The 125,804-nt window shown below is 35.3% G+C and overlaps 1 protein-coding gene across 10 annotated transcripts; it reads right to left on the bottom strand.

Annotated features, from left to right (window-relative positions):
• Positions 1-1,149: 1,149 nt before the first annotated feature.
• On the bottom strand, positions 1,150-105,482 carry IDE (insulin degrading enzyme). Of its 10 annotated transcripts, none has more exons than XM_031956054.1 (26): positions 105,341-105,482; positions 90,771-90,894; positions 83,511-83,695; positions 81,287-81,494; positions 77,488-77,657; positions 57,644-57,766; positions 51,930-52,042; positions 51,139-51,301; positions 49,739-49,831; positions 49,109-49,200; positions 47,866-47,946; positions 45,486-45,589; positions 38,573-38,675; positions 36,405-36,527; positions 32,635-32,717; positions 28,957-29,101; positions 25,747-25,857; positions 25,309-25,429; positions 21,418-21,509; positions 19,382-19,493; positions 16,623-16,790; positions 13,882-14,154; positions 11,415-11,476; positions 5,716-5,788; positions 4,185-4,252; positions 3,425-3,609 (listed from the first exon to the last, which is right to left on the bottom strand). In XM_031956054.1, the coding sequence occupies exons 3-26, from the start codon at positions 83,668-83,670 to the stop codon at positions 3,514-3,516; spliced, it is 2,937 nt and encodes a 978-aa protein (XP_031811914.1). In that variant the 5' UTR covers positions 83,671-83,695; positions 90,771-90,894; positions 105,341-105,482; the 3' UTR covers positions 3,425-3,513. The 10 variants fall into 10 exon arrangements, with proteins under 10 accessions (XP_031811921.1, XP_031811914.1, XP_031811913.1 ...); XM_031956053.1 differs by lacking the exon at positions 105,341-105,482 and adding an exon at positions 104,842-104,965; XM_031956055.1 differs by lacking the exon at positions 105,341-105,482 and adding an exon at positions 104,522-104,715.
• Positions 105,483-125,804: the final 20,322 nt, after the last annotated feature.

Here is a 125,804-nt window from a genome sequence, read left to right on the forward strand (position 1 = left end):
ACTTAACACTTTGTGCACTTAAGCTCTGAAGCATTTGACTATTGTATTAGTTTCTATTTTTTTATAAATATAAAATCTCTTCTCATCTGCTTTTCTATATTTTTATACAATTTGAATATCTTAAATGTTTACTGCTTAAAATAGTTTTATCAGTTTTCCTTCCTATTTTTTTATTATGTACCTTTATGTTATTAATCTTTTATATTTACAAATCAATTTTACATTGTATTAATTTGTATAAATCCTATAAAGTAAAACTTTGGCAATTTGATAAAAATCTATATAGGGTTATATTATTATTTTATGAAATATCCATATCCATAATCCAGCCATCATCACTGAATAGGTCTGCAATTATTTAGGTATTATTTTATTTCATTTTTTTAAAAAATGTAATGGCTTTTACATACTTTGCTGGATTATTCTCAAATAATGTTTACCATTAAAGAAATTTTTTTCTTTCTATTTTCTGTATTTATTATATGTTTTTATTAAATATATAGAAAAAGTCAATTTTTTGTGTATCTTATATAATGTTAATTTACTTAAGTAATTGTTTTAATTCATTTTGGTTGATTTTTTTTTAGAAATCTAAAAAGTATTTTTAAAACTTCTATTTCTTGTTATATTGCTTTGGGAATACAGACACTTTCTAGTGCAGTGTCTAATAAAAGTGGAGAAAATGAGTAATTTCTTACTGAACTTTTTGAAAAAGCATTATTTAACAAGGAGAAACAATTGGAGCTATTTTGTTTTATCACTTTTGATTTTATTAAGGAAAGATATTTTTCTTCCTTTAAAGAATAGTATATTTTCTTGAAGATCTTTTCTGTGCTTATTCAGATGACTTGGAGTTTGAGTATTTAGTTATAATTAGTCTTCCAAAACAATTGAACTATGCCTATATGTCTATTCAAAGTCACTATTACCAAACACTATAAACAGTTTTAAAAAGATATTATTTTAAATAAATGAATGGGTGATAATGAAAAACAAAACTTGCCTCTTCTAGCCCATTTTCAAATTCCCTGACTGCTGAAAGTTGCCCAAAAATATATGTATATAGTCACTCTTTAGCACACTAGTCAATTATTACTTACTTTACTAAATATGGCAAACTAATAAAAATACAAAAGCAAACTCTGCAGGTTAAATTCAGACCATTTATTTGTAAACAGGATAACCCCAGCACACGGCCATGATGGCTTGTCACATGCTCTCAATTCCACATCAACTACTCAATAGAAGCCTTTAAAAAGTTACATGGAACTAATAATTTACGGTTTCTTTCACAAATTGTATTTAACAAGCACTAAGAGTAAATAACAGTATCCTAGGTAGTCTGTTATTGCTTATAGACACTGCAGCTTTGGATCCATTGAAATGACCCATTAGATATGCCTGAGTTATCAAACTGTACTGCTAGAATCAACTCAGAAACTGGGTAAAAGGCTGGAGGATAGACATGGTTCTGGCACACCACACAAGCCACCTTCCAGAACTTAAAAAATAGACCTTCCTCATAAAAATTATGTGATACTGTTAAATTTCATCCAATTTTTAAAAAAAGTTAAAATTGCATCCATAGTATTTCATTTTGTACAGAAAAGTTTTACCCAGTGGATTTTAATGGACTGTTATGAGGGCTTATTTGTACACTACAGCCCATTTTATATATATTGTTTAAATCTGCAGCTTGATAATAACCTGCATATTCTATAAATACATATAACCAGAAGGGATTGATAAACACATAAACCTCCTGATGGATGGCAAAGCCTTCAGAAAGTCAGGTCCCAAAGGCAAAGGGTAAAAAGACCATTATAGCACCGCTCATCTACAAGTAGAAATGGGGCCAAGTGTTCAAAGGCAGCCTCCATGTTTGTGATTATAATTACTCTTGCCCCAGTTTGTATGCCCCCGATTTTAGATTTGAAAAATGGCAAGTATAAAAACTTAGATGTGAAAAGTTGTGACTTTACATATGGAAGCCATGTCATATTAAAACTGAGGTGTGACTGGCTGTTATGAGAATTCAGTTTGTTACAACTGGCTCCAGGTTTGACAGCCTAAAGTCACAGAGACCAGCATATGGAATCAGCACATTTCCACAATTTCATTTGAAGTTAGTTTTGAAAATGGCAAATATTTTTAAAAGCAGATGAATCTACTATATTAACTTCACCTGGGAAAAAAAAAAGACAGAAGCTCAGGGATGAAAAGCCTCAGTTATTCATTCCAGTTACTTTCTATTTATTTTTAAAGTATTTTATCAACATTTTAAGGCATTAATTTATCAACATAGTAAGACTACTAACAATTTAAGAATTTTAGAAAATCCATGCTGTTAAAAATAACCTGGGGTTTTATTTTCCACAATGACTCCCAAAAACCGTGGCTCTGCTAACCACCATACCCTCGTGATCCACGGGGAACACACTTCTGCAGTTCACAGACCTCAAGTATGCCTTTTCTGTTCGGTGCCACAAGTCCAGGAGGCCAGCTCTGACACACTGGGAAGCTGGGCGTGTTTTGAAGATGTCACTTGAGGTTAGAAGAATGTGTCAGGCACTCCCTTCCTCAGAGGACCCTACCTGTGCTTGTTAAACTAAGGTAGCAGTGTGTGAAGGGGAAAAGTAAAAGTGATGAATGCCACAGACCACTCAGAAACAAGAAGAACTGCAATTAAAGAAAATCATTTCAACAGGAAAGAAAATGGCCACACAGTAATCCTGAGAAAATTCAACATGGGATAAAATTGATGAAAGGGATAGTGTTTCTGGAACCATAAATAAATGGGATGGACTAGGGTTTCCAGCCATTCTACTAATTTGAATATAAAATGTGTTCACATTTATAAAAAGATTAAAACCATGCCTACACATTCAATGATTTCACCAGTAAAAGAAAAGGATATTTTCTTGTCCATTATCTGTCAAATTTTATATTCACCATTGATCTTATTTAAACAAACCAGTAGAAAGCATTTTTTTTTTTTTTGGAGGATCAGTTTTCTTCTTAAAAGGTGTTACCCAACATTGTCACCTTTCAAAAAGCTTTGAAGCCTTCTTTGTTAAGTTAGGAAACTTTTTACAGAAAAGGCTTATTAATGTATCTTTTTTTCTGACAATGAGTATTTTACAGAGTTAGAGAAGGAGCATTCTGTGGGAACAGTTTTAACATTTTAAGAAATGTTATGTTTGGGGGATGTCTATTAGTAATTAAAGGGAAGTTTAAATATTTCAATAGGTAAGTAACATTCTAAAAATATACTACATCTAGAAGACTTTAATATTTTAATTAGTTTTGATTTTTAATACTCTACATAATGCCATTTGACTGCAATTGCTTTTTCTAATCATCTGTCTCTAATACAGTATGAATCTTGAATGAACCAGAAACTCCTAAAATGGGCCAGATTGTCTCCCTAATAAGAACATTGTGTTCCTTCTGAACCCTGCTGAAGACATGAGAATGCTGATCCATTTGCATTTTTTCTGTTTGTTGGGTTCTTCAGAGTTTTGCAGCCATGAAATTTATATGTGGTTTCACGAGGGGAAACAGTGGCAGACCCCGCTTGAATTCCGTCATGTTTTCGATAACTTCTGGCTGCAGTTGTGGGTAAAAAAAAAAAAACAATTCTTAGCATCTTTAACTGAAGAGATATATGGAAACAAGAGGGCAAATTGTTCTCTTATCCACCCATCAGGCAGGATATCTCAGATTTTCCATAGCAGATGGAGGACAATGGGGATTTCTACATAAATCTATGGTATAAAGCTAGGGCTGCTTATGGCAAGATAGACAGCTATTCCTTGCCTTCCTCCTCTGACAGTGCCCACTTGGAAAGACTATACCAAGAGTGCCCTGCTGCTCTGAAAGCTTAGCACAGTGAAGGCCAACTTCTCCACACAAGTGGCAGGTCCTCCATCACACAAGAATCATGATTGAACCCTCAATCATGAGGGGTTCATGAGGTGAGAAAAGCAAATACTTCAAGCCCGGAACGTCCAAAATATCTGGGCTGGGTCAAGGAAGGAACCAAGCCCACAGACCTGAAATTCTAACACCCGCTTAGGATCCCGAGGCTCTCCATTATAAGCTGCATCAAGTAACAAATCCCTCCCCCTTCTTTGGATAATCATCTAAATACAACATTTCCAGCAAAGATTTAGCTTTCTTACTTGGGGTAAGGCTGGAGCTTGTGTCAAATTTACATCATTCTGACATGGAAACTCTCCAACAACAGGACCTACAAGATAACAAGAATTATATATCACATTGCGCTTTTTACTGGAACATTTAGAACAGTTTCCCAAAAAACCTCATCAAGTTTCTCATATAAAATGCAATTAAATGTGTAGTTTCTTTTTAAACAAAATTACTATATGATCATAATAACTTTAAGACTTGTTGCTAAAAAATACTGCTTTAAAATAAAATAAGAATTCTTTAGTTTTTAATATAAAAAAAGTTTTTTGCAATAGGTCTTCTCTGTTCCTTTCCAATTCATCTAACTGTTCACCATATCAATGCTTTGAGTTGGGCAGGAGTACCCAAGGCAACTAGGGGCAATTATAGCTTAGCCTGGTAGAATGATTATTAAAAGCCTAGAAGCAATAATTCTTAGGTCTCATCTTTTGATGTTTCTGTGATAGTAAAGGTCATACAACTGACATTTTTCATGATTAGCCATTCAACTACTTCAGTGAGATAATTAAGGGTAAAAACAAGAAAATAATGAAGGAAACTCCATGGTCAAATGCCCTTAAGAATATTTCTCACACCCAAGAATATATTAAAATGAAACAAAACAAACAAAACAAGTAGCTCCCAGCAGTAATAAAAGTTCCCCACTAAAACCTTTAAATTTGTGCCTTATTTTCTGTAAGACCCAAAGAGGTGCTCATTTGCATGGTTACTAAAGAAAATCTATGTTGTCAAGTAGGAAAGATATTAAAGGTTCCCCAACATAAGAAATGGAAGCACATCTTTAGGGAAGCAATTTGGAGGGAATATGGAGAAATCAACTACAGAGATGGAGAAGACAAAAATATCAATCAAAAGGAAGCTCCGTATTTTTTTTTAAAACATATTTTAATGTCAAGCCATAAATGAGTATGGCTCCACAAGCTTAGAGCTTGAAGGAGAATAGCAGACAGAGCAGACATCTGATAATTCTCATGGAATGAATTTTAGTGAATCAGAATTTTAATAAAATTTATCATCACACCCAAAAGTACTGATACTGCACTTTTCCAGGATTCACTACAGGGGGTACATCTTCACCAGGGGCTTGATGTATGGTGGCCTAATCATTTTCATTTAGGGAGATAATATTCTCATAAACCTGTGTGTATAGGACTGCCTTACATTTATTATGTCTCAACTGTTAAACACAGCTATAAAATAAAGCCACTATTTGATTAAAGGAAAATTCTATTCATTGGGGAGGGAAGGGGTTAAAATTGAGACATTCACAATCTACCTATACAAATCTCTTTTCTATCAGATCCGTTTCAATAACCTCAAAGCCCCAGATACTCTCAAATGTAGAACCACTGAACAGGACAAAATTAAGAATATTTTGCTGGACTTTGGGAAACCACCATCATCTCCTGCCTGGCATTTAGCATTGATGAAATGCAAAATAATTGAAGGTTAGTAGTGCTTTTTAAAAACATAAATAAAACATAAAGTAGATGTGATACTTACAGGAATCCATTTCCCTGGCAAGAACATGTACGGATACCTTGTGCCTCCTGGGGGCATCTACAGCCAACATTTCCTGCAGAGAAAAGGCAAAATCAGCTATTTCCCTTCTGACAGAATAAATGGGAGGGGCTATCCGTATTAATAAAAAAAAAAAAAATCAACTGGTTACAAGGCCAGGATAGGATCAATCCTGAGAAATGGTTTCAATAATGTTATAATGGGGGCAGTTAGGTGGTGCAGTGGATAGAGCACCTGCCTTGAAGTCAGGGAGACCTGAGTTCAAATCTGACCTCCTTAACACTTCCTACTGTGTGACCCTGGACAAGTCACTTAACCCCAACTGTCTCAGCAAAACAAAACAAAAACAATAATGTTATAATGTAAACTAGAGGAAAAGTATGTAATCTTTATTACAGTGAAACAGAGATCAAACAAATTATAATAAAAGAAGAAAAAGACCTCTATTATACAATGCATTTTAGCAAAATTCTAACATTTTGCCATAAGGGCAAAAGATAAGACTTAAAGGAGAAATGTTATTTTCAACATGCCAACTTTTCGACTGTATATGTCTCCTCCTCTCTGTACCAAAACTAATTCTTATACTATAGTTCTTTGGACAGAAAAGAAATAAAATGTCTGAAAAGGCCAAATGTAGTATTTTAGTGAATATGCTCTTATATTTGGTAGTGACAACTGATCTAAACACATATTCCAAAATAAAACACATTTCAGTGGGGGGAAGAGGGGAGAAGAGGGGTGGAGAATATTTTACATATTGTTGATTTTAAATATTCTTAAGTCCAAAGGTTCGAAAATGCCAGGTACAAAGCTGGATATATTTTATATGGCTGGCAAAGATCTGAATTTAATAATAAAATTCTACTTTTTATCCTCAACAAACTTTTGACAATACAAACACAAGGAAGGGGACACTGGGATTCAAGGAAAGAAGTTAGTATTATTTCCATCTGGGGGTATAGAGAAGATCTAAGTGATAGATAACACAGCAAAGCAGACTTTCTCTGTAGATTCACTGCTTACTATTTCCCTCCATTAAGGGGTAAAAAACTTATTCTACATGAAGGCTCTTGGACCTTCTATATTTCTGTCCCTCATCAATGTCAATGCATTTCTTCTCTAGTCTCACAAATGGGAGAATCTCTAAATTTGTCTCATCTACTGTCAAGTTTTGATCTACTTAATCTTAAATCCTTAAATATAGCATTATTTTCCATAGCTGCTTTCCTTCCTTGTTCTTTAACTAGTATATTTTCATCATCTTTGGTTTATTTACACTACTTAGCATTAAAAAGACAATTCCCATTATTATTCTGTAAATGACCAGCAGGATGATTTCAGAAAGGCCTGGAGAGACTTACATGAACTGATGCTGAGTGAAATGAGCAGAACCAGGAGATCATTATATACCTCAACAAGGATACTATGTGAGGATGTATTTTGATGGAAGTAGATTTCTTCGACAAAGAGATCTAACTCTGTTTCAATTGATCAAGGATGGACAGAAGCAGCTACACCCAAAGAAAGAACACTGGGAAATGAATGTAAACTGCTTGCATTTTTGTTTTTCTTCCCGGGTTATTTATACCTTCTGAATCCAATTCTCCCTGTGCAACAAGAGAACTGTTCGGTTCTGCACACATATATTGTATCTAGGATACACTGTGACATATTTGACATGTAGAGGACTGCTTGCCATCTGGGGGAGAGGGTGGAGGGAGGGAGGGGAAAAATTGGAACAGAAGTGAGTGCAAGGGATAATGTTGTAAAAAATTACCCTGGCATGGGTTCTGGCAATAAAAAGTTATTAAATTAAAAAAAAAAAAAAAAAGACAATTCCCTTACCACCAACCTTCAACAATTCAAGAGTTCAACAACTGTATTATCAAGAAAAGGTTGCAGGACACCAAAGACAAAACAAGAACATTGATCTACTGTGCAATATATACTATCTATATCAAATATGTAGAATAATCTATAATGCAGTCATTTATACTTTCTAGTTAATTTTTTTTCTCGTAAGAAAAAAAGGGGATTAAAGTTACTCCAAAGGCCATGAGAAAAAACAGGATTGAAAAATACTTCTCTCTACATGTTTATATGCAATTATCATCCTTATAGGTACTATTTACTCCTACAATCTGGTCATTTACTTACTTGGTGATGATTTTGTGTGTACTCTAGTACATTTCTAAAGTGCTTAAGTTATATTAACCAATATTTTATATTCAAATAGTCTCAACTTATAAATGTAGTAATAGAGTACTACATACTACAATATAGTAATGAATGCATATAAGATAAGTAATTAGAGAAAATTTAAAGAAACTTTTAACTACTGTCTCTTAAATGTTTCTATAAATAAGATCAATATTGAGAAGTACAGCCAGATAAACCAAGAGACAGAGCATTGGACCTGGAAATGGGAAGACCTGAGTCCAAATCCTGCCTTAGACATTTAACTAGCTGTTTAACTCTGGGCAAATCACTTAACCTCAGTCTCAGTTTCCTCAGTTTTAAAGGTTTTAAAAGGAGGCTAATGACACCACCCACCACCCACCTACTGGGAAGATGAAATAAGATAGGGGCTAATCAAAATGCATAACATATACTAAAGTGCTATTTAAAAAATGTTTCTCCTTCTCTCTTACCTTGTCTAATAATTACAAGATATAATAAGCAAAAAACAGGACATGCATACATATAAAATTAGTTTAGCCAATCATCAACAATTTAACTTCTACCAAATGCTTTATCTGCATAAAATAATAACAAACCATCATTGAAGATGACAAGAATGTAAGACCTGTCTTTCTCCATAAAAGACACTTTTGAAATTATAGACACAAACCAGCCAGAGATATGTGGGATTTCACTATTCCTTAAGACATAAATAAATAACTCCATTCTATAACTGACATTTTCAGAACTTCAATCACCAGCTGCTACGGGAGTATCCACTGTATATCAATAACCAAGTTTTCAAAAAGAAGGCATTTCCTTCATTCTTTTGAGATATATTACAGTTGTAAATGATACTCTAACCCTAAACTTTCACATTTCTTCTCATAATTCACACAGCTACCATTCCAGTGCCATAAAATTGTTCACAAAGCATATTTTTACATGAGACCGGGTGCATGGTACAGGGTTATAACTGGCAAAAGAGAGAGAGCAAGAGATACTGTAGGTCTGCCTTTTACAGAGAGTTAAGAAAAAAACAGATGAAAGAATGGAGCAGCACTGTCAGTATCTGTCTTCCTGGCTGCAGTTACTCAAATCTCATTACTTAAAAAATCCATTACAAATCAGTTAAGACTACAACATAATGCCTTAGAAAGCTAATACATTTTAATAAATATGATGGTGCTTCCTCACTACTGTGCTCACTAGGGCGTGATCACTAGCACACAGCACTTAACTTCTGTCTCAGTGTCCTCATCTGCAGGACAAGAATGATACTTCTATCTACCTACCTCACAGGGAAATGAGGAAACCACTTTGTAAACTTTAATACACTGTAGAAATGGGAGTTATTATTCCACACTTAACGGCTGCATAATCCTGGTAAAGCACCAGAAGGATGAGTGATTTCAGAGGAAAGACACGGAATAGAGTTGGGCCGGAGGAAGCACCATCCTCCAAGGGAGGGAGTGCCGGGACTGACCACCAAGCAGCACAGCTAAAGCTCCTTCTCCTCAGGAAGCAGCCACCATGGTGATCTTGCACTACCATGCTGGGTGCTGACCCAGCTCTCAAGTACAACTCTAGGACCAGTCCCTACAATTTCTCTGGTTTGCTTAGCCTGAGAACTTTCTGAGAGCCTGGAGTGACCCAGGAGTCACACATCCACTACAGGCCAGACAAGGACTGGAACCTGAGGGTCCTTGGCTAGAAGGCAGGGCCCTCTATAGCCATTGCACTACACTATCTTAAAATTTTTATATGGGCCAGGGGCACTGCCTTCATTTTAGAGTTGTTATTCTAAAGAACAATGCAGACACTTTTATACTCTTAATTACTATTAGGCATAGTGTGTCCTTGGAAAAGCGTTATGAACCAGATAAGGGAAGCAATGATACAATGTGGCTACTATATTCCCAACAAGGACCCAAAGCACATTTCTGACATGACTAATCAGATCATAAAAGGAAAAAGTCATTCATTTAATATAAAAATGATGACCCAAATGCCATAAAATGAACATACAAGAAGTCCTTGCTATTGAAGTATACGTGCAACATACAAAAAATATCAGTTTTTAACATCTCTTAAGTATCACTTTTTAGAAGCCAATATAATATGCTTCACTATACATTAGACATTTAGTAATTATTTGCATTCTTTCTTAAATTTAGAAAATCTTTGGAACTAATTCTCAGGTTGCTTTTATAAAAAGCTGTCTAGGAAAGTTTTGAACTAATGTTGTCCTTTTCTCTGGAAAAAAAAAGACAAAATCATTCTCCTAGTAGCAAAATGATTTATAAGTGTCTTATTTTGATCATGCTCATAAAGAGTAATAAAACAGAACAGGGTGTGGGTGTCCCCTAAAGCTTTCTTTGTCTCAGATTCCTCAATGGTAAAAAAAAAGATGGAGACTGGAGGGTGAGGATGCAGGGGAGTGTGTGACTTTTGGCCTTCTCCTGTGGTTCTAAATCTAATCATATGAACCAGCAGCTCTTATGCAGAAAAGGAATCATCACTGTATTAACAATTCATAAGGTTGTTGTCATTCACCATTTACTTGTTTTTCTTATTCCTTCATTGTACTATGGGGAAGATTGCAAAATGGAAACAAGACAGTTATTTGGAGAAGCAGATGGAATAGCCAAATACTTTTGATTGCAGTGATGGTAGGTCAGTTTATGGGATGATTGTTTGGATTAGATGAGAAAAACTCAAGATGTGTTTTATCCCCACCTTCATTAATTTTTTAAAAAGTACTATGTGGTAGATCTGCTTGCTTACTCTTGCAAACCCCCTCAACCCTTCGCTCTGCCTCTTGCTACCTATGCTAGGAACACACACTTTGCAGCAAAAATCATCAAATGAATGGATAAAGACAGCTAGATTGTCCAGTGACTAGAGCCTTCACTTGGCAATGTCAAATATTGGAGTTCAAATATGGCCTCAGGCAATTTCTGGCTGTGACCCTGAGCAAGTCACTTACACTGTTTGCCTCAGCTTCCTCATCTGTAAAATAGGAATAAAAATAGCAACTGCCTCTCAGGGTTGTTGTGAGGAGCAAATTAGACAACCGTAAAATGCTTAGCACAGTTCCCGGAATCCAGCAGGGCCTTAACATTTGTTTGTCTATCCATATATTTCAAAAGAATATATAGTAATGGATATGCATTGATTAGACATTGTGGAACAAGTAAAATGGAAAAATATTTAAGAGTAAAAAGCCTGTACTAATACTGAGATAATATTCATATATATGTATATAGGCACATAGATAAGTCTGTTTTCAGTGTGTGTACATATACATACATGTACCAACAAAAATTCAAAATACACTATTTTTCAAACTCCAGATGCCTTTACTAAATGGAAATTAAAAAATGCCAAACTGTCATCGTAAATGGATCATAAATATAAGTTTAACCCCAAAATGTAGAGATAACCATAAACTTGTTTTTTTCTAATAAACATTTCCATATTTGCATGGAACTTACCTTATAAAACTTGATGATATCATCTTTACTAAGTGTCTTTAAATATGCAACTTCTGTGTTATCTGGAAATCAATAATAAAAAAAAAATCCATTATTATGTTAAAAAGCGGTTACCAATACCCCATCATTATGCTTCTTTAAATGTAAATTTTAAGTGACCAAGCATGTAGAAAATTGTTTTAATTAATTTTTTAAAGGTTATATTGGTTAATAATGAGAAAAAAATACGTTTCAAAGTCTTTTTTAAGAGACCTGGGTTTGAGAATGTCTCAGTCAAGTCTAAGCTGATAAACATACTATGATAAAACAAAGATCAGAAGCTTGAAATCTTCTAAGTATGAGACTGTGCTGATGTCTAAGTAATTTCTTCATTTGTTTCTTGCTGATTCCCTCTCTCCTGAATTCTCCACAACACCAATTCCAAACCCTTTTTACAATCTTTCTGATTCTCTAATTTCATGTGATTCCTACCCTCCATACCTCCTTAGCAGAAGACCACTTTTTTTTTTTTTATTATTAAAACTTTTTACTTTCAAAACATGCCTGGATAATTTTTCAACACAGATCCTTGCAAAAACTTGTATTTCAAATTTCCCCACTCCTTCCCTAGATGGCAAAGTAATCCAATATATATTAAACATGTGCAATTCCAGAAGACCATTTTTTTAAAAAAAACTTCATGTAAATAATAGAGGGCACACTTCCCTTAATTTAAAAATATTTTCTTCTCTTTACTCATTCTTTCTATTCCTCTTCTGTTTCGGAGGATTTTTTTAGGATAAAATCCTCCATTTGTGTTTCTAATGCTTTCTCATTCCTTGTTTCCTATATATCTTCAATCTTTGGATTGTTCTTTCCCTTAGTCTCTTGCTTTCTGCACAAATGTATACTTTGCCCCTGCTATTTAAAACAAACAAAAATACCCTCTTTTTTTCAATCCTACTTTCTAACTCAAATTGCCGCCCCATTTGTTGCCCCACTTGTCGCCTCTTAGGCAAGAGTGGTGAACATCTGGCCTGCAGGCCAAATGAGGCCTGTGAAATCATTTGTTAAGGCATTTTCCTTCAGTTCTCTATCACCCCCCCCTCCTTAACATATCTGCTGCATTTGACACTACTTACTAGTCATTCCATTCTCTGGTTTGTCACACTGGACACTCCCAATCCTCCTGCTCTCAATCTGGGGAAATTTCTTCCTAAATACATCCATTTTTCACAAGCCTCTATCCTTGGCATTTTTGGTTTCTTCCTCTTTGTGATTTCCTTTCCTTCCTTCTAGTCACATGGGTCTTAACAAACTCTACAGTCATATTCTACTTCTCCTCTGTGTACATCCAAGCAAGTAACCAGCTACCATCCATTCAGTGTCAGCGGGGTTTCTCATGTCCACTGCCACAATTTCCATTCCCACTCCAGTCTAATCCTTCATTGCCTGAATAATTACTTCAAGCCTCCCATATGATATCCACACAAGCCAGTTTTCCCTGCATCAAGTCTAATTCATTACTACCTGAATAATTCTACTTACATAAATAATAAATTCTGAGCATGTCTCTTCCCTTTTCAAGAACTTTATCCACTCCCTACCTACCACCAGAATCTCAACTGATCTGCTCTAGCAAAGGAAAAGTCTCCATGACCTGACCACCACCTCTCTCTCTGGCCTCCTATCTCTCCTTCCTTTGGCTATAATAAAGGTAAACTATGTGTTACTTCCCAAACATAGTACATTCTCTCTATTTCTACGTTCATTTATTCACACAGCTTTTCCCTATTTACAATTCAACTTTCCCTCATAATTCCTTGCTTTATCCTTTCTTAAGGTTTAACATAAGGATCCTCTTTCACAAACATTTCTGTGAGAGCCTCATCCCCATGGAAGTAATATTAAAAATCAAAGCCCTTCGTATGAGTGATTATAATAGCAATAGCAATAATGATCATGATTAACAGATACTTATAAAGCACTTTATGGTCTGCAAAGTGCTTTACATATAATTTCCTCTGAACAGAACAGTCCTCTGGTTTTTGCTACCATTATCTTTACTTGACAGAGAGGGAGAAAAGAGAACTGAAGGATGCTAAGTGACTTATCCAGGATCACACAGCTACTCACAGTTTCTGAATCAGGATTCCCATTCAGGTTTTGCTGACATTCTACTATATCCCTAGCTGCTATCTTATGGCATTTATTAGACTCTGCACTTTATGGCAATTACACTTGATTATTAATACGGAAGCTTATTTTTCCAGGATGTTTTTTTTTTAAATTCCCTTTCTGCCCAGAGGGTAATAACCAAACACCAATCATTTTTATGTCCCCCCAGAGCTGATGAGAACTGACCCTAAAGCCTACTTTCTATCTCTTAGATCATACAAGTTTATACTGTAACATGGTAATTGGAATTAATATATAAATGCTCCAATCTAACCTTTAGGCTGTAAATAACTAACTTGTTCTGCCTTACCTCGGTCAAAATTATACTGCTGAGAGATGATTTCTCCCCAATATTTAGCACACTCTGCAGACAGTTTCTTTGGTTTATCTAGCCGACGGATCGCTAAGGCTTGAATGTGTTTCTGGAAGGCCTCCTCGTTCATGTCTTCTATAGATTTTTCCATGGATAACAAGAAAGCTTCCACTCTGCTTTCTAAATAGTGAGGTGGTTTTTCAGATTGGATGATAAATCGAAGACCTTGGATGCCATTGGCTCGACGGGGACCACTAAATACAATGTAACCTTGAAGACAGAGTCAAAAAACAGTTATAATTTCTGAATCATGAGAGATTTTTGGTTAAATCTGAAAAATCAGTGCAATTAGCAAAAGTGTTTTAAAAAAAAAAAAAAAAGGCTACATAGTGCTTCGGGCTATTAGCCTCCAAAAAAAATTTTTTTAATCATCTGGATTTAGTTTCTAAAGATGAAAATATGGTTTCCAAATAACTGAAAAAATGAGCAACTCCTTTCTTATATAATGGCAAGCAGGTCTTTCTTATACTCACACTTCTAATTTTTCATCTTGGATAACTCCTTCCATTCAGGCTATACACTTCTCACTCACTCCCAAAATTCTTAAGCAATGGAACATGGATTCCTTTATACCCTCAAACTGTCAACTTTTCTACTCTTTTCTCTTTCACATCCCTTAAAAGCTACCTCAAGAGCTTCCTAAAAGTTCACCCATTCCAATTTAGCTTCCATCTCAGCGTAATGGAAAGAACACTGGTCTTTGTCTTAAACTCAGATCTTTTTCAAACTGTAGCTCTAACATTTACTAGAAGAAATATGACTCTGAGCAAGTGACTGAAGTGCTCTCAGCCTCAGTTTCCTAATCTGTAAAATGGGGACAATAATACTTTGTAAGAACTCTGACAGTTTTCATATACTATGATTATTGTGTGCTTTTATAATACAATAATCAAAGATTTCCTAATTATCTAATTAAAGGTTATATTTTCCTTTTTAATTCTCCCTGACATTTCTAATGTTTTACTATTTTACTACTTTGTTTTACACCATTCTTTTCCCCAGTATTTTGTGCTTCAAGAATTTAGTCTTCCCCTTGGTTTGCTTTCTACTAAGACTTCTCAGCAAGTCTATCAAAAAATGAAAACTAATAACATTCTAGGACAGAGTATTCAATAGGGTTCCATTCTTCACTCTTACTCTTCTCATCATATAACACCTTTGGCAACATCATCTAGTTTTGTAGATTTGCTCTCAAAAATAAGACACCAAATCATGTGTCCCTTATTCATTCATGGTTAATTTTAAGACACCCTGGTCCTGATCTACAAGAGATCATGGATGTTGCACTCCCCACTTTCCACCTCTAGGACTTTACATGGCTGTGCCCTATGTGTGGAATATTCTTTCTATTCCCCCTCTGCACCTTCTGTAATCCCATCTTTATTTCAAGACTCAGGTTCAAGTTCTGATGCCCCCCCAGCTATTAATGCCCCCCCCATTCCCAAACCACTTTTAAGTTATTTCATATTTGTGTGTATGTGTGTGTGTGTGTGTGTGTGTGTGTGTGTGTACACACACACATCTCCCCCCTGATAGAATGTAAACTCCTTGAGGCAGAGGCTCAATTCACTTATGAATTGCATCTCCCATGACCAGCACACAGAAGACACTCAACAAAAATCTCTTGACTGACTAAATGATTCCTTGTATTGGTACAAAATAATATCAGCTCAAGATGAACACAGTAAGGAAAGAGTTCTTCCTCTTCCCTTACCATTCTCCCCCCATATCTCATTTTCCCATTATGGAGAAAAGTATCTCAAATTATCTCTAGCCTTTCTCCATATCCATTTATGAAATCTTGTTACTCCTTCTTATATAAAATCTCTCTTTTCGCTTTAACCTAGAATACTTGTTTTTTCTTCCCTGGAATATCATTTCCTCTTTATTGGATTCTCCTAACTGTACCTATCACGTGGCTATTCAAATGAAAGATTACATATGTTGCCTGAAGCCACCCCTAAATTTCTGCACCAACTCCCAAGAGGCCCCAAGTCCTCCTCTTAGGGTAGTCTAGTATATCCTACTCTTTGATTTCACCTGTAAGTGCCTTGTAGACAAGCCACAAAGGTTCCTTCATCTAACTGTCCCTTCCCTGACTTGCAATCTTTTTCAAAACAGTCTCATGCTCCAAGCCCTCCATTTCTTTGTTCATCCCCCCAGTCTGCCCCATCATTTCTTGATTATTTTCAAAAAATGATTCCTAAATGGTAAAAGTTAAAGACTAAAGGATACACTTAGTTATTAAACTTTCCAGTTCTAAAACTTGATCATATTTACCTAAACAGCTTCTGAAATTTCACATTCTCGGGTTTATCAGAAACAGCCTTCTTATGCTGTCCAGTATGAACAGACTTTTAGCTCTAAGGTCCCTGACTTCATCCTAATTCTGTGCTCTTCTCCTCATTCCTAACATGTAGACCTAAAAATGATATAAATGTGATACTGCCAGTCCACGTGTGGCTTTACTGTCTCTTGTCGATTTCTCCTACAGAGGTGTACCCTTCTTTCTTAGTCTCTAAAGTTCAGAGAAGAAAGGGACAAGGTTATTATTGTATTTTTTTCTATACATTATCTGTACTTAAAACATTCTTTCTGAGAATGCTGATTGTTTACCTCACCTGAAATTATGCTCCTTTTTTTTCTCCTCAAAATATCCAAAGGGGGAGAGAACTCACCTAGCTGCTCCTTGGTACGCAGAGTATTGAAGCAAGGCTCTGAGATGATCTGGCAGAAGAGCTCCAAAAACATGTTCTCTGAGGTACTCTGCATATCCGTTTGGTAATAAATTTCAATACCACAGTTATTGTGAACTTCGTTTCTCTGCTGATAAACAAACCAGCCCCCTAGGAAAAGTTGCAAAAATTAACTGTAGGTCTCCAAAATTCAATTACCTTAACAATTATGAAAAATTTAAGAGCTACAGGTATCATGAGACAGTGAGGGCAGAAGCTTAAGGTAGTTCAATCTTCTTCGGCAGATGAGAAAAATGAGCCCCAAAGAGGTGAAAGGACGGACCCAGAGTCAGGATGAGACCTCAGGCTTCCCAGCAGCAGTAGCAGAGTTCTCTCCTCTATGTGATAGTGCCTCATTTCTTTTTTTAAAACTGAGACTGAGGAATTTGCTAATTAAAAAAAATAATATTGGCATATAATTATAAAGTGCCAAACAAATGTGTAAAATCAATTAATTTACCTCAAATAGAGGGGATTCAGTAATAGTATATTTGTTTTTTGAGTATTTGGCAGCAGGGTGGCTCTATGGGCAGAGAGCCAGATGTAGGAGCCAAGAAGACCTGAGCTCAAACTCCATCTCAGACACTCAAGAGCTGTGTGTCCCTTGGAGCATGTCACATAACCTCGTATCATTTAAGTCTAGCTACTTTTATTTGTTATTTTACCTACAAAGCATTAATGTTCAAGAAAACCCATAGAAAGACAGTCACATATTACAAAGAAGTGTATGTGTGCTTCCTTTCAACATAGCATTTTGCAATATGAAAAGCTATACAGCAATGTCAGCTATGATGATTATAGGAGAATTTCAACAAAAATATCTTTAAGAGACATTTCTGATTCAAAAAGGCATTCTTAAATGATAAAAGACTAAAGCACGCTAAAGTATCTTCCAGCTCTAAAACACTACGATCCTATGTTTAAATAATGCCTAAATCATTTTAGGAAGAAAGGTACACAAGTTTGGTGAGTGGGCTATTTATTGCAAAAATGTCTAATTTGCCTTAGAATTGCAATGGCTTGTAAATATGTGTGTGTCGATCTATAGTAATAGCTACATTTTGAGCTCCACTTGTAAAAAGGGAAAAAAACAAAAGTAAATACACAATACTACTTTTTAGTTTTCCATCCCTAGGCTCATCTTTAACATAAAAAACTTAGACCTAATTTGGGACAATTTTGATGTTTACATTTTTAAAAGTCTCATGTGGTAAATCCAAGAGTCTAATACCTCCATAAATTCATCTCCAATGAAGGTAGAAGCTTTAATAAATGTTACCTTAGGAGCAGCAAAAGGATAAAAAGAAGCACAAAGCATTGACACTTAGTTGTTCTACCCTCAATCCCCATTGATTGCTGACATGAACAGCAATTCAATCCTTGGTCAAGATATGTTAAGGATAGGGTCAGCTAGGTGGCATAGTGGATAGAGCACCAACCCTGAAGTCAGGAGGACCTGAGTTCAAATCTAGTCTCAGACACTTAACACTTCCCAGTTGTGTGATCCTGGGAAAGTCACTTAATCCCAACTGCTTCAGCAAAAAAATAAAAATTAAAAAAAAATAAATAAATAAAGATATGTTAAGGATGAAATATTAACATTTGAAAGTAACTTCCACAAACCCCTAAAGTTTCTTTAAAATGCTTTCATTGACAGTATAAGACAGTTTTAGAAATGGAAAAGACCTTAGAAATAACCTAAACCAGTCCCTCGTTTAAACAATGAAGGATCTAAGGTCCAAAGAAATAAAATGACTTGACCACCACCATATAGTCAGTCTGAGCGCTAAGACTTAAAGCCTTCCCTACCCTGCCCCAAGTCTACAGCAGTCTACCACATCAAGTCACTTCTCATAATGGCTAGAAAAAAGCTAAAGGTTTGGCAAGAATAGTTAAGCTAACTGGTAATATCAAAGGAAAATTTCTGAAACCACTTACAGTTAAAATAAGTAATTATCTAAAGTATTAATTTTTAGAGAAAACAATTCTATAATCAATCAGAGAATTCTCAAACTTTCAAATCTAAATGACAGCTTTTTTTCATGCTACTTTTGGTCCTTTTGAGAGTACATACAAAAGAATTACACTACTGGTTCTGGATTAATTTCCATTATATCGCTGTGCTAAGAAAGATACTTAAAAATTTTGGTGAAAGAATTTTCACCAAAAAAAATGAAAAAATGTAGCAAATTCCAATATACAAATTACTGGTACTTATGGAGGTTCACTTTCTTATAAAGAGCATAAATCAAGAGTACATATTTTATCATTGGTCATGAGTTATTTTTGTTCAAATTTTTTCTGCCAAAGATTCTTCTGACAACTCATCTTTATATATACAATTCCTATATTTGTAAACAAGAGTTACTACATGCTTCACTGGCTTTTAACTTTATTCCCTGACTCTTCTCTATACTATTCATATTCTGTTCTCTCCTGAATATCCCCCCCTATTTGGACAGCTCCAAATGTCACCTGAATTCTTGTCTTTAGTTTCTTCTCTTTAGAAATGCTTATCCATGCTAGAATGCTATATTCTTGACCCAACACAAATCCAAATTCCACTCAGTTAAGGAAATAATTAAGCACCCAGCATGTGCAAAGACTTCACATACAAATTAGCAGAGGGAATATCTATCAACATCCACATCAAATGTCATACAAGTGTAAATTATTTCCTCATTTATAAAACCGGCACCTACTATCGGGGAGTTGAACTTCTCGGTATCGTACAAGCTGACTTGGAAGGAGAGGTTTAGTATGAGCATGTTCAATGAGTGTGTCTTCAACCATCTGCATAACTCCTAATGCAGCCTAAAAAGAAAGATATCCATTATTATATTTTAAACAAATAATCAGATATATGTTTGAAAAAGTAATCACAGAGTCGATCTGTGCATATTTCTACAATGTATATATTTCTGTTCTATAGAAAAATAAGCAAATTTCCATAACTGAAACATTCATAAAACTTTATTTCTGTTCCTAAATAAATGCATTTTTATTTATACAACTATCCAAAAATTAAATTAATCAATAAAATCAAGTTTCAATTGAGGTATATATCATTAAAAACCAAGACTTTGCTATTTCCCCATTTGCAATTGTAAGGATAAGGGGAAAGCTAAGTTTTAAATTACTGAAGAAACAAAGATTTCACAGCTTATAGGGTCAGAGCAGTTAGATATCCATTTCAAGAGGCTCCCACATTGTCCAAAAATCACTATGAACTAATGTAGATTCTTTCCACCTGGCAGGACAATGTTGGATGAAAAGTGAGTAAGGTTGAATAAGCTGTCACATGTGGTCACACATGACACAATTTCTTTGGCTTAATTATCTTTCTTATGTGGTAGGGTGCAATCAGATGTTATAAGTTATAAATATAGGGAAAGTGATAGGTATCTAAAAATAAGTGTATTACTGATAAAATGTTCCAAATATACAGTGAAAATAAAACATTTCTTTTATCTCTACTTATTTAAGTAATGTCAGATTGCCCCAGAATTTACTCATTTCTCTGGTGCGTTGCTATGGTATCTGGCAATCAGAGATGTTCCACAAGAGGCATGTATACAGCTGGGAAAAGGGGATCAGAGTAGAAACTATAGCATAAAGGAGAAGGGATGATTAACCTAGAAGATTTAGTGAGAAAGAGGAGAGAGTACATCATTGTTGACTGTGACAGATATGGCAGTAATTTGATTTGAGTGATCCATCATTAGGATCTAAGTTGGAAAACATAAAATAAAATATGGCTTATATGTAACAAGTGATCCATAAATATTTTTAATTAATAAATGTTGAAGATAAAAACAGAAATGTTTTAATCTTGTTTTAGAATGACAGTTTCAACTTAAATCTCAGTGGAAAAAACACAGCTCAATCTAACTTTTAAAGATGAAACCAGTAAAAAATAGTAGATGAAAACAGCAATATGTAATATAAGAGTTTAGAAACCAATAGGAATTGAATCTACTCATCTAGAATGTTAAATAGTTGTCTGATTCTCTAGCAATCCTAAGTTAAACTCAACACTAAAAGACCTGAAAATTCCAAGATTGATATTGACACTCAACAGCTGAATGAATGACTGTGGGCAAATCCTTAACCTCTCTGAGACTAAGTTTCTTCATCTGTAAAATAATTAGAGTAATATCCGTAATACCTACATCTCAACAATGTTGTGAGCATCAAATTAGATAAAAAGGAAAAATGCTTTCCAAAATTTAATGTGTTCTATAAATAGCAGCTATTGCTGTTGTTATTAACAGTAAATTATGGCTCTGGAGTAGGAGGAAGCATCAAATTGACTGAATAGATCAAGAAGAAGTAATCATTTGATTCTAGGTAGATGCCAGTTAGTTTACAAAGCTGGACAAGGAGCAAGAATTTAGTTAGTCTAAATTTCTCAGAGAAAAGTCTTTTATATTAAAAATGTTCTGGCCGTCAAAGAAATAGGACTTTGATTAAGCAAGTTATTCTGTTTTACCCATTCTTTTGATTAATTCGATAAAATAGACGAAGGTCAACAGAACAATGTGAACATATTGTAGAATTACGGAATCCCATTATTGAAAGGCACCTCATATGCCATAAATTCAAACGCAAAGTTGAATATGAGTACACATAAACCATTTTAATATACTTTTTAAAATTAAGTATGAGTAAAAATATACCCAGAATTTCTGCACAAAGAACTATGGAAACCTAAACACATAATAAAAATGGCACAAACCTGTTTTGCTATATTTCCATGAAGAAGGGCTTCGATATGTAACCGTGACAAGAGTTGAGGTATAAAGGCCTTAAGGCGAGGGAGAGTAACATCTATAATGTTAAGATACCATTAATTCAATAACATGAAATTAAATATTAAAATATACAAAAGCCAAAAATAGCTTGAAGAAACATACCTACCACCCCCCCTTTTGAATGTATCACTATTTAAATGAAATCAATTTTCCCACCCCACTGTAATCTAAACTCTACTAAAAACAATTTCTAGCAGCATAGTGATGGTTAAAGGGGAAAATGGATGTAATGTTGACAATGAAGGCAAACTTTCCCATTAAATGGAATAAAAAGAAAACTTCCATGATAGAACAGGTGGAAAGAGGTCAGTCTTGGCTTGAAGGGGCTACAGTTTAGAACCATACAGATCTAAACAAAATTCAGGCCAATATGAATTTCTGATCGTTGATCTGATACATGCTATCTGGTATGAGCAACATGAAATTTCAAGTGGAAATAAGTGCTTGGGATGAGAACTGTATAACTCAGCCTCAAGCAAACTGAACAACTAACTATAATCTGGACATATCCTGGGGCTTCCCCTCCCTAATCCTTTGCTCAAAAAGATGCTGTATGTCTTTATCTTTACCTACTAAACAGCTTCTCATCCATTAAAACTAATTGCAAAAATAATGTTTTGGTCATGTATACTTATTGTATCTAAGTTATATTTTAATATATTTAACATCTACTGGTCATCCTGCCATTTAGGGGGGTGGGGTAAGAGGTGAAAATTGAACAAGAGGTTTGGCAATTGTTAATGCTGTAAAGTTACCCATGTTTATATCCTGTAAATTAAAGGCTATTAAATAAAAAAATAAAAAATAAAAAATAAAACTAATTGCAAATACTAACCCACCAACTATTATCCCCTAATCAATGCCTTTTCAATCTTGTCAAGCTGGCAGCAACCTTTATTTTTTTTTTTTTTTTTTTTTAATTTAATAGCCTTTTATTTACAGGATATATACATGGGTAACTTTACAGCATTAACAATTGCCAAACCTCTTGTTCCAATTTTTCACCTCTTACCCACCCCTCCCCTAAATGGCAGGATGACCAGTAGATGTTAAATATATTAAATATAACTTAGATACATAATAAAGTATACATGACAAAACATTATTTGCTGTACAAAAAGAATCAGACTCTGAATTATTGTACAATTAGCTTGTGAAGGAAATCAAAAATGCAGGTGTGCATAAATATAGGGATTGGGAATTCAATGTAATGGTTTTTAGTCATCCCCAGAGTTCTTTTTCTGGGTATAGCTGGTTCAGTTCATTACTGCTCCATTAGAAATGATTTGGTTGATCTTGTTGCTGAGGATGGCCTGATCCATCAGAACTGGTCATCATCTAGTATTGTTGTTGAAGTATATAATGATCTCCTGGTCCTGCTCATTTCACTCAGCATCAGTTCGTAAGTCTCTCCAGGCCTTTCTGAAATCATCCTGTTGGTCATTTCTTACAGAACAGTAATATTCCATAATTTTCATATACCACAATTTATTCAGCCATTCTCCAACTGATGGACATCCATTCAGTTTCCAGTTTCTAGCCACTACAAAAGGGCTGCCACAAACATTCGTGCACATACAGGTCCCTTTCCTTCTTTATAATCTCTTTGGGATATAATCCCAGTAGTAACACTGCTGGATCAAAGGGTATGCACAGTTTGATAACTTTTTGAGCATAGTTCCAAACTACTCTCCAAAATGGTTGGATTCGCTCACAACTCCACCAACAATGAATCAATGTCCCAGTTTTCCCACATCCCCTCCAACAATCATCATTATTTTTTCCTGTCATTTTAGCCAATCTGACAGGTGTGTAGTGGTATCTTAGAGTTGTCTTTAATTTGCATTTCTCTGATTAATAATGACTTGGAGCATCTTTTCATATGACTAGAAATAGTTTCAATTTCTTCATCTGAGAATTGTCTGTTCATATCCTTTGACCATTTTTCAATTGGAGAATGGCTTGATTTTTTATAAATTAGAGTTAATTCTCTATATATTTTGGAAATGAGGCCTTTATCAGAACCTTTGACTGTAAAAATATTTTCCCAGTTTATTGCTTCCCTTCTAATCTTGTCTGCATTAGATTTGTTTGTACAAAAACTTTTCAGTTTGGTATAATCAAAATTTTCTATTTTGTGGTCAGTAATGATCTCTAGTTCTGGCAGCAACCTTTAAACCTGAGGTCTTTACATGCAATTTTGGTAAGTTTTCTCCTCTCTACTGTCTCAGTCATGTATTATTCCACATAATTACATTCATATGAATCAAACCTCGTTCCACCACATTAAAGACTTAGAAGGTAGGCACTATGGTAGATTCTTCTAAAAGCTGGTTCTTCCCCTGCATCTAGCACACTGTTCTAAAATACCATAGGTAAAATGTTAAATAAATTTAAATAAATACTGGTTTAACTAAATGAACAGAAGAGCCATTTCTTGGAGAAGAAGGGGAGGAAAACTGAATCCACCTTCACAAAAAATATATTTTTGGAAGGAATTCTTTCATGCCTATTACATGAATTATCTTATAAGGCTGCGTTACTTCAAACTCACTTGTCATTTGACCCAGGCTTAAATCACTTTAGAAATGGCTTTAGTTTCCTATTATGTTGAACAACTATTCATTCACCTCACAAAATGATTAGAATCACTCAGATGGTGTTGGAAACTAAAAACATTATTTAGTAAACTAAGATAATAAACATGTGTTGTTTGAATCTGTAAAAATACATTAACTATCCTAAAGTTATTTATTTTATTAAATTATTTTCACAATTTTTGCATAAATGTAAATGCTTCATGTAATTTATAAATATAATAGTTTTAAATATTTTGTTGCTAATATGAAATAATCTTCACATCAAAAACATAGTACCCTCCTCTAATAAATATGTATAGGGAGCTTTTGTTATTGAAAAAAATTCAAAATTCAAAAATATTTCTGTTCCTTTTAAAACTGTCATTCTGTTTTGAACATGTTGGGGGAAAAAGAAATGCTGATGCAGTTTTGAAGTCTGAAACAGTTAAAAAAAGAAAAAAATTGAAGCCAAAACAAATCAAAGAAACACTCCTTATTTAAATGTTATTTAACTGGTATTTGTTGTGTACCTATTTAATTGACTAAAGCACAGGAAAAGTGATTAGTAGAAAAGGAAAGGAAACCCACACTATAAGACACATATTTTCAGATTCTACCCATGTTTTCAAACATCCTTGAATTTCTTTCAGATTCTACCCATGTTTTCTAACATCCTTGAGTTTAATCACACTACTGATTAGGCTCAAAAGAACAGCAATAAAGTCCAGAATCTTGAAAAGCTGCAAACCCTAATTCTTCAGCTTTTGTGAATAGTGACTATTTTGTGTTTAGGTCATTAAATTTCAACTATCTAAGCTACTTATTTTAGTGATGGTTTAAGAGTTACAAAATGTTTTAAAAGCCACTGTGATTAACCCAAATAATGCAAGGTAAACTGCATTGATGTCCTACTGTGATATCCCATTATATTCTAGGTTTCTAGGAGGCTGGACACAGTACTGACCTCTGTCAAATCCTACTCAAGCTGGAAAGGCTTTAAATATGGACCTAGTGATGGACACTACATCAACCAACCAAGGACCAACTCAGTTAAGTTCATAAAGACATATCAACTAGCAGGAAGGCTACAAGCCAGCAGACCTGTGAGTCACTGGGGGGTTATACTCAATAATGGCAGTTTACACCAATGAAATCACAGCTCACTAATGTATTTTTGAGGTGACACCAGACAAAAAACCCAAATATTAAGACTAAAGTGGTTAAGGGAGTTCTCACCATCTAGAGCTTCTTTTAGTTCATCTTTGGTCCAGGCCACTTCAGTCATTAACAGTCGGAGATAATACATAGCATGCTGGTGAGGCTGTTCCGCTCGAAAGTTGTTAAGCGAGCGCATATACTGTGTGAAGGATAAGGCATGTACCAAATTAATTAGTAATTAGTCATTAGTCAAGAATATTTTTATCATTTTAAGTTATTTTCTCATAATGCACAACACATCATGGCACTGTTGGTGCCTTTCCAAGATTTAAGTGATGCTCTATCCAGTTGTATGAAAGTAAAAACATTTCTGGCATTTAAGTAGTACCAAGAGAAACCTTCCATCCTCCAGACCACCAATTTCTTGGATCAATCAGATAGCACTGCAGTTACTCCTTTCAAATGCCCATAATTCAGTCACCTTTGACTTAAGAATGAAAAACACAGACAACTTACCGCTTCCTTGATAATTTCAAATCTTTTTTCATCAATCTCAAAAGTGGCCATTTTCTCAATAATCTTCTTTAGCAAAATAGGCTGCTTGTCATTGTATCCTTTTACAGAGAGCTATAGAAAGAGTTCAAGTTGTTATAAACTCAACTATTAAAGTAAGATTTCTATTTGTACAAAGTTCAGCCTTTAACATTCAGAAAAATGTTATATGAACAAAAAAAAAAAAAAAATGCAGAGCAAAAAAGATTCATTTACCTCATTATAAAAATAACAACTAACATCTTTATTATGACTGTTCCAACAAATGCTGCCCAAACATAATTAAGGTATTATGGGCATAATTATATGAAACCATCAGAAATTATGGTGACAGGCACCACACTATTTTGTTATTTAGATTCTTGATTCAAAGCTAAGAATATTTTTAGGATTTAACTTTAAAAACATTTTTTGAAGGAGAGAAAGTTTTAGACATCTTACTAAGGAGACCTATAAAGCATTATATAATCTAGAGAATGTTGGCCCTGCTTTATCATATTGTGCCACTTAACACAAGTTTTTTTCAAGTGACAAACAAAACACAGGCTCCTAAAAAACACAGCTTCTACTGTCTGCTACTATTCTGTCCCTAATATCTCTCATTTTTTAAACTAGGCCCCTGCTCTCTCATTTAGTGGTTAGAACTGATAACCAAATATAAAAAGACCACTTTTAACCCTCGGAGAGATCACATCATTTAGCTCAACCACATAATTTAATAGATGCAGAAACCTGAAGGACCCAGAAAAGAGACTTGTGTGAGGTTCTATGTGTAACAAAAGTAGGAGGGTGGAGTTTCTATCTGAGAGCTGAGGATTCCAAATCTAGTGATATTTCCATTAAGCCATCCTGCTTTTCCAAAACTGAATCATATTTCTAAAGTAAATTAATTGGCTTTCTGATTTCTATAGGCGATACAAGTACTCAAAACTCCCCTCTTGCAAAGATTAAGGTGGAATGAGGAAGGAGGAATGAGGTCACCCAGCCAGGATAATAGGGCCAGGTACTTGAGCTTCTGATGGTCCCCAGCAGAGATAAGAAATGCTCTAGCATTTCCCTCATAGGCACACATTTCTAGGGGCACATGTCATCCAGAAATAGTGCCTCAAGTCTATACTAGCACTTTGGACATCCAAGAAGCAGGATAGAGTGAAGGAGGTGGCAGTTAGGATACCTTGGTCCAATGTTGCTTCTTACACTTCCTAACTGAACAAGTACATGCAAGACCCATTAACTCTTAACTAAAGTTTTTTCCTCACAGAGTGCTTCTAAAGAAAACAGTAGATAATTTAGCTTTATCTTTAAGATTATCAGGTAGGAGCAAAATAATTTTTTTTTCCAAATGAAAAAAGCAGCACTGATATTAAAAGTCCTTTATTACTAGAATTTGAAAAGTCAGTAAATAGTTGATTAATATGCCATTCAAAATTATAATTTTTGCATTAAATAAAGAGCTAGAAAAAATTACCTAGTCCAATTCTTTTATCTTACCACAAAGGAACTTTGGATCTAGTGACCTTAGGCATCCCGTCTAGCCTTGTTTACTCATCTGTAAAATCAGGAAGTTAGACTAGCTGATGTCTAAGATCCCTGCCAGCTGTAAATCTATGATCCTACAAGAAGCAAAGCAAAAGATCTTTCCCAAGATGTTATAGTTACTAAGTGGCAGAACTAGACAATGACCCAAATCCCTTAACTCCTGGGTCAGGAGTAGGATTGAATAAGACTAGAATGAATTGGACCAGGGGTTAGGAGTGCCTAGTATCATTAAGGAGAGAGGGAAAGGAAGGAAAAGAGGATTTCTTTCCATTATACCTGCTGCCTCTGAACTTTAAAATATGATCAGAAGAAAAATCTATTTATTACGTAAAAATGTATAGCCAAACCAACCGGTAAAGGAATAGAAAATTAATGTAATAAAGAAACCTTTTAACTGAGAATTCCAAAGGCTATATATATCAGATTATTTATATCAGGCTGCTCCCAGAATAAATTTTATAGAAGATGAATATATGCTACAATAGGAATATTAATTTAGAAGTGAACTGCATGCCAAGCTGAATAACATCTAAAATAGGTTTAGAATTAACAAATTTAAAAAAGAAAGCTCCAGATCGGTCTAGAAACACTAATAATGCTGATATATAATATACTCATGCATACTGGCTTTCCATGAACCAGTAGAAATTACAGAAATTCTGAATCTTTAAAAAAAAATTTTTTTTTCCTTTGTAAAAGATAACATTTCCATAAGAATGGGAAAAGTAACATGCTTTTAGTATGAATCAGTATGTCAAACGTCTAAAACACAGTGAAGAATGCAAGTGAAGTGCTCACACACATGAATACAGACACACTGAGCTTGAATAAATTCATCATTAATGCTTCTAATGTAATTGCCTTTTTCATTCATGAAAAAAAATGCAAGGAGAAAAACATGCATCTCACTTAGAAATGCATAAATTAATATTTTCCCAAGCTCAACATAAGGCTTTTATGCTGTTTTTTGTGTCTTTTTACTCTCCCATTTTTTACTTACAAGTATTGCATTCATTCCTGATGCAATGCCATAGTTCAAACCTGAGAGGCGAGCTGCATATGTATACTCTTTTAAATCATCCTTCAATAACCTGATAAATAGGTATGTCATGTTGCAATGGAGAGGATCAGCATAAATGTAGCGACTAACAAAAAGAAAAACAAAAGAAATGCTTTGATACCTCAAGCAGTGACATGATAATGAAGAAACATGACTGAAGAGTATGAATATGCAGCTTCATGGTCTGGATTTCAAGGAAAAAGGAAGTAAAATAATATTTTATTTCATGCTGATAGGAAGATTTCATTCCCTTCCGTTGTCAGAAACTTCGACTTCTAATACCAAATAGGACAAAGCTAACCAGAGATTAGGATCTAAAACTATATTTGAAGATTAAAAATCTCATTATCTGATTAAAGATGTGGGGGGAGGAAAAAAAGTGGTTTACAGGAAAAGAAAGACTGTAGACCTGAAGACCTAAAATGATAGTAAACTTAAAAATCCAAGAGATGAGAAAACATAATTAGCCAAAGATTAAAAAAGAAACTTAACTCACATCCTCCATCAAAAATACTTTCATCAACCAATATAAGATAGTGTTGATGAGTGGAAGGCTCTAGAGTCTGGGTACTTACATACATCCCATAGATGGTATTTTGGAGGTCATAGCTCAAGCCAGCAAGCTCTGCTGCATATGCATACTCGTTGAGGGAGTCTTTGAGGAGCTCAAGGTACAAATAGGCCATGTTACAGTGCAAGGGATCCACATAAGCAAATGGGCTGGAAGAAAACATGCAAAGTAAAACAGCTGGTTTATTAATTTCCTATTTTGGTTTGGCCTTTTCAAATGGAACTTTCACCCACAGCTGGGCCATCCACTTTCTGGAGGATCTCTTATCTATAAAACTGCTTTGATAGTCCTTTTGTGCAGGGAGCTTGAAATCAGAATAAATACCAAACTGCTCAGCTTGTGTTTAATAGATAAGACAAATAGATCACTCAGAACTATTGTTCTGAATATGAACACACTTCATAGAAACTGGAGTCAAATCCTTTCCTGAAACACAGAGCCACTCCATAATATTGCTGGCCTGAGCTTGAAGATGGCTCAGTGGTGGAGAACTCATCATTCCCTCAGGCGGTCTTTTCTACTGTTAAGAAGCCTGGCTAATGAAAAAGTTTTTTCTTTTACTAAGCTGAAAACAGCCTTGTTATCACTTCTACCAAGGATCTCACTTCAGTTCTCTGGAGCCAAGAATAATATGACAATATTCTTAATCCATATGACAATTTTTCACATGCTTAAAAAGTCCATCCTATGAACATATCATGAGACACAGTTCAGCACCCCCAACACATACCTTTATGGGGGGTTAATATTTATCCTCAGAGTTGGCTCCAACCTAAAACAATTTACATCTTTTTGGATTTCAACTATGATAAATTTATTAGATAGAATTTTCAGCACTCTATTATTCAAAACTGTGATAAACATGTCAATTAAGGCTTCACCCCACTCACTGATAAAAATAATAAAATGAATTATCCCCTTGAAATTCCATATAGGAAAAACACATTAACAAGCGCAATGGATGACAATAGCAAAAAAGACATTACTGGGAAACTCTCCTCCTTTTCCCATGCTTCTTCCCCCTGAGAAGGATCATAGAGTTGGAAATCATATGGCTACTGAAGTAATAAAATGATTTCTACTAAAATAAACATGAGTGGAGAAAAAGGAATCTTCTGTTTTTCTAAGTCCAGGAGGAAATGAGCTTCAATGAAAGAGTTGAAAACTTTAAATATGTTATTTCCATTTTCCTCCCATACCAACATAAATAAACTATCCAACTATTTTCCATATTGGATAATTTGTAACATGTGGTTCTGTCTACAATATTAGTAAGTAAACAATATATAAGGGGAAAAACATTTAGGAAATTATCAATGTGTAAAAGGAGAAGAGTTCAGATCCTTAAAAAATGATTCTAGAACCACAAACATAACAAAGCCAAGAACCATTTAATGTAGGTTCCTGCTTTCACAAAGGTGGAAAGTGGGACTCAAAAAAGTAAAATGGTTTTTGCAAGGTCACAAACAGGGCAGAGCTTCAGCTGAGCCCTAGTCCATCCCCCATAAACAGCAACCATCTAGAAAGTATTACCCATAATGCACAGGGCAGAGAACTAGAAGCCTGGCATGAAAACCAACAAGTTCTGATTCCAACCAGCCATGGTTGCCAAAGCCTACCAGATTATAACTGCTAATAATAGCAATATTACATAAGTAGGTGTTTAAATAACCCACCACTTCAGGTGCTCCTTCCCTCTCCTCTCTCACTTCGTGTACATGCACACCTCCTATCCCCCACAAACACACATTTCCCCTACATTCCTCTTTCTTTCTCTTGCTTAGGGGTGGAAGTGGAGGCGTGGGGGTGGGAAAAAAGCCAAACTATTTTTTAAAAAGGGATCTACTAAAAAAGTCATGCTACCATAATTATTTAATGATGGTATAAAAATACTGCGTATCTCTAAAGTACTTTTACAATTTAAATGATGTGCTCAAAGGTCAATCCAAGAATTACAAAGCTGGGTCTTGAATTCAGATCCAGGGCTCTTTCTGTATTATATCATAGCTACTTCAGTCTCCAGACCTCAAAGAAACCTGGGCTACTGTGTTATGGACATCAAATCCTTGCTGCTAGTCCAATCTCACCTGAGAAAGATATATAGCTCAGTGACCAATGTCAACAAAGCATGCAAGGTAAGATATTTTTTCAATGTAATAAAACCGTCATAAAGCGAAAGAAAAAATGGAAAGAAATCTCTTATCAAAAATGATTATAAAATTAACTAAAAGTGATATAAATCTCTTAGGAGGCTTTAAAAGATATGTAGAAATGTGGGCAACAAAATCATCCTTTAGAAAACAAAGATTCTATTCTCACTATAAAGTTTATAAATTCCCTTAACCACTTCTCTTCAATAGAGATTTGTTCCTAATAAACAATTCCTTATTGAAGATCAGGAAAAGATAATATTCTAAAATTTGGCATATATTTGTTTTTTTAAACTGTGAAAGTTTCTTCCGGACAGAAGCATATGAATATTTAGTGCCCTTTTCTTCTGCCTTTTCTTTTGATAATCTTTGCTATATTAATCATTGATTTATTAAGGATGATATCAGTGCCTCCTTTGCTGGACAATTGTCAAAATACAAAAGAAATAATTTCCCAATGGGCTTAACAGAAAAGTCTAATGTGTATAGTTATAGTTATTCAATGAAATAATTTTAATAGATTTTAATTTTGTTTGAAAATGTTAAAATATACTACAAAATTAAAATACAAAATTAGTTTCATAGCAATCTTGATCATCAAAATTTAATACAAGTCAATGAATGATGCAAAAATTAAATTAACATTATGCTAAGAAAGTCTTTGCACTTCTATAATCTTGATTCAATCTTAAGTGAAATGCGTTATTTTAGAGATTTCTTTTGCTTCCCACTCCAAAATGTGAGAACATACACCCATATCCATATCCACACCCACATCTCTTTATCTCTCTCTCAATTATGAAAAAAACCATTTCAAACTACTATTTGCAAAGAGCTGATGACCAAAGTGATGGTATTTAAACCCACCCAGATAATAAGAATAACTTGAAAATTTCTATAATTCTGAAATTTGTGATTATATTTCTTAACAAACTATTTTAAAAGAACCTGGTGATAAAAATATCTTTCCTATTAGACCAATAATCAACTTGGATTAATGAAAATTTTAAATGAGAAATTCACTTATAAATTTAACTAAGCTTTTTTCCTTCTATTTATTTACATGAGAATAAGCCAGACTAGAATCTAAATTAAGCAATTTTACAGAATGGAGCTTTAAGAAATTATTAAGAAATTATTTAAGATTATTAAATTATTTAAGAAGTTATTAAGAAATTATTCAGTACCTTCCTCTTGGATTTAGGCAAGGGTATTTATACCATTCCCTGAAAAGAGTGATATAATGTTTTTAAAATTACATAACTTTCTCCATGTTCTATTAACCCTGAGTTCTAAGGCTGTCCTAAACTTTAATATATATGTTTCAGTTAAAAATTCAGTTCATTATCTTTTGTTCTGAAATCTATTAAAAAGGGAGATCAATCCAACAGTATTTTTTTTATTATTTGAAGATCAAACAGATCCTATCAACTTGCCCTTCTCAAACCAAGCTCCTTTTGTTCATAGTACTATAGAGTGAAAGAATTACAAAATTTTAGAAATGAAGTTGCTGGATTTGTTGGATTACATACCTGAAAAATTCAAAGTTGAGACAAGCTTTTGGCAAGAAAAATTTATCATCTTGTTTAAACCAGAGTTTGCTCATGGCCGTGTCCTATGACAAAGAAATATATAATTTTGTTAGGATAAAGCTGGTAATTTATGTTAAAGCTTTCCATTATTCTTCAACATGGATAGGATGATAGTAGTTTAGAGAGCCCTCCAGGAAGGCCTCTCATTCAACCACCCAAAACATTGTCAATCTTATTAAGTGTAGGGAACAGACTATTTATTGTTTGCTACTGAAGCTAATAATTCCAACCTACACCATGGATTAAATCCTGTGCTAGACAGGATTAGTCAATAGATATCTTACCTTCCCCCACCCCCAATCCCATCTCTTTGAGGAATGAATAACAGTGATAGGAAAAGACTGGGAGGGGGGAAAGAGTAAGTATATGTGACCCTTGTACTGATTCTATATTTAATTCCAAAGAACTACAAAATCTCTAAGGTTTCTGGCATGATTAGCTCAATTTCTTTTATGTTTAAGAGAATTAGAAGCATGTGAAATGACTAACTCCTCAAAGAGGTAGAAAATATAACAAATTTGCTTCTTTTTTTTCTCTTTAAAAAATAGCTACAATGATCAGCTTTCCTCCGTTCTCCTTTTAACTTCACATTTCAATCAAAAGCACTAGCATTTAACTGGCTTCCTTTATTCAGAACTTGGCTATTGTTACTACTGACTCTTCCCTGTCCCTCAAGTCTTATTAAGCACGTGTAAGTCTACTTCCCCAGTATCTTCAGGGTCCTTTCCCTCTGGTCTATTCCTACCATTACGTCCCTAATCTTTTTTCAGTATCATACTGTATTACTGCAATCTGATTTTCTTGCTTCCAATTATCTCCCATATCACTGTCAGATTAATTATCCTTCTGCATGAACTGGTTTTGTTCAAAAACCTTCATTCATTAAAAAAAGATTCCCTACTGCCTACCAAGAAAATTCCAATTACTCTGCCTGAAATAAAAGCTATTTACAATCTGGAGCCTACCTTTCCAGCTTAATTTTATCTTTTATTACTATCCTTTGTGTATCATGCTTCAGAAAAATATTTATTCTCCAATTCCTCGTCTCCTAACACATCCTTCTCTTAACTACTTTCATAATTCTACCTTGTATTTGGGAATATCTACCTTCTCCTTCATTTCCTACTGAATTCCTAATACAACCTTTATGGGTCAATTTAAACGATACTCCTTCCATGAAACTTTCTAATACCTCACTGTTAAATGAAGTCTCAAAATCATTGTAAAGCTTTGTCTTGTACTTCCATTATGCGCTTATTTTAGCCATATAATAATATATATAATATAATAATGATATCATACCTACATTTGAAGAAAGAAGGAAGGGTAGAATGTTAATCTGAACTCTGTAAGCTTTCTTTTTAAAGAATGTATTTGGTATCTATATTTCAATATAATTACTTTCTTTTATAATCCTTTAATTTTTGTCTGATACATTTACATTGCTCAGAGTGCCCCCAAGTGGGTTCAAGACCAAAAACAGCTATAAAACATCTATTCTAGATGCTAAACCACATAAGGGAAATTAGGTTGTCCCTAAAATTTGAATCTTCCCCAGTCCCTAACAATATGTTCTGAACAAAAGGCTTATTTTTTTTTTTAAAGGCAAAGAAGTGTACATGTCTAGGTATGTGTATATATACATATATATGTGTGTATATATATCTGTGTGTGTGTACAGTGTTTTATATACACATAAATATGTAATATATATAATATATATTGATGCTTACACAGAAGTATAGTTGCTTAATCTGTCATTTTTTAGGAAAAATGGTTAATTCACTTAAAATTTATTTGACAAAAAAAAAAAAAGCAATCCATATGTTCAGATCAAATACAATTTTCTACATTATACTGAACACACTGATGGATCACGAGATTCTCAATCTTAGAAATGGACCTTATTGATCTAGTCGAATCCTTTTATTTTATAGATGAAAGTCTCTGTTTTTCTAATTTCTAAAAATAAATGAATTGGAATAAAGTTGTTAAGAAGAAAAAGTTTAAGGGACACTAATACATTGTTGGTGGAATTGTGAATAGATCCAACTATTCTGGAGAGCAATTTGGAACTTTGCTCAAAAAGTTATCAAACTGTGCATACCCTTTGATCCAACAGTGTCACTACTGGGCTTATATCCCAAAGAGATCTTAAAGAAGGGAAAGGGATCTGTATGTGCACGAATGTTTGTGGCAGCCCTCTTTGTAGAAACCATAAACTGAGTGGATGCCCATCAGCTGGAGAATGGCTGAATAAAGTATGGTATATGAATATTATGGAATATTATTGTTTGGTAAGAAATGACTAACAGGATGATTTCAGAAAGGCCTGGAGAAACTTACATGAACTGATGCTGAGTGAAACGAGCAGGACCAGGAGATCATTATATATTTCAACAACAATACTATATGATGACCAGTTCTGATGGACCTGGCCATCCTCAGCAATGAAATGAACCAAATCAGTTCCAATGGAGCAGTAAGGAACTGAACCAGCTACGCCCAGAGAAAGAACTCTGGGTGAGGACTAAAAACCATTACATTGAATTCCCAATCCCTATATTTATGCCCACCTGCATTTTGGATTTCCTTCACAAGCTAATTGTACAATATTTCAGAGTCAAATTCTTTTTGTACAGCAAAATACCAGTTTAATTATGTATACTTATTGTATATCTAATTTATATTTTAATATATTTAACATCTACTGGTCATCCTGCCATCTGGGGGAGGGGGTGGGGAGGAAGGAAGGGAAAAATTGGAACAAGAGGTTTGGCAATCGTGAATGGCTGTAAAGTTACCCATACATATAATCTGTAAATAAAAGGCTATTAAATTTTTTTTTAAAAAAGAAGAAAAAGTTTACATAAGGAAAAATGCAATCCTTAATTCTAAGCAATTTCAACATCAAAAAGATAGCAGGTAAAAGAAACTTTGAGTCACAGAGTCCCTACCCCTTATTTCATGTAGTGATTTTAAATTAGGGATTCTTAACCTTGCCCCAACTCTTGCAGTTTAATCAAGACTATGGATTCCTCCCTTCTCAGAATAGTATCTTTAAATAAATAAAATAAAATAAGTCATTAACAATAATCAATAAGTTAATTATTAATAAAAAATAAATTAATAAAACGAAACAAATAGTAACAAAATAGCTGACAAAATTTATGGACTTCGATTTAAGTACTTTTACTTCAGATAGATGAGAATCTAGCTAACTTCAAAATATTGCAATGATAAATGCAACAATTGACCTCACTGGGCAATTTCAGAGTTTTACAAAATTTCTACATTTTCTATATTTTTAAAAATATAAGCATAATCTCATTTTCATTTTCCTGGATGGTTACTGGAACATGGAGAGCAAAGTCACTCTCTTCTATATACAATTAAGATAAAGAGTACTTTGCTCCAACCTAGTCTTTTTTTTTTCCTTCAAAGAAAGTCATCCAAAATTTCCATAAAACTTATTTTCTAGCTTTTTAAAAAGCTTTGTTGGTTATTCTTTCCTCTGAATTACAAAATTATCTTTTCTCATACCCTCTGAGATTATACTCACTATGTGGGACACAACTGAATATTAAGCTATCATCAAGAAAAACTATATATCTAGATATAGATACATATCGAGAGAGAGAGAGAGAATATAAGATACCCTTCTATCAGACCCAGCACTAAAATTATGAGACACAAACTTCAATGGTTACCTTAATGAGAGCAGGGTACGATGTTGCTTCCTTTTCTAGCGGCAAGATCTCAAAATTTGTAGGAATAAATTCATTCTTTGTTGGAAGCTTAAACTTTCCATTTAAGTCAGCATTTTTCCATTTCTGGAGTGAAAATGATAAATTAAATGAAATCAAAAGTTTTTTTAAAATTCTCTTGTTAAAATATATATATATATATATATATATATTTTAAAGGTAATATTTGCCAGAGTATGTATGTGATATCTTTTACACAGAAAAGATAAGCACTACAACTTTAGAACTAACTGGTTTTATATTAAGCTACCTATATATACTTATTCCCTTGTGACCAGATTTCTTCATTTGCATAAATCTGTGATGATGGAAAAATTCAGCTCAGAACCCACAAGAACATTAGCATCATATCCATGTACATGATGCCTTGTTTATATGCGATAATAATGAACTAAAGTAACCAGTCACAGATTATTAATGAAAAACAAAACTATTAATAATTTGTAGCAAATTAAATATGTATAGGGTGGGAAGCATTCCAAAAGCTAGATTCATCCACCAAAACTTATCAATATTTTTAGAACTAGCTATCTTTTAGTACTAGAAAATTAGTTCTTTCTTTAGCTTGATGGCCATGCTAATTAGAACAGAAATAAAAAAGGTAATTTTTTGGTTAAGATTCATCTTTAAAAATCTTGAACAATTTAGGGGTTAGGATTTTTACCTAGAATAAAAAGTAAATGAAATGAAATATGTTTCTAAGTGTTTACATTTGTACATAGTTACTATTTAGAATTAAAATTTTGTAAAAACAAAGTTTACTTTTAAATTATTCTTGTTTATTGCAAATAATTACCAAATAGGAGGAGACAGCACCAGAACACGAGGCTTCAACTTTATTTACGTCTTAAAATTAATGGAGCTACTACACACCTGTCAGATTGGCTAAGATGACAGGAAAAAATAATGATGATTGTTGGAGGGGATGTGGGAAAACTGGGACATTGATGCATTGTTGGTGGAGTTGTGAAAGAATCCAACCATTTTGGAGAGTAGTTTGGAACTATGCTCAAAAAGTTATCAAACTGTGCATACCCTTTGATCCAGCAGTGTTACTACTAGGCCTATATCCCAAAGAGATTATAAAGAAGGGAAAGGGACCTGTATGTGCACGAATGTTTGTGGCAGCCCTTTTTGTAGTGGCTAGAAACTGGAAACTGAATGAATGCCCATCAGTTGGAGAATGGCTGAATAAATTGTGGTATATGAATATTATGGAATACTATTGTTCTGTAAGAAATGACCAACAGGAAGATTTCAGAAAGGCCTGGAGAGACTTACACGAACTGATGCTGAGTAAAATGAGCACGACCAGGAGATCATTATATACTTCAACAACAATACTGTATGATGATCAGTTCTGATGGACCTGGCCATCCTCAGCAATGAGATCAACCAAATCATTTCCAAAGGAGCAGTAATGAACTGAACCAGCTACGCCCAGAGAAAGAACTCTGGGAGATGACTAAAAACCATTACATTGAATTCCCAATCCCTATATTTATGCCCACCACCTGCATTTTTGATTTCCTTCACAAGCTAATTGTACAATATTTCAAAGTCTGATTCTTTTGTACAGCAAAATAATGTTTTGGTCATGTATACTTATTGTGTATCTAATTTATATTTTAATGTATTTAACATCTACTGGTCATCCTGCCATCTGGGGGAGGGGGTGGGGTGGTAAGAGGTGAAAATTGGAACAAAAGGTTTGGCAATTGTTAATGCTGTAAAGTTACCCATGCATATAACCTGTAAAGAAAAGGCTATTAAATAAAAAAATAAAATAAAATAAAAATAAAATAAAATAAAAAATTAATGGAGCTAACTGGTTTCTGTAACATTAAAATGCACTAAGGCTCCCATTTTACAATGTGGAGATTGTCAAAGCCTGCTAAATTATTGCTTATTTCATGTGGTATATGCCAGAAAGAGCAACTAACTACATGGAGGAAAATCCTAAAAATCTTTCCCTTTAATCCTGTATTCTTCTTCTTTTTCCCGTTCTCCTCCCTCCCCTGCCACCTATCTGTTTAGCAAGACAGGCATAAATCACAAGGCTTCCATTCTATCCTTAGGATTCCCTTTTAGTTGACTTTTGTCAAGCTTACCTCAATGACCTCATCTGGTATAGCCTCCTGTTTATACTGTGTTCCATACCACTCTTCTGTTTGATCTGTTTGTCCTTCAAAAGACTTGGAAACTATTGCAACCCTAAGAACAAAAATGGATAGAAAACAATGACCTTATAAATCAACAGCATCATGATTTCTTACGAATTTGAGTCAATTCTCTTTATGTTTTGGAAATAAGACCTTTATCGCTACTTTTGACTGAGAAAATGTTTTCTCAGTTTATTGCTTCCCTTCTAATCTTGCCTGCACGTTTTGTTTGTACATAACTTTGTACAAAAACTTTTTAACTTAATATAATCAAGATTTTCTATTTTGTGATCAATAATTTCTAGTTCTTTTTTGGTCACAAATTCCGTCTTCCTCCATAGGTCTGAGGTAAACTATCCTATGTTCTTCTCATTTATTTATAATCTCATTCTTTATGTCTAGATCATGAAATATTAATTGAACAAAGCACAAAAAAATCCTGCTAGGACATAAAATTCTAGTAAGACAGAGAAACGCTTTCAGAGTCTAGCACAAATAGCAATGGCTTGCCAGGTACACATTGTGTTTTTTTTCTTATCTGAAATAATCATCAATTACATATCCTGTAATCATAGTCTTACTCTCAAAGAAAGAATTAGGGTGAGAAAAACATCTTTTTGCTTTGATAATTCAGAGAGGATGACTAATTCCTGAGCTAGAATTGGGGAAATAACAATACAATTCAGCAAGCTTTTTTTTTTTTTTTTTGAGTGCCTACTTTGTGCCAAGAACCATCTAAATGCTAGCTACTCAGGAATAAAATTTAAAAAAAATGAAACAAGAAGTAAGCCAGGAATAAAGATTCTGAGGACAAAAAGGGGGAAACTAAATTAATGTCAGGAAGTTAAAAAGTAATAGAAGAGAAGTAGAAAGGAGAAATTGTGCATGATAGAATGAAGTTCTACTTGTAAGGAAATTTCAGCTAATCTCACAAAGCAACATCATTTCATGTTCTATTTGGCCCCCAAAAGGACACATAGGCACCAACAGACAATAAGAGACTTGTTATAGCATCAAGAAGGAAAAGATGCACAGCAATGAAATTCTTTTCTTAAGAATATAAAGATAATTGTTGAGTACACAAGATAAATCAAAAGGCACTGTTCTCCCTGAATTATGATAAAGAGAACTTGCCAAGACCGCAAACACCCTCTAATTACTATATCTACTTCTACGGAATTAGTACTTGCTTCTATCATATCACTAATCAATAAGTAATATAGCCAGAAAAAAACCAAAAAGCATCTCAAGAAACTCAGAAGTACTGGGCAGGAAACAAACAGCTTATTGAGGAACAGGTGATATTTCCAACTATTCCTCTATAGTTGGTGGTTATAGATTTGAAAGAAGGAAAACTTAAAAAAAAAAAAAAAATCCAAAACAAGTGTTTGGTTAATTTTCTTAGCCCAGATGCCCAGGACACTAAAAGGATAGCAGAGAAACAGAATGCACCTCTAGAAGGCTAAGAAAAACGAATTTAGCAGATAATTAATAAATGTGGTATATGCCAGATTTAAAAAAAAAAAAAAGGGGGGGGGGCAGGACCTTGAAACCAAAATATGAAAGGGAAGGAGAAAAGACCAAAGATAAAACTACAAAAATCAGGAAATAAGTGCAGATGAAAGTAGAAAGAAGCATAGTAAAGTAAGCAAACACTTGAATTTTTAGGTAAAAATAAAAGGAAAGATGGTCAAGAAAAATACTTCTGGCAACAGATGAGCATATAATAATTATTCAAGGAGCATACGAAAAACAGAATCTGAAATTTTAACACAAGGTAAATATGTTTTTATAGATATTACTTAAGTTTTGCAAGACATAAATCCATCAACCTAAGCATACAAACAAAATGAACAGCATTTTGAGTTTAGGACTGACTTAAAGATAGTGCTAAACATTGTCCCAATATAGATTACAACTGATATAGAGTAAATCAAACTAAGTAAAAGAAAATTGAGGAGACTTCAAATATTCCAACTTTTAGTTAAGAGACTAATTCTTACCAAAACATAAATTCTTTGCTTGCCTTAATGATAATTTCATTTCTCAGAAGATAGAAGATCCATCCTAGAGTTTACAGGAGTAAAAAATGGAAAACAGCAGGTATGTAGCCTAAACTTTAGGAAAGTAGATTATGAAATATTCAGAGAAGTTAAGAAACCGTGAAAACTCAGTTTGCCTAATTGGATTTAGAGTCTAGTCATCCTGGTTGCTTGCAAAGTCTCCAAATTTCATCCTATTACCAAAGATCAGAAAAAAAGAAAAATAGCTTATCCAATATGATTTAGCATCTAGCACAAAATGCTTTGTATAAAATGCTTAAAAGTTAAAATAAAAGATGGAAAGTTCTAAAGTAAAAAACCTTAAATAAATTCTAATAAAAAAGTAAAATAGGAGGCATCCCCCCACCCCATATCAGTAAAACAGAGAATGCACTAATTCCATCAAAAAACATCAATCCTTATTTTCAAAGCATGTCGCTTAAGGTTCAGATTTTAAAAGAATATGCGTAGAATGATGAACACACAGATAAGCACTGTTGTCCAAAAGTAACATAAATCTAAAGACACATAACCCCTCAAAGGGACAGAACATTATGGACAAAAAAAAATTTTGTTATAAATAACCAAATAAACTTTTTAATGGGCTATATTAATGAGCAAGAAAGGAAAGAAAAAAGACCAAAACCCTACTTAAGATGCAAAAATGCTGAGAAAAGGAAAAAAAAATACTCTGCTCCCATCTTTTCTAGCAAGAATATCGAAATAGAAAAGGGCTGAATAAACCTAGAACCATTTCAGTCTGTGATGAAATCTCAGCTGATCGCTATAGAAACCCTTGCAGTCATTGCCTTAATTCCAACTCTTGTGTTTCTCTCTTCCTTGCTGAGGACAGAAGACAGGTAGTCAGCTCACTGAGCCTCTTTTCATCAGCCTGATGCGGAGGCTGCTAGGAAGGTAAAATTCATCAAAGAGGGGAACAGTAGAGCTACAACACAAAAAGAGAAGATTCCCTTCTGCTGCTTTCCCTTCATTCCTTGTAACCTTGATACTGGCCCAGGAGAAACAGCTTGCAGAGTGGAGAGCAAGCTAGTTTCAGTTGAGAAGACTTACACTCAAATGCCACCTCTGATGCCCACTGTCTGGCAGATCCTAAGAGCAAGTGACTTACCAATGTCCCAGGAATATCTGAGACTGAGCCTGTGTCAATCTTCTCGGGCAGGAGGAGTGTTTTCATTGGGTGTTCCTGATAATGGAATTACAGGCCTGGTCCCTCCCAAAAAAAGTATCTCTATCAGACTAAACAAGATAAAAGACAGCCTCTATGGGAAGACTGGTCAAATTTTTTAACCTTAACAAAGTAAAACTCATTATCTGGCAAATGTTATATACAGATGTTATATCCAAAAATAACTATTTTAAAATATCTATTGAATCCCACATCCAATAGATAAACCAGATAAATTCTATTCAAGCTTCTTGACATCATGATTACCTTCTGCATGCCATGGGATAAAAAGATATGTCCACCATATCTAGTGAGACTTAATTTTATCTATACTAGCTGCATTTAGTTTTAAGGTAACTGTGTTTTTAACTCTGTAGAAATGAATACAATTACTAAAAGCTAAATACAGACATTTCTTTCTCAGTGTGATTTAAACCCCAAGATTCTTATCAATCATTCAAAAATTGAGAAAGCAAATTGTAAGCCTATAATCCTTGTGTACAGGGTACAAGGTGTTCTTTAGTACTTTCGAATTATAGAAATGTGACTGGAAGTTCTTTTATGACCAGGTTTCAATGGCCCAGAGAATCATATTTAGGGGCACAGTGATACACATATCCAGCATAGCCATATTTAACTGAGAACAGCACCAAGTAAAGATGCCACGTCAAACTGGGAAACCTGTCATGTCAGCTGACATGTTGGTGCAGGACAATTCAGCCTACGACTCTCACTGTGTAATCCTGAGAAACAGTCTTTTAGGCCTCAGTTTCTTCATAAGTATAATAAAGGAGGATGCATTAGCTGACTTCTCAGGTCCTCTCTAGCTCCCAGTCTAAGATACTAACATTATCTATTGGTGGGAAATTCTCCACGAAACTCTAGAATTCAGATTACACAAGGGGCCTAAGGAGTAAGTTTTTAAAAAATGTTTTAAGAATTACTGGTTGCAAAGTCTGAAGCCCAAGTATATAAAAGTCAAATCCTGTTGTTTGAGAAATTAGGTATTCAATCTTGGTCTAAGTACTTCTGAAGCCAAAGCAGAAGGTGGGAGACAGGAAGTACAAGCATTCTAAAAGGGAGGCCCTTTTTGCTGAAAGCAAAGAAGAAAATCAACTTTTTATGTAATCACAAACTGCTATAGTTCTATTCAATTCAGTTGAACAAATATTCACTAAGCACCTAATGAATTAGGCACACCACAAAGCACTAAGGCTGTAAGATTGAAACTTGTCACAGTCCTTGCTCTAAATGAGCTTACAAGGAGAAATACAAGATGTACATTGAAAAATATAATACAACTATAGCAATTTAATGTTTGACAAACCCAAAGATCCTCACGTTTGGGATAAGAATTCATTATTTGACAAAAACTGCTGGGAAAACTGAAAATTAGTATGGCAGAAATTAGGCATGGACTCACACTTAACACCGTATACCAAGATAAGATCAAAATGGGTCCATGATTTAGACATAAAGAATGAGATTATAAACAAATTGGAGGAACATAGGATAGTTTATTTCTCAGACTTGTGGAAGAGGAAGAAATTTGTGACTAAAGACGAACTAGAGACCATTATTGATCAAAAAATAGAAAATTTTGATTACATCAAATTAAAAAGCTTCTATACAAACAAAACTAATGTAAACAAGATTAGAAGGGAAGCAACAAACTGGGAAAACATCTTCACAGTTAAAGGTTCTGATAAAGGCCTCATTTCCAAAATATATAGAGAGCTGACTCTAATTTATAAGAAACCAAGCCATTCTCCAATTGATAAATGGTCAAAGGATATGAACAGACAATTTTCAGATGATGAAATTGAAATCATTACCACTCATATGAAAGAGTGTTCCAAATCATTATTAATCATAGAAATGCAAATTAAGACAACTCTGAGATACCACTACACACCTGTCAGATTGGCTAAGATGACAGGAAAAAATAATGATGAGTGTTGGAGGGGATGTGGGAAAACTGGGACACTGATACATTGTTGGTGGAGCTGTGAACAAATCCAACCATTCTGGAGAGCAATCTGGAATTATGCCCAAAAAGTTATCAAACTGTGCATACCCTTTGATCCAGCAGTGTTTCTACTGGGCTTATACCCCAAGGAGATACTAAAGAAGGGAAAGGGACCCGTATGTGCCAAAATGTTTGTGGCAGCCCTGTTTGTAGTAGCTAGAAACTGGAAACTGAAGGGATGCCCATCCATTGGAGAATGCTTGGGCAAATTGTGGTATATGAATGTTAAGGAATATTATTGTTCTGGAAGAAATGACCAGTAAGATGAATACAGAGAAGCCTGGAGAGAATTACATGAACTAATGCTAAGTGAAATGAGAAGAACCAAGAGATCATTATATACGTCAACAACGATACTGTATGAAGATGTAATCTGATGGAAGTGGATTTCTTTGACAAAGAGACCTAATTCAGTTTCAATTGATCAATGATGGACAGAAGCAGCTACACCCAAAGAAAAAAAACACTGGGGAAATTAATGTAAACTCTTTGCATTTTTGTTTTTCTTCCCGGGTTATTTCTACCTTCTGAATCCAATTCTCCCTGTGCAACAAGAAAACTGTTTGGATCTGCACACATACATTGTATCTAGGATATACTAGGACATATTCAGCATATATATATAGGACTGCTTGTCATCTAGGGGAGAGGGTGGAGGGTGGGAGGGAAAAATCGGAACAGAAGTGAGTACAAGGGATAATGTTGTAAAAAAAAAATTACCCTGGCATGGATTCTGTCAATAAAAAGTTACTATAATTAAAAAAAAAAAGAAAGAAAGAAAGAAAAATATAATACAAAACAGATATGATAGAAAAAAGTGCTCTTAGGAAATTTGAGAACAGAAATACTTTCAGGTGAAGTGAGCAAGAGAAGGAAGCAGGGAGGCACCATAGAAGCCACTTTCCTTGAAGGAATAGAGGGATGGGAAAGTCATAACACAATAATAATTCAAGGTCTTAATGATGAATAGCCTTGGGAGAAATCACTTCTCTTTGGGTCTGACTTTCCTCAGCTGTAAAATGAAAAGGAACCAATCTGGGTGATTTCTGAGGCACCATTATTTCCAAATTTTACAATTCTACTATCCTTGTAACTTTCCAAATCCACTATTATGTTCTAATACACTGCCTCTATGACAAGAGTCCTAAAGAAGAGTTTAAATTATGCTCTATAATCTCTTTTATATAAAGAAAAGATTATGTATAATGAATACCAAATACTAACATAGTATTTTTTAAATGGAGCACAGAAAGAGTTAAGTTTTAGGTTAGTTACTTCTAAAATCATTCAAGTAGAATCTTTGATTCCCCACAATGACAGACAAGAGAGATCTTACTGCACCTTTTAATGCCAACTTTTTTTGCGTATGATCCTTAAAATGCCCCTAGGGATTAAATTGTTTATGACAACTAAATTAAAGTGATAATAAAATACTGTATTTTTCTGTGTGTGTCAATTTATTCCCAAACTTTATTAATAAAGTACTTATTCAACATTTGATATGAACTGAATTATATAAATAAGTCATTAGTGATGACTTATAAAATTCTTTTTATTTTCATCGGCCTTTTAAAACATAATTTAAACATCCTCAAAATGACTTACCGAACATTTTCTGGCCTCAGTTTATCAAGAACCATCTCTATTAAATCAGGGCGAAATTCTTCTAGCAAATATTCTGCTGCAAGCACTTCTTCTAGAGGATAGTACTTTAAAAAAGAAACCAGTCTTAAGATACCAAATAGTCATGAAGTTAAAAAAGATATACCTACATTTTTATTTTATTATATCTATTCTCTTTCCCTCTAAATGCTTCTCTCTTCCCAATTTCCCTATCACTGCTGCAGGCTTTTCCTTCACCTTTATCATCTTGGCTGGGGACCTGAGCTTCATCCTCAACTCCTCACCTTCATACATGCTGATCCCCTCCCACCCTTTGTTTAATCTGACACTGTATCTCTTACATACACCCTCCTCTTGGCTCTAACTTGCCATCACTCTGCTGAGGCCCAAACTGATAACCTAATGCCCAGACTTGACTCTAAAAGCTTTTCCCCCACGTAGGTCATCCCACATTAAGTTGTCACCCCCCGGGAGATGACTAAAAACCATTACATTGAATTCCCAATCCCTATATTTATGCACACCTGCATTTTTGATTTCCATCAAAAGCTAATCGTACAATAATTCAGAGTCTGATTCTTTTTGTACAGCAAAATAATGTTTTGGTCATGTATACTTATTGTGTATCTAAGTTATATTTTAATATATTTAACATCTACTGGTCATCCTGCCATTTAGGGGAGGGGGTGGGGGGGGGTAAGAGGTGAAAAATTGGAACAAGAGGTTTGGCAATTGTTAATGCTGTAAAGTTACCCATGTATCCTGTAAATAAAAGGCTATTAAAAAAAATAAATAAATAAAATAAGTTGTCACCCCCCTCCCCATTCCCAATCCAGAGGTTTCCTATTTCCTCTGATACAAAATCTTTCACAACCTTGCTCCCTCCTCTTGGTGCCAGCTCCAGGAAGCTATGACCCACTGATTCCAACCTCCTCCATTTTTCGTGCTTTCTGACTTCTAATTCTTCCCCATACCTGGAATGTTCTTCCCTTGTTTCTACCTCCTAGCTTCCCTGCAGCTTCACCAAGAATTCTTTTTCGGACCCCTTAATCGTACTGCTTTCCCTCTGAGATTATCTCTAGTATGCCCTGCACACAACTTGTTTGTACATGGTTGTCTTTCCAGTTAAACTGTAACCTCCTTGAGAGCAGCAACTGTTTTTGCTTAGCACAACAACTGAGATACATAATAGACTTTTCATTAAGGCGTGTTGAATTAGTTAGACTTTCTCCATTAATTTTTTATCCCACAATGGACAAGTTTCTCAAATCCTACTTTTTCAGCCTTCTTGTAATTTTATATTTTCAAGAGTTTGGGGGAGTTTATCCCACAAACAAAGGCAACATTTCATATGTTTGAATGCAAGTGTGAGACAGACTAGATACAGATGACTCTAGAAGAAATATTTGATGGTAAAATGCTGGCATCTACAGGGCATTTTTTAAATGACTAGCTTAAAGATGCATTCCCTTCTGTTGGGCAAAAACTGCTGTGTCAGTAAGCCCAGTACTTTGTACTGCTGTGAATAAGCATCTTAAATGAGAAAGAAAAAGGTAAGAATGACCAAGAACTGAGCAGCTAAAAAAGCAGCACCTGGATGAAATCTATACAAGAGTACAAGGTCATGATCACAAACTGTATCAATATTTGAAGAAGGTTCAAATTTCAGCTCTGAACCCTGGATCTTAATTAATATCTCCAGATCTCATTTGCTTCATCTGTAAAACGACCAATGGATCCCTATTTTAAGGGAGTACTTAATCTGAATCATTTTAACATCAACAACAACAAAAAGAATTATTCAAATTTCTCTACTATACCAATTTAACTGGCTCCAAAACCTTAAGAGTTTCTTTCAGATCAACCACCATGCTTTAGTCTCCCCTCAGAAGACTAGTAAAGACTTTGCCAGATAATCTGGGAAAACTAGCTCTTCTAAATCATAATCACCTTAAAAAAGTTCTTGTTCTTTTTGGTGGACTAGGGAATATCTTTCTGAAATCATGAAATTGCTTGGGATAACCAGCTAAATATTTAATTGGTAACTCTAGGGCACAATAATATACAGTTCCCAGGACAATCACTGACATCTCCAGGAAGGACAATCACTGACATCTTCAGGAAGGAAGTCAACTCCATTTCAACTCTAGTCACAAAGTGCTGGCCACAAGGGAATCAGGTCACACACACACACATTTTAGGATTTTAAAAACAAAACCAAGGGGTTTAGTCACAATTGTTCCAGATTATTTGTTTTTGGTATAAGAACTAGTACTGAACCTGCAATTTTATTAGTATAGGGAATTTTCAGATACAGAAACTCCAAAATATCTTACACATATTTTTTTTTAAAATTACTTACATGCAATATTCCTGCAATTTTAGATGTATAACCTCTAGGTCTCTCTTTATCTTTAAACCTAAAAGCAACAGCATTCAAATCCTAAAACAGAAAATTAATTCCATAAGGCAAGGCAAATCAATTCTAATAAAAAGTCTACTCTAGTAGCACAACTTGTATTCCATTTTAAATTTTATAATTTTTCTGAAAAGTATCCTTTTTTTTTTTTTTTTTTTTTGGTCTAAGGCAATTTTATATGTATTTGTTTGAGGAAATGTGGTCCAGAAACAAAGTCAAATAAGAAATAATCTTTTAAATATCTGAAATAACTCTGCTCGCCTCATAGAACATACAATAAGAAGCAAAACTAGGCAAAAAGTGAATGAAAATCCATCTCTATTACACAAAAAAGTGATGAGAAAATAGAATACATGCAAAATGGATCAGGTGTACAGAATATGATCTCAGAGGGTCAAGAAAAGTACACCAAGAGAAAAGCACCCTTCCAATACAATTGTTGAAAGAAATAAACTAACATCTAAGTTGAGTGCAGTGATTCTGCTTTACAAAGATGTCTCTGACATTAAAATAAATGGATTTTAATGAATTAAAGTCAAAGGATCTTTACAAAAAGGGACACTCCAAAATGTAGTCATATTTTTTTAAGCACGAACATCATTTGCTTCATACAATAAATAATGCAACAACAGCTAGACTATTTCCAAGCATTATTACTTAAAAATATTCTTTAGGGCAGAGCACATTTCAATAATAAATTTTGAATTTAAAAAAGGAAAGCTATTCCCTTTTATTTTCTGACACATTCTTACTGTTTTTCAAATATAAGATCATGAAAGTTTACAGTAATTTACTAAATATTTGTCAAGCAGAATAAGAAAATTACTGTATTTACTTATTGATACTGGAACTTATAGCTAGGGCACAGCAGCATAAGGATTAAGAGGTCCTGAAGGATTGAGAGGTACCAGCTCAGTACAAGCCAGAATTCTGCTAAGAAGGGGATTTGATTCCTTCTATCCTCTTCAAAAGCTTATACGTTAACTGGGCCTCAAGGCAACTGACAATTGCTCAGAGAACACTATAGCTCAACTACCACTATTCAAAATTGAAAAAACAAAACAAAACAAAACAATTTCAAATTTCAGCTGGGTCACTGATGAGTTTCAATCTAATGATTCACACGTACTGGTTGTAAAATATATATATAAGCTCCTTTAAAAAAAGTTTGGTGAAACAAATGTACCTTGCACTCTTGGAAAACCCATTCTTGAGGTCCTTCTGTACGTAACTTCTGAATGTATTGAAACATGTGCAAAATTATATCTTCAACATGTACTGGAAAAAAGGGGCACACTTAAAAATCGTTCAGTCCTTGTATCCTTCAAATCCGTGAGCCCACTCCTAAGGTAAAGTAAGGCAAGTAGAATATGGTCCCTCTTAGAAATGAAGTCCTCACCTCCCAGCAATTGGTGGCATGGCCCAAGCATTCCTGTGAGGTGATATTCTGGGCCCATGGAAACAATAAAGTTTCAAAAGACATGTTACAGGAGCAGCAGCCCCAAGAATACCAGCATAAGGAGACAAGAAGCAAAGGGAAAAGGAGTTAAGAACACACCAGCCCTATTGCAGACTGGAAAGATAGGCTGGTTAATATTTTTCAAAAACTGTCATAGTTTTCATTTACAAATTAAAAAAAAAATATCTATGACATGAGGGACAAGTTACATGGAAAATTAGAAATGTGAACTGGTAAAGTATAGAAATTTGAAAGCTTATAGATTTGTAATCTAAATTATATTCATGGGTTAAGAATATAAAAGATATAAACTACATAAGATAAATTTTCATCAAAAACAAGGAGTGTAATACTTACAAAGTCCTTCCTCTGTCAAATCCACATTAATGATGAAAAACATAAAGCCTCTGGCTCCTTCCTTTTGACCTCCTACAAGAGTGTTTACCCACCCTGGAATTCACAAAAGGAACTAATGTGATCTTTCCTCCTGTTCCTTTCAATGCAGATAAATTCCATTACTGTTGATATTATACATCATACATATATGGAACACAGGCATACGTGCATAGACAAACACACCTTCTTCCTCTCTATAAATTTGCCACAGAAATTCAACACTATACTCAAAACATCCGCTCTCTCTTCACCTTTCACAAACAAAACCTATTTAACTAGCTTTCAGGGTGGCAATAGAATAAAATAGGGTTAAATTTTCCAAATTTAGATTATTCACACTTTCTACTTTCTGTTTGTATACTAGTATTGTAAAATAGTACTCAATAAAGCAATATAAATAAGAATACAGACTAGAATCAATTCAACTGACTCCAAGAAATATATATACACACAAACTACAAAATCTAATGCTTGATAATACAATTTGGGCCAAGCCATTTTTGGCTAAGTCTATTCATACCTCACTCCATATTCATTTAAAAAAAAATTACCTTGTATTACTGACTTTGCATTATAATGAGTTTCATTTCTTACTTGCCATCTTTTCACTTCAAGATATGAGGAAAATATTAAAACCATGAATCCTTAAGGATAGCTTAGCTATCAAATACAATAAAGACAATAAAAAGACATGAGTGTTGTAGAAAGAAAGGCACAAAATATTGTGCTGCCAATAAGTTACAATCTTTTTAAAAAGTAATTTGGAATTACTGTGCCAATAAAATAACTAAGATGTCTATGTTTTTTGACAGAAAGGTTTCACTAACAGGCTTAAAAGTATGGCAAAATCTATATGAAATGACACAGAGTAAAATAAACTGAGTCAGGAAAACAATATGCACAATGACTACTACAATATAAATGGAAACAATCACAACAAAAATCAAAAAATTAATGTTGCAATATTATAAAGAATAAGCATGGCTTGAAAGAAGAGACGCAAGTCACCACACCTCTTTATAAAGGTGGGAGGTTAAGTGCGGTATACACACATTTTCAAACTCTTCTGATTAGTTTTGCTCATTTTTTTTTCTTTTTCTTTTGTCTTTAATGAGACTATCTGTTAACAATACAGAGTGACTCTTTTGAGAGGAAATGGGTTAGAAATACTGGGGAAAATTTTAGTGAAACTAAAAAAAGAGGCATTGATAATAGGTGTTTTTTAAATACACTCTACTAATCCCAAAGACCACATCTCAAATACAGTTATGTTTCAATCTCCATAGCAATCTTGAGAAAAATGACTGGCAAAATTAAGAACTGTGAGGTTCACACATGTTGGGTAGGAAATTAGTACTTACCCTTTGATTTGAGTTCTGATAAGAGACTTCCAGGGCCTTCATGTCCAATAAGATGACCAAGATAATGACCAGGGTTTGACTTATAATATTTCTGAAGATCAGGTATTGGAAATGTAACATATAAATTTCTGATGTCCTTAATGGGTACAACTTTGTAAAGTTGCTGAAAATAAAGATATTAGGCTAGTTAAAACTCACTGGATCTAATATTCACTAACAAGAAGACTATTTGTAAGATTCTAATTTGGGGGAACTAATTATCAGGTATACATTTCAAATTTATAACATCTATAAATTGAAAAAAGTTAATAAGAAGGCATATTTGTAGATTTCTTTACAATTCAACTTCCTTCAAGAAGCACTGGACAAAGTTTGGAGACCTGTAATATCCATTCCACTCCTAATTCAAGGTATGTGACACTCCAGATAAGTCAATTGACTTTTCTGGGTCTTAATTTATTCATTTGTAAATGAGAATAATAATGTTATTATTATTCACTCCCTCAGGGATATTGTGCATATTAAATGAAATTATGAAAGTGAAAGTAGATGGCAAAATGTTAAAAAATAAGTTATGTTAGAAAGTTCAAAGTTGGTACTGGAAAATAACTACTACAATTTACTGAATTTTCTTCATGTTGCGCTCACTATAACTACTTTTTACTGTAGCATAATATCAAATATACCCAAATTTTGCCTTACAGATAATACAACAAAAAAGGTATTGTTCTTCTATTCTTCTCTAGCCAAGTTTCTATAAATTCAGATCTAAGAGAAAAATATTTACTTACCCTAAGATGCTCTTCTTGGAAAGGGTGTTCTGGAAATTCTGGTAGTGGGACATTTTTGTTCTCTACTTCTGAAAATAACTTCACAACTAGTTCGGTCAACTCATCTAGTGATTCTGCACAAAATAAGCCATTGGAATCATGAATTAAATTAATGAATATCAGAAACACTTGATATTTTAGCCAATAAAATCATTTAACATAATTTTAAGCCCTAATAAGAAACTATAAAGCAAAAGCACATATAACTATACTAAAACAAAAAGTCCTCAACAAAACAGTAGACTCTAAAAAAGACTTTTAATCGTAACAAACTTATAGAAAAGTTGAGACAATTACATAGCTGAAGAGCAACATAAGAGTACAGTACTGAACAAATAAGTTTGATAACAACTACTGAACGACTGAGGTCTTTTTCCTAGATCATTCACAATTTGAGGACACAAAGAAGTGAAATGAACACTTGAAGAACTTACGCAATTACTAGATTTGTTACACCTATGTTTTGACAGAACCCATAATCTTTCAATATGAGCTTAGTACCCTCATTAGCAAAAATCATTAAAATAGGAAGTTATCGGAAAGCACTATTCCTCCCTTAGCCAAGTATCTCCTCTCTCTTTCCTCCTCAAACACAGAGGACTTCTCTTATTGTTATACACGATTTTTCTTTTGCAGGCTAGTATTGGAACATCTCTATTTGCCATTCAACTGATTTTTTTACTCTTCATGTTATTTTCACATAATAAATTAAAGATTATTTGAGGATGTTTTTCATAAAGTCAATCCAGCACCAAAATTACTAATTATGATTGTAAAAAATTTGTATGCTAAATTCCAAAATGAACCAAACTCTTAAAAAAATTTTTTAAAAAGTTGTTTTATAATAATAAGAGACAGACCGACTACTTGGGGAAGATGACAAAGGGAGAATTTTAAAAAGGCAAATCCTATTATTGCTTCTATCTACTCTACCAAGAACACTTTATAAACTGGAATGGGCAAAAAAAACATGGTGAGAGGGAATTGAACTCCAAGATATGTTAGGAACTAGTATAAGAACATTTAACTGTCTTAGGAGATTTGATTTTCCAGAGGCACACAATTCTACAATTACGGATACTAGAGGAAAAAATATATAGTGACCTCTCAAAATTAGTTGTCACAAAGCACAAGAGAGGTACTATTAAATCAGAAAAGGATAAAAAGAGACTTTTAAAATCAAGGTAATAGCTAAAAAGATTGAAAACATAAATTTCAGATAGTTATACTGATACCAATTACTACAGAAATTTTAGTTTTTGATAAAGGCCAGTAAAATCTACCAAGAATAAATAAAATCAAAGTAGCGTCATTTCATATTTTTTTCAGCAAAATACTTCATAAAAACACTTAAAATTTTGCAGATAGGATCTGAAAATCATTTCTGGCCATCTTTAGGGACAAGGACCCCGTGACAGTACAAGCATGAAGGATTTTGGTAGCTTTAAAAACTGGAATAAGACCTGAAACATTCTACATACAACTCTGACAAGCAGGAAAGTCTGTAGTGCAAAGCCATCACTTCTTGCCCTGATAGTTAAAAACAATAGATGACAGAATCAAAAATAAAAATTATTTCAAAAGACCTAAACAATGATTCAAAATAAACAAGAGGAAATTTAACAAAGATAGTTGTACAGTCCTATTGTTTATTTTTTTTTTTTAATGTGCAAAACATGATAAAGAGAGGAACAATTAAACTCAAGGGTTTAGTTAAATTGAGTTTATAAAACAAGAGTTTTATACATAAGCCAGAATATCAAGTTCTTAGAAGTCAGTTAATAAGCCTTGTTGAATGCCAGCTATGGCCAGGCATTTGTACTAACCTTAAAGATACAAACAAAAGCAAAAAACAATCTGTTCTCTGAGATGCTCAAAGTCTAATGGGGAACACAACATAAAATAGCGATGTTCAATCAAGATATAAACAGGACAAATGAGAGATAATCAGTATTGAAAAGGCACTAGCAATAAAGAGAAATCAGGAAGGGTTTCTATAAAAGATGGGTTAGGTGAGATTTGAAAGAAAGCAGGGAAGGCACCAGTGAAGATGAGGACGCTATGAGGGACAGTGAAAATCTCCCAAGTCTGGAGATGAAGTGTCATTGTCTGAGGAATAGCCAGGAGTTGGGTGTCACTGGATCACACAGTATGGAGAAAAGAGTTAGAAGAGGAAGGTGGTCAAAAGACTGGAAAGGCAGGAAAATGGGCAAGTTGTAGAGGGTTTTGAATGCTACAGGATTTTATATTTGATTCTAAAAGTGATAAGGAGCCCTCAAAGGACAGTGGAGTAACATGGTCACATATGTATTTTTTGAATATTGATTTCACAGTGGAGGAAGGAATAGCCTGGAGTAGAGAGCACTGAGTCAAGGAGACCATCCAAGCAGGTTGCAGCAATGGACTGGGCAGGAGGTGATGAAGGCCTGCCATGGGGAGAAGAGAGAAGGGGGCACACCTAAGAGCGGTTAGAAAGGGTTTGACAATATCTTTGATATGGGGAATGAAAGAGAGGCTACAACCTCAGAGGAACGAGAGGACAGTCACACGGTGTATTCTGAACAAAAACAGTCAAGTTCAGAAAGAGGGGGAAGAGGAGTTCAGTTTTGGACATGGTTATTTAGAATTTAGAAGTTGAGAGAGAAACTCCTTGCAATAATTTATCATTTTCAACCTTGGAAAGCTGCCCCAGACATTGAGAGGTTAAGGCTTCAGTCACACAACTAAGTCTATGGCAGAGAGAGAATTTGAACTGATCCAGGTCTTCCCAACTCCCAAACCTATCCCCCCCACTCATTACATCGTAGCTCCTCTGGTCTCCATGAGGCTACAATAATCTAAAAAGTGTTTAAAGAAGATAATACAAGAGTTCTTATGGAACCAAATCACATTTCAAATAAACAAATGTACTGTGAATAATACTTTATCTAGAAAGGTGATAGCTTATTAAGATCAAAGAAGGATATTAAAGACCTTCCAATTGAAACCTTTCATTTTAAAAATGGGAAAATTGGGCTAATCAATGGAGAACCCGGCTAAAGTTGGAGCCCTTTTCTTTTGCTTTTAATTTTAATACCAGTGCCCTTTCTACAACATGACACTCAATATCTCTATGGCTTTTTTCTTTTTAACTGTATATAAAGTAAACAAAATGGGGCAGGTAGTGGGGCTCAGTGAATAGAGCACCAGCCCTGAAATCAGGAGGACCTGAGTTCAAATCTGACCTCAGACACTTAACACTTCCTAGCTGTGTGACCCTGGGCAAGTTACTTAACCCAATTGTCTCAGTAAATAAATAAATAGAATGGAAAAGAGTAGAATAAAAAATAAACAAAGTGTTTTAGTGAACACAAGGTTATCGTTGAAATAAAGGCCCATCATCATTTATAACAAGTTTTCTTTGATGTTATATACGATATGACTGTATGTAAGGCATGGAAGATCACAATCTCTGAAAGAATTGAGGTTGAAAATTACTCAAAATAAAACTGAAAAATGCAGGGGAAAAAGAAGAGGCTACAATATATAACCAACAAAGATGTGTGCAGAAGCAGTATAAAAGATGTTGCCAGAGATGTGTATAAATCAAAAAAAAAAGGTAAATAAGTTTCAATAATGAATGCAAAGGGAACTGATTGCGTAGGACTCCCACTGCTGTGGAAATTCAAATAAAGTAGCAACTTATACTGTGTAGGCTCCTAACTCAAAAGAACTATCAAACAGACAAGACAGTTAAGTCCTTTATAATACGGTTTATTTGACCAATTTCCTTCCTTTTTTCTTCTAAAAGTAGTAACATTATGTAAATAAGATCTTATGTTTACATAACATTTTATAGTTATAAAGTGTTTTAGATGTATCTTTTTATTTGATCCTCATTATAATCCTAACAGGCAGGTTAAAAAATTATCCTCCATTTTATACAAGATGAAACTGAGGCTGAAAATGATTTAGATTATATAGAGAATTAACTCTAATTTATAAAAAATCAAGCCATTCTCCAATGAAAAATGGTCAAAGGATATGAACAGACAATTCTCAGATGAAGAAATTGAAACTATTTCTAGTCATATGAAAAGATGCTCCAAGTCATTATTAATCAGAGAAATGCAAATTAAGACAACTCTAAGATACCACTACACACCTGTCAGATTGGCTAAGATGACAGGAAAAAATAATGATGATTGTTGGAGGGGATGTGGGAAAACTAGGACATTGATGCATTGTTGGTGGAGTTGTGAACGAATCCAACCATTTTGGAGAGTAGTTTGGAACTATGCTCAAAAAGTTATCAAACTGTGCATACCCTTTGATCCAGCAGTGTTACTACTGGGATTATATCCCAAAGAGATTATAAAGAAGGGAAAGGGACCTGTATGTGCACGAATGTTTGTGGCAGCCCTTTTTGTAGTGGCTAGAAACTGGAAACTGAATGGATGTCCCATCAGTTGGAGAATGGCTGAATAAATTGTGGCATATGAATATTATGGAATATTACTGTTCTGTAAGAAATGACCAACAGGATGATTTCAGAAAGGCCTGGAGAGACTTACACGAACTGATGCTGAGTGAAATGAGCAAGACCAGGAGATCATTATATACTTCAACAAACAATACTATATGATGACCAGTTCTGATGGACCTGACCATCCTCAGCAACGAGATCAACCAAATCATTTCCAATGGAACAGTAATGAACTGAACCAGCTACGCCCAGAGAAAGAACTCTGGGAGATGACTAAAAACCATTACATTGAATTCCCAATCTCTGTATTTATGCCCACCTGCATTTTTGATTTCCTTCACAAGCTAATTGTACAATATTTCAAAGTCTGATTCTTTTTGCTCATGTATACTTATTGTGTATCTAATTTATATTTTAATGTATTTAACATCTACTAGTCATCCTGCCATCTAGGGGAGGGGGTGAGGGGGTAAGAGGTGAAAAATTGGAACAAGAAGTTTAGCAATTGTTAATGCTGTAAAGTTACCCATGCATATAACCTGTAAATAAAAGGCTATTAAATTAAAAAAAAAAAAAAAAAAAAAAAAAAGATTTAGATACTTGGTCAAAGTAATGCAGGAAATGGCAGAACCAAAACATCCAGTATGTTATTTACTCCATATATTGCTTCTAAATTTTTAGGAAAAAAAAAACAAAAACAAAAACATTCTACGTGATGGTGGTGCAATAAATGAATATCTTTGTGCACACCATGGAAGGTGGGGGAGAACTGCTTTCCTCTTCCTTTCTAAACGTGTCATGTCAATGTTAACATTAGTAGAGGGATGAACCAAAAATGTATTCTAATGGAATCTCTTTCTTTAAATCCTCTGAATACCATACAGAAGAGCCAGGGTCAGCTGTCATGTTCATTGAGGTCTATACCACAAATATAAAAACCACAGCCTGGCTCGCCAAAAGTAATATTTCTATTGTGGGGGAAATAAAACACTTGTGTTTACTTTAGGCATATGTTACTTCTCTCAAATTCAGCTTGGACATAAATAACTACAAATAAAGTGGGCACCAAATGTCACCATATTTGATTTTGAGCACTATTTGTTCTAACCAATACTTACCTTTCAAAATAGGTCATTTTGAGGTATATTTTTTAAATCCATAATGTTATTTACATTATTCTTGTTCTTTGGCAGGTTTCTGGAATGCTTACCTCGTCCCAGCACACAAATAGCCATTAAGTTGGATGAGTAATAAGTAGAATGGAATTTCAGTAATTCTTGTCTTACATCAATGCCTTCTTGGGTTGGTCTTGTTTCCAAGGTATATTTGTTACCTGAAAAGAAAAATTTTGGTTTAAAAAATTTTAAACAGTAAGACAAAATTTGTATCAACTCATAAGATTAAATATTACTACCTTTCTAACTGTTCTAAATTCCTCTAAACTCTACTATAGGATTGTTATTAACAACACAAAACAACTAGCTTAGTCTGGATAAACTCAGGCCAAATATAATCTAAATTTATTAAAAAAACATCTGCAGACTTCAAAGCAAATTTGCACAGAGAGCAATACAAAGATCAGAACAGAAAGAGAACTAAATAATAAAATATTATTAATGATTAAAAGATACTCTTATCTATATACTGCCTATTTTTCCTAAGAACTTAACATTTCGGGTTATTAAAACCAGTAGATCAGTGTAACAGGTTAGATATATAAGAAGCAAGTCAATGACTATAATTTACTATTTAATTAACAAAGACTCCAGTTTCTCGAATAAGGACTCACTATTTGACAAAAATTACTGGGAACACTGAAAAATAAGAAATTAAGCATAGACCAACATTGCTGCACCCTATATTAAGATAAGGTCAAAATGGGTAAATGATTTAGATGTAAAGGATGATAAAATAAGCAAATTAAGAGAATAAATGATAATTTACCTGACGGGTCTTTGGAGAAAGTTGGAATATATGACCAAACAAGAAAGAATATTATGAAATGGAAAATGGATAATTTTGATTACTTAAAGTTTTTGCAAGAATAAAATCAAGATTAGAAGGGAAGCAGAAAACTGAAAAACAATTTTTATAACCAGTGTTTCTGATAAAAACCTCACTTCTAAAATATATACAGAACTGGGTCAAATATTTATAACAATACAAGTCATTCCTCAAATAACAGATGGTCAAAGAATAAGTCATGGTATATTAACGTTACGGAATACTATTATTCTGTAAGAAATAATCAGGCAGCTAGAAGAAATAATTGATAGAGCACTGGACCTGAAGTCAGGAGTTCAAATCTGACCTGAAACACTAGCACTTATTAAGCTGGGTAACGCTGGGCAAGTCACTTAGCCCTAACTACCTCACTACCACTACTCCTCCCCCTCAAAAGAAAATACAAAGAAAAGTGAGTTACAAAAAATGATGAAAGTGATTTCAGAAAAGTCTGGAAAGAATTACATGAAACGATGCTGAGTGAAGTGAGCAGGACATGAGAACATTGTACACAATAACAAACATGGCTGTGTGGTGATCAGACTTAGCTCTTTTTAGAAATTTGGTGATCCTAGGCAATTCCAATAAACTTTGGATGGAAAATGCTATCCACATTCCAGAGAGAGAATTATAGAGACATAATATAAATTGAAACATACTATTTTTACCTTTTTTTTTTCTCATTTTTTTTCTGATTTTTCTTTCCTAACATAACAGGGAAATATATTAAAAATGAATGGACACATATAACTTTTATTAGATTGCTTGCCAGCATGGGGAGGGGGGAAATAGAGAAGAGGAAGAAAAAAAGAAAATTTGGAACTCTTACAAAAATCAAAGGTGAAAACCATATTTACATGTAATTGGAAAAATAATACACCATTAAAACAGTGTTTTTAAATTAATGTGTCTGAAAAAGAGATCATTAAACACCTAAAGATTCCTGTTTTCAGACACCATAAAAATTTAAAGATGAAATGACAAACACTCTCAAAAATCATTGTATTTCTATACAATGATAAAAAAATATATATATATATATATATATATATAAATCTGTAATACAAAAATAGTCAAATAATTACAAAATCCATAAAATATTTGGGGTTTTCATACACAAGTTTTCATAATCACCTGGAAAAAAATAAAAAATTCAGAAATATCTAAATAGCCCTTAGGTTTTCACTATTTCACTCCCTATAAATTAGCAAAATAACCAAAAAATGCCAATACTCAACACTGAAGAGATTACTGTAGAAGAGGCACACTAATATATTGTTGGTGGGACTGTAAAATGGCACGACTATTTTCTAAAGTAATTTGGAATTATGCAAAAAAAAAAAAAAAAGATTGATCACAAAATGAATGATCACAAAAAAAATGATTCAAATATTCACATTTCTTTGATTCAGTGATCCAATGTTAAAATATAACTCCATCAAGGTCATAAATTAAAAAAACAAATGCTCCAGATATACCTAAGAATTTATAACATCATTTTCTGTGAAAACTAAGAACTACAAACGAAGTGGATGCCCACTGATTTAGAATAGATGAACAAATTATAATAAGTGATTAAGTGAAATACTAGGGAAGAGGAAAGGGGGAAAGGAAAGACAAAGGCATAACTTAAGTGCAAATAAGATGGCAGAAAATACAGAATTAGTTATTTTAACTGTGAATGTGAATGGGATTAAGTCTCCCATAAAACAGAAGCGGATAGCAGACTGGATTAAAATCCAGCATCGGACAACATGCTATTTACTAAAAATACAATTAAAGCATAGTGATACATTCAGTGTAAAGGTAAAAGGCTGGAGCAGAATCTATTATGCTTCTTGGTATAGCCATCCTGATCTCAGATCAAGTAAAAGCAAAGATAGATCTAATTAAAAGAGATAAAGAAGGAAACTATATTTTATTAAATAGACAATGAAGAGATAAATGAAGCAATAAAACAATAAAAGACAAGGAAGCAGTATCAATATTGAACATATATGCAACAACTGGTACAGCATCCAAATTCCTAGAGAAGTTGAGATGCAAGAAGACAGACATCAAAAGCATACTATAGTAGAGGGATCTCATCCTTGATCTCTCAAAACTACATAAACCAAACTACAAATTGAATAAGAAGTTAAGGAGATAAACAAAATGTTAGAAAAATTAGGTATGATAGATCTTTGAAGAAAACTGAATAGAAACACGAGTTTTTTTTCTCAGTGATTCAAAGAACTTACATAAAAATTGACCATGTGTTAGGGCACAAAAACCTCAAAATCAAATACAGAAAGAAAGGCAGAAATAGTAAATGCATTTTTTTCAGATCATGATGCAATAAAAATCACATGCAATATAAGGCCAGGAAAAAATAGACCAAAAATTAATTGGTAATTAAATAATCTAATCCTAAAGAATGAATGGGTAAAACGGCAAATCATAGACACAATCAATAATTTCATCCAAGAGAATGACAATAATGAGACAACATACCAAAATTTGTGGGAAACTGCTTAAGTGGTTATTAGGGGAACTTTTATATCTCTAGATATTTATTTGCATAAAATAAAGAGAAGCAATAAATTGGACTTATATAAGTAAAAAAGCTAGAAAAAGAACAAATTAAACACCCTCAATTAAATACCAAATTTGAAATTCTGCAAATAAAAGGGGAGATTAATAAAATTGAAAATAAGAAAACTATAGAATTAATAAATAAAACTAAGAATTGATTTTATGAAAAAAACAATAAAATAGATACACCTTTAATTAGAAAAAGGAAAGAAGAAAATAAGATCTTTAGTCTCAAAAATGAAAAGAGAGAACTTTCCACCAATGAACAGGAAATATTAATATACTGTAAGAAACAATGAATACCAATAACACACAACATATATGATAACTATAGAGAAATAATAAAGATTCACAAGATACAAAGGGAAATAAGCTGAACTAAGAAAACAACATATACAATGACTACAACAAATGAATGGAAAGACTCACCACCATAACACAATCAAAAATGGATGTTCCAAAATTACAAAGATGAAATTGGCTTTAAAAGGGAAATAAATCAAGAAAATATGGGAATCTGTTCTTTGCAATGGCTCTCTGGGAAGAAAAGGGACACAATGAAAATTTTCAATAATATGAAAACAAAAGACACCAACAAAGATTTATTTTTAAAGATCTATCAGAAACAATTTTTCCATCAACCTCTGATTATAAACATCAGGGAAGGTATAAGCAGCAGAAATATATGCTTGACAATGCTAACTAGAAGGATTGTCAGAACTAAGATCTTTCCAGAACAGGTCAAACTTCTTTACTCTTCCCTAATTAACTTTCTATTTTATTTCACACAATGAGACTGACACTAAAAAGAAGGAAATAGAATATATTTTAAAAGGTAGGAAAAGATTTGTTATTGAAGTGGAAGATATCCCTGAATATAGTCAGACCATCAACTTTCAGAACTAAAATCAGAATTAGTTTAAGAAAACAAGAATCACAGAAAAACCTGTTAAATTACAATAAATTAACCCTGAACTATTTATAAACAAAAATGAAAGTGTTACTTCATGCTCACACTAGAGTCTATCACTTCTTTTCTCAAACAAGGTACTGACAATATAGAAATGTGAATTTTTTGAGGAGAATCTACAAGTCTGATCTTTCTTCTTCCTTCTAAATCATGTTTTTCCAAATATTTTTTTTTCTCCTTATCTTTTCACATTGTTTCTTTGAAGTCATAAGGAATCGAAATATGTTGATTTTATTTGGAGGTGTCTTAATAGTTCTTAACAGAATTTCTCTATGACTTAGCAATTTGTATGGCTAAATAACTTTTCATTATTTCCATGATAGTCTTATAATATTTATCATTAGTATTATAATTCACAATAACCAAATATCCTACGTTGTATTGACACGCTCCCAAAGGCAACTTAGTCTATCAGATAAGCAATAGAAGAAACAAAAGAGCACAAAATCATGAAAAGCTCAAAGAAGAATCACTGATGTCAAATGCTACAGAAGGACAAAGAAAGATGAAGACTAAGAAAAGACCATCAGATCTGGAATTAAGAGATCATTGTTACATTCCTGAACAGTTTTAATAAAATGATGTCAGACTGTAGAGAACTAAGAAACAAGTGAGAAGAGAAGAAAAGGAGGCAATCAGCTTTTCCTATGGATTGGGTTGTGAAAAGGAGGATAAATAAAGATAGACAGCTAAAGAGAATGATAGAGATTCTGATAAGGAGTTCTTCAGTATGGGGACGCTTACGGTGCTTTGTAGGCAGTACAAAAGAAATCAGAAGACAGGAAAAGATTCACTATTAGTGAGTGAGGTCGATTTTGGAAGCAAACTGCTGGAGAATTAAAGAATTGGGATGAAGAGTCTGTGTAAAGGGACTGGTCTGGCAAAGAGAAACTTTCAATAAAAGAGAAAGTAGAGAGGCATAAAGGGTTTTGAGATGTAGAAACGAGAAGAAAAAGAAAAGTATGAGAAGTTTCTAAGCTGAATGTACAGAGGCAGAGGATATTATATTTAACCTTGGGAAAAAGGAGGCTTGGAACAGCCTCGTTGTATAGAAAAAAAAGGAAAACTGATCTAGAAGAGTAAGAGGTTGGACTTGCTCCAGTGAGGGTGTATGTGAGATTAAATAACAAATGTATAAGAGACCTTCAGCTCTGGTAAGAGATTTTCTCCAGACAGATTGAGCAGCACTTAGGTAAGAACAGAAGAGTTGGGAAGTCATCCAAAGTTGGGCTTGACAACATAGGAGCATGTGTTCATCAGAGAGAGCTAGGAGAAAAATTCAAGAATAGAGAATAACACTGGATTGAATAGTTAATAGCTGGGGAAAGATGAGGAACCAGTGAAGTCAGTACCAAACATGAGAGGTCTGAAGGACCAGGTAAGGATAATAAATAAATAAAAGGCAAAAAAAAATTAGAATGACAGGCTATGACTTGGTAAAAGAGTTTTGAATTATCTAAGTGGAACACATGGATGATGGCAAAAATCAAGGTTATTACCATTCCTATGGAATAAAAATGATAACCAACACTGACATAAAAGCACTTTAAGGTTTGCAAAGTTCTTTACAAATATTATTTCCTTTGATCCTCACAATAACCCTATGAAGTAGATGCTATTATATTCATTTTATAAATGAGGAAATTGAGGCAGACAAGCAGTTAAGTGACTCGCCTATGATTACACAATAAGTGTCTGAAATTGAATTTGAATTCAGTTTTTCTTAACTTCAAGTTCAAATGCTCACTGCCATATGCTACCTCTAGCTGTGCAACTCTATTTGCCTATGTGTAGTTAAGATGAAGTGGAGGAGGAATTATTGGAAACTGTGACATGGAGAAACTAGGATGTGAGGGGGTATGACAGAAAGGGAAAGGATAAGAGTTTATTTCCTTAATATTCCTTCTCATATACCATATCTCCAGGCATGTGTTATCTACCCTGTTCCTTATACAATATATGTCAGAAATACAGAAATACTTCAGAATTACAAAACATTATTTATTAAGCAGCATAGAAGTTATTCAATTTGAGTCTCTTACTTACAAAGCATTTTATAGTATTTACAATAAACATTTCTAAGTATTTACATCTATAGCTCTTCTCATTTACATTTCATTTTGAAACTTTTTATAGCTTTATACATCTTGTTTAAATTTTATTCCTATTCCAAATCTGCTAAATATTGAAGCTTCAGCCCATTACCCACTCTCTAATATAAACCCTTTGCTCTTTGACTATCAGCTAGCAGTATAAAAAAGTTATTAATGAATTAAAATGCACAGAAATATGTTTTACAAGACTGCATATGTAAAACATATCAAATTGCTCATCTTCTCAGGGAAAGGAGAGGGAAGGGAAAGGGAGGGAGAAAATTTGGAACTCAAAAAAATTTTAAAAACAAATATTAAAAATTGTTTTTATATGTATTTTGGGGAAAATATATTAAGTTTTAAAAACATTAGAAAGAATTACTTTTGAGAATGAGACATATTTTTTTACACATAGCTAATATAGGAAGAATTTGGCTTCCTATGCCATATTTGTTATAAGGGTTTTGTTTTTCAGCTGGAAAAACAGAAAATAGTTTTTGTTAACTGTTTAAAAACTTAAAAAAAAATCATAGATCCAGATACTCAAAAACCCAACCAAGAAAGAATAAACTATATAACAATTGCAAATACTCTCAAAGAAAAAAATGGATTTTCCATAAGGACTATATGAATAAAGGTATCATTTTTCTATGTCACAGACCCCAGAATGAAGCCTATAGATGCCTTTTCAGAATGCTCTCTCTAAATCCATAAAATAAAACATGTAATATTACAAAGAAAATCAATTACACATGAGAACATAAAATAGTAACCTTCCCCAAATAACAAAATCCCTGATAATTTGAATGAATAGAAATCAATGAAGTAGGGTATCATTTATTATCCTGATGCTTATCAAACATCAAAATATTTATCAGAAATAATTTAAAAAATAAGTTAGGGAGAAACAATTTGAGACTCAAAACTATTCCCAGAAAAGCATGATTTAAAAAAAAAGAGGAGGGGGGGTGGACGCTATATTTCAATAAATAATAAATGAAAATGACATCTATCAGAACCAGAGGGCAAAATAAAAATAGAGGAGATGAGGATAAGGAAAAGAAAACAACAATTTTCTGCTACCCCTTCTCTCAAAAAAGAAGGCAAATGAAACTTAAAACAGTACACAAAAGTGCAGAAGGAAGTTCAAGGCACAGAAAGGAAATTTATTTTACACTTTAAAAAGTAAATGGATTTGGAACAATTGGAGCTTATTCAGTATTTATTGTGTGGCAGACAATAAAATAACCACTCAGGATTCAATAACAGACAAAAAATAAGATTCTTTCACTCTAGAAGCATACATTCTAATGAACTGGTATCTTATACAAGGGGTATTCGAAACTAAATAACTCCTCTATAGTAAATCCCAGTGCTTTCCCATTATCTAGAATGAAATAAAAACTTTTCAACATGATTTTTAAGCCTTTCCCAAACTGGTTCGAACCCATCTTCTTCCAGCATCATTATACACACCTTTGTTTTCCAACACTTCTAAGCCACTATGATGACATTCTTACCAAAAATAACATTGAAGCACTGGCTCTCCCAACTCCATGTCACTGCACAACCCAATGCCTAGACCAGAATATATTTCCTACTCAACTCTAGTCTTTTAGAAACCCATTCCTCTGTCAGGGGGCTATATGTACAAGCTGTATGCAAACTTTGTCATCTCAACTGCCAGTGACCTCCTTTCCTAACTAATTTGTATTTAATTTTAAATTTTAATTTAATTTAAACTTGTATTTAACTACTTTGTAGAAATTTGTTCTTTCTATATTTATAATATACCTCTTATCTCCACTAACCATATATAAGCTTTGACATTAGGCAATATTTCATTCTTTGTATTTGCAGTCTCAGTGCATGTACATATATAGTAGGAACTTAACAAATGCTTCTGATTGGTTGACATGCAGATGCTATGGCATTGGAATCTGATGGGTTTATTGTTGTTTTTGATGTCCATTTGGACATCACTGTTAAGAGTCAAATCAGTGTATCCCACAGTGGGTAATCAGACCAATAAACGCCCTGCCATACACAAATATTCCTTATGAACACTGGGGGTGGGTTTTCTAACTTGGAACACTTTTTCTGGGCTGCTTCCACTCTGTTTTGCCCATGGAGTCCCTTCTCTGATGAGAGCAAGCAATGCTGGGTGGTCCTGTGCCAGCGTCTCCCATGTAGTACAATCAATTCTCAAGTTCTTAGAAGAGAGTTTGAGAGGGTACTCTTATTGCTGACACACATAATGCCACAGCTAGCTCAGTGTCTGAGAAGCTACAAAGTGTGGGGGAGGAGAGCTATTAGACTACCTCCAGAGCCTCATGCTGACCTCATTGGGGTCTGCCTGTGAAACCTGGACAGTATGGGCATCTCCACACCAGGAAATAAGCATTTCCATTTGAATTGTCTCAGGAAGGTTCTGAAGCTCACCTGCATGAGATACCAGATATTAAGTCCTTTTTCTTGAACTAAACTACTAAGCATTCAAACATAACTTCAAAGAGAACAACTCCACTGGCTGGCCACATTGTTTGAATGCCAAATGTATACTTGTCAAAAGATTATACTATGGAGAACTCACATGGGGGCGAGTGCTCACACAGTGATCAGAAAAGGTTAGGATTTAATAGAGATAATTATAACATGATACCAAGGCATCATGTGGCAGGAAGGGGGACATTCTTATGATATAATAACAGGGAAAGACAAATTAGAGATGATTTATTTCATTTTTCTCCTTTGGGAAGAGACAAGGCTGAACTAGGGATGAATAATAAAAATTATAATTACATTAATAATGAAAATGATGATCATAATCACGAAAAAGAAAGGTTTTGTTGTGGTTGGGAAAGCTGATCTCTGTTGTCAAGAAGAGCTGTATTAAAGTCCCTTTTTTGAATGTTTATTAAAATGGATCTAAATAATAAAAATAAGCAAACTTCAATGGCCCAGAGCCTTACTTGATTTAAGCACCATTAAAACCTACTGGCTATATTTGGGGAAAAAAATTGTCAAAGGCTTACTTGACAGTTAATGTCAAAAAAAAAAAAAAAATTGGTTTCTTAATAAAGAATAAAAAATATAATACTAAATCATATCATACAAGTAATATCATCAAAAGAATAAATAAAATTCTATATTAATTTTAAAATGTAAATCAATTTAACCATTTTTTAAATAAGCAAATGGGATATTTTTAAAAACAAAAAAAAATTTTTTAAAGCTTCATGTACAATCTTTTTTTATCCTGCTTTGAAAAAATATGTTTGTTAAATTCTGAATGATTTTGAAAAATATAAACATCTTAATTCTAGGTTTAAATTAATAAGCAGACCAATAGGAGGGTGAATTAAAATAGCAGTTAGAGGAATCACTAGAAATTTAGTTCATTTCCCATGCCACACTCAAAGATCAGAGAAATGTACAACACTACATTCGTATTAAAAAACCAAAACACGTCACAATGGAACAGTATAAAACCTTAATTAAAAAAAAGCTCCTTTCTCAATTTTGTGACTCACAAAAATTATGTATTAGAACAAAAAAATGCAGAAAAGTAGAAATTAAATGCATGTTTTATTAATCATAATGCAATAAAAATTACATAATTTCCACTAAAGATAATAATAATAAAGAGAAACATAATAAAATTTGTGGGGAAAAATGCTTTAAATTCCTAGTAATTAGAAAAATTTAAATCAAAACAATCCTGAGATACCATCTTATATCCATCAGATTTGCAAAAAAAGAAAAGGGCAAATGCTGGAAAGACTATGAGAAAACAAGTACACTAATGTATGACTGGTAGAATTATGAACCTGTCTAACCATTCTTTAAAATAATTTGGAACTACATCCAAAAAAATTATTAAATGGTGCATGCCTTCTGACCTGGCAATACAGAGTTTATACTCCTAAGAAATCAAAGGAAAAGGAAAAGGATCTATATATAAAAAAATATTTATAGCAACTATTTGTGATGGCAAAGAATTGGAAACTGAGAGGATTCCATTGATTAGAGATCCTCAACAAATTATGGTATATGATTGTGATGGAATACTATTGTGCTGTAAGAAACAGCAAGTGGAATGACTTCAGAAAAAAACTTAGAAAAATTTGTATGAATTAGTTGATAAAAAACAAAATTAACAAAACGGGAAACAATTTATACAATATCAGCAATAATATAAAGATAATCAACTTTAAAATACTTAATAAACTCTGACCCACACAACAATTAATCACAACTAAGGACTCGTAATAAAACATGCTTTCTACCTCCAGATAAAGAAGAACTAAAGAGTGCACACTGAACTATGTTTTCTTCTCCTTTAGACATGACTAACATGGGAATTTCACAACTATACATATTTGTAATGGGTTTTATTTTCCTAAAGAGTAGCAAGAAGGAAGAAAATTTAGAATGGAAAATAAATTTGAATTTTTAAAAAATCAACAAAAGTTGGTAAAAAATGTTCCAGTTAGGTCCAAATGTATCATGCTGTCAAAATTTTATTCTGTCCCCTGGTTTCAGTAATGCCTCCTTAAATGTGTTTATCTTGACACTGCTCCTAAAGGTCTCATCATTCAATATCATATTAACACAATACATTCAAGAACATTCACTATTCACCAAAGAACTATAAAAGAATTATGTGGAAAACACTGTCAGGTACTGGTTGATTTTCCAAAAAAAATTTAAAAAAAAATTCTTCCTATTTTTGTTATGAGGACTGGTTTGACTGATAGGAGGGAATCAATTAGTCAATAAACAATTATTAAACAACTGTTGTGTAACAGGCACTGTCCGAAGCACCGAGGACACAAAAATAAGAGAAGGAATAATATATTCAGAGATGAAAATGAAATTAAATTAATTCAAAACATTTTTTAAAGAAAACAATGCTATCATGCAAATTTTTAATCTCATTTTTCTTTTTTTCTTATATGATTCTCTTTTATTTTTTCAATAGTATTTATTTTTCCAATTACATGTACATTTGCTTTTACTAAAGTTTTTTTTTCTCATGCTAACCTCCCCAAATGAAATGCCTTCCCCTACTTTATGCCTAAAAAAATTCCATTCTTTAAAGCCTAGTTCAAGTGCTCACTTCTCAGAAGTTAACCAGCTGCTCTGGGACCAGCACCCAGAAGTTATTTCACTCTGTGAAATTCTATAGCATTTCTGGTCCATAGAACTATCTATCACTTGCCATTTATTGTCTAATATTTCTAGTTTAATATTCTCTAGGCCTATCTTATTTTCCCAATTTATTATTTTATATATTTTCCCAATTAAATTATTAATTTTTTTAAAGGGCTATGTCTTATATTCAGAATCTGAATGTGACAGCTAGAAATCATGTAATTTAACCCTTTGTTTATATGTTCACCATGGAACCTTGCACATACTAAGTTTCTAAAGTATTTCCAAATGGAAAATGCAAGCCCACCTACACAACATCTTACTCAAATATCCAACAACCATGTAACTCAGAGATAATCTAATGAAGATTATTGAATGCTAGGAATATCATGCAATTACCACATAAGATAGACTGAGTAGATACACATAAACATAAGACTAACAAAGATTCCACCTGTATTTTTTTATTTTTACACTACATCTCTATATCCATCTACTCTTCTTCCATTTCATCCATGTCAAAGACAACTAACACTTTTTTCCCCTCACACACCTTTATCAAGAAAACACCAGACATTCAAAATAACTTGTACTTTTATTCCAACCTCCAAACCTACCTTAAAAAATCTGTTGCTTATTTAGAGGACTCCTATAGAAGAACAGGCAAAGTGGTAGAGTACTTTGATTTCTCTACACCTTCAAAAAAAAAAAAAATACTCCTATCCAAATAGATCTAAAAAATATACCAGACCAAATCAGGATTTGGAGAAATCCAAACCAAACAAACAAACAAAAAATCACATCATTTATCCAGCCATGTTGGACATGGAAACAGACGGAATTGCAACCATTTGACAGAGGACTTGGCCAGAAGCCCTCCAGCACAGGGAGAGGTTGGGTACTAGGATAAGAAAAGATCCTACATCAGGGTACCATAACCTCAAATGGGGTGTAGAATAACATTCCAGTTAGCTCTCTTGCTCACTACCTAATTCCAAATCATGGATCCAAGGAAGAGGAAAAGACTAGTGCCCAAAAGGAACATGCCAGGTGGCATCCAGTAAGAACTGTAAGCCTGTCTTGTGCAGTGAGCAAGGAGCTAGTTCAGAAGCAGGCAGTGGAAGTGGGTCAGGGCCTCAGTACCTGCTTCCAGCTCAGTCTGAAGCCTGCAGGGGAATAGCCAGGGCAGGAACACCAAGCCAAAGAAGAACCTGAAGTTCTGTCAGTCTGACACAGTAGGCCTTTCCAGCAGGCTAATATGGAACTGAGTGCAATAGAAGTCCACTTTTGTTCAGATCCAAACCCAGCTGTGGAACTTGCAGGGCTCAGAGAAAGGATTCAATGATCAGACTTTGCCACAGTTAAGATCACTCTGGGAGGAACAAAAGCTTATAGGTGCCTAGCCTGAATGATCTCTAAAAGCCTGGAATAGTACAATACTCAATACCACCCCCCCCCCCAAAAAAAAAAAAAGAAAAAAAAAACCAGTAACAGACTTTCCCTCTAAAAATGTGCAGAACTTGGTCCAAAAGTCAAGTCTGAAGTCAGGAAGTAATCTGGGAGAATGGACAAACAAAAAAAGAATTACAGTATAAAAAGCTATTAAAGTGAAATGATGCTCAAGACACAAACCGAGAAGAGAATGACTTCAAAGCAACAATAGGCAAAAGTCTCAGAATATTACATAGCTTGGACAAATTCATCTAGAATTACTGGAAAAGATGAAGCAAAAGTTTTAAACAGAATTTAAAGTTTAAAAAAAATATTTTTAAATAAATGAAATGAGAGTAGAGCAAGAAAATGGAAACCAAAAAAAAGTAGTTGACACTTGAACCTTTTCATACACATACACACACATAGTTGGATATAAAAACATCTCATTCAATAGGGAAATAGATTAAGGGAGGGGAAGAATTAAAGGGAAGATTAAGAAAGGCATTATTTCTAAGCAAAAAAACTTTAAGGAAAACAAAAAATGTACAAAAATATTTGAAACTTTTTTTTGAGGTGGCTTAGAATGAAAATTGGAGCAATACTCATAAACTGAGAATGGCTAACTAAATAAGTTATAGAATACAAATATTACAGAATACTCTTGTACTATAAGAAATGATAAAATAGAAGACTTCTATGAACTAATGCAGAGTGAAGAGATTATACCAGGGAAAACAATTTATAAATGTATAAAACAATTTATACAAGAAGAATATTGTAAAGACCAACAACTTTAGGAGAACTCAGATGTGCATAATGACAAATCACAACTCCAGAAGACTAATGATGAAACATGTTACTTACCTCCTAATAGAGGTGAAAGGAGGAGAGAACAGAATGAGACATGAAGGTATAAGTGTGTGTATTTTTGTATAAGCATTCACATGTGTATGTATTTAATTTTCTTTTGGACACAGTACTGGAGAAATTTGTTTTGCTTAATAATACATGTTTATCTGTGCATACCCTTTCATCCAGCAGTGTTACTACTGGGCTTATATCCCAAAGAGATCATAAAGAAGGGAAAGGGTCCTGTATGTGCACAAATGTTTGTGGCAGCTCTTTTTGTAGTGGCTAGAAACTGGAAACTGAATGGATGCCCATCAGTTGGAGAACGGCTGAATAAATTGTGGTATATGAATATTATGGAATATTACTGTTCTGTAAGAAATGACCAACAGGATGATTTCAGAAAGGCCTGGAGAGACTTACACGAACTGATGCTGAGTGAAATGAGCAGGACCAGGAGATCATTATATACTTCAACAACAATACTAGATGATGACCAGTTCTGATGGATCAGGCCATCCTCAGCAACGAGATCAACCAAATCATTTCCAATGGAGCAGTAATGAACTGAACCAGCTACGCCCAGAGAAAGAACTCTGGGAGATGATTAAAAACCATTACATTGAATTCCCAATCCCTATATTTATGCCCACCTGCATTTTTGATTTCCTTCACAAGCTAATTGTACAATATTTCAGAGTCTGATTCTTTTTGTACAGCAAAATAACGGTTTGGGTATACTTATTGTGTATCTATATTTTAATATATTTAACATCTACTGGTCATCCTGCCATCTGGGGGAGAGGGTGGGGGGGTAAGAGGTGAAAAATTGGAACAAGAGGTTTGGCAATTGTTAATGCTGTAAAGTTAACCGTGCATATAACCTGTAAATAAAAGCCTATTAAATAAATTTTAAAAAATAATAATAATACATGTTTATAACAGTTGTTTTCTTTTTTTTATTCTCAAATGGAGAGGAAGAGAAGAAAACAGATTTTTTTTGCTTGAAGAAACAAGTTTAATTAATCAAAAATAAAAAGAATTTTAAAAGATTTGTCATAGGAGGGAGGAAAAAAAGGTGCTGTTCATACCATATTATTCTCTACCCTTCTTACTCCCTTACCAGACAACAGGTTCCATAAGGCAGGAACAGTATCTTACCAAATTTCCTCATTTTGCCTAGTAGTGTTCAAATAATATATATTTAATGTTTATTGATGCTACACAGAGAGACAAAATACAACTGCATAACAACATAAAAGAGAAGCAAAAGATAAAAACAAATTGCCTGGGGAGAGCTAGATGGCCCAGTTAATAGAGTCTAGCCCTGAAGTCAGGAAGACCGGAGTTCAAAGGTGGCCTCAGACCACTTAACTTCCTAGCTATGTGACCCAGGGACAAGGAACTTAACCCTGACTGCCTAACAAATTCTACCCTTCAAAAAACCAAACTGATCACCTATACAAGTGTGATTTGAATTTTTTAAAAGAAGAGAAAAATAAGCATTCTGACACTAAAGAGAGAAGACACAATCGCTCCGTTTTCATTCCATCCACAACACCTAGGAGCTAATGTAACTAGGATACAAAGGCCTCTATTTACCACGGTAATGACTGTATATCATTCCCATTTACAACTCAGTCTTCTGATCAGGGTTTAGAGAATTCAGTCTTATTTGCTAGAAGCCTCATTCAGCAGGTGAAAAGTGAAGTTAGAATTTACCATGCTTAATTTCATGCAAGTTTATAAAAATAACTATAGGCCAACTATTTACAAAAATTACAAGCCTCAAGACAGAAATCTGCTGGGAACAGATGTCACAATGTGACTGTGAAAATATCAGGTCTGAGAACACCAGAACATGTGGAAGAATAGGCACTAAAAGCAGACAAAAAACACTTAAATTATTAAATTAGTACTTATATTTTCCATGACTGCAAGGATAACTTAGTTTCAAATATGTAATTTGTCTTTTTAGAGAAAGACAACTCTCTAAATGAAATAACTTTCCAACTTAATTTTTACACAAATTGTTTTTTCAGTTCTTACTGACACAAGATATTTCAAGTCAATTATAAAGCATTTCTGTACTGGTGCCTTTTCATTAAAACTTTAAGATTGCCTTTTATCTTTTTATCAGTCATTACAAATCCTTTCCCCTTGATGTATCCTCCCCGGTGACAAAGAGAAGGCAAAAACATCTGATGCAGTGACTTTATCTGTCAATGTATACAATATCCTGTACTAGAGTAAAGTCCTGACTTTCTGCTAAGAGAGTTAAGGGTATTTCATCCTCTGCTCTCTGAAAGCCCCACTGGTTTTTTCCACCACTCCGAAACTGATAGGTATCCACTTTTTCTACATTTCTTTGCAACCACATGAAGTGCTGTTCTGAATATTTTGACACATACTGGGGCTGATTTTTCAAAGTATATGCTCAGTATGAGGGAAATCTGGAGTCAAAGGAGCAATTTGACAACTTTCCTTGAATAATTAATTCTAAACAGAAATTCAAAACATGAGCATCATCTAAAGCATTACTGTACATGGTTTCCCACAGCCCCTCCAATGACAACTCTCCTCAACAACTTTGTTAACTTGCATATTAGAGTAAACCTTACAATTGTTACAATTCTTATCTTTTACTATTAGTTATTTGAACATCTACTTTGCTTTTTAATTTCTTTTTCGGTCTGTAATCCAGTTGGACACTTTTCAACCCAAAATACTTGCTACCTTATTTTGTGAGCATGAGGGAGAAAAGTGGGAGCCAACACCCGAAGTTTAATTTAGTTTGGATGATTCTTTACATTTCATATTAGTTCTTCTAAACAGGAAGAAAGGATAGGGAACCTTGACAACTCTTTAGTTCCTTCAAGCCAAGACTTTACAAAATAACTTCATTATTTTATTTGAAGTTAAGACTTCCTAGATAACTAGATATGTAAATTCTAAAAGTATAAAAACATAACTCTGCAATTACAAATGGAAATTTGAGGATTATTCAGTATTTTGTATTCCATGAAAAACTTCTTTCTAGTATTAGCAGTGTGGCTAAATGGAAAAAGCATCAAACTTAATCAAGAGTTCAGGATTTGAATCTTAGCTTTTAAATTTACTAACCAGGGGACCACAAACAAGCCACTTAATCTCTCCCAGTCTCAATCTATTCATACACAAAAATGGGGGGAAAATACAGTAAAACAGCACCTCATTGAATATTATACACAGTGGCAATAAAATTATGTGATCATCAATTCTGATGGATGTGGCTCTATTAAACAATGAGGTGATTCAGGTTAAATCCAATACACTTGTGATGAAGAGAGCCATCTGCACCCAGAGAGAGAGCTGTCGAGACTGAGTGTGAATCACAACATAGTATATTTGTAACTTTTTTGTTGTTGTTTACTTGCTTTTTTTCTTTCACATTTTTTCTTTTTTGATCTGAGTTTTCTTGTGCAGCATGATAAATGTGGAAGTATGTATAGAAAAATTGCACATGTTTAACATGATTGCTCTTTAGGGGAAGGGATGAGAGAGAAGGAAAAAAAAGTTGAAACATTTTTTTTTTTGGCGAGGGTAAAAGTTGAAAACTATCTTTGCATGTTATTTTAAAAATTAAGCTATTATTAAAAATAAAATTTAAATAAAAAAAAAAACAACTCAGATTCATGGTATAGATAATATTCTGTGTCAAAGTTGTGAAAGTCACAAATGATAAAACATGAAGTGTACTGGTACAGTAGTAGCTTAAACTTTTCAGGAAAAAAACACATAAAAAAAGGTATCTGCTCACATTTTTCCTGAATATATTTTATAGAAATCCAAAGAACTTCTTTGATGCCCTTCCATGAGTATGCAATGTGCCTGAGTAAGGAGAAAAGGTCATGGAGCTAACAAGGCTGGTTCAGGACCTTCCTCTGACATACATTGGGTGTGTGACCCTGGGGATGTCACTTACACCTCTTAAAGTTTTAATATATTAGAGCTAATAAAATCCTGGGTCCAGTACCTAGCCTTATCGTTTGAACACTACATATACATATGCTTCTTTATTTTCAAGATATCCATTTTTTAATATAAAATTGGTTTCTACAAATGAACTAAGACTGACTAAACAGACTCTAAATTTAATGAATTATTAAAATCATATTTGAAATAATCATGGCTAATGTTTATGAATTGAGCTAAGCAGAATAAATAAATTAATAATGTAGAGAAATTGTTACCTTTCTTTCTTCAAAAAATGGTATTAAATTTTTGACTATTTAATAATTACCTTCCTGCTTCTTAAAAATTCTGGTCAAATTGAAATTAAAATGATATAGGTATTACTAAAAGTTGCCCAGAGAACATAGCTTTCATTGAATGGCCCTAAGTTTCTAAGCTCACACATGAAGTTAGGACCCTTAAAAATTCTGGTCAAATTGAAATTAAAATGATATAGGTATTACTAAAAGTTGCCCAGAGAACATAGCTTTCATTGAATGGCCCTAAGTTTCTAAGCTCACACATGAAGTTAGGACCCACAAGCAGACCACAACTTTCCAAACTGCTATGGTTTTAGTGTAATGTGGGCTCTCAAGAGCTCTTTTTAAAGATGAGGTAACTGACTTGCTCAAGGTCATATAGCTAGGAGTATAAGACAGAATTTGAATTCAGTTCTTCCTGACTCCAGAAGCAGGGCTCAATTTATTATACTAATGAACTGTCTCCTGCTCTCCTTGAGAAGATTCTATTAGCTACCAAACTAATCGGAATATCAGAATACCTCTGATGTAAGAACAAGAGATATGGGTATAACAAAGTTTCAGACATTGCATTCATTAAAAAAAAACTATATACAAGATACTTATTCTTTAATATTTATTATTCTATTTATTTTTCAATAAATGTTTTTTTATAGTTATATTATTTATTCTTTAAATATTTAAAGGCACAGATATTTTTAAAAAATTTTTTAAAGATATTTATTCTTTCTGTCCTATGTTTCTTGGCCTTGAGTATCAACTATCTATTTTACTGACAGCAAACTATTTTTATTGCCTATTAAACTTGTCTCTAATTCTATATACAATTGCCATGGCTGACACATGAAAACACAGAAACACAAAGTGAAATTACATCAGAGGACTAGGAATTAATTCTAAAAAAAATGGTAGGCAAACATTCAAAATCATTGACTACCCCCTCTCCCAAAAAAAGAAGCTGCTTATTTTAACTAAGTGTTTTTATCAGAATTAAAGTCTGATTAAGGAATGGTCTCATAAGAAGAATGTAGTCATTTCTGTAGAGTCCTTATCCCAGGCGTTGGCCCAAAGACTAGGCACTGTATAAATGCTTATTCCTTCTACACACACACTCTCTTTCTCTCTCTCTGGGAAAATAAGTAAATAAAACGGTCCTCCATTACTGTTTTAGAAGTACCCCAACATCTAAGGTTAAAGTACATTAGTGGGTGGTAATTTTTTTTAATGACTACATCAATATACTCTATTAAAAGTTCTGTTGCACAGTGAACACTTTAGCAACCAAGATGTTTATGTCACATGATGAAATCTGAAATAACAACCATTGAAATAGAGTAGATTGCTGAGTCCTACTTGAATATACAACCGGTGAAGAATAAAGCCTAGTTCTGCCATATGAAAATGTGCCACAAATTGGTGTCCAGAGTGTCACACTGCTGAACTATCACTGTCACTATGATGAAGACTAAGTTAAAAAAAAAGCGAAGGGGCATTGAGGTAGGCAGTGGATAGAACACCAGGCCTGAAGTCAGGAAAACCTGAGTTCAAATCTGAGCCTCAGACACTTAACACTTCCTAACTGTGTGACCCTGGGCAAGTCACTTAACCCCAATTGCCTCAGCAAAAAACAAACAAACAAAAAAATCGAAGAGGGAATGTCCTGGGGGGGATGGGTGAGGGTTCAGAGTTGCTGTAACATTTTCTAACCCAACTGACAAACCTGTTCCAAATTTACTAAAGGGATGGTTGGGGTTTCCTGTAGCTTTCTCCAGCTGAAACAGTCTCCAGGCATCATTCATTACGTTCTTCTCATGTTCCGAATCAACTGCATTCACCTCTCTCTCTTTGCAGCTCTCATCAAACAAAGGACACAAGAAAAACTGGGCAAATCTAAAACAATGAAAAATGATATGGTTTAAGTTATCTGAAAATGAGCTCCTTTAAAACAATGCTATCTTTGATGGTCTTACTGGACAGAGAATACAAAAACAACTGAGAAGATAAAAAGTACTCTGATGTAAGAAAAATAGTATCTTGATATATTTCATATCAAAAATCATATCTCAGATATTTCTTGATTTAAAAAAGTCTAAGCTGTACTTAGTCAGACAGGTTTATGGTAATAATTTATTATTTATTGAGTCTGTTAAAAGATTCCTATGTGGGTGCATTCTCTTTGGAACTACTTACTAAAAAAAAAAAAAAAAAAAAAAAAAAAACAATCAAAAGGTGAAGGTCCTATGGTCTACACTTCTGTATTTTCACTAAATTTTGCACATATTCTCAGTTAGTCTATAAGCATTTATTAAGCTCCTACTATGAGCTTAGTTGTCAGGGATCCAAAGAAGAAAAAGTCCTTGCCCTCAAGGAATGTACAGTTTTTGAGGAAGACATTAACAGTTGTGTATAAAGAAGATTTATATGGGATAAACTGGAGATCACATCAAAGGGAAGGCGCAAGCATTAAAGGAAAGGTTTCCTTCAGAACATGAACCTTTAGCAGAGGCTTATAGGAAGCTGGTGAAACTAAGAGGAAAAGAAGAGAGAGAAGGCCTGGGATGAAGGGGAGCCAATGAGAACAGAAACAGAGAGGAAGGTGGACTTCAAGTCCATGGAAATAAGGTACAGTAAAACTGAAAAAGCAAGAGAAGCTTGGGCAGAAAGAGCTTTAAGACCTTTTTATATTTGGTCCTGGGGCAATAAGAGCTATAGGAGTTCACTGAGAGAGGGGAATGCCATGGTCAGACTAGTCTGAGTGCTGAATGTAAGATGGACCAGAGTCAGGAGAAACTTGAAGCAGGACTAATCACAAAGATCGGCATGAGGTGAGACAAGGACTTGCCCCAGGACAATGGCAATATCTAAAGAAAGACGGGGAAGAGACATTCAGAAGATGTAGAGACAGCAAGACTTGTGGGGGGTGAGGAGGACTCCTGAGCTGCCAGCTGGGAGACTGAGAGGTTGACAAGAATTCAGTTTGGGATAACGCTGTGCTTATGATGTCTACAAAACAGCTAAGTCAAGATGTCCAATAAGCAGTTGGAATTATGAGACTAAAGGCCAGGAAAGAGATCAGAGTTAGACAAATAAATCCAAAAGTTTATCTGCATTTACTACCAAAAGCATAAATTAATAGTAACCTACTTTGTAAAATTTCTATTAAAAAGACTCCAGAAATTCAAATAAAAAACACCTTTATATGAGAAGAAATGAATGAAGAAAAAAAAAGATAAACAACAATAAAATGGTGATTATAGCACTTGGAAGTAAATTTTTTAACTGAATAAAAAAAACCAGATTCAATAACATATGACATAGAAAAATAATAAATACATTAACTCGTCATGATTGTATTTTGAACTACAACCACGTAGAAATAACTGTCTAATTAATAATTTACCTAAGTCTTGTTTCAATTTAAACTTTCTCTATCGCAATAACCCAAAGTTATTCACCTATTTTATAACAAAACTTAAAATTGATATATATTTTTTAAAAACCAGAATATTTGATTCTAATATTAGCTAATCCCAAACTAAGTTAAAGAGGGAAGGGAACAAGCATTAATGGAGCACATACTATGTGCCGGGCATTGTCTTAGGGGTTTTACAAATACTATCTCCTCTGATTTTCAACCCTGTGAAGTAGGTGCTACTTAACAGTTAAGGAAACAAATACAGAGAGATTGAGTGATTTGTTAGTAAGGTATGAGGTTAGATTTGAACTCGGGTCTTCCTGAACCCAAGCCCAACATTCTATCCTTTGTGTCAGTCTGCTGCAGCACAGATGGGTCGAGACTAGAAGACAGAAATGGTCCAGTGAGTAAGGCTGACAATCAACTAGAGAACCTAGAAGACTCTTGAAACTATTCATAACTCTCAGTATATGAAAAAAAAACTCAAATGCATCTCTGACTATTCTATGCAATCATGTAAACTTTAAAAAATATTACATATTTATACAATTTGAAGAGGGAAGAGGGAATTTACAGATTACTTAAATCCAATTCAATTTTATAGTTGCTGAGTTAAGATAGAGAGACCAAGAAAAAGTCATTTGCCCCAGCAGAAATATAATGAGTATCACAGACAGGATGAAGACCTTAGCACTGAAGTCCCATGCTCTTTACACTTTAAACTGAAAACACTCATGTATCCAATGTATCTGTCAATGAAGGAACTGGATGTGAAATGCCCCTGAGCACACCTGCAACATAGTGGAGATTCATGTCCAACTATATGCAGGTATGTCTATATGGACCTTCAGTCCATACTGTACTGGGATTCAGGGAGACTTGAGTTCAAAATCTGGTCTCAGAGTTGCAACTCTGCCCTTCTTATCCTGATCACCTACTTTACTCTGTGTGTATGCATGCATTCAAATATACATGCACATTCAAACTACAGTCCTTCCTTTTAAAGTATGACTTTATTATGCAAAAGGATTTCTACTTAAAGTTTGGACAAGATAAGAGTTATATTCATTTGTATGATACTTTATTCTATGGAAATTCAAAACATTTTCCTAAAAAAAAAAAAAGAAAAAAAAAAAAGAATTGAGCAAAGGATCCAATAAACTCTCAGTATTAAAATCAGGTGGAGTATATATACTGTCTTTCTCAAGATATGAACAACTTATGCTGCATGTCTGAGGAGGCAGTCTAAAATAAGATCATAAAATTAAGTACATTAACTCTTCTCACAACTGCATTTTGAACTGCTACCAAGCAACTGTCTAATAACTTACTTAAGTCTTGTTTCAATTTAAACTGTCTATATTACAATAAACCAAAGTTATTCACCTATGTTATAATAACAAAATATTTATTTATAGAAATATGATCTGATGCTGGTAAAGATTTTATAAATCAAGGAAGCATTTTGTAGGCCTAAAGACTATGTCAGTGGTCACACCATTATTCTTCCTCTAATAAAAAAAAAAGATTATGTGATGATCAATTCTGATTGTTGTAACTCTTTTTAACAATGAGGTGATTCAGGCCAATTCCAACAGACTTGTGATGGAGAGAGTCAATTGCATCCAGAGTGAGGATTATGGGGATTGAATATGGATCACAACATAGTATTTTTGCCTTTTTTGTTATTTGCTTGCTTTTTTTTCTTTTCTCATTTTTTTTCCTTTTTGACCTGATTTTATTTGTGCAGCAAGATAAATATGGAAATATATATAGTAGAATTGTACATGTTTAACATACATTGGATTACTTGCTCTCTAGGGGAGGGGCAGAGAGAAAAATTTGGAACACAGGTTTTTTTGAAGCTTGAGTGTTGAAAACTATCTTTGAATATATTTTGAAAATAAAAAGCTATTATTAAAAAATTTAATAAATCAATGTTATTATTAGCTTAAAAATGAACAAGCATTAAAAAAAAAAAAAACTAACACAATACTAATCATCATTTGAGCCAAAATGTATAAATATGAAGATAGCAAAAATAATAGTCATTGCTAATGTAACAGATATCAAGTAGATCAATGCATAACAAATTCATGTTTACCTGTCCAGGGCCCCTTCCAGGTGTTTATGTGATACATCAAAGTAGTAGTTGGTATGTTCTCCACTTGTGAAAGCATTTGAACTCCCTGCATGCTCACTGAGGAATTGGCTATATTCATTTTCTTTTGGATATTTCTTCGTTCCCAAGAAGAGCATATGTTCACAAAAATGGCTTAAACCAGCAATATTTGGGGGATCTGATAATGATCCTAGAGAAGAAATCATATAAACTTGAGTACTGAAACACAAACAAGTTTACAAGATTAAACAAATGTAATGACAATTATTGAACCCTAAAATGGAAAGTTCCCCCAGAGTCCATTTGCTACAAATCATAAGATGAAACCTACCCAACTCCCTCACACAATCCATCCCACAATGGGGCAATAAATAAATATTTATTGGGAAGTTCTCCCTTAAGTCAAACTCAGTTCTCTCTCTCTTCAATGCCTATTTTTCACCCTCTTCCACATTACAACCTATCAAATAAATGAAGTCCTTTCCACTTCTATCCCAAGTCTTCTCTTCTCCATACTTGGTATCTTCAGTTCTTTCAAAAGATCTTTATTGGGCATAAATTTCATCAGATCTCTCACCATGCTTCTAAACATGCTCAATTCTGCCTGACTTTCCTACATCAATAAACAATCAAGAAGAATCCACTATGTGCCTGATACAGTACTGGACTAAGGAAGAACTCTTAACTGAAAACAATGCTTAAAATGTGTTGTTATAAGAAGGGAGCAGAACTATCCCCCCTTCTATATTTATAAGAAGGGAGCAGAACACTATCCCCTTCTGTGTTCTGGACCCATTGCTTTTTTTCATTGATATCAGAGACAGTAGGGTGCTATGGTGAGAGAGTGCTAGGCTTGGAGTCAGGAAGACCTGAGTTCAAACCCACCCCCAGATACCTGGCAAGCCACTGGGAAGGTAGCTTTCCTGCTAGCTTCAGTTTCTTGCATAACAAGATGGGGATAATAATAGCACTTTGCTCCCAAGGTGGCTGGGAGGAGCACAAGTGATTAATATTTGTAATGTTTTAGCACAATGACTGCCACATAGTAAGTACTTTTAAAATGTCTATTTCCTTTCCTTCAGCTTTTTTTTTTTTGGCTGCCAAATCATATTGTTAACTGTCCCAGGTATTATAAATCCCTCAAATCTTCAAGTCAAATATCTAAAATAATTAAAAATAACTTAAAATCACTAATAAAAATTCTAAGAAAATTCCAATAATCCAATCCTAGAATATAGAATACATGCTCAAGACCTCATAGGTAATAACAGACATGGGATTAAACCCAGTTTTTAATTTCAAATTCAGTGCTTCATTATAGCAGGTTAAATAAATTCTATGAAAACTAAGTAGTAATTATAGGATTTTCTTAAACTAGGGCTTTTATGTCAACTTTTAATTATTTGATTTACAAAAATTCAATTCACATACAACTTTATAGAAAGACACCTACTACATACTATTAACTATTAATATAGAAACATCTATATGCCTTAAAATTGAGTCTTTTTTCGCATTTCAATAGAAATGGATTCTGATGGAAAGAGACATCTGCAACCAGAAAGAGAACTTTGCTGAATGTGGATCACAACAGCATTTTTCACCTTTTTTGTTTACTTGCTTGCTTTTGTTTCTCTCATTTTTTTTCCTTTTTGATCTGATTGTTCTTGTGCAGCATGATAAATGCAGAAATATGTATATAAGAACTGCACATGTTTAATATATACTGGGTTACTTGCTGTCTAGGGAAGGTGGTTGAGGAAAAGAGAGGAGGAATATTTAAAACAAAGGTTTTGCAAGAGTGAATGTTGAAAACTTTCTGAATGTATTTTGAAAATAAAAATTAAAAATTTTATTTTTAAAAATAAAAAATAGAAATGGAAAATCCTATGTATAACCTATATCAGATTGCTTCCTGTGTCTTGGGGAGGGGGAAGCTAAGGGAGAGGAGAAAAAAAATTTCAAACTCAAAATCTTACCATATAAATTTTGAAAACTATCCTTTACATGTAACTGAAAAAAACAAAATACTACAGAAATTTTTTTTTTTTAATGATAAAGAAACACTGAATATTGAAAACTGCCTTTATATTTAACTGGAAGAAAAGAACTATGGGAAAAAAATAGTAATCAATTTAAAAAAAGAAAGAAATATAGAAGTCATAATAAGTTCCAGGACCCAGTTAAAAAAAACAAACAAAAATACCTATGTGTACATCAAGAGCTGCTGATGACTTATCTGTGGTAGGATCACTGATGAGGAGTGCCTTGATGCCATTTATCAACTCTAATCCACGGTATTCTCGTTTATCCTCTGGAGATTTGATAATATGATTGACTATTCTTTTAACAGCAGGGTTATCCATTTTGCCGCAAGTCCCTCTCTGAAAGCTAAAACATGAGAAATTTAAATATTTACATTTATTTTAATAATTCACTCAGAATTATCAGTAAAATGTTATACAACATATCAGAGAATTACAGGTTAATTCCAGAAAGTTTGCCTAAAACCTGCCTCACAGAATACAGGCATTTCTTGCCTCCCAAAAATTAAAGACTTGAATAAATGACTTAAAACCATCTGGAATACAGCCTACATTCAAAAATCAATATAACTCAAATTACATTAATCCACATAAAGAAATGTTTATGGAGCCCAATTTTTATTTATGATAGCTGAAGATTACAGCAGTTATAGTGCTGTGAGATTTGAAAACCTCAGGAGATTTACAATTAAGTAACAGCACAAAGCAAAAAGCAAAGGGGACAGAGACCTTCCATTCAATAGCATTAATTAAAAAGAAATTACCAGAAAATTTCCCACCAAGGGTAACATGTAGTTCTGAGGGATATATCAACTAACTGAAGAGTTAACAGACTAGGAAATATTTTTGAGAGTTATCTTATCTCAACCCAAAGTGATGTTGCTGCTTACTTCAACAGAATTGGAGAACCATCTGAGTGTAATGATAAAGGAAAGGAAGGGATGAGAGAGAAACAGAGACAAGACACAGACAAGGAGGGAGATAGGGAGGAAGGAAGAAGGGAAGGAAGGAAGGAGGAAAGGAAGGAAAGAAGGAAGAAAGAAGTTCTCAATTAAATATTTAAAAAAAAAAAACTATACAAAAGAAGATAGAGGGAAATTCGGGAGTTAATTTTGATTTATAATTTAACAAAACAAATATTACATTAAAATATTTCAGTGTCATATTCAATCCTCTTATTTTGTTCTTAGTTTAAGAAAATGTTCTTGTTTGTTTAAGATCAAAGTATAAAAAATAAGGTAAAAAGCACTAAGCTGGGGCTTCATTGAGTTTGCAAATTACCAAGAGAACTGGACATCAATCTGGATCAAAGGCAGCAATATGGTGGAGATATTTCACAAACACCTTTATTTCCAGGGAAGTAGCCAGATGAGCTTGTAAAACCAGATTAATACTTTATGAATTAGGAGAAGTTCAAGTGGGTCACTGGATTACAAGTTATGCTCTTTTGAAATTGTAAATGTCTGAATTCCCAATCCCTATATTTATGCCCACCTGCATTTTTGATTTCCTTCACAAGCTAATTGTACAATATTTCAGAGTCTGATTCTTTTTGTACAGCAAAATAACGTTTTGGTCATGTATACTTATTGTGTATCTAATTTATATTTTAATATATTTAACATCTACTGGTCATCCTGCCATCTGGGGGAGGGGGTGGGGAGTAAGAGGTGAAAAATTGGAACAAGAGGTTTGGCAATTGTTAATGCTGTAAAGTTACCCATGCATATATCCTGTAAATAAAAGGCTATTAAAATAAATAAATAAAATAGAATTTAAAAAATAAAAAAATAAAAAAAATAAAAAGAAATTATAAATGTCCATCCATATTAAGGTCACCATTTGTATATTACTGCTTTTCTTTCTTTTTTTTTTTTTTGGGGGGGGGGGGAGAGGTCTGAGGCAATTGGAGTTAAATGACTTGCCCAGGGTCACACAGCTAGGCCGAGTTAAGAGTCTGAAGCCAAATTTGAAGACAGGACCTCTTCACTTCAGAGCTGGTACTCTTCTATCCACTACATCACCTAGTTGCCCTATATTATTTTCAAACCACACATACAACATAGCAACCTGAAACACTATTACTGATGATCAGCAGATATGATTAAATATAATTCTCTAGAAAAACACAAAACTCAATACTATTTTATTACATGCATGTGTCACTGCAATAAGCCACCGAAATCTAATTAAAAGTAAAAAGTGACAAAAGCAATGGCTAAGACAATTAATTGTGTATCATTTCATGATAGAAGGGATTTAATAAAGTGATAGTAATTTCCCAAAAGAACCAATAGGAACATATAACTTCATAAGACTTCCCAAGCAGAATGGGACCAAGAATCTCAAGAGCATCATAGATAAATGAACAGCAGTCAACAAATGAAAACCAGAGGAAGGGATGTACCTTTAATGTACAAGGGTTACTTGGAAGAATGAGAGCTAACTGCAAAAAGCAATCATCCATAAAGCAATTTAGCTACACTACATATAGCATACCAGATGCACACCTTTTGCTTTAACAATCAATAAAGATTCTAGATATAAAGTCACCATTTACAAAATTACAAATTCTAAAACTTCTATTCACCTCATATTTTAATATGAATATCCATTTAAATTCACAAAGTGCCTCCTACGATGCAGGAAAGCTCATCTTAATTACAAAAAGGGGAAAAAAATCTACTCCCCCTTCCCAAAATCTTAAAGTATAGATTATCTCTGATTCCCAATTTCTTAACCCATATTATTTTAAGTGATTAAACCCTAGATTTAAAGAACCCTTCTGATTGAGACCTGTTCATAAAAGTCCTCAAAGTCCTTCAAAATCAACAACATAATTCATTTGAGAAATAACCCATTAATGCTGAAATACACTTTTAGACAATCATATGGATTCCACAAGTCTGGGCAGAAATTAGTCCCATAACATTTGAGAATCAAAGCCTATGGCTAGGAGCAATAAGAGCTTCAACTTCAAAATGACAGCACCCTCCAAAACTACCACACCACAATCAAAAGAAACAATAAAGAATTTACCAAGCAAGACCCACGACCTACCTTTTGCCTGTTATAAATATCTGTCTACACTTCCCAAAGCAATTTAATTCATACCTTCAGGGATAAAGAAGGAAAGGAATAAGGATTCTCAAGTCTCCTCTGATGAAGTAACTCACCAACAGCTCGCCTGCCTCAAGTATTTATGATCTCCTGAGGTCACCTGACTCAGCTGGAGCCACTTGTAAGCAATAAACAAAAAGCCTTCACTAATAACTTTAAAAGAACAAAGGCACTCCGAAAACTCTATCTAACAAAACAAGCATAAGTGCTTAAGGAAGTCAAAGTTATTAAAGAAAATATATATATATATATATATATATATCTTTAAAATGTATTCAAAGTCAATGTCACATGCAAATTTATTTATAAGGACTAATAGAATTATTTTTAATAGACCATATTACAATGTAAACTTTAAAATCCACCTTTTAGTGTTCTACTGCCTTGCCTTCTAGCAGTTAAATTTCTGCAACATTTTTAAATTTGCAACAAATTTAAATTTAAATAAACTTCTGAGTCTCCCTATTTTACCAAGGCTGGAAGTGCAGGGGGGCCACTCACAAGTTGATCCCAGTAATGATCAGCATGGAAGGTCTGACCTATTCCATTTCCCATACACGCCAGTTTGCCCCCTTCAGGCAACCTAATAGCTCCCTATTCTTGGAGACTCACCCACTGACAACAGACTCAATGCAGGTTATCTCATAACTTAGCCCAATGCAGCTTAGAACTTCTGAGATCTGGTCTCCCCAATTGGAGTATAAGCATATGCCACCATGCCCTACAAATGTCCCCTAATTCACCTAATTTTTGCAACTTTCTGTATATTTGTAAAAATTAGTTGTAATTCTACCTTCAACTGTATAGAATCTACCAATATTAGGACTGAAAAGAATATAAAAATCGCCAATGAATATTCAGGCAAATGATCAAATATCATAATTTTACAAACTAAATTCTTCCTCCTAATAAAGCTAGATTTTCTTTAAGCAAAGTCTTAGGGACTAACAATGGTCCACAGTTTACTCAAGGAAGTCAAGAACGTATTCCAAAATTTATTAGATTTATAACAAAGTTTCCTACCTAATGGAATAGAAGAATAATAACTAGAATGCACATAGAGCTTTTCAAGATTTACAAGTAACTCTTGCAAATTCCCTCATTTTAATGATGACAGCACTGAGAGTCAGAATCATCAAATGACTGCCCCCCCCCACAGGCCCACTGTCATACTAAGTAGCAGAGCCAGGAGTCTAACAAATATCCTGAGTTCAGGACTAAGGACCCAGGATCTTTTCAGCATGTTACTATCTCCCTTCTCTTCAAATTTACTAAAAAGCAGGGAAGCACAAAACAATTTTATAGGACCACTGTTGTAGATGAAGTCCATTGTTCTGAGGAAAGGGAGTATGTTTACAAGTAAAAGGAAGGACAAACAAGGAATCAAAGGACCTCACTGAAGATCAAATTTGGCGATTTTCTATGTCCCCCACCAAAAACTATGATTTTTTTTCTTTTCTTCCCTTTTTCCAAAAATGACAAGGGTTAAGCACATGATTGCTGAATGAATTCAAAGGATACTTTCCCAGGAGGTAAGTGACACCATGGGGTCTTTCATCAAGTTAAAGTGGTTTGTGGACCAATAATTTTTGAGACCCACTAAGGCATAATTATTCTTTCTCTTCCAAAGAGATATGTTCATAACATAAAATTGTGAAATCCTACAACCTCCAAAGGCCATCCTAGAAATGGAATCACAAATGATAATGCCAGATAGTACTGACACCTTCTGAGCAAGAATCAAGAAAAACAGGGCCTGACAAGCAATGATGGGCCACTTAACATAATCATCAGATAGGCATACACAGGTATGTCTTCAATAAATGCTTATTGATGATAAACATTCTTGGCCACCCTAAAAAAATAGCGAACACATGAAGCAGAGCTATGAGTCAGCCAAGTTAATAGTAAAATATGATTTTTTTCAATTGAAATTTATATGTAAAATGTAGGTTTCCACAGTTATTCATCACTGGATTTAATAGTGCTCTGGATCATAACTTATTAAAAATAAAATGATACCACCAATCTTACAACATTGGGAAATAGAGTCAGGTAAGAGAAAAATGCCAAATCAATGAAGACATTACTCCCTCCCTACCATTAAGTCAACACTGTCATCAACATGTCCCTCCCAGGATGTGAAGAGCAGGATCTTTGTATCTTTGAACAACAACAACAACAAAAACCACCTTACTCTAAACTTTGGATGGCTAAAATGTAAAATTAATTCTAGAGACAGAAGTCCTTTTCTTTAGATGCCCCCAGACCTTTGGGATAAAGGTTGCCTTAAACTTAACTTACTACATTCATTTCTAAAGATGAACAATTAAGGATTCTGAGGTTTTAATCAACAGTCTAAATTTATAGTCAAAACTTGCAGTCAGATATTATCTCACTGGATCACCAAAATACTTTATCTACTCCAGTCAGGTGCATGCTCTTTTATCCCTGTCTGTAGGCTTAGTTCTACTCAAATTTTGATCTTAGTTTTGGCATAGAAGGAGCCCGCAAAAAAGAAATTGTTGGCTAAGCATCAAGACAATTCCTGCTGTAGGTCATCCATCCAGTTCTGATCCTAGTTCTCTGGAGACCTAGATTCATGACCTAACTTCTCTGTATCCTTATTCTTACTACCCAATCCCTGTAAACACTTGCTTAGGCTTTCCAGATCCCTGCCCTCTACTTATCCCTAAGACTGCCCCACCTAGATTACTCCAAGGACTCCAATGCACATTATATTGCCTATATTGATCTCAGATTCTTTTTGACCCAGAGAACTCTTCTTTCCTTCCCTTTATCTTAATGATTAAACTTTTTTGTCATAGACTCCTTCCTTTTCACAGAAAATTTTAAATGCAAAAAGTAAAATATACAGTATAATAAAGGAAGTCCATTATATTTTACAATTGCTATTCAAAATAGTTTTTAAAAACAAGTTCACTGACCCCAAGAGTTAATAACCCTTGCAAAAGAGCTAGTTGTGATTCCCAGCTGCCCAGAAACTAATGCTTCCTAAAATTATGTTTTCATCAAGTTAATGGAAAATTATAAAATATTTTTAAAATTCAGACAAAACCCAACAGAATACATTAACAAATCATGCACAAAATTTAATAAAGTTTCATTTATCAAGAATCGAAACTAGAAAGTTTAAATTAACTAGAACTATGTTTCCTGTAAGAAAGAAAGCAGGTTTAAACAGTTTAAGATATTATGCACTTTCATATCTTAAATTTTTATCAAAGAGGAAAAAATACAAGTAGATAAAAGTTTTTAATAAGTGGAGTAGGGATAGTATCCAGATGCCATAATTTCTCTGTATAGAAAACCTACTGTGGAAACAAGCTTTTATTAAATACCCATGTATCAGGAACTATACTAAGTTTTGGAGATATAATAAAAAAAAAAACAAAAACAAACAAAAACAAAACAAACAAAAGAAAAACTACCCCAATTCTCAAGGAGCTAAGTCTAATACAAAACATAACATGCAAACAATTCCATATAAACAACTTAAAGACAAAATGGAGACTGGAGATCATCTCAAGGGGAAAGGTACTAAGACTAAGGAGGACTAGAAAACACTTCTTTCAGAAGATGGGATTAGAGCTGGGTCTTGCCTTGCAAGGAATGAAGGAAGCTGGGAGGCAGAGATGAAGAGGGATAGAGTTCCAGACTCAGGGGGTAGCCAGTTAAAATGCATTTGGGAGTTGGAGTACTGTCTATAAGGATCAGGAAAGACGCCGATGTCACTGGATCACAGAGTTGGTGGAAGTAAAGTTTAGAAAAGCCTAGGAAGTAAGAAGGGACCAGGTTAGAAAGGGCTTTAGTGGACTGGAACAACTGCCAGCTGAATAAATGGGGAGGTGAATGGGATGACATGGTCAGATGTACAATTAAGAAAGATTAATTTGACATCTATTGGATGCAAATGGCAAGTTATATATAAATTCAGTCTTACAAAGCTGTCTGAGGCACTAAGAGATTGACTCCACAGGGCTTCTTGACTCCAAGGATAACCTTCTGTAAACCATGCTGCCTTTCTTCAACAAGTTAATATTAAGTACTTTATTCAAAAAATTTTTTTAATGCCAGTACAGATCCAACAGTCACCTATACCTTTATACCTACAACACTGTACAGAGATTACATATTCAAAATGATGGACCTGACATGATGCTAACGTATCTCTGCATCAAAGGAATTAAGTCCAGTATTTAGCATAAAGTACTGCTGGCTTAAGCTTCATAATATTACTTGATACCAGAAAGAATTGGGGGAAAAAAAGTACCTCATACCTTTTACTGGAGAGGTTGGGGACTATGGGTAGGGAAAGTTGCACATATGTTGTTAGACAGTCAATCTCTTGGTCGATTTTGCTGATTATTCCTTTTTATATCTTTCCCAAAAAAGGAAGGCATGCTGGGTATGGAAAAGAAACAAATATATTCATAAATGCAAGTGATATTAAAAACAAAAGTCATCCTCATTAAAAAACCATAGGAAACAAAAACCTCCTTTAAAAAAAAAATGCCAGGTTTTTTCAATTCAAAAACAGCCCAGGTAGATAGAATTTTATCAATTTTTTTTTTTGTCATCTCAAGTGGAATGATATTATGTATTGTATGAAAGTAAACAGATAAAGTTTTGAATGAGATGCCTAGTAATAAATATTTCTTTAAAATTTATACCACTTGAATATTTGAGCTATGAATGAGATGTCTTGTAATAAATCTTTTAAAATTTACACCACTTGAATATCCGATTAAAATTGTTCAAACAGCACCCCCTCCACACACAAAACATAGCACTTGCTCACTAAAATGGAAAATCTGAATAATAATCGACCTCTTGTGCTGACTATAAGAGACAACGCTTCTGGAAGTTTAAATTAGAGAATCCCTGTTACTAATATGTTTATAACTTAGTCTAAATTATTTGAGCTTGCTAGTTCACATATATGGATACATGTGGATTTATGGAAATCTGTGGTTTCCATACATGGAAAATGGATATATATGGAAATTTCTGGTTCATTTTCTATGATTAGTGTAAATATCTAAAGAATGACATTTTTTGACCAACAGGATGATTTCAGAAAGGCCTGGAGAGACTTACACGAACTGATGCTGAGTGAAATGAGTAGGACCAGGAGATCATTATATACTTCAACAACAATACTATATGATGACCAGTTCTGATGGACCTGGCCATCCTCAGCAACGAATCAACAAATCATTTCTAATGGAGCAGTAATGAACTGAACCAGCTACGCCAGAGAAAGAATTCTGGGAGATGACTAAAAACCATTACATTGAATTCCCAACCCCTATATTTATGCCCACCTGCATTTTTGATTTCCTTCACAAGCTAATTGTACAATATTTCAGAGTCTGATTCTTTTTATACAGCAAAATAATGTTTTGGTCATGTATATATATTTTAATGTATTTAACATCTACTGGTCATCCTGCCATCTAGGGGAGGGGGTGGGGGGTAAGAGGTGAAAAATTGGAACAACAGGTTTGGCAATTGTTAACGCTGTAAAGTTACCCATGCATATAACTTGTAAATAAAAGGCTATTAAATAAAAAATTTGAAAATAAATAAATAAATAAAAAGAATGACATTTTTAAAATGTATAAAGATATGCATTGTGTTTATATAAAATAAAAACTGGTTCTCTAAGCAAATTAGTTAGAATGGTACTCTGGTATTAACCCACCTGCTTGGATGTTCTATAAATTTCTATTTCAGTAAATGGACAGCAGCTCTCCATTACCCCAAGATCAACTCTCAAACCCTCTGTCTGGTTTTTAAAGCCCATTATAACCTGACCTCTTTTCTTAACTTAGTCTTCTTATATCTTAACTTCTTTTTTTTTTTTTTTTTTTTTTTATGTTTTATAAGTAAATTAACTTTTTAGTTTTCTTTTTTTTTTTTTTATTTTTTTTTATTATTTTTTTATTTTTTTATTTTTTTATTTTTATTTTTATTTTTTTTTAATTTAATAGCCTTTAATTTACAGGATATATACATGGGTAACTTTACAGCATTAACAATTGCCAAACCTCTTGTTCCAATTTTTCACCTCTTACCCCCACCCCTCCCCTAAATGGCAGGATGACCAGTAGATGTTAAATATATTAAAATATAACTTAGATACACAATAAGTATACATGACCAAAACATTATTTTGCTGTGCAAAAAGAATCAGACTCTGAATTATTGTACAATTAGCTTGTGAAGGAAATCAAAGATGCAGGTGTGCATAAATATAGGGACTGGGAATTCAATGTAATGGTTTTAGTCATCTCCCAGAGTTCTTTTCTGGGTATAGCTAGTTCAGTTCATTACTGCTCCATTAGAAATGATTTGGTTGATCTCGTTGTGAGGATGGCCTGATCCATCAGGACTGGTCATCATCTAGTATTGTTGTTGAAGTATATAATGATCTCCTGGTCCTGCTCATTTCACTTAGCATCAGTCTGTAAGTCTCTCCAGGCCTTTCTGAAATCATCCTGTTGGTCATTTCTTACAGAACAGTAATATTCCATAATTTTCATATACCACAATTTATTCAGCCATTCTCCAACTGATGGACATCCATTCAGTTTCCAGTTTCTAGCCACTACAAAAGGGCTGCCACAAACATTCGTGCACATACAGGTCCCTTTCCCTTCTTTATAATCTCTTTGGGATATAATCCCAGTAGTAACACTGCTGGATCAAAGGGTATGCACAGTTTGATAACTTTTTGAGCATAGTTCCAAACTACTCTCCAAAATGGTTGGATTGTTCACAACTCCACCAACAATGAATCAATGTCCCAGTTTTCCACATCCCTCCAACAATCAACATTATTTTTCCTGTCATCTTAGCCAATCTGACAGGTGTGTAGTGGTATCTTAGAGTTGTCTTAATTTGCATTTCTCTGATTAATAATGACTTGGAGCATCTTTTCATATGACTAGAAATAGTTTCAATTTCTTCATCTGAGAATTGTCTGTTCATATCCTTTGACCATTTTTCAATTGGAGAATGGCTTGATTTTTTATAAATTAGAGTTAATTCTCTATATATTTTGGAAATGAGGCCTTTATCAGAACCTTTGACTGTAAAAATATTTTCCCAGTTTATTGCTTCCCTTCTAATCTTGTCTGCATTAGTTTTGTTTGTACAAAAACTTTTCAGTTTGGTATAATCGAAATTTTCTATTTTGTTATATCTTAACTTCTAATCCATGTCCTTTACAATCCACTAACCCTAGTTTCTTTGTAGATGTCCAACAAAACCATCTTATTTTCCCCTGGCTATCCCCCCATGCCTGGAATACTTTCTCTTCTCAACCTTGATTTTTCAGATAAAATCTCATTTCCACAAGAAACCATTCCTGCTTCCCTTCATGGTAGTGTCTTCACTCAACAATTATTTCCAATTTCTTATCTTTATCAGTTTTTATACAAAGTTGTTTCCTTAGTAGAACATGAGCTTCCTGAGAATAGAATTTTTTTTTCTTTCTTTGTATTCCCAGTGTTTAGGGACAATAACAAGAATACAGACACTTAATAAATGTTTGTGGACTTGACTTTTCACCTTTGTAACAAGATTACAAAAATACTTGTGTAGAGGATTCTTTTAGCACTATCTATATTTGTACCAGAAGGGGATCCTTCATCCAATTCTACTCCCAATTCATAAGAGAATTCTCCAAATATTTGAAAGGCTATGAAGCAGATCAGGAACTGTTGTATAGTAGACACTAATGTCAAGGAGTGGAAAACAAAAAATGCATATTCTGGCTGGACAGATATGGTTTTTGAACAATTAAAAATAAGAAGGTCTAGCATAGATCTTGTTATGGTTTGTAAAGCACAAAAATAAATATTTCTCATTTTCACAAATATTTCATTTTTCACTTTTCAGTTGAGGAAATTGAGGCAAATAAAGGCTATCTATTCAGGGACAGACAACTAGTACTTCAGGTCATTTAATTTGGACTTTCCTGACTTCATATCCAGCACAATATCTACTGTGCTACCTACATGATGAAAGAAGTATAATTATGAACTGGACTGCTTTGGGAACTTCCTGATTAATGATTATGTTAAAGCAAAGTCTGGATTTGCTAGGAACTCTAAAGAGCAGGGGGTTTGTATCTTTGGGTTCCTGAATTTGGATGGGGAAAAAGATTACATCTTCATTTTCGCTAATCTTTAGTTTCTTTGCAATCCTATATAATTTTATGTCACTTTTTAAAAAACATGATTCTGAGGAGAGATCTACAGGTTTCACTAGCCTGCCAAAGGGGTCCCATGGAAATAGAAAAAAGGTTAAGAACTCCTTCTCTCCTTAACAGGAAAAATTTCTGCACTATGAGGTATGTTTAACTAGCTAGGTTTCTTCCAACTTTTATGTGCTCAGATACTATACTAGATAGCTAGAAATAGAAAGAAACTCCAAAGCTTATAAATGAGGAGTTTCCCATGAAAGAGAAGGTGAAGGAATGGGTCTTAGGCAGATACAGATTCTCCTTACCTTGATCTTGTATTATATCTCAAACTACTGTCTGAGTGACACTGCTGTTTCCTATTACTGCTCAAAACACTATCTATTTGTTGGGGGAAGAGCTAACTTGTTTTCACTTACTACTTCATTTATGAATACACAGGATCAAAGGTTTTAGAGCTGGAAAGGGTTTTAGAATCTTTCTAGTTCCATTCCCTTTATTTTAAAAATTAATAAATGAGGTCTGAAGAAATTATGCAACTTGTTCAGATTATTCCTCAATTTTATAGACAACATATGAAACACAGCTTTGTACTCCGATCTCTTTACCAGTATTTGAGGAGAGAGGAAAGAAAGGAATGTTACGGGTTACAAAATATAGATTGATAACCTCTGCACAATGATTTTAACTTAATCTCATTCTCAGTTATGGATACAGGCAAACGTCTTTCCTCAGGGTAGCATCCTTGTCTGCTTTTCTTCTCTGATCTGACCAAAGATTGGTTATTATGACTCTGATCAGACTGGCTCTCTTGTTTTCCTAGCCTGACACATCCATCTGTTTTTCAGAGTCAGTCTACCCTAATTTACCTTTATTATTCTACTTCCTGTTGACTCTCAGAATAAAATAACCGCTGGATCTGGATGGGTGACATGGATCTCCCTGTTTGTTTAAGGTTTTACAGCTCCTCCCACTTCAGGAGGTAGCAACCTAGCACCTTCTCGTTACACAATGACATCTGCAATTTCAGAGAAATTTCTGGAAGTTACTTGGTTATCATTTTTGTAATTATCTTTAACATACAGGTGTGGTCACAAAAGAAAAGATAGATTTTCTCTCCTCTTACAAACATCCATACATACCATACATTTGAAACATCATTCTAAGAGCAAAAGGAGCTCTTTTTTTTTAAACCAGAGAGACAAAATTTACAAAAAAGACAACTCTACTAGGGAAGAAACTAACACAATTAAAATAATTTTCACATTAGTTGTGTTTTGTAGGAAAAACTGGAAACTATGCTACAAATACTAAGCCATTTTTTTAGGGAGAATCCTATTTTCTGGAACTCTGGCTCAAAAACATACTCAGCTAGTATGGCAAAGTATAACCCTCCACTCCCACCTTCTTTGGATGCTAGGCTGTGCCCCCTACATTGGTCACTGATCATTGCAGACCAAAACAGAAGTGAAGTTCAAGAGCAGTCAGTCAAACACTAGGAAACAGAGAATGAAAAACTTTCTAAACTTGTAAAAATCTTTTCCATCCCAAGACAGAAACTGGAAGGGAAAAAAAGGCAGAGAGAAGGAATGTCTACCAAGCAAATTGGAATTTTGTTGTTATTGTTTAATTAAATTTCAAGGATTAGGTAAACAGCCTTATCACAGAATCACTAGATCATACATTTCAAGCTAGAAGTGTCCTTAGTGGTCATCAAATAAATAGTTAGCATTTATGTAGTACTTTAAGGCTTACTAAGTGCTTTACATATGTTTTCTCATTTAATCCTCATAACAACCTGGTGAAATAAGTACTATTAGTATCCTCATTTTACAGAGGGGAAAAAACTAAGTCTGACATTAATCCAAATCCCACATTTTAGAGATAAAGCAAATGAGGTCTGAGAAGTTAAATGATTTGCCCATGTTCACCAGAATTGGAAGAAACCCTAAATAACATCCAGTACAACTCATCTCACAGATGATGTAGTTAAATTAATAAAACAGGAAATAATTTTTGCATTAATAAAGGAGAAAGCTAACAGAGATTAATGGGCTTTCTATCCTGTTTTTTCCCAGTTAATGATTTCTAAGATAAGTGAATTCTAAAACAGATTTTCTTATATGTCTTTTCCTTCACAAACACTGGGAAGTATTTTAGGAATCCCAGCAACAATCTTGTCTTAATTTAATATAAATTTACTCTATCTTAGATATAGAATATTTGATTTAAAGTAGCTGACATTTATATAACTCTAAGGTTTGCAAAACACTTGACATATTACTTAATGTTAAATTTAACTCCAAGTGAATTCAGAATTAATCATTCTCTCTCTCTCTCTCTCTCTCTCTCTCTCTCTCTCTCTTCCTCCTTTCTCTCTTTCTATTTGTCTCTGTCTCTGTGTTGTCCTTCCTTAGGCAATCTAGTCTACTCCATCCCCCAGGACTCACTATAATTAATGTCAAACTTAATATATCTTTATTCCATCATACTTCAGGATTCCTGAGTCCAAGAGATCCCCAGCTTCAGCCTCCCCTACAGTAAAAATTTATTACAGGCATGTGCCACTACTAGAAGAATTTATTTCTTTAGAAAGTGAAATAAACATTGCTCTTTTACAAAAATTAACCATATTTTAAAAGATTAACATTGGGATGAGAGGAAAATTAGCTGCAGAGACCACAATTATTATTCAAGGTACAAGGAAAGCTCTGAGGTTCTTTCATGCACAGTTTACAAGTCACAAGTCACCCTTCCTGACTTTCAATCTGTAACTACTCTTGAGAAAAACGGATTCTTTTTTAAATATATTTTCTTATGAAATAAATTATGCCAAGATTACATGGCTGATAAAATGAAATTCTGGTTCTATAAAAGATAAGTTGGTATGAGTACCTAGGTTATTATGAATACTGAATACTCATTATATCAACTGTCAAAAAGGAATTTTAGGGGCAGGCTGAATGGTGCAGTGGATAGAGCACCAGCCCTGAAGTCAGGAGGACCACAGTTCAAATCTGACCTCAGACACTTAACACTTCCTAACTGTGTGACCCTGGGTAAGTTACTTAACCCCCAATTGCCTCACACACACACAGAAAACAATGTTTAGTATATATTACTCAAATCTATAAAAATTATAACTGGCCTTTCCATAAAAGTCATATTAGCAAGTTCATCCTATAATATATGTTAAAAGGACTTCTACTCTCAGAGCTACATACAGTAGAGATTTAAATCAAAGCAAAATTGATCACAGAAATGAGGATCCAAATGACAGTCATTTTCCAGAGATATCAACACATGAAATCAATTAGAACCACGGTATCACAGAACTGTAAGATGCCCCAAAGATAATTTACTTTTAAGCTCTTCAGGATCAGAGAATAAAAATTACTTGCCAAAAGTCAATGATGAATGATGACAATAATGAAATGTAAAAAGACTCACAGGTAGGTTAGTCTGATTCTAAATCTAGCACTTAAAAGTCTGATGCTAAGCTCTAAGCTTTCAGCTCAAAAATCCAAATTGCAAAAGAAAACTGACCAACTAAAGGATCTATGGATTATACTAACTACCTAAAGGCCAAATCAGAACAGGAATTCAGATCTCCTAACTTCTAAATCAGTATTCTTTCTATTCCTACAGAGAATGACTGAACAAACAATAGTAGCATGTGTGTAATATGTTATCATACTGTATTATCTATAACTGAATATAATATATACGTAATTTGTAATTATACATCTTTATATATAATATATATAATTGAACATAATATGTGTAATTTATAATTATACATATTCATATATATATTATATATAACTGAAGAATTCAGAAAAACTTGTATAAATACAAAATAAAGCGCCAAGACAATGTAAATAAACAATATTGAAAGGCATTACAACTATGGTCAAACACAAATCACTGTTCAAATTTAATTTTTAAAAAGTATGTATTCTTTTAACAATTAATAAACTATTTAGGGGTGAGATAAACTGAAGTTGTACTTTATATGAATTTGGGATTGCCTGGTATGTCAAAACAAAAGTTATTTCAGGGAATCCGAAAACTTTTAAGAACCTTAGATATCTTACAGTACCCAACCCTCAACATCTTTATTTCACAATACTATTCTGGAATACAAGAAAATCAACAAGTACGAGAGTGACTAACCCACTAATTTTACCTATAATTCCTAACTAATAACTAGTTATTATGGCTCTAAAATCCTGAACTTGCTCAAGGTCATAAATTACTGAGTTTCCTTTCCTGAATCAAAACAGCACCTACTGGATTCCTCTCTATCAGAAGCTTATTGGTTTCAACAACTTAAGTTATGGTAGGTTGGCCACTCCCTTTAATTCTGACACTCAACAATACTAACCAGATGAAAGAAACTGAACAGATCATGCAACATGGATGGCTGGGTGTCAAGTTTTAAGGCATAATTATAAATATTATTTTAAAAGTGACAAAGAGGCACTAATGACTTACTTTTTTTTTACCACACCTTCCAATACATACATACATACATACATACATACATAATCTTAACTATTACACTTCTTCCCAAAACTAGGAACACAAATGAGGCACAGCTAACATTTTTTAGTCTTTTGGAACAATAATCACAAAACAACTTGTGATGATAATGTTTATTAAATATCAATACAATAAATTTTTAAATACTCTTTAAGGAACTTTCTTTTATAGACCAGAATATTTAAGCCCCTCCCCCAAAATAAGATAGTAACTTAATAATAACTAGCATTTATATAGCACCTACTATGTGCTAAGAACTTTACAAATATTATTTCATTTGATCCTCACAAACCTGTGGAGTAAATGCTATTATTATCATCCCTATTTTAGTGTGAAGCAAATCAAGGTTAAGTGACTTGCTGCCCACCCAGAATTACACAGCTAATAAAAGTATCTGAGGCTGGATTTGAACTCAAGTCTTCCTGACTATAGGTCCAATGCTCTATACACTGTACCATCTAGCTGCATCTTTTAAAGGAAAAAAATACATACACATTAAGGGAAAAACAATATCAATTTTAAGAATCAATATTATATAAGGCAGACTCAGGAACTAGGGAAATGAATTGTGCAATTTATATATTTGGATAAAATCGTTTCAAATGATTTATGATTTCATCAATGTAGGTGCTACCACCACTTTGTAAACCAAAACCCATTCATGCCCTTTCAACCCTCACCAATTCTTGTTCATGTTCTCTAACAAATATCCCATATAGAATCAACCTACAGGTCTTTCCCTGGGTCACAAGATCATAAATTTGGAGCTAGAAGGAATGACAAGAATCATTCATTTCAGTTTCTTCATTTTGCAGATTAAAAAACTGAGGCTCAGAAAGATCAATTTGCCCAAGGTCACATGGGTTCTATGATTCAAAATCTAGTATCCTTTTCATCATACCCTGTTATCTTTTAACATTTTATGCATACCAGTGTAACTGCTCATTTGGGGAGTGAGGTGGACAGGAATGGGAAAGGAAGAAACCAGACCTAGAATTTCATTCAAATGAGGAATTTCAGATGAAGGGACTTTCTATACCAAAACTGGTGGGGATAGCTCCACAACTTAGTTGTAGAGTCTTGGAGGCCAGAAGGACTGAGTGTAAGTCAATGTCAGCTTCCCATACAAGGGCTAGCCTGTGTAGTTGATAACCCAGCTGAAGGTGCTAAAGGAAAAACAAAAAAGCATATATATTAGTCCTGCCTGCAAGGAGACAACAACACACTAGTCTATGATTAAGTTCCAAATAATGCAATTAGTCATCTAGCATTTGTCTATTAGATATCAAGCACTATAGTAAGCAAACAAACGAACGTTATTAAGAATTACTAAGCTCAGCTGATCATTAGAATCTGAACTACCAACATGCTGGATCAGGGCAAGTGACCTCTCTAATCCTGGTTCTCCTCAGCTATCAAGTGGGGAAAAAAACCTTTTACCAACCTCACAGAACTGCTGGGAGGAGCTATTTAAATCTTAAATTGCTTTAATATGTGATTTACAAGAAATCTGAAGAAGGGAATGTGGATTAGGGCATTACAATGTGACCAAGTAACTTTCACAAATTTAGTCCATCCTGAAATCATGTAATCTGATTTTTTTTCCTCTTCAAGTAAATCTAAACCTGGAAGAATTAAGCACTACATTATTTTAAAATGCACCAAAATTTTTAATTTTGAAACTTGCTGGCATTTTCACTGATTGTCTCACAAACCTAGAATGCTCTTTCTTTGTATATCTGACTCCTGGTTTCCTTCGATTCTCTGTTAAAATATAACCTTCTACAAAAAGGCTTTCTGGATCCCCCTTAATTTTAGTGCCTTTCCTTCCTTTTTATCCCACATGGATCTTATTCTAAAATAGTTGTTTATATATTGTCTTCTCCTCTCATTAAAACAGCTCCTTGAGAGCCTTTCTTAATATTCTCAACAAAGAATTCAGTGCCTGGCATATAGTAGGTATTCAATAAATGTTTCCTGAGGGACTGAGACAGATACATTTCAGAAGTTTAAGGTATTTTACAAACTTTAATTTATGTCATGAGAAAGCATCTGTCAAATGACCATTAACATTTTTCACTGATACATCTGGCTAGACTATGCTTTACAATCACAATTCGGTTTACTCTAATGATGTTCTTTTCTCACCCTAAGAATGAGAGCTCATATTCATAAAGCTCATATTCCTCAATGTTCCATAATGACTAATAGAATTGCTCTCACTTTGAATAAAATACTGATAGGAAGCTACACAAAATCTGTTTTAAAATCCTCAATCAGCTATCGACAAAAACCATCTGGAAGAGAAGGCCTCTTTCACTCCTATGTTTTTGGGACTGAACCCTAGATAAAGAACTCTAAATTCTGAACTCCACTTCTTCCATTAATACTTTGTAGAGCAGCGTTCTCAAACTCAAATACAAACATCCCTGAAGACACTTACTGGCTTAGAATATCACAAATTTGCATTATCTAAATTGTATTATATTTTTATTCATTTTGTTTAACATTTTCTAAAGACATTTTAATCTCATTCCTGTAACATTAGAGTTTGGGGAGACCATTGTGACCCCAGAGCTCCAAATATGATAGTACTAATAATATAGAGTAAAAGGCAACTATTTTTCCCTCCAAGTGCAAGCCATTTCTAGCAACAAATTCTTTCAACCCATGAAAATGTACATCAAAGAATTATAAATTTAAAGCTGGAAGTTATGGAATAGTTAACACCTTCATTTTACAGATGAAGAAACTGACATCCAGATACGTTTAGTGACTTGCGGAGTGACACAGCTACTAAGTATCTGAGGTGGAATTTGAACTCATAGCTTTCTAACTCAAGTCTGGACCCTGTCCACTCTACCAGAAAGAGAAAAGATACAATAAACTTCAAAATTTGAAACACCTAAACATATTTGTTGTTGGTTAGTCATTTTTCAGTTGTGTCCAAATCTTCATGACCCTATTTAGGGTACTCTGGAGTGGTTTGTCATTTCCTTCTCTAACTCATTGTACACATGAGGAAACTAAAGCAAACAGGGTATGTGACTTGCCCAGTCACATATTGCCCATGCCACATATTGAACTGGAGAAGATGAGTCTTCCCGACTTCAGACCTGGCACTCTATCCACTGCTCCACCTAACTGCCCTTAAGCCCTGTGAAATACAGGATGTAACCTTTTTAACTCTTTAACCTTTGCAGAACTGCAAAACACTTCCAAAGAACACATTGTCTCAAACAAAAAAAAAGGAAAACCTGACAATTTTAACTTAAAGAATCATAATACTAAGTGTTTTATAACTGCAATTTTCATTTAAGAAAACAAATAAAGCATGCTCGAATGACTTTTCAAAGTAATCTGAACATTTACAGTAACATTTAAATTTAAGTACAATGTAGTTTTAGCATGAACAAAGAACAATATAATACTTTACCAAAAGGGAAAAAGAGTATGTACTGCTACTAGTTGACTAAAGAACAACATGTGCTTTATACAAAAGTCTATCTAGATTTTCTATCTTCTGACTGGCAATGCACTAACCAGTGTTCAAGCAGCCACGAAGAAAAAAATAAAAATGTACTCCTTTCTTTTAGAACTTACCAAAAAATAACATACTATCTACTGTAGCATCTGCAGATATGATAAACATAATAAATTCATCTGAGTTGTCAAATCAAGTTTTAAAGATTTTTCCTCTCATTAATATTTATTATGACTTCATATTATGTGCAAGATGCTATGTGTACTGCATAGCTATAAAGTCTAAGATATAGTTCTCAGTCTCTGCTTTAATTGAAAAATTGTCATAATAGATGAAAAGTAAAAGAATAAAAGATATTGCATGGCAATCTCTTTGCCAAATGACCTAAATAAATACTAAAGTTCTAGAGGTGAAATATAGGTTGGAAATATCAAGACAGACAAGAAAAATAACAGAAAAAATCTTTATGGAAGTGCCTTCCAGACTCCTCCCATCCATTTTGATGACTCTTCCACAATTGTCAACAGATTAATTTCCAAAAAATAACATTTAAAGCATCACTTCCATACCCCATAACTGCCTGTAAGATAAAGAACAAATTGTTCTGAGCATTTGTGTGCTTCTTCATCCAATTACTTCTGCACAAGAAACAAGAGCTTTTAAAGCCTTTCACAATATTTATTACTTTTCCCCTATATGCTAGTTCACGGACCAGCCAAACAACTTTTTACTGATCCTCACATACAACAAACTCTACATATCTCCAGCTTTTTCACCTTTGCACCAGTTGTCTCCCATGCCAATAATATATTTCCTTCTCATGCTCCACCTCTCACAATTTTCAAAACTCTGCTCAAGCTCTATCTTGTTTTACCAGTGGTGTCACACTCAAATAGAAATGTGAACCAATTAACCCAGACATAAAAATCCCTGCAGTCTGTATACTGACTTGTCTTCAAAATTTAATATTTTGTTTTATTGTGTTTTTATTTGTTTTATAAAGTATTTTCTAATTGCATTTTAACATGGTTTGAGAGTATTTTGGGCTGCATGCCTATTATTTGACACCTGTTCTATATAAAGCCTTTTCGGACCCTCAGTTACCTCTCCTCTATAAATTTACCTTGTATTTTATCTGTACAGATTTACACATACACATACATACATTTTATCTCTCCAGATAAAAGGTCATGAGAGCAGAAGCTGTTCCAAGATCTCTGTATCCACAGAGACTAGGGCAATTATCTGGAATATGAGACTTAATGTATGCTTGTTGACTGAAAACTTCACTAAGTCTAGTCTCCCCTAAAGACATTCCATTTCTATAATACCTTCTCCTTATATCTGAATCCTACTTGTTGGTAATCTCTCACAGAGCTTTAAGCACATTGCTTTGCACCCAGAGTCATATGACCGTAAGGATCTTAGAGGGCTGGAAGAGTCCTTGAAAGAGCCCACGTTTTCCAAATCAGGGCACTGAAGCCTGGGAAGACGGAGTTTGCCCAAGGTCCCATAGCAAGATCGGAGGTGGGATACAAGTGCTCACTCTCTCGGAGCCTACCTCAGGTGCTCCTTTCCATACTGTACACTACTCACTGTTTCCCTTCCCTCCCTCGCATTAACAGGTGTTCGTTTTTGACCGAAGAAACCCTGGAGAAGGGTTCTTACACAAATGCACAAGCCTACCGATGTTTCCCAATTGCTGCTGGTGAAAGAAACCATTACAAAGAACAACAGCCAAAAAAACTTTTTGGTATAATATGATGGACAATAGCAAAACCCAACACCACCTTATGTTCCCCACAGAGCACGCCGTTCCTTCCTGGAAGACTCAAACCCTCCTGCTCCTCTGCAAAATGGGAAAGGCTTGGGGATGCCCTTCCAGATCTCTTCCAGATCAGAAAGCCTAGGAGACTAGGGTAGACGCGGGGAGTTGGGAGTTACGGGAAGGCAGAGGTCCAGCGAAAGCCCCCGGACGCGGCTCAACGGGGAGGCAAGCGTTGGGGAGGCTGGCAGTCCTGGCCGGGTGCTGTTCCGGCCCAGCTGCAGCTGCTGCAGCTCTTGCTCCTCCTCCTCCTCTTGCTCCTCCTCCTCCGCTCCTCCTCCCTACCTGCTTCTCTTCGCTTCAGGTTCTCTTCCCCTGGGGAAAGTCAGATTCCGTCAGTGGAGGTTTCTCTTCCAGTGGTCGGACCCGGTCCCCCCGGAGGGACATAACTTGGCCTGACCCCCGCCACCCCGGTCGCCGCACTTTGCCGCCCGCCACAGCGCGGCGCTTCTCGGCCTCCCCGCACCGGCCTTGTGACATAGTCCCCGCGGCGACCCTAGGTCACACAAGCGGCCGATCCGTGCCCTCCGCTCTGCCCGGCCCCGGCCGGGCCCTAGCCGGCTCGCCCTGCCCGCTGCCCCCCCCCCCCGCCAGGCCCGGGCTCCGCGGGTTCCTCCCGGGCCCGGTGCCCGAAGAGTACCGCGGCCGGCCGGCAGTCCGGGGAGCCCGGGGGACGGCCGGCGGGAGCCGCGGGGCGGAGGCTGCGGAATCGTCCCGGCAGCTGCAGCCCCCATCCCAGGAGCCCTCTCCCAGGGGCCGCGGCCCAGCCGGGCCGCCCGCTTACCCCGAAAGATGCTCCCCGCAGAGGCGAGCGGTGAGGACGGGGAGGAAGGTCGTGCGGAGCGCGGGGTGCAGCAGCCGCCACGCTAGCCCGTACCGCATACCCCAGCGCCACCGCCAGGAGCTCTGGAAACGCTTCCTCCTTGCGCCCGGAGCTGGCCCAGCCCACTGAGCATGCTCAGTCGGACAGTTCGCACTCCCCACCCCCCCAGCCCTCCGGGCCGAGCGCGAGCGCCGAAGAGGAGGCCGCAGCTACGACGAGGGAGGGGGAAGAGGAGGAGGAGGAAGAAGAAAAGCAAGAGAAGGGGGCGGTCAGCCAGAGCCCCAGGGGCGGGGCGGGGGGCGGCTGAGGGATAGGGGCGCGTGCGTGCCGCGGAGTCGGGGCTAAGCGGAGAGGCTCAGGGCAGGGTCCGTTCGGGCTAGGAGGTTACTGAGAAACAGAGGGAGCCCAACGGAGGGAGGCCTGGGCAGCAAGCGGCCTTTCCCCCTCCCCCCGGGAGCCTCTGATGGACTCTTCAAAACCTGAGGAGTGTGTATTTACATAGACGCCCTCATTGGCTGTTGCGGACTAATCGTGGTGAGGGAGTTAGAGCGCCCTGCGTCCACGTCCGCGCTGAAACCTGGGAATCAGGTTTCGCCCTCAGGCGCCTTGCCCCCAGTGTCCTGGTGACTGTTCCCCGGGACGGTGGTCTACAGTCTCTCTCTAGGGCAAAAGGACGTGCGAGTGCGGGGTTCCTTCTGCCCAGCGCCGCCGCCCGCGCGCGCGCGTGTGTGTGTTTGCCGGCTTAGATCGGGGAGGAAGATGAGAGTTTAATTTACGAGGATAAAAGGAGCAGTAGGAAGTAGAGAGACAGACGGCCTGGCCTATCGTCCAGAATATAGTCCTCTTCTTGAGTCGGAATCTGGCCTTAGACGCTTATTAACTATGTGGCCTTGGACAAGTCACCTAACCCTGTTTACTTCCGTTTTCTCATCTGTAAAAGGAACCGGAGAAAAAAATAGCAAACCACTCCAGTATCTTTGCCGCGAAAACCCCAAATGAGGTCACCGAGAGTCCAACGCTCCTGGAAGCCTGAAACACACTGTACGATTAACTTCCCAAACGCCACGATATTACCTGTGTGTTGTGTAGAATTAAAAATAATAAAAAGGTCCTTGTCAATCAGGAAAGCTTCTGAAGAAGCTAGCATTTCAGTGAGCTTTACAAAAATAGTAAGAATTCAGTAGTTCAGGAGGAGGAGGGAGGCTTTGACTCAGCAGTGTTTCTAGTGGGTGTGCATTCCAAGGATTTATAAAGGAGGGAAAAGGAACCACATGTGCAAAAATGTTTGTAGCAGCCCCTTTAGTGGTAGCAAAGAACTGGAAAAGGAGTGGATGCCCATCAGTTGGGGAATGGCTGAACAAGGTGTGGGACATGAAGGTAATGGAATATATAAAAAATGATGAGCAAACTGATTATAGAAAGACCTAGATTTACATGAATTGATAGTGAGCAAAACAAGCAGAACTAGAAATACTTTGTACACAAAAACATATGATGATCAACTTTGAAAGGCTTGGTTCTTCTCAGGATTCAGGAATCCAAAGGAATCCCAATAGACTTTGGATAGAAAATGCTATCTGCAACCAGAGAAAAAACTAAGGATATTAGATGTAAATCAATGTTCATGCTATGTTCACTTTTTTGTTTTTGGTTTTTTTCTCTCCCATGGTTTTTCCTGTTTACTCCAATTTTTCCTTCTCCCAAAATATTCATAAAACAATGTGTATTAAAAAATAAACTGAAAAAAAAAAAAGGGCAAAAAAGAGAAGGGAGGACATTTTAGAAATGGGACAAAAGGAGTAAAAAAGTTAAAAAAAGCCAAGGTTTTTTTGTTTTTCTAACCACTGACGTCCTATTGGAAACTGTCCATTAAAGCCATTATGTTCTTCACTATAGATCCGATTTCATTGTAAGGTATTGCCATCCTGGACTCTATCCAAGGGAGTTTCATTACTAAAGTGCCAAAAAGACTTTATTATAATACAGTTTCACTTATTAGGCAGTCTTGTGGCATAGATATAGTAGGACTCCAGGGCTAGAGTATACACCCTTGTAAATGTGAAAACACTTTCAACTTAGTATCCTACATTATACAGAATAAGCATTTTAGAGCAAGACTCCATTAGGATACTTTACTTCCACCTTTCTGAATATTTTTAAGTATTGGGATGTATTAGTAGAAAATAGCTGCAAACTGATAATTCTGCATGATTTGATCATCTTGAAAAAGTGATAATAGTAATCAATTGGTTCATTTTCATGTAAATGCTTTCTTTGAATATCTATAGAAAAATCTTAGCTCTTACCTAGCCATATTGGTTTTCTCACCTCTTGTGTTAACGGTCTAACTAAAAGAACTAAATAATTTTATAATTATATATATTTATGTATATATAATTATAATTTAATAACTAAAAAGGAGAAGTTCTGAAATTTCTACCCTCCTTCCTCACATCTCATAATCATTCACCAGAATGTTTTTAATCCAAAATTTCTTTCTCCTCAGAAGTTCTGCTCCATAGGACAGTGATGCTGGGCAATAAAGTTCACCTCCCTTCTTTCATGTCAATTGCAAATACTCCTGACCTCAATGATTCTTAACCATGTCTCTGCATAAATCTTCACAGTGATGGGGCCTTGGGTTACTTACTAAGTGGAAAGAGCCTGAAGTACTGATAAAATTACTCCCTGAGGAAATCAGGGAAGGGCACTGAGGGAGATCAGTTTAATTTTATAATCCCACCCTCTGTGGAGGTTATGTGTATCCCCACCTTGCTGTGTCCAATCAGAAATCCAAATTACATCAAATTTTCCTTGTAAATCTGTCCATGATCGCCATCTTTGCTATACCTCTTTTGGAATAAGTTCACCATGGCCCTCTGCCTCATGGTGCCTTTCCTCTCATTCCCCTACTCTTATCTCATAGTATCTACTTTTTATAGCTAACTCTTTTAGGGTTCTAAATTATTCTATGGATTTAGATTACAAGTTAAGGGCACTCTCCAACCTCATGAGATACTCCTTTTCTTTACCCATTATTTGTGAGTTCCACTAAGAAAGATGTCTTTTCCATTGTTAATTGTTATGTGCTTTCCCAACTCTATTTCATATTTACCATTCCTGGTATCTGTTGTATCTCTTCATTTTGTTTGTAACCTCTTCTCCTAAATAAACCTACCTTTTGCCAAAGAGAATGATTGCTGTGAAATCTTCCCATGACCTAACTCCAACATTTGCTAAACCCTAAACGCATCATTTGGTTCAAATCAACAGGACTACCTAATTCCCTCATTCTTTGATATCTCAGAGTAACACCACTTGAACTGTCTACCAGTTTCTCACTATTATCATCATCAAACTACAATATCATAAATTAAAATTAAGGTGAATGCTATGTAATTATAAGGACTTATTTAATCTCTAGAAAAGCTATGAAAAAATGTTTCTCCCACTCTTCCGTGGAAGAGTAGATTATCAGTATAGAATGTTGCACATACTATCATAAGTGGTTGAGTTGTTATGTGGTTTTGTTTAACTTTTTCTTTGTTATAAGGTAAGCTCACTGCTTTGGAAGAGGTATGATTTATGAGTGCAGAAATTACTGTACTCATAGAAGAAATGACATCAATAAAACTAATTTTAAACACAATTGTTGAGTTCAGTTCTTCCAAAAATATTCTATAATTCAGACTTTCAGATCTTAATGAAATTTCACTTTTAATTCATGTAATTAAGAATTTAAGTGGTTACTATGTGAAAATTCTACAATAACTGGTGATATTATTCATTATTAATAAAACCAGAAATGAAAAGATGGAAGGATGAGAAAACTAATCCAACCATTTAACAAGCTATGCAGGAAGAGATTGTGAGAGAACAGCTACTCTCATGTAGTGAAAGAGCTATGAATTTTTTGCCATTTTGAAAAGCAATTTGTAACTATACTCCAAAAGTGATTAAATATTGAATATTGACCCAGAGATATACCACTACTGTTAATACCCAAAAAAAATCAGAGGGGAAGGTACCCATATGCACAAAAATATTTGTGACAATCCTTTTTGGGGTGGGAAACTACTGGAAACAAAATGGGTGCCCAGCACTAATTGTAGGCCATTAATGATATACCAATGTAATGGAATATTATTGAGTTATAAGAAACGATGAATATGATAGATTCAGAAAACTTGAGAAAACATGCATAAAATGATATAAAGTGAGCAGAATCAGAAGAATTATTTATATAATGAGCAGAATAATATAAAGGAAAACAACTTTGAAAGACTTCAAATCTCTGAGCAAAGCAATGACTAAATATGCCTGCAGAAAATTGATTATGGGACATGCTTCCCATCTCTTGGAAGAAGTAGACTAGAATTGCAAAATGAGAAATTTTCAGACAGGACCCATGTGTGGATTTATTTTGCTCAACTATACTTGTCACAAAGGGAAGAGGGCTTTTTCTGGGGGGAAGAAGTTGGTAGGTAGTCAAGATGAAAAAAAAGTAAAGCATATCAAAAATATTTTTTAAATACATAAAAGTAAACATAATGAAATTCAGAAGGGGACACAGACCAAGAAGGCAACTTTGTTTCTATCATGTTAAATTTGTTATATGCTCTCTTGCCAAAAAAACAAAACAAAACAAGAAAAATCATAATTTCACATACTATTTTCTATTCTCTGTAAATTAAAAGTTCATGTTAAGTTTATAATAAAAAATAATTTTTTAAAAGAAGGAGTAGGTGAAAATGGAAAAAGTAAAGACAACTTATTCTAAGAGTTCATGAAAGATATGACAATAGCTTGAAAGTTGTTGGTGGAGTTGTGAACGAATCCAACCATTTTGGAGAGTAGTTTGGAACTATGCTCAAAAAGTTATCAAACTGTGCATACCCTTTGATCCAGCAGTGTTACTACTGGGATTATATCCCAAAGAGATTATAAAGAAGGGAAAGGGACCTGTATGTGCACGAATGTTTGTGGCAGCCCTTTTTGTAGTGGCTAGAAACTGGAAACTGAATGGATGTCCATCAGTTGGAGAATGGCTGAATAAATTGTGGTATATGAAAATTATGGAATATTACTGTTCTGTAAGAAATGACCAACAGGATGATTTCAGAAAGGCCTGGAGAGACTTACACGAACTGATGCTGAGTGAAATGAGCAGGACCAGGAGATCATTATATACTTCAACAACAATACTAGATGATGACCAGTTCTGATGGATCAGGCCATCCTCAGCAACGAGATCAACCAAATCATTTCTAATGGCAGTAATGAACTGAACTAGCTATGCCCAGAAAAAGAACTCTGGGAGATGACTAAAAACCATTACATTGAATTCCCAATCCCTATATTTATGCACACCTGCATTTTTGATTTCCTTCACAAGCTAATTGTACAATAATTCAGAGTCTGATTCTTTTTGTACAGCAAAATAATGTTTTGGTCATGTATACTTATTGTGTATCTAAGTTATATTTTAATATATTTAACATCTACTGGTCATCCTGCCATCTAGGGGAGGGGGGGGGGGGGGGTAAGAGGTGAAAAATTGGAACAAGAGGTTTGGCAATTGTTAATGCTGTAAAGTTACCCATGTATATATCCTGTAAATAAAAGGCTATTAAATAAAAAAATAAAAAAAAAAGACAATAGCTTGAAAGGATGAATGGCAGGGTTGAGTTTAAGATTATTTAAGGATGGGGGAAGTCTGAGCATATTTGTAAACAATAGAGAGAAATTGAAGATTAGAGAAATCTGAGTTGACTCAAAGTACTAGGTTCCAGAGAAGATGAGAGAGATTGAATCAATAGCATAACTATAGATGTTAATCTTGGCAAAGAGAAAGACCATCTTCCTCTTTGTCAGAGACTGAAGTAAAAGAGAAATGTGAGAATTCTGTAGAGGAATTTTGAGGTGTAGAAAAAAGGAAAAGAAAGGCCATAATTGATGACCTTTATGTATTTTAAGAGGGAAAGATAAGGGAACAAAATAAAATAAAAAATCTGTAAAGGAGAAGAGTTTTGAGCAATCACTGAAATATGCAACAGTTCAGTTTCTTAAATTGTGGATCTCAACGCCATATGGGGTCTTGTAAATAAATAAATGTGGGGGCTTCAAAATCATGATGTATTATCTGTAAATGTTTGATTTGTATACTTATATGCCTGGGGTGATATAAAAAGTTCTTGGGTGGAAAAAGGTGGCGAATTGGAAAAGTTTTAAGAAGTTCTGTGATAAGAAAGAACTCTGGATGATGACTAAAAACCATTACATTGAATTCCCAATCCCTATATTTATGCCCACCTGCATTTTTTATTTCCTTCACAAGCTAATTGTACAATATTTCAGAGTCTGATTCTTTTTGTACAGCAAAATAACGGTTTGGTCATGTATACTTATTGTGTATCTAATTTATATTTTAATATATTTAACATCTACTGGTCATCCTGCCATCTGGGGGAGGGGGTGGGGAGTAAGAGGTGAAAAATTGGAACAAGAGGTTTGGCAATTGTTAATGCTATAAAGTTACCCATGCATATAACCTGTAAATAAAAGGCTATTGAATAAAGAAAAAAATATATTTTAAGAAGTTCTGTGATAGCCAATTAAATACCAATAAAAAGATAGTTTTGCATCAGTGAGGATTCAGTGGAGATTAGATAAAATAAATTTATATGGGAGCCAACAAATATGATTGATTGTATAACTTCCTCCAATTTATTTTGGGTGGGTAGGGAGAAATAGAGTGAGTACAATGATGGCAACCCTAATGTTGCTTAGCAAGGCATGAGCATCAAAAAGGAAAAGGGGATTAGGGATTCTGGTGAGGAATTCTGGTCAAGATTAGAAGGGAAAAAAAAGGGGGAAAGGAAAAGCGAAGCCAGAATTCAAGTAATGGGTTTGGAAGAAGACAGGAGATGAAATCCAGGTGACCCAATGAAAAATGCACTTAGAATTAAGGCATAGGGAGAGATGCAAGTGCAGGATGTTGAATTAAGACTTTCAGTTTGGGATTATTGTTGCAGAACAGTTGTGGGGAGCAGTGACATCAAAGAAGTGCCCATTCCTGTGTGAGGAATGGTAAGGTAGAGTGAAGGTCGTCACAGCACTTGTTGAAGTTGATGTACTAAGAGATCAACTATAGGACTTCCCATGCATAAGGTCAGGGATCGAGTGAAAAAGGCTGTGAACCAAGTCCTGAACTTAATGGAACAAAAAGGAGAATAGCCTAGAGACAAGGACAGCTGGACTGGATCTGAACAGGGTGATGTAGGCAGCTGGAATACATTTCATATGAGATATAAACTGACTGATAATCTCAGAAAACTGTCCAAAGTGGCAGAATAATGAATATTCCTTCTGGGGAATAACCTTACTCATACTTCTGACTCAAGATGTTGGGAGCCATTAAAAAAAAAAAAAGAAAGTGTATTCAGTGCTGGAGAAGATAGCCAAAAATAGAAGGGGGGAAGAGAAAGAAAAAGCTAGGTTTTCCCTGAGATGTGTGAGAGAAGGAGATATGAAAAAAGGAGAGAAACTTGGCTACAAAGAGAATAATACTTCTAAAGATACAACAAAAGGGTAGGGATCCATACTTCAAAGTTCTCATTCTGGGGTTGGGGGGGAATATATATATGCAGCTTGTCTCTATTTGTTTATACATACATGCTGATGATGTCCATTGACACAAGATGACAGAGCCCAACATGACACCAGCAATAAAGGAAAAGGATATTTGGAATAACTTGCTCCTCTGTCATTAAAGAAGTGAACAAGTAAAGAAGGAAACCTCAAGAAACTGAAAAATAATATATATTATACATATTAATTATGAATTTACAAACTCTTACAGTCTGGTGAAAATATAGAATCCACAATAAATTAATTCTATGAATTGAAAATGTAGGTTTCATCTTATGAAAGTAATATCAGCAACAAGAATTGGGTTAGGATTTCAAGCTAGAACTGTAGCTAAAACTGAATAAATTGAACATTGAATGTTAAAGACAGTCAGCTAGCCTGTTCAAGAAATAAGATATGAAAACTGTTGTCCTGAGTATTCTTCACTAAAATTATATTATCAATGTTATTCAAGTGCTATTAAGTACGATCAAGGTAGAAAGACTTCAGAAATAGGTTAAGTATAGGTTCAGCAATGGATAGCATATCCATCGTCCAAGGAGCAGTCTTGCTTATTTGGAGAGGTTTATCATGAGAATGTGGGCCACTGAGCAGGGCATTGCTTTTGGTCACAATACTCAAGAAAACCATCCATTTAGATTTTGAAAGATATAACCCCAACTCAATTCAGGGAATATTAGTTAAATGCCCTACCTATAAGGCAGGTACTGGGTTGGAGGAGGTGATATAAAGGCAAGAAAAATTGCCCTTTCCCTTCAGAAGCTTGGGATCTGCAGTGGGAAACATGTACATCTATACATCAACCCAAAATGCACAGAAAATAAATAAAAAATTGCTGGGCCCTGAAACCTTCTACCCCACCTGTTTTCCATGACCCCTATAACACAATGCCTTGGCTAACAGTACAAACCTGAATGGGGTTGAGGCACCCGGGTGCACTAGGTGTTCCAGTAAGAGGTGTGCACTAGGTGTGCACAGGTGTGCACTAGGGGTTCCAGTAAGAGAATTATGGCACAAAAAGTCATGCATCAAGTAAGTGCCAAAAACGGGGCAAGCACTCTCCTCCATTGGAAGGACTGTTGCTGAGGCATGTGACCTGGGGGAAACAGAGGATGGTTGGGGGGAAGATATAAGGGATAAAGGAAGCGGGGAGGGGGAGGAGAGACATCATGAGTTGTACCAAATAAAGTGTGCCTATTGCAACTTTCATTGGGTGTAGTGACTATCTGGTCTCCTGTATCTGGAGATGTCAGAAGAATAATTGAGGCTACTGGGTAAGGAAAGGTACCTCCCGGTTAGGAGCAGCCTAACATAAAATAATTGAGGTATGTAAGAGAAATACAGAATTGAAGAGAGGAAAATTAGGAAATGTCTTTTGTAAAAAATAACCCCTTTGTTGAGTCTTGAAAGAAGCTAGGCCTTTCTCTAGGAGTTGGGCATGAAAGAAGACAGATATGGGACAATAACTTGAGAGATGAATTTTTTTTTTTTAATAAAGATTCAGCTCTTCCTCCTAACCTCCCCCATCACTGAGAAGTTGAGAAAAAAAATCATTATAAACATATATAAAGTAAAACAAATTTGTGAACTGTCCAAGTCAAAAAAGAAACAAATATCAATCTACTGAGCCCAGCACCTCTCTTAGCAGAAGGAGGGTAGTATGTTTCGTTATGAGTATTCTGGAAATGTAGTTAGTCACTGAATTGATTAAAGTTCCTAAATCTTTCAGAATTTTTTGTCTTTATAATATCCTTGTTACTGTATAAATTATCCTCCTGATTCTAATCACATTATTCTGTATTGGTTCATACAAGTTTTTCCATGTTTCTCTGAAACAATTACCTTCATCATTTCTCACAGAAAAATACTATTTTGTCACTTTCATACAAAATATCTTGTTCAGCCTTTCTCCAATGTATAGGCATCCACTCAGTTTTTATTTCTTTGACAACACCAATATAAATATTTTTGTACATTTGAGTCTGTTACACAGTTTAATAGCTATTAGGAAATAGTTCCAAATTGTTTATCCAAATGGCTAGACCACATGGCAGCTGCACCAACAGTGAATCAATGTACCTGTTTTTCTATATCCCTTCCATCATCTGTAATTTTCTTTTTGATAATTTTGTCAATCTGATGTGTGAAAGAAATAATTTCATAATTGTTTTAATTTGTATTTCTCTAAGAAGTAGTGGAGGTTTTTTCATATAGGTTTTGATAATCTAGTTTTCTTCTAAAAATGTCTATTTGTCCTTTTATAAAAGACCAAATGTCCTTTGGTCTTTTATAAATTGGAGAATGGTCTTATATATTTGAATCAGTTCATTATACATCTTGAAAATGACACCTTTAATCAGAAAAACTTGAGATAAAGATTTTCCCCTCATTTACCTGCTTCCAAGGAAAGGGTTTTTTTAAATGTGGGAGATATACTTGGTCATTAAGTAAATCAGTAAACATTTATTAAGAAAATTGCTAATAAACACTGAGGATACAAAAAGAGCCAACAGACAGTTCCTGTTCTCAAAGAGTTTCAAAATATTAGGGAGTAGTCAAAGGTTAGAGAAAGACTGAAAATTAGGGAGAGAGAAAGAAGATACTTTAAAGAACAGGAATTCTGAAGATATTCCATGCTGGTGGAATAGGAGGGAAAAAATTACAATGATGAAATTATAGTTATAATTTTTGTTTGAAATCATGATTTCATCAGATCCCAGTAAAGTAATTATCTCCTGCTAATGCAGATTGGCAAAAGTTCTGATATCTAGAGTTTTAGAGAGTTGCCTATGGCAATAAGAGATTAAAGTGACTTGCCTCAAATCCTTCAGATATATGTGTCAAAGGCAGGAACTGAGTATCTTTTTGAATTCAATATTTCTAAGTGCAAGGTCAACCTTTTATCTGCTACATCATTATGCCTCTTGAATTATTGTGTATTATTACATATTTTAGGGTAGGGAGTATGATGTCAATTATCTTTATCAGAAGCTAGGAACTACTAAGTCACCAAGTGAAAGAAAATAGAAAGAAATGAAAAGGCCCAGCATAACATGGGCTAGGATCCAGTCAAGGAAATGGAGAAGGAAATGGGAACTAAAAGGAAGAGAACCAGTCAATAAGCATTTATTAAGCAGCTACGCTGTGTGTGGGTTTTCAGAGAAAAGCAAAAGAAATTCTTTATTCTCAAAGAGTTCACAGTCTAATGGAGGTGACAACATGTAAACAATTATGTACTATATACAGGATAAATTGGATGTAATCAACAGCTAGGAGGCATTAGAATTGAAGGGAGTAGCGAAAAGCTTCCTTTAAGAGACTGGATTTTAGCTGTGACTTGAAAAAAGCAAGAAGCAGAGAAGATGGAGAGCCTTCCAGGCATGAAGGGGAGCCAGTCAAAATGCCTGAAGTCTGAATTTTTAAGAGAAATCTTTCAGGAGGAGAAGATGGTCAATTCTTTCAAAAGCTATAGGAAGGTAGGGAAGAATGAGCACTGAGAAAAAATCACCAGCTTGGTAATTAAGAGATTACTTTGAAGAAAGCAGTTTTGATTGAGTAATAAAAGTTGGCTACTAGATTGCAGAGGTTACAATAGATGAGAAAATAAAGTAATGAATATAGATAGATTTTTCAAATATTTTGGCTAAGAAATAAAAAGATAGATCACAGCTAGCAGACAATACAATATAGTGAGGTTTTTTTTTTTTCTTTTTTTTTTTTAAGTTTTGAAGATAATGGGCACATCTGTGAGCAGCAAGAAGCTATTTTGTTTTTGTTCAGGTGTCTGATTTTTCATGACCCAATTTGTAATTACCTTGGCAAAGATATTGGAGTAGTTTGTCATTTCCTTCTTCAGCTCATTTTACAAATTTTGAGGAAAATGAAGTAGTCAAGTGATTTGCCCATGGTCAGATATTAAGTGTCTCAGGCTGGTTTTGAATTAGGTTCTTCTTGACTCCAAACTGGGTGCTCTAGCCACCTAGCTGCCCAGAGAAGCTGATAAAGAGATATCGTAGATTAAAGAGAAATAATAGTGGGGGAGATGTGCCATAGAAGATAGGAAAATAATGGGATAAAGAGCTATGTATTGGATAAAGAGCTATGTATTGGCCAAAGATTACATTTGGCAAGGACCACTTTTCCAATAAGCCCTGAAGAAAGAATGGGAGATGTCAAGGGATTATAAAATAAGGAAGACAGAAAATAGTCACATTGTATGGCCTTGTTTTGTTTTGTTTTTTTCTTTGTAGCTATATAGGGTAAATTCCTCAGTTAAGAGTTGGGAGAAAGAGAATTCTATAGTATTCTGGAGAGGTTTGGAGTGAGTGGGTGAAGAATTAGAGGACTAAAACGATTGCCTTGCGGTAATGAGGTTTAGTTGAGATCAGTTAACAAAATTTGTGGTGGATCCAATCATCCTAGTTGCATTACTTCTTCCAACTTCATTTCAGAGCACGAATATGAACAAAGGAGGAAGATAAATAATATTACTGAAAAGTTGGGGTTTGGCAAGAATATCTCCAGCAAAGTCCAGAGTAGAAAATAATGTAGAGTTTAATTGGTTAAATAAGGGATAAATATAGGGAAGGAAGGTGAGTATATTCTGGGTTAGAAGAGTTGCCATACATTGGGATAAGTTTAGGAGGAAAAAAGGTTATTATCAGAGAGAGGGATTTCAGAATTCTTGATCATGGAAGTGATGTAGGAAAGATTCCTTTCTAGATTCCCACCCCCTCGTAGTTAATAATGTAAATTACCCTTTAACTCACAAATCCTGGTCCCTTTGAATTCCAATAGAAGATCCAGACCTGTCCCAGCCCCCATTCGGATCTGAGCCAACTTTTGGGCTACACTCAAAAGCCCCTCGAGCTAAGTCTCCTATTATAAAAGGGCCACGCGAACCTGTGTCTGTGTGTGTGTAGTTCAAAGTTTGAGTAGGCCTGAAGGACTTTAAGCATCAAGTCAAGGGCATACTTAAGTCCCCTCCCTGCTATCCCCTAAGGACATACTTAAGTCCCCTTGTTATCCTCCTATGACATCAGTGTCTTTCTGTTTAGGTCAAATATGGGCAACTATGTACTTATTGGTCAAATTCAATTTCTTGGGTAGTTCCCGAGTTTAGAATGTAAGATCCTCAGCCAATAAGGATGAGGGTCAGTGGTGGGAGGGGGTATTTGTGTTAGGGATTAAAAGTGTTGACCCTGTCCCCTGCTGTGCTTCCTCCCTTCGATTGTCTGCCCGATGGGTGGGACACCCGATTCTCTTCTCCAGAGATCGTATAATAAACTTTGCTTTGCTTCTAGATCTCTCTCCAGCTTTTTTTATTAAATGCTGTCTGAACCACACATAGCCAATATGAACTTAGATTTTAGACATATGTATTTAACCTCGAATGATGACATTTATTGCTATTCAAGTTACCAACATCTGGAAAATTAGTTGCCTGATGTATGGTTCCTCCCAGAACTAGGGAATCTGCTGTTTTTGGCAAGAATAACATCCAATTAAGGGATGGTGGGGGGGAGGGGGGGTCACCTATCTCTTAATGTTCTCCAACCCATGATGTAATCCTTTGTATCTAAAAACTGTATACCTTATCCCCTTCTTTAGCCCTTCTACCATGAAAACTCTCTCTTTCCCTCCTCATGGTGGAATTGCTCATTCTCATGAGAATTTATTAAACAACTTTTCTGCTTTTTACATGGAGAGGTCTTTGAGTAGACATTTTTGAATGGGATTTTCTATTCCTTACACCCTCTTTGCAGATTCCAAACATGCTAGCCATGTGAAGACCCTCTGTTCAGTGCCCTCCTTATCTCTACCTTCACCTATCTCCTACTTCTAAACCCAATAATAACCCTCTTTTATCAATCTAGCTCTCGAGCTAAAAAATTCCTTTATTGGGTGTGAAGGTTTTCTGGAGGCAGCCTTAGTCTCAGTTGAAATAATTAATTACTCCAATATCGCAGCCAGCTGGTAAAAATGCAAACGTTTATTTCTCCCTCCAAATTAGCCCGGTTAGTTGAGGCCTATCTCTCTGCCTGAGCTCTTAGAGATCTTGCAGCTTTGTCCTTGGCTTCTGCCTCTGCTTTCTCCAGCCTCCAGTCAGCACCAAGTTAGAAGATACGAATGAATCTCTCTTGCCTGGAAGATAGGGCTTGTAGGCTTTCTTCCAGAGTGTCTGTCTCCGACCCCAGTTGATGTTCCCCCAAAAAACTCCCTTGAGTCGCTCACTGGAACTGTATTTATGCTACTTCTCTGAGAGTGGGATTGTGGGATATCTCCCAGCGTGCTCTCTGAAATCTCCCAAACATGTGAACTCCATTGAGTAGTTAGATACTTATGAGCTCTCTAAAGGTGTGAACACAAGCATTGTTTCTATCAGTATTAGCAACTTATCACCTTGTAAGGATTCACTCTAAGGTGAAGTAAGCACTGTATCAATTCTATTGAGTTAATACCAGGATTCTGACATCATCCTTGAGTTTTCACCTTGTTTCAAGTTGAGTTGACACTAGGATTCCAACAATTGGGGACTTGTGCTGCTACTAGACCTCATTTACCACCGTAACCTTGTGCCGAATCCAGGGGGGTTGCCGGGGAGCTCTATTTGACTCCCTGTACTCCAAACCTGCCACTAGACCTCAATTAAACCCTAATTTCATTTAGGTACCCCAAATCTAGACCTAAACATTTGGTTCCCTGACGAAATGAACACCGGAAGCTAGATAATTTGGCGACCAAACCGAAACCCAACCTTTTTGGGGCACTTGGAACCGATCTGGGTTTTGAGCTGTTCAGGCAGTATTCTTCCGGGAAGAATCTGCATTCCTTCTTTGTCTCACCCTATCTCTAAGGTAGTAGGGAGAATATCTGCCTTCTGTCTCACCCTACATGCATTTCAGGTGAAAAGGCCTCTATCCTTGACAGGAAATCAGGAACTCTGGACAAGGTAAAAGACTTTTTTTCTTTCCTTATCTTGCAGTGGACACCCAAAGCCCTCGGGTCAGGCTTGGGTCATTGTTGGGAGCTCTAAGCTTGGCACAATTCTTTAGGAATTGCTGCGGATTGACAAAAGGCCTTCTTTTGTTGGCTCTCTGTCTCTAAGAGATATGAGAGAAGCTGCAAGGATTTGGAAAACTAAAAGTTTTTACCTGTCCACAATCTAGACACTCCCCTGCCTCTAAAATCTTTCCTAGAGCAGATGCTTTGCTTGAGGAAACTCCCTCTGTCCAAATCCTTTCCAGAGACTAAGGCCCTTCCTTTGCATCTCAATGCACTTCTAATCTTTTTTTTTTTTCTGTCACCAGAAAGCCCTGCTCTCAGACAGGGACTCTGAGACACAAGAGGAAGTGTCTCTTTAACACCTCCCCCTCCCCAGACCAAGAAGACACATGGATGTTCTGGGGACCCCACCCCTCTTGGGGGTCCCAGGCCAGTGCTCTCTTTGATCTGTTCCGGGGAGATAACCGGAAAAAGAGGAGCCGTGTTTGAGCCCTTCTCCTACTCTACTGTTAAATGCAATGGAGTCTCTAATGGTCAGGCTCTAGCCATGAGGAGAAAGGTCACTGAATTGGGGTGACTTTAGAGAATGTCTCTGCTCATGGCTGCTACTCCCTGAACAGGGGTGAGCAGTCTCTCCTTCAGGTCTTGCTCTCCCAGCAAGATTTGGGGGCTTAGATGAGCTGCCCCGCCCTCAAGTTCCTGTGTGGAGTCACCAGAAGAGCCCTCACCATTTGGGACGCACTGAGCTGGGTAAGATGGCATCTCTTTCTCCCCCACCCTCACTCTGGCCTTTCCTCCCCCTTCTTCCATGGAATGGGGAGTGCAGAACTCGAGGCCTGTTTTAGACCTCTCCCATGTGGCTTGGCAACCTGCCATTTAAATGCTCCTATTCTGTCCCCTTCTTGGGGTAACTAGACAGTGGGGAGATTGGGGACTCAATCTTAATTAATCAAATCTTCGGAAAGGTTTTCACCAACTTTTAAAACGGAACTTTGCTGGCAATCTGGACAAGTGAGCCGCGCCCCTCCCAGACCTTTATCTGGCTCTTAAAAGCCTCAGCTTCCAGCCCTTTGGAAGCACTCGTCCCATACGTTTTAAAACTGGACTTGGTTTCCCTGATTTGGTCATCCTGCGTTACCTTTTTAATTGTAGAAGCCTCAGAATTATGCTTTTGCATGCTCATGAGGCTGTCTACAAAGACAGGGGATTTTAAACTGCTCTCGGGTTTTTGTTTTGTTTTTTTTTTCCTTAGTCTCAGGGCACTACTTAAAACCTTTTCTTAGCTGCTTGTGGAGAGATATCCTAGGTAAACCAGGCTAGGTCTGTGTCTGTGTGTGTGTGTCTGTCTGTCTGTCTGTCTCTCTCTCTCTCTCTCACTTTCCTACCTAACCCTACAGGTAGGAACTTTTTTGCTCCTAATTTTCTTAGTCCTAAGACCTTTTGCTCTTAGCACACTCTGTTCTATTTTCTGGATTGGCGTTCTATGTCCCTGCCAACAATTAAAGATTTCTTTTCTGGGCTCCAACCCTGGCCAGGTTGCAGCTTCAAGAAAGACCTTTGGAATGATGGCTGGGGAATAAACTTCCAGGTCAAGGCAAATTAAATTCTTTAGAAGATGGCTTTTTTTTCCCCTTTTCTCCCCTCATTCCTTGACTGCAACAAGAAAAGAGTTAATGGGAAAAACTGAAGCCATTTAAGAATTTGGTGAACGCCTTTAGGAAAGAAGTCTATCTTTCCTTTCGGGCTTTTCTCAAGCTCTCTAGACATGTACCCTGTTTCCCCACCCCCGATTCCTTGACACACTACAGCTCAAGGAGCCCAGGGACTATAGAATATGCATACTGTCTAGAGTTAAGTGAGGAGCGATTGAAATGGAGAACACACCCACTCTTACCACACTTCTCCTTCGCTACCTTGCTCTCAATGTTGGTGGCCCCCTTAGGAGGTTTCCATTGAGGCAAACCCACCACATCACCCTTCTATAATAGGGGGTGGCTCAAAGTCTCGGGCTCCGGGAGTCTTCAGAGGAAATTAATCGCTCACAGGACGCTGTGAGGATGAAATCCTGGTTTTTCTTTGGCAAATGGCCTTCTAGGAGGTCCTTTGTGACGACACCTAGAGACGTCTAGGAAGGTTATGTTATAGAATGGGAAAGTCTTCGGGTTTTGCAATGAATTGGCTTCCCTTCCCCATCCCTGGAGATTTAAGCACTCTCTTAATGCAGGGACAAACACTGGGCTTGAGAAAAATGCCTTAATCAACACCTGAACTCTGAATAGATTCTCTCTCTGGACAAGTCCATCCTTTAAAGTGCTTTTTTTCCTTGGAATCCTGGGACTGATTAACACTTGTGCTCTCAGGCAAAAGCGGTGAGCCAAAACACACCCAGCACACTTGTCTGTTTTAAAGCTGAAAAACTCAGCTTAATGAAACCTAGGACCCGCCCACCTCCGGGTCCAAAACTCCATGTTTCTTTCACTCTGCTGCTAACACCTGTTTGTTGGTTTCTCTTTTTACTCTCCAACCTGAGACTCAACTCTTTTCTTCTCAGAGCAACTTCTGCCTCCTGGGAAAAAAACACTCGGAGTGGAGCAGAAGCGCCTTTTAATACAAATCTCTCCCAGACTTAGGCCTGTAGGTGTCCCTGAAACTGTCCGAGGAGACCCCAGTCTCTGTCCTGAGTTCGAGCAGGAGGAATACTGGAAAAACTGTGTCACACCACAGGGGCTGAATTGGCTCCCGGCGTCCTGCTCCCCGGTAGGGAATTGGGGTCTGGCCCTGTTTCCCCTTTTCTCCCAGGACAATCCCAACACCTCAGGAGCCGGTAAACTGGGTTGGCAGCACTGAGATACTTTACACTCCCTCTAACCCCTTCCACCCCCTCCCCCATAAAAGTGGGGAAAGTGAGGGGAAGGCTCAAGGTCTTTGCTTATTGAGGAACCAACTCTTTTTAAAGAAAGGCAGCACAGTTAAAAGATTTCTAAGAGCTTAAATTGCATTCTTATCTTGACTAGATATTAAGGCCTCTTGCCTACTCTGACTTCTTAGTCCACACCCTGAACCAACCCCAGGAGAAATTAGTTTTCCTGGAAATTAAGAATGAAAGGGCTAAACTCTAGGCTACTTAACACTTTTGCTCCCAGCATTTTCTCCTACTTCTTGTTAGATGGGCCATCAGTATTCTTACAAGCAGCCTGATGTATCTCTTGCTGTCACCATTTCCACCCTGAATGACACCTCGGTTTTAACCTGCTCCCGAGATCTGGGCTTCAAACTTTGGACTCTCAACTGCCCTTCAGCCTGGAGAACGTGGGACAACTGACTGGGAATGACTGACTGTTGAGGTCTAGATTTGGGGTACCTAAATGAAATTAGGGTTTAGTTGGCAGGTTTGGGGTACAGGGAGTCAAATAGAGCTCCCCTGCAACCCCTTTGATTCGGCGCAAGGATATGGCAGTAAATGAGGTCTAGTAGCGGTGTGAGTTCCCAATAAAGGAATTTATTGGCCCAGAGAGCTAGATTGATAAAAGAGGTTTATTATTGGGTAAGCAAGGTGAAGGTATAGATAAGGAGGGCACTGGATAGAGGGTCCTCACATGGCTAGCCTGTTTGGAATCTTTGCAAACAGGGGTTCCCAGTATGGCCCTTTTATAATAGGAGACTTAGCTCCAGGGGCTTTTGGGTGTAGCCCCAAAGTTGGCTCAGATCCGGATGGGGCTGGGACAGGTTCGGATCTTCTATTGGAATTCAAAGGGACCAGGATTTGTGAGTCAAAGGGCAATTACATTCACTAGAGGGGTTTGGGAATCAAAGATAGGAGTCTTTCCCACATCATGACCAGGACAAATACTCCTTAGATGCCCTGCTGCCATCCCCAAACCTCACACTTCACCTCCTGGCATGAACCCCTAAATTTCTACTACCCTTGCCAGCTCAAAGCAGTTAAGAGGAGATCAACGCCCCTTTTCCCACATGCCTTTGGAGGTGACTGCTTGAGGGGGGGGATGAAGAGTGGATCCCGAACTTGGAAAATCCTGGAAGGAGAAAATCTTCAATTCTGCCTCAAGTAGAGACTTTGCCCCATGTCTTTTTCCTTAAATGAATTTAAGTTCCAACTTCTTGAGGGGGGAATGATGTGGGAAAGATTCCTTTCTAGATTCCCATCCTCTCCTAGTTAATAATGTAAATTACCCTTTAACTCACAAATCCTGGTCCCTTTTGAATTCCAATAGAAGATTGGACCTGTCCCAGCCCCACCAGGATCTGAGCCAACTTTGGGGCTACACCCAAAAGCCCCTCAAGCTAAGTCTCCTATTATAAAAGGACCACGCTGGGAACCCCTCTTTGCAGAGATTCCAAACAGGCTAGCCATGTGAGGACCCTCTGTCCGGTGCCCCCCTTATCTCTACCTTCACCTTGCTTACCCAATAATAAACCTCTTATCGATGTAGCTCTGGGGCTAATAAATGCTTTTATTGGGGACTCGCCCCATATTAGACCTCATTTACCACCGTATCCTTGCGCCTAATCCAGGGGGGTTGACTCCTGTACCCCAAACCTGCCACTAGACTAAAACTAGACCCTAAACTCCTTTAGGTTCCCCAAATCTAGACCTCAACAGAAGTATAACACGTAGTATCTAAGTTATATTTTAATATATTTAACATCTACTGGTCATCCTGCCATCTAGGGGAGGGGGTGGGGGGTAAGAGGTGAAAAAAAGAGAAAAAAAAAAAAACGTATAACGCGTAGGCGATAGCAAGCTGAAGGGTGCGGCCATAGCTAGGTTCACTTGAGATGGGACAGAGGAACAGGTTATGGGGAGGTGAGAAGACTGAAAGGCTGGAGTTTGGTGTGCGAAGAAACATCACAATATCTTTGTTACACTTCCCTGGAATCAAGGCAGAAGTTGGGACGGAAAGAAAGACTGTGAAATAGCCAACGATCTACCTCACCGAGAGAGAAATCGGGGCAAATGTGGTAGATAACTACCTGCTACCAGAACTTCAGTCAGGTGAAAAACTTGGGGGAGTGAAGGAGCAGAGAGAGGTCTAGGGCGGCCCTGAGCGTTAAATCACTGGGAAAGCGGGCTAGGAGAGGAAGCGACTAGAGACGGGATCCTGATCCTGCCCCGTCCGCCCCGTCACAAACCAGGAAGCGGAGGGGGGGAAGGGTGGGGGGAATGATGATGAGCTGTTTAGGAAATGCTCTCAAAAAAAAAAAAAAAAAAAAGGAAATGCTCTCCTGGGCACTGGGGGAGGGGGGGGGGGAGGAGCCACTGGACGGCTGGCGATGCGTTTTGACTGGGGCTCGGAGTCTGGAAATCGCTCACAGATGCATAGATGATCACGCGCTTTTACACTCGGGAGGAGGAAAGCCCCGGAACTTTACATTAATGAGGCTGAGAACAAGCACGCCGAGTGGGGATGGTTTCTTCAAAAAGCCCGGCCGTCCGTCGGGACCTTCGGGAGAGAAACCCTAGCCCCGCGGCGCAAATTCGCGCCCTCCCATCAGGAGGCTCAGGTGTGGCTTTCGGAAGCGCCGCCCCTCAGCTACCGGAGCATCTACCTCATCTTCGGCTTTGGGGCCGCCTACGCTATAAATCCCAGACAGCAGCCCCAGCACCCGGAAGACTGAACGAAAGAAAGCGGAAATCCGGTGGCGCGCAAGGCAGACCGGTATCTGTAGGCAGCTGAAAGAACGGGGGAATTTCAACTTCCGGTTAATGAGGCAATGATCCCTGGGGCTTGTAGTAAAAAGACAAAAATGG

The sequence above is a fragment of the Sarcophilus harrisii genome, chromosome 2 (genome assembly GCF_902635505.1).
Source record: "Sarcophilus harrisii chromosome 2, mSarHar1.11, whole genome shotgun sequence".
In the NCBI taxonomy this organism is placed as follows: Eukaryota; Metazoa; Chordata; class Mammalia; order Dasyuromorphia; family Dasyuridae; genus Sarcophilus; species Sarcophilus harrisii.

Excerpts from the sequence above, each read along its gene's own strand:
- IDE (XM_031956052.1), bottom strand. The coding sequence starts at position 105,438 with ATGCGGTACGGGCTAGCGTGGCGGCTGCTGCACCCCGCGCTCCGCACG. Across the intron at positions 81,495-83,510 it reads AGCTCTTGATGTACACATAG|GATCATTATCAGATCCCCCA; the intron begins GTATTTTTGTTT and ends TTTCTTCTCTAG. Across the intron at positions 47,947-49,108 it reads GGGTTTTCCAAGAGTGCAAG|GATTTGAATGCTGTTGCTTT; the intron begins GTACATTTGTTT and ends TTTCTGTTTTAG.